Source organism: Gavia stellata, chromosome 18 (genome assembly GCF_030936135.1).
Source record: "Gavia stellata isolate bGavSte3 chromosome 18, bGavSte3.hap2, whole genome shotgun sequence".
NCBI classification, from domain to species: domain Eukaryota; kingdom Metazoa; phylum Chordata; class Aves; order Gaviiformes; family Gaviidae; genus Gavia; species Gavia stellata.
In genome coordinates this window covers 4,520,669-4,662,066 of record NC_082611.1, presented here as the reverse complement: position 1 = coordinate 4,662,066, position 141,398 = coordinate 4,520,669, and the positions used below count along the sequence as shown (strand labels likewise).

The following is a 141,398-nucleotide window of genomic DNA, read 5'->3' as shown; positions in this document are numbered from 1 at the left end:
GTAAGATCTCATTCAGACTGAAACAGCTATTCCTGGAAGGTGGCAGAAGCCCTATTGTGAAAGTCACTTCAAACTAAGCGGTGCTCATACCTAACACAGGCAGAAGAAGGAAGATTAAGTCAGTGTTTCTCTTTCTCTGGGTCTTGGATCCCCAGAACAGGCAGATTGTCCTAAGACAATAAAATTCTCTGCACTTTCCAGCATTGGTTAACCCTCAGAGTCACCTGAGTTGTACATTCGCTTTGCAAAGCCATTTGCTGGAGACAGGTAGCCAGCGTGGCTAGGCGAACAGGGTCAGAGAGCTTGAGCTACATCTGCCAGCCCCCCACTCCCTACCCCGCGGCTCTTGGGGGATGCTGCACCAGGACCCCAGCCAGCCCCAGCCCTCTGCGCCCTCTCCCAACAGCTATCAGACCCCAGGAGATGACAACAGCGCTTTCGGGAGATGTGAGCAGATGAGCCCAGGTACGCACTCACCACCCCAAAACACACTTCAGCTGCACCACAATCTTTCACTTCCTGACCACGATCTCTACCATGGCTTAACTTGGAATGCGTTTCTGTAAATCACAACTCACCTCTATGCCTTGACTCTTTCCCCCTATGTATGAAGAATCCCTAATGACATCGCGCTCTCAGAGATTTTTTGTTTTGCCTTTTTTTTTTTTTAACTGTTGCTTTCTTGATCTTTTCCAAGGTGTTTTTTCAAGGACTTTTCACCGGCTTGTATTGTCTGGTGTTGTAGAGTCCTTGAAATCATTTCAATGACAGGAGCTATCTAAACAGTTAAGCTAAATTCTAAAGGAACAAACTGAAAAATAAAATCTGTCCTTGAGGCCAAGGGGATATTTGCCAAAGCATTTCCCATCCACTCTTCCAGCCTGTTTTCTGCTGGTAAGCTTCACCAGGAAAGCAACTTCTCATGCACATTTGTGAAGTGCCCACTAACCATGCCATGTAGCTGTGCAACCCTGAAGTCATCCAAATTCCTTGCCCACAAGATTTCTGGGGCAGAGAAATACAGGCATATAAATACGATTATTTAGCATGCAACACATCAGTAAGCAGTGGGACACCTTCCATAGGTCACAGCTCCATCTACTGACTATTTCACAAAATAACAGTGTGGATACCCTCGCAGAAAGCTGCTGGACGCAAGCCCCGTCCCCCCGGGCCGGGATTTGGACACACCGTCTCTTTGCAAGCATTTAGAAAGAATCCCAGCACAGCAACTCAGCCCAAAAGGGAGAAGCAAATCTCCCTTTTGTGCAAAGAAGCCTCTTTGCACAGCAACAGGTCTAGGGTCACACCTCAACCTACAACCGTGGGTCCTCAAATTGTGGTATTTCAGTGTTTATGGAATTACCGCTGCAGTGTTTTTAACAGAAGAGTTATTTAAACAAAAACACCACATGCTTGGCGCTAAGCACTTTGGCAAAGTTAGGGTGCAAGCGTAAAAGGGAAAACATTGTGTTCGTTAGATCCTCCATCTGAAGTGTGGCAGCAGCTGAGCCTCATGTGATAGGGGAAAAAAAGTCATTTTACAGAGAAACTGAGACTAGACCACTGTCACATGTGAAATCTGAGGAAGATCAGGGAAGTGGACATGGATCACTCAAGCCGCATCTCCCACTCTAACCACTAGGCTCTTCTTACGTGCACAGAGTATCTCCCTGAACCATAAAGGAGATTACCCCTCCCATTCACATAGAAGAAAAAAGAATAAAGAAAAACACTGCAATGATTTATCTGCCCAGAGGGAAACAGTCTTCTCTAAAGCTCAGAGGAGACCTTGCCCTTGCAAGCCTCTTGTTTGCTGATGAGGGCTCCAGATGAGTGCTGTTCTGCTTACTGTGTTTCATTGCAAAAGAGGCAGAACTGAATCAGAGGCTTTTCATGACTTAAATACATAAACGAGTTTGTCCCAAATAGCAGCAAACTTCAACCAGAAAACTGCCCACAAGAAAGCTGGACACCACACGGCCTGGTTTAGAGCTGTCACAAGACTAACAGACATGAGAACAACTCTCTTTTTGGGCCAGTAGAACAGAAATACATAATACTAACCTTATGTTACAGTCTAAGGGAAGAGTTTGAGAATCAGTTCAGGCTTTAAGCCATTGGTGTGAAGCAGGAGGTTTAATACCCAAGCTCCCATCACCACACCCTGTATATACACCATCTTCCAGTACAACTCTGCTGCTGAAACCAGTCTGTGCTCCCCAAATCTGTCCCAACCTCTCCTGTGATCCAAACCCTCCCATGCATCCACATCAGAAAAAAAGATTGCACTGCACTAGGTGGCATTTTCAAGCCCTCCCAGCTCTACTACCGGCAGCTAACTACTGGTGCATGCCCAGCCCTAGGCCTTTCCAGTTCCCACTGGTGTTTCTTTGCTTTTTAGAGGCACTGGGAGAACGAGAGTCACTTTGGCCCCATCTCCCTGTTCAAAACCAGCAATCACTTGGCTGCTCTCAGCCTAAACAAGACCATCTCCACATAGCCCTAAAACAGGAACTCTAACCCTTAATGAGACCTGAAGAATTGGATCAATTCCCCCAGCTCAAGAAAGGGAGCAAAGAAAGGCTCACAGCCTTGCCTTCCCTGCTCTCACCTCCTCCTTCCCACCCACTCTCCATGTTTTCCCCGCACACGCAGCATCTGCACACATTCCAAGCAAACAAACAAAAAAAAAGGATAAATCACCTTATTTCATTCTGGCACAGGGAAATATAACTTCAAACTTGCTGCCCAATAGCCTTTTCCGATGTAAAACTTGGATTAAAGAGACACTAGCAGCACATTTTTAGAGGAAGCCATGCTGTGTGAATTAGAGCCTTATCCACAGGTTTAAGCAATGAACTAGCTCACGCACGGGTTTTACTGCACATCTCTTTGCCCTTGGAGTAGTAGACAAAATGCAGTCAAGAGAAAGTCAATTCCTGACCCCATCTGAAGGCACATTTGTGCAAGGATGAGAATGGGATCAGGAAAAGTCACGTGGTTAAAGACTCACTGATGGCTCATGGAAGACTCCAGGCTTTGCTTACACATCATTTTCTGTATTTTGTTCCTTCCATTTTATTACTAGAGACAGTTGCATGAGAACGGGATCTTTGTTGCTTAGGAGAGCATCTGCTCCCACTGCTTATCCTCCTCCTTAAGTCATAATCTTACGTGACATCAAAATCGTTTCCAGAGCCACCAATTACAATGTCATAGAGGATTATGACTTCAGGTGTAGAATTTGCAGGGGGAGCAGATGCTCTCTTCAGGAAAAAAAAAAAAAAAAAAACACCACACTTCAAAAATCCTGTTTTCATACAAATGTCTCTATTAATAAAATACAAAAGAAGAAAAATAGTATGACAGCCAGAACTGTTGCTAAATATAAAAATAGTTTTTAACATTTCCACGAGGCATCAACTGCTCTTTGGAACGTTCCCAGGGTTTAAATTATTAAGAGGTACAGAATGTAGTGAGACTCCATCCACAACAGAGAAAAAGAGGGAGAAAAGACTGCAGAACAGCCTATTTCTGCTCAGTAAGTGGATAATAAAATTTTGGGCAGTGTTGCAATGGCATCTCAAGAGGGGAGGGCAAAATAAAAAACGGGAACTGTGAATTCTCGGTTCTTTCTAAGGATCCCCAAAGCACAACTGAAATCCACCAAGAAATGTTTTTACAGATATGAAGCCCTGTGAAAAACAAACTCAAAGAATCCTTGTCACATCACAAGGAACTTACTTAGATGTTTCCAACAATCACTATCCCAGAAGGACACAAAGCCTTTTAGAGGCTGTAACAAACAAACAATCTCGTGTGCGGTTTGGTAGGTAGCTAATATAGTCATAGGCTCTTCTGGATTTGATCCGCGGAAACAAGCCAAGTGTAATAAGTCAGTTTGAAGCTGGAGAAAGGCTGCGGGGGAGGAGCACCCTTTAGGATGCAGTAATAATGCCGTGTAATTTGAAATTTTTATTAGAGCTTAACAGGGCAAAGCAACAGTAGGTGACAAAGCAAACAGACTGAAGGTGGAGAAAAAGCCTTATAGGAAAAAAAAATGGAAAGTCTGTTGCATGGGAAATATTTTGTAAGATGACTGCCACTATTAGAAGATTTCAAAATGCCAAGCGTAATTAAAAGCTTTCTTTTCAAATGCAGTTCACGGCTCACACGCAAACGTTTCCCACCACGTGAGCCTCAGAACACTGCAAGGGGCCAAGCAAAATGCATTTAAGAACTGCCAAACGTGCAAAGGCAGTTTGTACCAATTCTCCCCCACAACCCACACCCCCTCCAAAGAAAAACCCTTCACAACAACCCTTTAAAGGCTTTGAATTGCGCTGCCAGGGGATTATCAGTAAGTGACATTTACAAGTGATTAGAGGACGGAGAATTATCTTAGTCACTTGTGGGAAAGGAGGAAAGCTTCAAGGTCAAATCTCTCAGTACTTAAAATGTCGGCAGATGTTTTGTTTACACGAAAAGTGTCATTTGATTTATGATGGAGCTTTACATCCAGAACTTCATCTCAGCCAACGGAACTGCAGAGAACATGGGTGGGAATGGAATAAAAAAATCATATAATACCTTCAAATATTTCACTGATTCACTCTTACTTTAATAAGAGGCTAGTTCATGTGCCAAGCAGTTACACAGTACCTATTAGCTTCTTGGAACAAGTGCTCCAAGCCATATAAACCTTGGCAAGCAAGGAAATGGAGATAAATCTTCAACAGCTCCAGAAATCCCACATCAACCCCTTCCTGCACTCACCTCCGGACAATAGATTGCTGGAGATTTTTGCAAACGGTAAGAGATTCTCCCATAAACATGTGGCACATGATGACCTCAAGGCAGTTGGCCATGAATGACATCACTGCGTCAGACTGCAGAGTCCCACTCCGGGAGACGATGCAAAGCCGCTGGAGAGAGGAGCAATGACTCAGTGCCTGGAAGAACTGGGCGCCCGCACAGAAGTACGGCTGTTCCAGCCTGCAAGAATAAACAAAAACAAGTCAATGGCCAATTGATGCTTGGGCCGCTATGAGACAAGAGGGAAGAGAGCACGTTCACGGGGGGCTGGCAAATGGAGCAACTAGTGTCCCCCACTGCCTGTTTCACTTACACATGCGATAACCTTCTACCTGCTTGTGCCAGTGGTATGGCATAACAAACACGACATTGCAAGCTCAGACCTCTTGCTTGCTAGTTACTCTTGAACGGTGCATGCTAAAGGACAAAGACACAAATAGGCAGAAAAGCCCTAAACTGCAGAATTCCAGCGCCCACAGGGAGTAACCCTGATTTTGCAAGTTTTCCACAAAGCATCTGGTCTTACGACAAGCACAGCCTGGCTTTTGCTACCTGACATCCACCGAGCAGTTGATGTGGATTTAGGGACTTACTGCTCCAGTGCACCAAACACTGATCAAACTGGTCATGTTCAGTTTACTGCCTAGAGAGAAGCAGGCATGAAAAATTCACAATGCACATATGGTGATGCAGAACTTGGGCCTCTGAGCCAACAGAGTGACCACAGCCAGCCCTCCCTGGTCAGAGGATGGCAAAGGATCAAAGCTACTGCTCTCCCACAGGAAGAAGAACCATCATCAATTCAACCTTTATCTTAAACACTTGGCCCAGAGAAGAGAGACAGGAACCTCTATCATGGCTATCCACAATCTTACGTCACAGCCCAGAGCAGGACAACAAAATGACATGGTGAAGCCATGCCTGACCAACAAGGGGTCCGTGTTTTAACTAGCAGCATAACCGGCTAACTCCCGCACAGAAAGCAGTCTGCAGGAAGCAGAACCTGCTCAGGGCCCGTGTCACCACGAGAGTACGTCTGCTTAGTGAAGATTTACTACAGGGCCCCAGAGCACTTGGGAATCTCAGTCATTGGGTCAGCAAGGCCAAGAGCTCCAAGGTGGTTAATCCATTAGGTGATAACAAGCTGTCGGTCCCAACCTCATCTGGATAATCTCTACATAGGCTTTTGTAGTACGCAGGGGTATCTCAGCAACTTAATCCTGTTAATTGATAAATTCTGTTTTAGAGTCTCAGCCTGCGACTGCTGGTCAGGTAGCACTGCCTGAAGAGGTCCTAACAGCCCACGAGTGCTTTGGGTAACAGCTTAAAATTAATATTAAGGAAATGGGAAACCTCTCCAATTTTTCCAACAGCATTATTGGTCCATTATAAGTTCAGGACAAAAAGTACAGAAGCCCCTGCAACCTCAGAGGTGGTTTCTAGGTTAATCTCTGTGACATGACAGCCATACTTGCAATACTGCCTTTCACTCACTAGATGACAATGTTGCTTTGGAATATCCGCTTAAACTAGCTTCTCAGCCTGGAAAATGGGGAGGGGAAAAAAGGGTAGAAGCAGCAGAGAATTAGCCAAATGAAAAGGAAACTACATTATCAGCAGGAAGTGCTAAACATTAAAATCCTCTTAAACCTATATAAAACCTTAGACTTTACTGAAGAAAGAACAATGACAGCTTACATTGAAACGCCTGGCTGTTACAAGCAGACACCCTTGTTCATCCTTTATTCCACGCTCTACGCTGCCTCTCATCTTTATCGCTCTTGGCCTCCATTTCAAAGTCTCTGGAAACTACAGGGCCTAGACTGAGTGAAGCAACACTGCACACCCAAACCTCCTTCCCCAGATCTTGGTTCTTCCATGGCTATTTAGTCTCCTGAAGGTTAAAGATAAATTCACATGACCCAAGCCATTAAGCATCTGAATTTCCAACAGCTGCCATCCCTTGGATGAAAAACCAATGAAAAACCAACATGCTCCTTGCCTGTTATAAATGGGAAGTGGTAGAAAATGAAAATCCTCTTCAGGTGTTTAGCCACCCTGGCTCCCTTCACTATTGCAATGGATCAGGAACATGCACACAAACAGCAGTCTCAGCTGATGAACAATAGTTTTAGTCACGCTAACTCTTTGTGATCATAGGAGTGACCTTGCTGTTACTACTGTTAGGCATTTTAGACCCGTTTTGTGAACAGAGGATGACAATGGGACTGGCAGGTCTAGCAGCTTTACCAACAGAAGCTGATTTAGGGAAAAAGGAAAAAAAAAAAAGCAAATTTCCAAAGTAATAACATCTGTGTTCATATGGACTGGTGCAAGGAAACCATCACGGTTCATGCCCTTTGCTTTCACAAGCACATTTGGCTAACGTGAAGGTCCTTTACGCACCCTTTAGGATCAAATCCTTGGTAGGATCCTTTAAATCCTACCAGGAGAGGTACACCAACAGGACAAACTCTAAATTTGGAATGTTTTCAATATATTATCAAGAAAAGAAAAAGAAATAAAAAAAATAAAGAGGCAAGATTTTAATACAAACCAAAGGCAGAAAAATATCTCATTGGGAAACCTAAGGAGAACTCTACATTATCTAGACATTGTAGGAGTCTCTTCCTTCCTGGAAATTTAAGAGAAGTACGTGTACACAAAGCCAAAAAGTCAGCAAAGGCATGTAGTACTTGACCTAGCCCTGACAGGCTGCTAGCTCCCAAATATGCAGCATCCACTCTTCCTTATCTAAAAGGAAGGCAGCATAGAGACTTTTTGCTCTTAAAACACTGGTTAAAGGGCATATCCTGAGCCCCCAAGGACAGCATGTGATGCCTTCCCTTTCTCCGCAAGTCAGGAAGGAAAATACCCAGTTTTCAAGCCATTGCAGCTACTTTTGACCAGAACAGGAACACTCGCACTTTTAACACTAGCCACAACAAACCACACACTGCATTTCTGGAGATCCACAAACAAAATGGAGATGTTCAACAGCAGCCCCTCACCTGAGATCTCTCAAACACTTGCAGTGTTTCAGCATGTCCATGAGAGCAGACATATAGACCACTTTCCCCATCATGCCCAGGTTGGCCAACGAAAGAGTCTGCAAATGCTGGCACTGCAATCCAATGTTAATAAGCCCAGAGCCAGTAAGAATATTTGGCAGTTGCGCTAAGGTGAGGCTCTGCAAGTAAGTCAATTGGCTAATGGCAGCCACCTCTGAATCCCCCACGCTTTGTGCCCGGACACAAGGAGGCAACGAGTTCCGAATTGCTGGCTCGTTGCGGGGCATGGCGGAGGAAAAACTGGACCCAATTATTTCCAATGTTTCCAAAAATCGGAGGCTTCCCATCAGAGCCCAGAATACCGAAGACTCTATCTTCCGATTTGCCTGGTCTGCCAAGTTCCTCGGATATGTCTGTATCCCAATCCGCACTTTCCTTCCAAATGTTTGGGGCACCAAATTAGATGCCATGGGAGGTTTTTCCACATTTGCAGCAACATCTGTGATGGAGCAAACTGGTAGTGCTAATGAGAGCAGGTGCTTTAGCCTGGACAGAAGCTGGCACAAGTGATTCCCTACGCTTTCTGAGCTGTGATGGTGAGCTGCAGAGAGGTTGAGGTGTCTCAGGTTGCAGCAAGACACTACCAGGCTTTCCAGAATGCTACTGTCAATGTCATCTTCTGCTTTTCGAAACAAGGACTCCGGAGCCAGACAGTGAACGCAGCCACTGAGATTCAAACTGGTCAAGCTTTTAAGATCCCTCCCACCATTAATAACCCTCTGGATCAGGTGGCCACCAGATAAGGTGCATCGGCTAAAGCTGAAGTAGAAAGGGTTGTTGAACTTCAAGTGTTGCAGGAGCCCAGAGCCATTAATCCAGGCTTTGGGCAATTGTAAAGCATCCAGACGTACATTTCGAGCCATGGAGTCCAGGAGGTTTTTAGTGGCTCCCGTCTCCGCAAAGCTACCGGGGGCAGAAATAAGGAAGGCGTGAAGGTTCTCAGGTGTCCGATCACTTAGCACCGCCAAGTACAGCCTCACCACCTCCTGATTAACATAGCCAGGAGCCAGCCTGGCATAGAAGACGCGGAGGTTCTGGTAATGGGGCACATTGCTCTCACCTACCATTAGCTGCCCAGAGAGCATAAAACCTTCTCGCGAGCGATCAAGGATCTCAAAATAAAGCAGCAGTTTCTCAAGGCTAGTGCAGCATGGAACAACACCATACGATGGCGTGTAAAGGGTTTGCTTCAATTCCGAGACACGGCTAAGAGTGGCTTTACACTCACTGCTTAGCTGACTGGCATCGAAACCCGGGTTTACATCTATCGCCAGGGAGCGCAGGTGCTGGAGCGTGGACAGCATCTTTGAGAGACGGAGAGAGGTGACGTGGCACCCAGACAAGTTCAGTTTTACCAGGTTCTTGCATCGTGTTACGTGATCAATAGTGGAGCTGGGCAACCAGTAGCACCCAGCCATGTTCAGCTGGTAAATCTCTTTTCCGATATCCCTCATCAGTTGCTTCACTTTGTCTTTGTTTACCTGTACTTAAACAAAACCAGATTCAATGAGATATATGGCAATGGTGCGTATTGACTAAGTTTCCCATCTGAAGATGGGGATAACAGTGGTTAGCACTTAGATTACGTGGCTCATCCAAAGGTCTCAGGACACTAGCACAGTCTAAGAATTATTATACTGCTGGTAGCTGGCTTAGTCTGCCATGCTTTAGACTCTTTAGATTACACTTCCTTTAGCTTCTTAGCCTGTGCAGTTCTGCATTACTGACTGTGAGGCCAAATCTGTTCAGCAACTGATAGTGGAATGGAGGACCACACCCATTTTCTAACAGCAAAGCTATTTCAGCAGAACTAGCTACCTATGGAAACTCAAATTGAAAGCAGAAAGTTTCCATTCTCCTTCATCCAGTTTCCTCTTTTGGAAATGAGTAAGAGAGGCTTCCCCTTGCCTGCACTTGGTGATACAGTCCTCACAAAACGTATCACCCTTCATTCCCAAGCTTTATTTTTGTTGTAACACATATACAATTTCTGGCTTAGCTGACTGCATGCCTGACAGCAATATGCACAAGATTTTTTTGCACAACAACATGGAAAATGTATTTTGAGAAAATGGCAACTTTACACAACCACAGCTACAAATGGAAAGTCATGTTTACTTTCATTGTAGCTTCCAGAAACACAGAGAAGATAGTTATATAAAATACTGTCAGTGGAAACTAAGGGAGCACAGAGCTGTTCTAACAAAGCATTCTGGAAAACAAATGCTTTTATAAAACAGTTTATTGTTTATTTGATTTCAGAGTTCAAGAGCAGTTCATCTATGCAGACACATTGGAAAGTTCTACTTCTTGGCATCTTTTCAGAAGTCAGATTTGTCTTCAATAGCTAACAGAAGAAGCAAGCTACTCTCCCCACCTTATAGTCTTTCTGAAGTAAAACTGTATGGGTTAGACTCTTGTCAAGGCAAAGCGTTGCAAGTTTCCTGCAGGTTCTCCTGACATTCAGGACAAGGTCTGTGCAAGGGACGTAGCTGAGGATGTGCAAAAGGATCTCATCTGAGAACTCCATCAAGTTGACGCCATTACTTTCCTCCTCGCTCTCCCCACTTACGATCTCCTGGGGGGGGTAGAAAAAAAGAAAAAAGAAAAAAAGGAAAGCTACTACCTCAGAAACTTCAGCAAAGCTTGTGAGAAAACAGATTCCCCAAGTTCTCATAAGGATTTATAAAGTAAGACAAAACAGAGACGCTTGAATCTTTAAGTACTTCCATCTGCATGAAGAAACCAAAAGCTTTCCCTTAGAAGACAATACGGAGGTAGTGCAAAACTTCACACGAAGCCACAGTACCTTCACTCACTCTTTTGCTGTTGGCTACTTTAGAATGAGGGGAAAAAAAGTTTACATTCATTCTAGTTTTGCCACTTACTTTGCAATTGGAAAGTGACTGTCCCTGATTCTTTCTAAATATAACGCAGCAGCCTCTTTCTACATCTTTCCTCTAAGTAAGTGCCATCCATTTCAATAACCTTAAGAGTTCTATAACCATATATATACATACACACACAAACAAAACTGCAGTCCAGCATCGGATCACCCATACCTCTTTTGCAACATGCTTACACCTTAACCATATGAAAACCCACGATTGACAGCTGGCCTCCAAAGGGGACATGAGAGCCCCTTTGCTCCTCCACCCCAAGCTGCCTCCCTTTGACACTGGGGTGACAAGCGGCACCCCAGCAACCGCACCCCAAACCTGCCGGGACCGCCTGACAAGAACGCTGCCTTGGGCGGTACAAGGACTGGACGCGGCCCCCAGCCCACCCCACCGTGATGATGGCGGTTTCAGGGGGCGGCTGGAGCTTGAGCACCATCTTTAATAAAGCTCAAATTGGCATTAATGCCACGGCATGCCCTAAAGGGAAGGGGGGAGCTGGTCCCACCGCACAGCCCCTGTAAACCCCCCACAGGAGGGCGATTTCGGCGCCCGTACCCAAGCCCGTTAGACGGCGGCGGGCCCGCCTCAGCAACCGGGTCCCCGGGGCCTCTCGGGTCCCCGGGGCCCCTCCACGCCGCCGGGCAGGCAGGGCCGAGCCCCGCGGGCAGAGGGGCCGCCGGCACCTCCCGGCCCCGCCGCCGCCGTTTGAGCCCCCTCACCGCCCCCGGGGCCGGCTCCAGCCCCTCTCGCCTCGCCCCATCCCTGAGGGGGGCCCGGTTCCCGCCAACCCCAGCCCAGGGAGACGGCGGCGGAGAATGAGCCCCGCTACAGCCCCGGTTAACGGCCCTCCGAGGAGCCGGAGCGGAGGGGGAAGCGGAGGGCGGGAAAAGCCTCCCCCCTCCCCGGCTCACCTCTCCACAGCGGAACATGGCAGCAGCCGGGCGGTCCCGCCGCCGCCGCCGCCGCCTCCCCTGGGCACCGCTCAAACCGGCCGCCTCCCGGCCTGGCTCCTCGCCGGCCCGGCCGCCGCGCGGTTCTTCCGGCGCTGCCATGACCCGGCTTCCGCGGCTCGCCACACCCCCGCCGCCCCCTCGGCCGCCCCGCGCCGCCATCTTGAGCGTGGCCCGGCGTGCGGCGGGAAGAAGGGGCGGTGCCAGCCGTTGTTCGGCGCCATCTTGAGAGCGGCTCCGCCATGATGGGAGTGGCGGGTCCATGTTGGGACGCCTGCCTCAGTTGCGCCGTCCCCTCACAGTTTGGCCGTCTCTGAGGGTGCCCTCATCTTGAGGGCGGCAGCTCTGCGGAGGCGACATCCGAATTGTTCAGCGGGCAGCTGCCTGGCTCCCCTGCCTCTGCCCCAAGGCCACCAGTGCTGAGACGTTGGGGATGGCAGGAGCCAGGTGAGCCGCTCGGCCTCCTCCGCCCTTCGCAGCTCCCAGCCACGGGCCCTCTGTCACCCCGGCAGCTGACTCACACCGGGCCTGTGCCCCACGAAGCCCTGAGTCAGCTCTGAAAATGTAAATGCACCCTGCGAGGAGCCGTGGGGCGCAGCGGTGACTCAGCGGGCAAGCGGGGGGCAGAGGGAACCCCGCCGGGCTGTTTTGCAGCCCCCAGGGCGCTCGCTGGGTTAGCGCCCTGGATTTCCGGGGAGGTGGCAGAGCATTTGGGAGAGCGATCCTCTCCTGGTTCATGCTGTGGGCTGGAAGCAGCCGGGACGTGGAAGACAGGACACCCGTGACCTCTGGACGGGTTGGTGCTAACAAGGGGGGCGGTGGGTACCACCCCCTTCCTCCCAGGAAAACCCCAAATATAAACCCATCAGCTTCAGATTCACTAGTCATTTGTGCAATGATCATCAATCTAGGCTCTAACCAGGCTAAATAGTCTAGCTTTGGCTGCAGGTGTGAGATACAATCCTTCGCTTCGCTGATGCGCAGAGGGCCGTGCAGAAGTCATCCAGGGCTGCTGTGAGCGCAGCCATTGCGTGGAGCAACATCCAAGGGGAGCAGCTGGCTCAGCACTGTTACTATTAGCTCCTCATCCCAAATCTCAAGTACAGACAGGACCGGAGCGCTGGAATTTCCAGTTACGTGCATGCTTCGGGAATTTTGTTCATAGAAAATGTGTTTTAAAGATGACCCACAAAGGAAGATTAATAGGTTGCTGCTTTCTGCCTGCTTGATTGTTGCCATTTAAGGCCATGAATTAGATTAGGGATAGATTGGGGTTTTCACTTAGAAATAGCAAGTGCCTCAAGCCTTGATTACCTGTTTTGCTTCTAGGCCTGTGAGAAGGCTCTGGAGTTGAAGAGGAAAACCCCTCTTAGCTCTTAAATGAGGGAGAGCCTCCGTAAGAGAATCTGTACCTGCTTTGTTTGTCATGTGTTTTCACTTAAATAGAAGGTAATGACAAATTAAATCCAGAGGCCCTTCAGTCAAGACCAACTTGTTTGACATCTGGGAAAAATACCAACCTACCATATTTGCAGTCATCAGGGAAAACAGACACCAGGGTGGAGGAGACCTGCATTTCCAATGCAAATGGTAAATAAAATCATCAGCAGGGCCCATAAGCAGAGTAAAAGCCCTGCCCAGAGAGCCAGATTGGCTGGAGCAGCCTGCATTAGGACTAGCCACGGGTTCCCTCCAGCCCTCGGGCATACATGGACCAGACAGCAGCTGACAACCCTGAATAAAAGCTGGGAACAGAGATAGGTATAAGAACCTCCTGAGGAGAAACCAGGCTCACAGCAGCTTGTAAGAGGAGCTGCATTTGAACTCATGATCCACCAACTAAATGAGCAATGTGGTGGTATAGATAGGACACGGAGGTTGAATACAAAGCAGCAGGAAGACATCAGATGGGCGGTAAAAGAGGAAGGAAACAAACAGCTATGCCGAATGCTGGCATTCCTCTTGATGGTCGCTCCAAGGTGGCCAGACGGTGAGAGGAGAAACCCTGCCTGCTGCGCCTCACTTCAGAAACGCTCTTGTCAGTCTGGACACTTGGGAGCCTTCTGTGAAGATGGGTTCAGTTCAGGGCTGGGCCATCTCAGGGCAGACTTTGATCATCTTATGACTAATACAACAGTTTTCTTAGCCCAAAGAAGGCAGGCACATACCATGCTGTCCCAGTCTAGGAGGGCAAACAAACAAATTAATGCTAGTATCAAGATATTTTGCTCTGTGTAAGAGAAAAATCTCTTAACTGTTCAAGGCCAGACTGACCTGGGGATTTTATGTTTTTCCCTCTGGAAAGTCTTGGGTCATTTCTCTCTCCTCTGATTCTTCTTAAGACTGATACAGTCTGGACATCTCATCTTTTTGTCAGCATGACTAAAGCCCAGCTGGACTACAGTGGCCAGAGCACTTGGTAAGCTTGGGTGAACTGCTCGCTCCACTGCTGTAAGTGATTTTTCAATACTTGATACGGTTTAGTACAGTAAGGCTTGCTAAAGCAGATTACAGATGGGTATAATACAAGTCAGAGCAGGCTCCAGGTCAGCAATCCCTCTGCAAAAAGCAACTTCAAAGACCAGAACTTCTCCTGCCCCAAGCACAGCCAATACCCACAGTCCCATCCATGAACTGATACCTCGGAAAGTCCATTTTTCTGAAGCTAACACTTTGCACCCTTGGAGGGAACTTCTGCGAGGAGGCCAGTTTTGTTTGAATGCTCTGGGGTTTCCTGGGACTTTTGCATGCAGCCAGCTGGCATCTCTCCTGAAGCAGCACACGCTCGCTAACGAGAGAACAGGACCCCTCCAGCCAGGGACCTTTTCTGGTCAACACTCTCTGACACGGCTAAGAGACCATGAGGCTCTTTAGGGCTAAATCCCAAGAGCCGCAACCATCTCCTTTGCCAAGGACATCACTAATTCCTGGCGGTGGCTTGATTCCATAAGCGGCTCAGTGAGGTGACTTTCCAGGTCACCAGCTAATTGCAGGTGAAGTGCCACTGACTGTCTCCAGCAGGAGCGAAAGTTGGGAGCTCTGGGGAAGAACGAGCGTAAAACGTGTTTGCTCCGCTTCCTTTAGCTGCGCCAGCTTCCCCTGGGCAGCTAAAGGGAGGCAAGAAAGGGCTGGGTGGCTTGCAAGGATTTATGGCTGAGTCCCACTGCCTCTGCAGCCTGAGAAATCCTGGTATGTCACCGCCGCTGAGCCAGACAGGGGAAAGCGCTCAGCCTGGTCCATGGGTGGCCGTTTTAAACCTCCTGGTCCCCCCACAACCCCTGGCTACTTGTGCGCTGGAGAGGAGGAGGAGGTAGCCAGGGGACTGTTTATTCCCTATACATCTTCTCCTTTGAGTCTTGCCCATTGCTGCTGGCTTCAAGAGCCCCAAGATGGCTAAACCAACTCCTCTACCACCCTTCCTGTGGCAGGCCCCTCGGCATCTCCCCACCTCTGTGAGACAGTAAGGGGCAAACCAAGCCCTCCGAAACATGATGATGGAGAAACTGTGGTTAAAAAAAAGTCCTCCCTCTTCCAGCGCCTGGCGTTCCTGAGAGGAAACCACCCTGGGCTCCCCCCTGCTCGCAGAGTTGGGAGCAGTGAGTAATGCTCACAGGCTTCCCTGCCCGGCACCACATTCTTTTCTCCAGCATGTAATGGCCCAGAGGAGGAATAAACGGAGCCTTGCTGGAGCAGCCTGCAGAATAGCTGTGCATGCCGTGGCCTCACACCGGAGCAGCATCAGGAAGGGCTGTAGAAGGCTCAGCCTCATTTTAGTGGGGGGCTGGTTGCCTGGAACAGCAAGTGAAATAGGAAGAAAGGAGAAAAAAACACCCTGCAAAGTGTTAACTAATAGAAAACTTTGCCTGCTGCGCTCTGGAGCACGAAAATCAGCCCAGGTCCCCTGCGCCTGGCGGCTCTGCACCAGCCCATCGCTTGCCTTCTCCCTGTGCCCACACCTCTCCCCATCCGAGCTGCTCGGCCCCGGCGTTTTGCTGCTCTGTGGTTTCTCCCTCACCACCACCATCATCTTTTCTGTTGTGTCTCAACACATTTTTCCATGGCGATCTGTGGCCGTTTCAGGGAGGGCTGACGGCAGGAGAGCAGACTCATGGACCGGCGCCCCATTTCCCATCATCTCTTCTTGCCTCCTGGCCTTTTTCCTGCCCCGCTCCCACCAGCTCCCTCCCCAGGGGCTGCCAGTGCCTCCTCCTCACCCCATTTCCCCAAGACCCCAGGTTATAAGCCCAGTTTGGGCCCTGCTCCAACCTGTTTCACCTCTCCCCGTTGCAAACTGGTGCTTCTACTAACTCGTCTGCCCAGCCCAGTGTCTGCACGTACAGCCCTGCCAGGCTCCTACTGCACCTGGGGCAGCTGGGAGGGAGGCTGAGGAGATGAAGGGCTGAAACTAGCAGGTCCACCCTGAATACAGCATGATGCCGGAGCAGGATCAGGCCAGGCAGAGGATTAAAGAGCCAATGGAGCCTGTTCCCTGCCTTTCATCTGCTGTGAGCATGACACAATCACAGCCATTAGCTCTTCAAAGACAGGCAGGTTGGAAGAGCCCTGGGAAGCCAGCACGCCTGTGAGCGAGACTCTAAGGTCTGTCCTCCCTGATGCGGCAACACAGAGCATCAACATCAACCTGGCTTTGCTTTCCCTGGTCCCTGACCAGGCAGCCTTGTTCCTGTCTCCTTCCTTCCTTCCATAGCAGTGGCTTGCAGGCTTTGCGGTCCCCAACAGGGTCTCAGCTCCCAGTGTAGCTTTGTGAGGGTTCCCACTGTGGCTGCTCCTTTTTACAGAACTAGAGAATTTGATCCATCAAACAAAGCTGAAGCTTCACAGAAGGTTCAGAAGCCCAGAGGATGGGGACAAAGCCAAGACACCGTGCAAAACTCCTTCCTGGCAGAGGCTGGGCTAGAGGCAGGTATCTGCACTGCCCACAGCAAGTCCTGGAGCTGTAGGTGTCACTCACCATGCAAGAGCATCCTCCCTCCCCACACCCTTTTCCCAGCCCCACCCCTGCCCAGCCATCTGTAAGAGCCCAGTGGCCCTGCTCTTTGAAGTCAATTTTTTCCACTTCAGAGGACTTTCTCTTGCCTTCTCCCAAAAGCTGCTCCACCCAGCAAGCAGTTTGGCAGAAAGCACAAGGCCTCCCTCCCAGGGCAAACCAGGAGCAGGACAGACAAGCTCAGGCACACTGCCCCATAGGCCACAGACTAGCCAAAGCATCCTTGGCTAACGGAGAAGCCATGCTTATGGCACCACCACCACCCCACTTGCTTTCATCAGGCCAAACTGTGAAGGACACAAGGCAGCACACTTCAGAGGGTGCAGTCGGATCCCCACTAAGCCCAGCTCCGCCAGCAGTTCCCTATTGCACACACCAGCAGTATCTGGAGAGCTCCACAGCCCAAGGCAACCTTGGGAGACCTGCAGGTTTGGCAGGCTCAGCTCTTCCCCACTGTTATCGCCATGAGCCATCTGGCTCGCACACCAGACAGCCCGCAGCACCAGCATCCACCCCCAGTCAGATAGCTGACCTGTGCAGCCTGGTAAGGCTAGATCAGAGCACATACTAACTGTCAAGAAGTGGCATGGAAGAAAATGAACAATCAACACCAGTCAAGCCTCTATGGTGTGCACTTTTATTTGAACTGGTCTTAAGTCAGTGTACAGGTAGCCCCTCCCTCCCCCACATACTGGCACCACTTCTCCTAGACCCTGTGGGGGGCTGTAAAGCCTTCATTCACATCTATCACTGGGGAACACAGCCCGCTTGCTTGACAAATCGAAGAGAAAAAGGATCAAGTGTGTTTTGTTTTTAAGGCGGAAAGATACAAAAAGACACTTGTTGGGTTACATAATTTACAGACAAGCAATTATAACCTAATACCAGTAGCTGGCATTGGCTCCCTCCGAGCTGGGCTGCTGCCTTCACAGAGGCGAGTAACTTCCTGTAACAATGCATTATAACAATATTTGGAATGACTATTAAAAAAAGAAACAAATGTACAATCAAAGTCCTCAGATGCATTGTAGAACTTTGGGGGCGTTCGCTCCAACATGTTTCGTTTTAAGACTGCTGCTGACACCTTCACCGTTCCAGTTTTTTAATCCTGAGTCAAGCGCCAAAAAAAAAACAAATAAAGCCATGCCAATCTCGTCTTGTTTTATGCGCATTTATGGGTTTCATTTCATCACAAGGGTGTGGGTGTTGGTAACAGTCCGGTTTAGAAGCATTTGCGGTGGACAATGGAGGGTCCGGATTCATCGTACTCCTGCTTGCTGATCCACATCTGCTGGAAGGTGGACAGGGAGGCCAGGATGGAGCCTCCGATCCAGACAGAGTACTTGCGCTCAGGCGGGGCAATGATCTGCAGGGAAGAGGAGGTATCAGTCAGGTGCAGTGTCATACTACACTCACTGCCCACGCACGGCCCTGAGAGACGGAGCTGCCTAATTCCCTTATCTAGCCTTGGCCGAGATACCATGAAGTCCCAACAGGCTGAAGACACAACCTCACACGCCCACCTCCCTCCTCCCTGCTTTGCAGCCAGTATTTACACTAATCCCATTATTCATATGGTTGGGTGGATGCCACCTTGTCAAGAGCAAGGCCATTAAGGCTGCACCAGACACAGAAGTATGGTTTCTATCTTTTCTGGTAGGAGTTTAGCTTACCCCCCTCCACCCACTCTGCATTTCAGCAGTAACAGGGGTGCTGCAAGGTTCCCCTGACTCCATCCTACCTTGATTTTCATTGTGCTGGGTGCCAGGGCTGTGATCTCCTTCTGCATCCTGTCAGCAATGCCAGGGTACATTGTGGTACCACCAGACAGCACTGTGTTGGCGTACAGGTCCTTACGGATATCCACATCACACTTCATGATGGAGTTGAAGGTAGTTTCATGGATACCACAGGACTCCATACCTGCAAGGAAGAAGAAGTCTCAAGTCAGCAAGGGCTCAGACACAGCCAAGGAAGCCTGGAGAGCTACTACGGGCAACCAAGAGACCAGCAGCCCCTTCAGTGGGAAGGCACTACGCAAAGCCATGGCTCTGACAGGCTCAACCTCCTGTTCTATTGTCTCAAGTCCCTCAAACAGCTTCAGGCTGTGTGGAAAGTGAGGCTAACTGGTGGGACAGCAAAGACCTTGCTATGGACCAGCAATCATATGGTAACTGGCTGCCATGTCTCCAGGTCACCCTTCACAGAAAGGAGCATTGAGGGGCACAGGGTACCCTGGAAGAGTTGGACTTACCCAAGAAAGATGGCTGGAAGAGGGCCTCAGGGCACCTGAACCTCTCATTGCCAATGGTGATGACCTGGCCATCAGGGAGTTCATAGCTCTTCTCCAGGGAGGAGCTAGAGGCAGCTGTGGCCATCTCCTGCTCAAAATCTAGGGCGACATAGCACAGCTTCTCCTTGATGTCACGCACAATTTCTCTCTCGGCTGTGGTGGTGAAGCTGTAGCCTCTCTCTGTCAGGATCTTCATGAGGTAGTCCGTCAGGTCACGGCCAGCCAGATCCAGACGAAGGATGGCATGGGGGAGGGCATAACCTTCGTAGATGGGCACAGTGTGGGTAACACCATCACCAGAGTCCATCACAATACCAGTGGTACGACCAGAGGCATACAGGGACAACACAGCCTGGATGGCTACATACATGGCTGGGGTGTTGAAGGTCTCGAACATGATCTAGGGAGAGAAAAGAAGGGGTTGAGTCAATAGCAAAAGCCAGGGTTCTCGCTACAGGTCTACACAAAGTCCATGCAAGTGGTTTTACTTTTGTCCCTAGATAAGATACTTCTCTCCACTCCCCCTCAAAGTCCATGCTTATCTTGCCTGCTCTCTACCTACACCTGCCAGGTCAGAGCCTGAGCAGGGACACCACCACAACAGACCCATCCACATGTCACAGCAAGGAACAAAACAAATGCCAAGTAAACTACAGTACAGTCACTCAAGGCTGGTAAATGGATTAGTGTGCCTAGTCAGAAACAGCAGTTAGACAAGTTGCTAGTTCAGTCTCAGAGAAAGCCAGCTTAGAAGAGCAAACAAAACCTGTCAAGGTCCAGCAAAGAGGAGACTCAGGTCAGGAAAGGAAAACCCTGTAAAGATGGCAAAAAGGGAGAATAGTGGTGAAGGAGGAGAGAGGACAACATGGAAGAGGAGAGCTGGCCTGCAGCAACATCTGCTGTAGCTCCAAGCTCCAGAGCTTTACACACCTGTGTCATCTTCTCTCTGTTGGCTTTGGGGTTCAGGGGAGCCTCTGTGAGCAGCACAGGGTGTTCCTCAGGGGCTACTCTCAGCTCGTTGTAAAAAGTGTGGTGCCAGATCTTCTCCATGTCATCCCAGTTGGTGACAATACCGTGTTCAATGGGGTACTTCAGGGTCAGGATACCTCTTTTGCTCTGGGCTTCATCACCAACATAGCTGTCTTTCTGGCCCATACCAACCATCACACCCTGCACAACAAAGAATAAGCAGTTAAGTACAGCTGAAGGGCAAGCCCCACCGGGTGGATAGCCTGCTTTTCCCAAAGCCGGGTCTCCAATTACTGTCCCCACTCTATCAAGAAAGGCATTCAGCCAACTGCTCCAACACACACTGCACAAAACCTCTGCAGGAGGCTGTATTCCCCACCAGCTGTGTTGCAGTGCAGAAGCCTCTTGTGTTATAAAACCAAATAAAAGGGCTTAGTGAAGCTCAGTGCCTCTAGAGGAACCGCTTCCACCAAAATCTCCTCTCTTTTGTCCGATGACAGGCACGCCATTCACCTACCTGATGTCTGGGGCGACCCACGATGGATGGGAAGACAGCACGGGGGGCATCGTCCCCGGCGAAACCGGCCTTGCACATACCGGAACCATTGTCAACAACGAGCGCAGCAATATCGTCATCCATGGCTGGCTGCAGAAGAAGAGAAGAGAAAGAGGCATGAGCATCGCCTGTCACGCACCAGCCACCGAGCCCCGTCCCCGCAGCGGCAGGCGGGGAAGGGAAGGCGATGCCGCCAGGGCCTTCCCCACCCATTTCCTTCCTGCAGGCGCGGCACCGCTTCGCCGGGCGCCCGCTAGAGGGTGCGACGCCTTCCAGATTTCGCGCTGCACGGATTTGGGACAAAGGAAGTCCCTGCGCCCTCTCGCATTATTACCATAAAAGGCAATGGATGGAGCGCGCCGCGCCTCGCCGGCCTCGCCCGCCGCCAGCTTTCGGGGGGACGCCGGCGGCCACTCCCCCCCGCTGGGTGGGCGCGGCTGCCACGCCCCAGCGCCCCGCCGTGTGCCAGCCAGCGGGGCTCGACACCTCGCCCGGCTGCGCAGCCCCGCACAGCCTCTGCGGGTCATGCACCGTGCACACCCCGGCGCAGAGCAGCTCGGGCGGCCGGAGCCACCCCAAAAGCGCTCCCACAGCCTCAGAGGGCCACTGCAAGGAGCCGCGGCGGGGCGAGCAGTAGCCACCTCGCCCAGCCCACTAGCCAAGCGTGACCGGGGCTCTGTCCCATCAGACAGCGGCAGCACGGGTGGGATTAAAGCCAGAATCTTATGCAACTGCCGCCCGCCCCGAGGAGAGCGAGCTCAGCTCCGGCGCCTCCGACGGCGCCGGTTTAATCCGCTGGCAAGGCGGGGTGGGGGGGGTGCGGCGGCAGCTGCCGGCACATGTGCCAGCCCCGCACGGGGCAGCCCGGTAAGCGCAGTCGCTGTCCGGAGCGGGCAGCCTGCCTGCACAAGGGCACCGCCGCTGCCCGCCCGTTCCCCTTCTCCCCCCAGCCCTCCGCACGCAGCTTTTGTTCCGATGCAACAACCTCGCCCTGGGGAGGGGGTGCCGCCCCCCTTCCCCTTGCAAGAAAGCGCCACCGCGGCTGCCTGCATGTGCCCGGGCGGGGGGGACCGCGCCCCTCCCCAGCGGGGGACAACGCCCCCAGGCCCCGCCGCGCGGAGGGTCCCCTAAACCCCCCCACCGGCGGCTGGCGGAGGGGGGCAGCGCGGAGCAGACAAAGCCCCGCGCCCCTTCCCCCCCCGCCCCGGCGCCGCTCCCCGGGACACAATAGCCGAGCCGCCCGCTCCCCCCGGCCCCACGCACGGCCGTCGGTAATCCTCTTAGGAGGCGGATTAGCCCCACGCGCGGCAGGGGGGCGACGCCCCCACGCAAGCAGCACCCCCGAACCATTACTGAAGCTCGATCTCCTTCTACACCCCCTAACATATCGCAGCGCACGGCGGGCCGGGCTCCCCCACCACCAACCCCGCAAACAAAGGGCGCTCCAGGAGCGGGCACGCTGTTTTCCAACAAGCTGAACTAACCGAATATTAGTAATTGCAACGATTTAAGGGTAGAGCGCGGAGAGGAGCCCCCCCCACCCCGGTCCCGCTCACCTTCGGGGAGTTGCGCGGTCAGAGCCGGGGCGGGCGGCGCGAGGCGGCGGCGGGAGCGGGGCGCGCGCGCGCGGGAGACAGGCAGAGCTCGCAGCGGCTCCCGCCCGCCGCCCGCCCCGCTTTTTATGGGGCCGCCGCCGCCGCCGCCTCGCCATAAAAGGAAACTTTCGGAGCGCGCGGCTCTGATTGGCCCCCGCCGCGCCTCCCCGCCTCGTGCCGCCCCGCCTCCCCGGCGCGCGCGCACCGCCCCGCCCGGCGCGCGCGGCAGCGCCCCCCCGCCCTGCAAAGAGAGAAAATATTGGTGGGGGGGCAAAGCAGCCGGGGGTGGGGTGCGGGGGGGGTGTGTGTGTTGTGGGTGCCACCCCCCCCCGTTTCACTCCCCTTTGCCGGGCCGCGGGGCCTGTTGCCCCCGTGCTCGGCCCCCCGGGGGTCGCGGTGGTCCGGCCGCCCCTGCGCGGCCCCCCCTGAGGGGAACCGCCGCAACCCTCACACAAAGCCCCGCGGCTGGGGCGGGGGGGGCCCGGCCCGTTCGCCCCCGGGCTGTGCGGGAGCCGGGCGGGCAGCTGCAGCCCCCCAAGAGGGGAAGGGGGCACCTCCGGGGACCACGTGCTGCAGGACCCCGCTCCCCCCCGGGGGAGGGTGGCTCCTGCCTGCTCCTGCGTGTCCGCAGGCCGGGGGGGGGCCCGTGGCCTGCACCCCCAGGCGCGGGGCAAACACCAGCAACCCCCGGCGGGTCCCAGCCTGGAGCGGGACGCGGGGCCAAGTTCACTGCTGATGTCAGCAGGCAGCGGCGACGCGGCTCCTGCCAGCCCGCTGCCAGGCCTTCGGCCCTTGGACCCACCCGGGGAACCTCCGGGCACCCTTGAAGGCCGCGTCCCCACGGTGCCGGCGGTACCTGGGAGAAGGAAATGCTCCACCGGCTCTGACTCGGGTGCTGAGTCAAGCGGGGAGCCCTGGTCCCCGCTCCCCGTCCTGCCCCGGGCTGGCGGGGGTCACCGCGGGAGCAGCGATTTGCTCAGATTTGGGCAATATTTGTTTATTTCCTCTTCGATCCAAAGCTTGCCGGAGCGGGAGACGTGGCTGCTCCTGCCCGAGCTGCCTTTCTGCAATTCCCTCTTTGGCTGTTACGATCAAATACGGGTTGGAAATACAGGCGAGGGCAGCGTCCGCGGAGCAGCAGGCAGCAGCGACAAGAGGGCTTTGCCTCTCCAGAGCGTTGTGCGAACGCGGGCTGATTAATCAAGTTAATTAAGCAGCCCTGTAAGTAAAGTAGCAGCAGCCACTCGCAATCTGTTGCCGGTTAGGAGCACACAGACTTTGGCGTGTGAACCTTGCGTGTCTAATCTCGGTGGTTTGAAAATAGCAATGACAGGGGAAAAAAACTAAAACCTGGGGAAAAAAAAAGGTAAAAATGCCTGTTCTCCACGGACACCCCTCGCCCAGCATCATGGTGGGGGGAGCCCGCCCTGCCATCAGGGTCTTGCAGCCCACCCCAGCAAGCTCTTTGTCACTAGGGAGCTGCAGAGATCAGAGTGAGGGTGAGGATGGGGCCTGGAGGATGGGGTTCCCCCCCCAAACCACCAGCCGCCCTCCCCAGCGTTGGGTCTGGCTGAGGGGGGGACCCAGGCGTTATTCCTCCTCCCCCCAGCATTGCTCCCTGCTGTGGGACAAACAAAGGAGGAGAGCAGCAGGAGGAACCTGCAAAAGCCTGCTGAGATGGAGATTTGCAATTACCTGGGGGAGGGGGGGGAATATGGGACACCAGGCATGGATGGGGACAGGAGGAGCAGCCCTTTTCCATGGGACAGCATCCCCTTCCCCAGGAGCACCTTGCCCAGGAGCTGGCAGACGTGCTCCACTGCCCACCGCCACGGCTGCTCCCAGATGGGTGCTTTGGTGGGGACAGCATGAAGAGAGACAGGAGCCCCACGGGCTCTGCTAGACCAGACCAGGGTCATGCCTCATCCCTCAGTGCAGAGTTGGCCACAGTGGTGGACCTGCCCTGCCAGGCCACCTTAGGACCATGCCATCCTCTCCACACTGGAGGTGGCCATCATGTTGGAGCAGAGATACCACAGAACACGGGGACTGTCCCCACAGGAAGCCCTCGGTGGAAGGAGACCCAGCCTGGGCAAGCCAGGGTTTCCGCAGGGCCGTGCCGGAGCAGACCTGCCTTTGCACAGTCGTTTCCCTGCCACCTCGGGTGGATCGTGCAAGATCTCTCTATCGCAGCTTCCCTTGCAGTAAAATGGGAGTCATCCTGTTAATTACCTACCTCACGGGGAATTAATTAATGTTTGCGCTCTACTTTGAAAAAGCTGATTATTAATTAGAAGATTATACGTCAAATAAGGGGAGCCACAAGGCATGGGTACAGCTGATGGCCCTTGCGGGTGTTAAAGCGTGGTCCACGAATGTACTGATAAGGGGTCTGCAGGAAATAGCAGTGGGGAAAGTCCTACAATAGCACTGGGGTGATGGGTTTGGGATGGGGAATGTCAGCGGGAGGTCAGGACCAGGTGGGGAGGCCACCACGGCTCACAGGGGTCTTGGTCAGCTGGACAGGGCGTGCATGAGAGGGATGGGATGCTCTGCTCCACTGCATCCCGGTGAGCCGGTCAGGTGGAACGGGGCTGGGGAGCCACGGATACAAGAGAGCCCATTAGGCAGGGAGGGGAACTACTAGGCAATTAGTGTCTCTTGATTATTGGACTGAATCAGAAAGCAATCAATCTGCCAGCATCCGGCAGGCAGTAACACCGGCCCCGCGTCTCCTGGCTTTGGGGGGCGGTGGGATTTGGCCTCGCTGGGGATGGCAGGATGTGGCCCGCAGCACACAGCCAGGCGCCACTGCTTCCTCCCAGCCTGAAGACACTTTGGCAGTGAAGCCACCAGCCAGTCACCGTGTTCACCACCCAGACCGTGCACGGTGTGATGGTCCAAGACAGCTCCACTGGCCGCAGCCTGGGGCTCTCCTCCCGTTTGCTCCTGGGGTGTTGCAAGAGCTGAGACAAGAGAAAGGGGAACCGAGCAAAGAGGTCCCCGGCCGTTGTATTACGCTTGGGCAGACATCGCAGGCTCCCAAGTTTCCCTGTTTTGCTTCACTTCTCCCTGCTTGTCCTTGGCGCTTGGCTCACCCCCGCTCCGGACAAAACTATCCGGGGGAGGATCCTCCTGCCCTTCGCTGGCTGATACGGCCGGGCTTGAATTTCTGCTCTTGTGGGATAACATGTGAGCTCTCCTTTCCACTCGCTTCTTCCAGCCCTTCCCCTAGAGCAGAAGCCCTTTGCTCACGCAGGGACAGCGTCTGCTGCACATTTGGGGAGAGGAAGGTCAAGGGAGGGAAACAATCCCAGCAGCTTTTGGGGCTGGCTTGAACTTCTGCACACCCCCTTCAACTCCCCCCATCACTGCCCTCACCATGCGCTCGGGCCGCCGCTCTCTCCCTCTTGGTGTCGTGACAATGAGAAAAAAGGTGGAAACTTCTGAAACCAGACCAGTCGCTTTAAATCACCCTCCTGCAAAAATCACGGAGGTTTTTCGGAGCGTTGCCTTTCCCCTCCCTTCCTGCTCCCCAAGGGGAAGAGGGAAAGGCGCTGGCCACATCCCCTATTTCGCAGGCATGGGGACGATCCAGTGCCTTCCTCTTTTTCAATTCACTCCTTGCAGCATCAGCTCCATCGGGAATTTGCAGGAGGTAAAACCTAAGCAGGAATCCCAGGCCCATCTCCCCTTTTGGAGGTGTTCGGTCAGGGGCCTCACCGCAGCCCCCACCTCTCCCTTTACGGGGACACATTCAGCATTAAAACCTGAAGCAAAACAGCCCCTGACATTTTCCTGATTCGTTGTGTTGCATCCCCGATGGTAGCTCATCTCCAACGAGCTGCAGACTCTCTTCTACCCCTTTAAGCATCACTCCCCACTCTCGTACACCCCTCCCCGAGGTTCCTGCTCCTTTGCATTGATCCTCGAGCTCTCTCCAATTTATCAGTGCCTTTTGCAGAGAGAGATGAAAGCCTTTCCCTCCGCAGAACTCCATGTGCAAGGGACCGTTCTCCCCTGATCTGTGGTGTCCACGGTGCATCGAGCATCTCTCCCATCCACAGCGGAGGTAAATCATTATATTGTATCACGCTGGAAAACTGTATAAATTCACCGCTTTCCATCTTTGGGCCACCGATAGATATCCCGTGCCAGGTTTTGCTGAGGCCATTGGAAAGGGCACAGCCCTGCCCAGGTAGCAGAGGTGGTAGAAGGGGACACGTGTCTGGTTTATAGCCTGATGTCCCTGATAACGGGACTTTGCTGGAGGGGTTGAAGCCCTGAGCAGTGGTTTTTCTCCCCCCATTTCCCCAGCTGTGCCTGTCCTCGCTGCCTCTAGCCCCATCTCTCTGTGCCCCCGTTCCTTCCCCAGCCCCTTCATCGCGTACCCTGGGGCTGATCCCTGCACCAACATTTCCAGATCATGGCGCTGGCCCCAGGGTCCCCCAGCCCACGCAGGCAGCAGGAGACCAGGGCTTCGTTCCCAGCCTTGCAGGCAGCCACGAAAGCGGCCGGACACTGCTGGTGGGGGAACCATCCAGTGCCGGGGCTGCCCATCCTCTGCCTGGCTCCATCCTAGCCCTCAGCAGCCCTGCTGCCCTCCAACCCTCCCTGGGCTGAGCTGGCTTGGCCAGAGCAGAGCAAAGCCCTCCCTTCCCCCACCGGCTAAATGTGCTGCTGGTGTTGTCTTGGTTGACCTTGACAGCAAGAGCCAGTGAGGCCCAAGTGTTGAATTGTTTTCGGCCCAAGGTCATTCCGCAGCACAGCACGATTACACCGGCGCAGCCAGACCCCTGGGGTGATGCTAGCTGGACTCCCAGCCTCAGCCCTCCCGGCTGCCCCACACGTCTTTGGGGTCTGCTTCTCCCACGGCGATGGGACAGGTATAAACTAAGCCCTACGCTGGCCTCTTCCCCCGGGCGGAGAGCTTCCCCGCAGGGATTGAGATGGGTGGAGCAGCCCTGCCCCTCCAGCCAGGCTTGGCGTCAGCTTCAGGGGATATTTCCTCCAGCTAAAAACAGAAGGGGAAGAGAAAAAGCTGATGTTCCCTGGGCTTTCTCTGTAAGTGTCAGCCCTCTGGCCCTGCTCACCCCACCTGCATCGCCTCCCAAATGCCACTGAATGACCCCGCAGTTGTGATGCAGCCCTGGGGGGGGACTTTCCCACAAAGGATGCTCCCCCGGGGTTTGGTTACCTGGCCCACTAAAAGGCTCCCGCAGGTGTTACATGGTGCTGTGCCGAGCCGTATGGTGTATTTTCAACTGCTTCTTAATTACTTTGAGAATTGATTTTTCTCGGTTGCTGACAATAAAGGCAGGGAGGCAGCTGGACGGAGTTTTCCGCCCGTACAGTACCTAGGAAATGAAACAGATCCTGGGCTACCCAAGCATGCCGGGAAATTCACTTTGATCTCTGCTGGGCTAATGGCACTTCCCATCTGGGGACTTCAAGCCTTTAGCAGAGGTGACCTGTCCCACCTCGGAGAGGGAGGGAAGAGCACTGCCTTTGTTTTCCATGTGGGAAACAGAGGAGCAGAGAGCGGGGATGCCTGTTGCCCCCAATTGGGATGGCTCTCCCACCCATCCCAGGTTAATACAAAGCACTTCAGACTCTGCAGGCAATTCTGCTTTGGGTTTGGGGGCGTAATCCCCGTTTATCTCCAGCAACAGGGGTCACGTTGGCTTAGCGGTTAAATGGAAGAGAGGGGGCTGAGACAGCCGTGCTGTGCTGCTGTGGCTGGGGCAGCCCTGAGTGCCCACAGACGGGGACCCCCACCCCTCCAGCGGCCGCAGACCCGCACCCAGCTCCTCTGCCCGTAGGCGCAGGGATACTTGGGGAACGGGCAGGCGAGGCGAGGTTTACCCATTCCTAGAAGGACAGAGGTGGAGGCACCCGCTGGCGCCACTCTGGGCCCCGTCCCAGCCCCATCCCTGCCCAGGCTGGCCCCCAGCTCTGTTTGCACAGCCGGTGCCCAGCCCTGACGCAAGCGGCTCGCCCCCGGCGGGGAGTCGACGATGGAGGAGTGGGTCCTGCTGTTGTCAATGCCCCATCCACTCCCCGTGCTCCTCCGGCTTAAAATAAAGCCTCAGGGGTGATTCAGCCTGTAGGGAGCACTCAGCCCTTTCACCAGAGCCACCAGAAATGAAACCCAGCTGCCATCCATCTACCCCCACTTCGGCTCCCCGCTGGGGAGCGGGTGCAGGGGAGGACGACCAGGTTTTCACCTGGTGCCAGGCAGAGCCGGCTTGTTTCTGGTCTCCATGGCAGGGATAACAGCAGGGTGACGCCACTCATGACGGGCAGTCGGCAGGGGAAGGAGACAGCCCGTGTGCTCTGCAGCGTGATGCCACTCCCAACCAGCCCCTCTGGTCCAGCTCTCGCCGAGATCTGCAGCAAACCCGGGAGCAAGCAGGCGGGCTTGCAATAGTATCCCTCCGATATCATCCAGAGGCCACTCCGCACACAAACTGGGGATGAAAGGAAACCACCGCCACAGAGCCTGTGTGCAGAGGCACTGATCCTTGCTTCATTTTATTACCCTCTCAGCCCATTGCCCCCTAAGTTCCCATCCCTCACTCAAGACAGCATTTCCTCGTGTGCTTTGTTTGGCTCATTTCACACATTCCTGCTGGCAGGAGATAAGATCTCAAGAGAAAGGCAAACAAAAGCTGTGGGTGCCATGTGCTGACTGTCACTCCCCTGATGCATTAAGGTACCCTGCCCACTCCTCACCAGCTCTGTCCTGGGTCTAGCAAGGACACCCCAATGTTCATCCCACCGTGGGCTGGTCCATGGGATGGTGATCTGGGAGGAGAAAGTGTGACGGGAATCTGGTGCTTTTGTCAGGTGCCAGGTCCCTCCTGCTCCCGAGGAGGAGAACGGCAGACCTCTGCTCTCTCCTGGCGCCAGGGTCCCTTTGCCACCTTTGGGTGCCCTCTCCACTGCCCATGTGGGTGATGTGTGCCTGAGTGGGCATTGAGTTGCTCCAGGGTGGTGGAGGTATTATCGACTCTGAGAATATTTGAAAAATGCACTTAAGTCCCATTAAAACCTCGAGGGTTTGCAGTTCACAGGTGGCACTCACCGGAGCAATGGCACCGCCCTGGGGACTCCCCGCCTGCCCTGGCCCAGGTGTCCCCCAGGGGACCCCATGCTGGCACATGCAGGACAGTGTATGAACACATCTCTCCCTCCTCCAGCCCTTAACGATAAGACTTCCATGTTCCTACTGTCTTCCCTTCCCCGTGCTAGAGCCGGAGCCATGTGGGGTTGCAGAAGTGGCTTCCAGATCTCCTCCATCGCTGGAGCACCACGGGCAGCAGAGGAAACCAAGCAGATACAGGGGCTCAGATGGAAAACGCACTGAGACATGGAGGGTGGCTACTGTCTCTACAGCTTCTTGGCCCAAGGAAGAGGCAAGATAGCAAGCAGAAAACCAGGGAGTGATTTTCCTACGGGGGCTTTGCTGGAGCCCCCTTGGTCCCAATACCACTACCCATGGCTGTGAGATGGCTGCATGGCACCTTTCACTCTCTGGGAGCCCTTGTTCTTGTTTTGCAAGAGCTCGGGGGGGACAAGCAAGAGGAAGACCAGCGAGCAGCCGCGGTACCGGGAATGAGGAAGCCCTGCGCACAGAGCAGCTCCAGCCCCAGCACAGCCTGAGCTCGGTCCTGGCAACAGCTTGGCAGGGCAGGGGGTGCTCCTGCTTCACCCCGGCATCCCCTGGCTCGGGTCCCTCGCTCCAGGCTGGCTCGGCGGGCAGGGGGGCTGCTCACCCAGCCCCATGGGACCGGAGCCCCTCTGCCCGGACCCTGCAGCCTCTAGGACCAGGAAAGGTTTTCTCCTGCCCATCCAACACAGGGCACATCGCTCCACAGCTGAACCCAGAGGCTTTTTCCTCTGCCGCGGAGGTTGGCGAAAGGAGGAGACGTGGGAAGGAGGGAGGTTGGGATGGCGAGGGTCCCCCCTCCTCGCCTGCAAGCACCCACCCCTCTCTGGGCACACATTTTAATTAACGCAGAGCGGCTGAGGGACCGACCTACCCAGCAGCTCTCAGCACAGCCGCCAGCCTGGGGAAATAAACCTTAAATGGCAAAACCTGGCCCTGTCTCCGCGTAACCAGCTGGAGAAAGAGGCAGCGGAAACCGGAAACCACAGAGCAGCTGAGGCCTGCCACCCGCTGCCCCCCCCATCGCTTCATAAACCCTAAAATCCCCTGGAATACACCTTAGAAATGCTCCTCTCCCTCCTCCGCCCCATACGAGTGGTGGGGACTGCCCTCCCATGGGATGGACACCCTGGATCATCCTGCATCCTGGATCATGCTGCATTCGGGATCATCCTGCACCCCTGTTCTGGGGGCAGGCACGGGGAGGGAAAAGGTCTCCATGTTTCCCCTCCCTTGTGCATCAGCTCGAGGAAAAACGACGGACAAGAGCTCCCCTGACCCCCTGTTGTTAGCGTCCAGCAGACGCTGGGGCACGAGTTGCTGAAGTGCTGCAGGCCTGTGCTTGCTTCCAAGGTAATTCTCCGTGCTCAACAGTGAAAACATTTCTGAACTCCTGAAGTCTCCATGTACTGGGATGGAAAGGAGCTTGGATGCTCACTCATCTCCTCCTAGGGATTTCGAGGTGCCCCCTCGAGTCCAGCTGCCCGTAAAGGAGAGCCACCAGTCTGCCAGCAGCCTGAGTCCCTCTGCAAGGTTGATGTTCTCCGTCGGGTTGTGGGCAAGTGGGGGGTCTCACAGTGCAAGACAAGCCCACCAGCGTCATGAATTTCCTCCCATAAATCACCAGTCCCATCTCATGAACTCTGCGCCAGTATCCGACATGTCAGGAGCTCCCAATATTTGCTTTGGCCGGTTTATTGGTCATTCCATTTTTTTTTGGATGAGCATATTTCTTACATTTGGTCTAATCACATCCTGATAGCGAGAGGGCAGCAGGCTGTCAGCAAGCTGCTCCTGGCTGATGCTGGGGTGAAGAGCAAGGTCCTTTGCCCAGCTGCTCCCATGGATTCACGTCTGGGATGGGACAGACAGCCCGGAAAGCTGCGCGATCCCAACACCAAGATTTGCTGGGTTACCATTTCCCAGCACGTTTCTCCGTGAGAGCTCTGCCAGCAGACTCATTAACTGTGACATCTCATTAAAGCAACCGTCCTTGGGGGAATTGGCTTGCACACAGGAGTGCTGGTTTTGGTGTTGCCTTTTTCCTCCCCACCTTCAGACGGGAGCGAGGACCGAGTGGTGGGAGAAGACCTGTCCGTTGGGATACGCGCAGCAACTCCCGTTGCTGCAAGGGAAAATCTGCAAAGGGAAAGTCAGAGGGAGAAGTCTGCACACATCAAAAAGAAAGAATCTCAGCAAAGTCACGATTATTTAAAAACCACACAGACAGTCGCCTCCCTACAGCTCTCGTTGAGCCTTCAGAGGAGAAGGGTTTCTCCTGTGCCAGGACCGGTTTCTGAGCTCGCCAGCCCGGTGGGGATGAAGCTTCGCCCACCAGCCCCGCTCTGTTGCAGGGTCCCCACCCCGGCTGGCTGGGGGACAGGGAGTCGCAGCACCCGCAGCCCCTGGACTGGGAGTGTTTCCTCCTGGAGAAGTAGTACGGGAACAACCTGGAAACTGGGCTCTGTGTGGGTTTAATCCCATCTGACTTCCTCTTCTGTGAGCTTCAACCAAGTCTTTTGAAATTGTTTCCACTCCTAAATAATAAGAGATGTTTCCAGCATGGGATACGCTCTTCATCAAATAGAGAAGCACCAGCCCCTTCAACTCCCTCTTCTACGAAAGTCCTGAGGCTTAAATTAAATAGGACACAACCATCCCCATTGAGCACAGACCTAAATCCAGTAATTCTAAGCCCAATTTTAAACAAGAAAATGGGGCTGCGGGAGACCAGCAGAGCGGTCAATCCCTGCAGCCGTCCAGCAGTCTGCTTTCCAGGGTCGCTGATTTTCACCATTAAAGGTGACGCCACCACCAGCAGTTGGCTGTTGTCCTACATCGCTGGGTCACCTCCGAGCTGCTTCCCATTGCTCAGTCTTGCAGAAAAATCACATAAATAAGGCTCCGAGGACAGAGACTCCACAGTCTGCATGGGAAGGGTTTCCTCACCTCTGGTCCACATCTCTGCCGCGGACGGTTCAGCCCAGGATTTCTGCCATCGGTCACTGTGGCCACGGAGGACAAGGTGGTCCCTTCCTCTCCACTTTGCCCAGTTCTATCTCCTCTAACTTCTTTTCTCAGAGAGACCAGGGGAAGGGGAGGTTCCCTGCAGCCCAAGCGCTGGGATTGCTCGGCATGTTTCTAAGGCAGGTGAGGCTTTTTCCAGCCCATCACAGCTGGGTCTGGAGCTCAGATCTCCCAGCGCACCTCCACCCTGCTTTATTTCTAATATTTCACACAGAGGGGGTTTGAGCATGACCAGCTCAGTGAGGAGAAGAAAAACAAAGATGAAAAAGCTTTTTTAAACCCCTTCACCCTACCTTTTTCAAGCCTCAGAGAAGCTCAGCCCCTCTCAGCATGAGCTCCTGGTCCTGGGAGGACCTCATTGTCCCTCCAATGCAGGCGGCAAAACCAAGCCATAAAAAAAAAGGACTCCGAGCCCCTTCTCCATGGTTTTATTTTTCTGCTGGCAGCTGTCAGGAGCAGTCATGCTGCTCAAGGAGGTCGGACGGTGTTTTTTCCCCATGGGTTGTCTTGACCCAGGGTTGAGTGAGCCCTGCCCTCCGGCCAAACCCAGCTGCCAGCAGCCGCAGCTGGGCCGGGTGCCCGCGGGGCTGTGGGGACCGTCCTCCGTCACACCGTTCCCACAGTCCCAGGTTTCACCTTCTCCGAGGCGGAGCAGTGCCTAATGACAAGCGAAGGATGGTGCCACACCTGCAGAAAGCCATTTTTGGAAGGACACCTGGGGAAGAAATGATTCCCATGTTGCTGCTCTGTAATTAGCATTAATTACTGGGGCTTGTGAAACCTCTTCCCCATTTACTCCAGGCAGCACCTGACGGAAACTGTGGGAATCCCGTTTGTCTGAGTCAGCCAGGAGCCGGGGAGGAGACGATGGGTCCCCATGGGGTGCAGGGACAAGTCCCTGGGGTCCCTCCCTCTGCCCCCCAGCACATGGGGATGAGGTTTTGGCCAGGGGGGCTGCAGGGCTGCTTAGTACAGCCGAGGGTCATCCATCTCGCCCTTCCCAACGAGGTGCCAAGGTTCTTCCCTGGCCAGGGGACAACCTGGGATGTCCCAGGGTTGGGGGGGAGCTTGCATGTGCTGCCCTGTAAAGCATCCTTGCTCCCCAGCTCTCCCTCGCATGGCAGAGCAAGAGGGCTTTCCCCAGCAGCACATTTCCTTGGGTGTTTGCCTCTGCCCCAGCTCATCGCCTTCAGCAACACCCCAAGGTGTTATTATAGACCGGGGGAAAATCCACCTCAAAAGCCTAAACCCAAGCAGCCGCTCCGTCCCCACTAAATGGCAGGGTACCACTGCCTGAGTCACTTCTTTTTTTTTTTTTTAATATTAATGATTCTAATGAATCAGGACATTTCATCATCCGGAGCCGCTTTGGAGTCATCTCACCCTGCCCCAGTGACTCCTGGGTGGCCCCGGGGCTGGGGCCATATCCAGCCTCCCCCCCGGGGGGGCCGGTTGCTGCAGCCTCACCCCCAAACCGGCAGGGTTTGCCTTCAAAATTAAATGATAAAACAAGAGGAAAAACCCTTCCCCACCCGCAGGGGCTGTTTTCTCCCTGGCTGCTTGCACCCAGCTCAGGGTGCTCCAGCATCCTGGGGGGACCGGGGGTGACCCCAACCACCACCCTGGGTGGGGGTCCCAGCAGCACAGAGCATCATGATGGGGGTCCCAGGGGCAATGCCCGGGTGTCCCCCAACTTTCCGCACACCGTCGCTGCTGTGACCCCCAGGGGTGGCCGTGGCCTTCATCCCCCATGCGGGACCCCCGTCCCTCCCCAGGGACCCAGGCGTCCCCTCACCCTCCCATCTGACCTAACCTCCTGTCCATAAATGGAGAGGTTTGAGAGCGCGTCCCCGGGGTGGAGGAGGAGGAGAAAAAAGGAGAATAATGCCAAGAATGCAGGACACAACGTGAGGAGCCCAGTCCCGGCCCCCCCTGCAGCGTGGGCCAGGGGCTATGGGGCAGCCCTGCCAGGGTGCTGGGGGAGCCCCGCCAAAGCCTGGCCCCAGCCCCATAAGCCACCCCAACCACTGGCAGGAAAGCTGCTATTTTTGCTCCTTTCTCTGCATTTCTCACCAGCCAGGGACTTTCCGGGGCTGGGCTGCCCCTTTTTCCACCTCGACCCCATGGAGCAGCCCCGGGGTGCAGGATAGGGCTCCCCCTGCCCCAGGTGTGTCCCTTTGCAGCAATGTGTCCCTTGCAATGCCATCATGTCCCTGTGCAGATGATGCCCCCACCCCTGCAGCAGCGTCCCCTTGCAGCGATGTGTCCCCCTGCGGAGACATGTCCCCCCGCATCCTCTCCCCCCTTCACCCCAGCGCCCACAGGACCCCCAGCTTGCGGGAGAACCATGCCAGGATGGCCATGGAACGGAGGGGCGGCCTCGAAGGTGAGCGGCACAGAGGGTGCCAGCAGCCGCAGCCCCAGCTGGCACCACGGGACGGGCCTCCATTTGTGGCTAGCGTCCAGCTCCTTAAAATAGAAAGTGAAAACATTTGGGTGCCCCATCTGGATGGGGAGAGGGGGATCCATCCCCACCTCCACCAGCCACACACTGCCCCGACGTCTCGCCACCCACCCTGCTCCCCAGCCACCTCCAGCCACCCTGTCCCCAACCCAGCGGTGCCCGTCCCCAAGGTCAGGGTGGATCCCTTTGGGTTCTCTCGGAGAATTGCTCCAGCGGCTCGCTCAAATCCTCCATAAAAGGAAAAACAGCCGGCAGGTAGCACTGCCAAACTTAGTCATCTCCAGTCCGGCAGCGCTTGCAGCTCCGTCAGCAGCAATTTCCTCCCCACGTTCCCCTCCGCGCGGGGGGGACAGGGAGGAGCGGCTCTGCCTCAGCAAACGCCCCGTGCCGAAAGCACCCTGCTCCAGCCGTGACGTGCCGGGCTTGGCCGAGGGCCGCTGCCGGACTCGGCAGGCTTGGGGAGATGCTGCCATGGTCCCGCACGAGGTCCAGGGGGAAAATACACACCCTGGGGAAGGCAGAAAGCTGGGCATCTGGTGCAGTGGTGCCGTCGTCGGTCAGGCACCAAAACCTCATTTTCTGCAAAGGATTTGGTCTAGAGGCATGGAAGTGTAAATGCACCTGGGAGCAACTTGAAGCACCTGGAGTTTGGTGGGTGAAGCCTGTTCGCTGCCCATGGGACAAGTGTCCTGGAGCCTGTCAGAAATATAAGGGACCTCCAGCCCATCCAGAATGCAGGGACCGGATCCTGGTCCCATTGTGGTGCTGGGCTGACACCAAAGATGACTCCCGAGCTGGCCCACCCTTCCCTAGCCATGCCTGAGGTGGGACATGCAGCATCCCTGGGTCCCCCCCATGCTGCCTCCTCCAGCCCCATCTCTGCCTCGATATCCCTGTGGGGCAAGCAGGGCTCATCGCCCTGCTCCACCCTGGGGTGGTTTAACAAGCCCTTGAGAAGCAACTGGGGCTCAGCACCGAGACTCGCGACTCGTCCCTGCTGGGGATTGCCCGCATGACGCATTTGCCCGCGATTACGTCACATAGGAGCAACTGCCCTGGGGTGCAAGGGAGGAAGCAGCGTTTTCTCCCATCGCCCCTCGCCCCGGGAGGCAGCCCAGGTGTTGGTCTGGGTGGCCCTGTCACCTGCGCATCCCTTGTCACCTCTCCACGGGGACCTGGCAGTGCCCTGCGGTTCAGAGCCTTCCCCTGACCAAAGGGCTGGGAGGGGATTGAGGTGGTGGCATTGCCAGCTGCACAATGGGGCAAACACCCCAAAATACTCATGGGGAGGCCAGAGCAGCAAAGGGGCAATAGCAGACCCTGCAATCATCCCTGCAGCGGGATTTCAGTGTGGTTCTCACTCCAGAGCTTTCCCAAATCCCGGCTAAACAAACCCACCCTGGACGGGCAGCTGCAGCCCCAGGAGGCACCGATCTCAGCCATGCACCAACCATCTGCCCTGTCCTCCAAATTCCCCTTTTGGAACCGGTTCCCCACTTGGGGCAGAGGAACCAAACAACCCCTCAGCTCACGGCTTCACCTGGGGAGCGAGAGACCCCCCCCACCCTGGCCGTGCTCAGCCGGCACCGGCTGTTACGAGGCTTTTGCAGGCAGCCTGCCCGCCCCGGTAAATGATTCACCCCAGCGATAAAAGACTGGGGAAATGTTCTGGTGACGTCCCGCAGCATCGAAGGCGCGTGCGGGACCACAGGGCGTGCAGCATCCCGAGGGTGAAGGGAACCCCGAGGGATGGCCTAGGCTGCTTTAGGGTAGTGTGTGCTTTTCTAGTGCAGTTTTCCTGCATGCTTTGGTGAAGGGTGACCGGGTCTGTGCTGGGGCCAGATCCCCCCCCAGTCCCACAGAGTGGCAGCGGGGATGATGCTGAGCGCATCATGTGGGGTGGGGGTCTGGGGGACCCACAGCCTCTCTTGTCCCTGCACTGGGTACCAGATCTGGCTGTGGTGAGGTGAGCAGTTACACCATCACTTTGTGAAACCACAGCGCAAGACAAACCAGCCCAAGCAATCAGATTGGAGTCTGCTGTCAGCGGCACCGAGCCATCGGTCAGCTCTGGGACACCCAGTTCCCCTTGCTGTGATGGTCGCTCCCACCCTGGGCTCAAATCCTGCAGCACCAGCTGCCAGACTGCTGCAGAGTCCTGGTTTGCGTTCGCAAGTAATGCACAAGAGCATGGGATCTGCTCCTGGAGAGACACAGCATCCCCAGAGGGGATCAGAGACCCACTCCTGTGGGGCCTGAGCAGGCAGCAAAGCCTCCACATTCACTCCCCTTGGCTGCTTTGTTCGTCTCCATATTGTCCACCCCGCCAAGGATTTCCACAAGCTGCAACACCCGTCCAACCCGCTGCAAAGCACGGCTGGGCTGCTGGGTGGCAGTGTTGGGATGCACACTGCACTGCGCAGAGCTGCACGCAGGGCCACGCACACCCAGACACACACTGCATGCAGGACTGCGCATGCCAGGATGCATGCTGCATGCAGGATCATGCATGCACGGAGGTGCAGACTGCATATATACACCTCAGAGTGTGTGATCCCAACACACATGAAGTCACATGTACCAATGTGCACACTACACATGGGATTGCACGCACCAACATGCATGTTGCACATGGAATTGCACACTGAGGTGCACGCTGCAGATGGGATTGAACATAGCAAAGTGCACACTGCATATGGGATCATGCGTACCACGGTGCACACAGCACATGGGATTGCATACACCAACACACATTGCACAAGGAATTGTATGCATGCGGCACATGGGATTGTACACACCAGCGTGCATATTGGACACTGAGGTGCACACAGCAAAGTGCATGCGGCACGCTGGGATCGCGCACACCAAGGTGCATGCGGCACGCTGGGATCGCGCACTGACTGAGGACCTTATCCAGCTCCAGCCCCCCCACACCGACACGTGGCCCCCGCTCCCACCAAAGGCCTTTGCTTTCTCCTGCGAAGCGACAGCAGTCCCTGTCCCATCCCCTCTCCCTCCAGGGACCCTCAGGGTGGTTGGGCACAGGGGACCCAGCCCCTTCCCCAGAGCGCAAGAAACCCAATCCCCAGCCCAGTTTTTTGGGCGCACGCCCGCGCCCAGGGAAGCGCTCTGCCCCCCCCGGACCCCAGCCCCGCATCATCTGGGGTTTATCCTCCTTCTCGCCTCCCTTTCCAGCCGGGAAGCTCTGGCACAGCTTAATCCCGGCCGGAGGGGGCTGGGGAAGGGGTTTCCAGGACCTTCATTAAGGGGGGGGGGGGGTGCACAGGCGAGCCCCCCCGACACGGGCGCAGAGCCCCGCACCCGGCGGGGCGGCCGCCCCTTCCCGGCCCGCAGCCCGGGGGCCTCCCGCCCGCAGCCGGGCCGGATGCTGAGCCCCGGGGCCCCTGCGCGGAGGTTTTGGGTTTCAGCGGCGGCCCCCCCGCCCCGCATTCCTGCCTTCCCGGGGGCCTCCCTGCAGCCAGCCCGGCCGCAGACCTGCTGAGAAACCCCCCCCCCGCAGCCCTTCGCCCGCGGGTAAAGCCGGCTTGACAGCCCCTGGAGCGGGGAGGGAAGCGAAAGCCCCCCCCCGGCTCCCATTGCCACCAGTTTCACACCAGGAGCCCCCGGGTTTGCCGAGCTGGAGGTTGGATCTGGCACCTCTTTGCTGAGCACATGGGGAGTTGCGCTCAATTCAACAAGCCACTCCAGATTTTGGGTGCGTGTCCCCCGTCCGCCCTACCAGCCCTCCTTGCAGACCCCGCAGGAAAGACAGCCTCTGTTCTCATCCCAGATGTGGTTTTCCACATGCCAGAGGGCAAGCACAGCTGGGCACCCCTGCTTGTGCATGCATAGATACCTCTTCCCCCTGCCTCAGTTTCCCCATGTGCAAAGCTCCCTCCAGCCTCACCAGGGCCCTATAAGGATGCATGGGAAACCCAGATACTAAAGGGAGATGGGCATGGATGTGCCTAAGGAGAGAAATGAGGGGCTGCAAGGACTCCCAGGCTCTGCAAGAGCCAAAATCCTAGTCTGGAATAACAGTCCCTTCCCTCCTGCAGCCCGGAGCACACCCAGCCCACAGCTGCCCCGACCCTACAAAAGCACAACCTGCCCCAGTGGAGCACAGGGAGATCCCTTCTTGCCCCAAAGGCTCCCTCCTCCCTTCCAGCAGCCGTTCCCCACCAGCGGGTCAGCGGCTGAGGCAGCACGGTGCCATGCACTGGCTGCCAGCAGTGCCATCGGGACGGGCAGTGCCATCGGGACGGGCAGTGCCATGGGCTGCAGAACCCCTGTCCCAGGGCTGCTGCTGCGGGGGGGTTGCAGTTTGCAAGCACATCAGAAAATGCAATGGGGAACAGGATATCAAGTCACCTCTTTCTGCCAGCTCCCCTGATTCTCAGCCCCACAGCTCAACAGGAACCCCATTCCCTCCTGCATCCAAAAAATAGAGGCGGGGGGGGGGAAACAGTGCCTCAAGAAGGCAGAGATCGGCCCCCCCAGGAGGCAGGGGAGGGCTGGGTGGGAGGTGCAGGGCTAATCCCCAAAGGCCCCATTCCTAATCCTGACTAATGGACTCTTTTCACCATCCACAATGGAGTTATCCATCTGGAAGGGGCTCTCTAGGCCCAGGAAGGCACAGCTGGCAGCAGGGAGATTTGACCCCCCCCCCCCCCATTCTCAAACCACTGCCTCCAGGCCCTTCCCTGGGCCAAAATCCCAGCCCCCACCCACCCTAGTGCTCCCCACTGCAGGTATAGCTGCAGATATGGGTGCATGCACTGCTGCAGCCCTACATCCCACCCCAGGGTGCCCTGATACCTCCACCAAGGAGTCAAATAACCCTCTCACCTCCTTCCAAGCCACAGACTGTAAAAGCCCCCACCCCTCTCAGCCCTTTATAGGAATCCCCAGGGCTTCCCAGCTGGCTCCTATTACTGCTCCCACTACTGCTACCTCGTCCTTAAAGAGATGGGCCTCCCTGCTCTGGGGGTGTCTGGGAGGAACCTCCCAGGTCCTGTTAGGATTTGGCCTTGGTTTCTCTCCAGGCTGAGCTTCAGCCCTCTCACCTCGCTGGAGGGGTTTGCACACAAAACTCATGCACCCATGGGTACAGCCCCTGAGGGGACGGGGGTCTTGGCACCAGCCCCCTGCAACAGCATCCTGCAAAGGGTGCACCCACCCCAAAGCTGTGCCTCGAGCCTGCAGTGAGGTGCTGGGATGATGGCAAACACAAAAACATGGGCTGCCTCCTCCTCATCCCCCATCCTGGGCAGCTTCCTCCTGGCCTGCTCGCCTTGTCCCCCATTCCTGATCTCCCTCCCTGCCACCCTCTGACTCATTTCCAGCCGCTCCAAGGCTTCTCCAGCCCTCTCACGTCCTCTTTGAGATGCACCATACGCCATCCCAAGGTGAGGACGGAGCCAATGCGTTGTGTCTGATCGCAGCGGTGTCGTGCGGGGATGGGGACTGCCATCCCAGCCATGCTCAGACCAGCTTTTCGGCACGCTGCGGGTTTGGAGAGAGCAGCCTTGCCCTGGGGATTCAGGCAGTGCTGTTCCTCTGCTCGCCAAACCCTTTGGCAGCTCCGGACGAGGCCATGAGCAGAGGCAGCTCTGGGGCCATGCATTGGGCACGGTGCACTGGCTGCAGCAGGAAACATGGATCCGGGCATGACCAAGCGAGAATATCAGAGCAGAAAGGAGCTGTTGTCGCAAGCTGAGTCACCTGCTCCGCCTGGCGCTGCCGAGCGGCTGGGGCTGTGTTATTTTGGAGAGCTGCGTGGGCAGATGCTGATAACACACTTTCTTCTTCACGGCAAATTCTTCCGCGCTGACTCTGTGCTGCAGCGCGGAATTAAAAGCGGGGAGATGTGGCGGGCGATGGGGCTGGCAGTGAAGTATTCCTCTTGGCCGCCTGGTTTGGGTCGTGGCTACGGCTTAAGTGCTGACGGATGCAAGCTGCAGGCGAGAGCTGAGCACATCTGTGCTCGTTGTAACTCTGGGCAGTGGCACCGCCGTGGCTTCCGCCGGCATCACCATCCTGCCACTATGGACCAGCCCGATCCCGGCCCCGGCTGAAACCTCCGTGCCGGAGCAGCACAGGGGAGGAGGGCAGGCGGTATCGTCCGCTGCCGAAGTCTCCTCCGAAGCAGTTCCGGGGCCAAAATTCACCGCCGGGCTGCACGTGGGTGGCCAGGAAGGGGCAAACACACTGCGACATTGCCCGTGGGTCGGGGCAGGAGGCCCGGGGAGGCACAGCAGGAACCGGCCACCGTCACATGGACGTGGCTTCTTTTTCCCCCTAAGGGACTACAAAAAGCCCCCAGGGCTCTCACACCCTCCGCTCGCAAAATGTGCTGCAGTTTGCTGCAAGATGGGCAGCAAAGAATAGACACGTTCCTGGGTTTTTTTTGTTTTTTCCTGTTTTTTTTGTCTTTTTTTTTGAAAGGCTGGAAAACATCCCCTGCTGCCTGATTATTTTGGCCCACAAAATGCCCTGTGTCTCTCATCTGTTGCTCCTGGGCACTTCCATGGGGTTATGGGTGCCCTGGGAGAGCCCCCGGGGACCAGGCAGGGCGCCGGGTCCAGGACAAAGAGCATCGTCCTCACCGCCGAGGTTAATAACTGCTACACAAAAGGTCTTTTAAGCTTTCCTAATAAAATTCATTCTCCTGCTGGATGAACCAGGGTCCAGCCTCCATCCCACGTCCGCAGGGTCCTTGGGGGGGAGCTGGAGGAAGGGGCAGGTTTTCGCCTTAGCTTCTGATAATGTAAAAACCACACCAGAAAACAAGCTCAAGCAGGAAGAGAGGGACAAAGTCCCAACCTAGACCCAGAACTGCCCGGCTGTACGTGCTTTCCCATCTACTTTCTTCCTTCATTTGTTTGAGGCTTGCCTATGCCCAACACCCAAACCTTTTTAAGCAGTGCACTTCAAGCATTCCCCTCCCTTATTACACTCTGGACACAATTAAATTAGGATAACAGGATAAACCCGGCTAATAAAACGCCGAGCAAGCACCACAACCAGTACCATGACCGCTCCTGATGGCTGTGAGACGTGGGGACACATCTGAGCCCCGACGATACGCCACTGCCGTCCCTTGCTTCCCAGGTCATGGGGCTGAGCAAGCTCCCTCGGGACAGCATCCCATGGGAAAACTCCCCCAGCGTGCGATCCGCCGCTCCAAACCCCTCTCTTAGGGCTACCCTTTGTTTTCCCTGGAGCTGCTGCTTTTTTTTTAAATACTGCCTAATACAATTTTAATGAGGCCGGGGCGCCTGCCAACTGTTGGGAGAGCTGCCGGAGAACCTCTGCTAAGCTGCCTGGCGGCATATGGCAGCAAGGCCAGGGCAGCCGGGCACCCCGGGGTGTTCCCCATGGCCCCCAGCAGCAGCAAGGGACATGTCGGGGACCCCAGGGAGATGCAGCCTCCGGCTGGGGCGTTGGGTCTGTGCCAGGGGCTTGTTCCTGCACCGGTCCAGCGGTCCCCGATTGCCGGGTGGTTTTGGCAAAGCCCTTTATCCTGCTGGAGGACGACTTGCTGGGCTGCACAAGGTCACCCTGTCCAGTGCGAGGGCTCCTGTTGTCACCAAGCCCTGTCTCGCTAGGGTCAGAGGCGGCTGGAGAGATGGTGGCCACCTGGCAATGTGGTCCCCAACCTCTGCCAAGTCCCCTCCGCAGGGTGAGGGGGGGTACCCGCCCTGGGGGGGGCTTCCCAGGCCAGCCTTGGCCATCTCGCAGTCGCTGCCACCACCACAAGGGACACTGACACCCTGGGGACGTCTGCCTGCACGTGCCAGCGACACTGAGCTGGGGTTTGCAGTGCACAGGGGTCCCAGGGGAAGCAGGTGGCCATAAGCCAGTCCGTGTCCCCCGTGCCATCACGGTGTCGCTGGGATGAAAACCTGCAAGCAGCCCCCTTGCAGCGAGTCCCAAAATGGCTCCACCAAGGACAAGGAGGGCTCAGGCCAGGCTGGCAGCTGAGATGTGACTTGAAGCCAGTGGACAGCCACGCTCCGAGGTGTGACCCGGTGGCACCGGCTCTGGACGCCCTGTGACACAGCTGTGCCCAAAGGGGTTGTGTGTGCCGGAGGAGAGGAGAGGGCTGGACACACAGCCCAAAGCATCCCCCGGCTGCTGCACCTCGGGCTGCTGCCTCTGCCCCCACGCTGCCCCTTCGCCCGGGGACGTCTCCCGCTGCCCTGGGACGGCTCCTCTTCCCTCCCGGGGGACACAGGGATGAAACAACCCGTTGCACCCCCATAATGCTTCACCAGACATTGCCATAGGCTGCGTTTGCCATCTCTGCTCCCCCTCCAAGCCCCTGGTGCCTGCCGTTGCCACCGTGCCGGCGTGCCCTGCAACCCGCCCTCCCTGCAGCAGCCCCGGCCACCAGCTTTGCGTTCAAGCCCAATTTCATGAGCTCGACTAAAAGCCCCAGGACCGCTCACAAATGAAGCCGAGCTGCAACAAAAAGCACCCAGGCAAGCATGAAAATCCGAGGGCGTTTTTGTGCCGGAGGCAGGCAAGGCAAGGGTCACTCCATGACCGGGGCTCCTTTTCTCTTTGCTTTTCTGTTTTGGAGCCGGGGTTTATTTGAAGTCCCAGTGGGTGAGTCACACAGCCCCTCCGGAGGGGACACGGACACGCTCCGGAAAGCCCTTGTCATGGATGCCGTGTGCCGGGCATTGGGTCTCCTGTGGGAGCGGCGGTGGGAGGGCTGCGGGGGGGGGGGGTAGGGTGACCTCAGAAGCGTTTAGTCACGGTGGCTTGCAAAGACGACGGGAAACGCAATGCATAGAGGGAAACCCAGCGCCTTTCTTACTGCTCCAGCGCACCCGGCACGCACGGATGCACCCGGGAGACAGGTTTTGACCGCTGCATCCCCAGGCCACTGGCGCACGGGTCACCCTTTGCCACCACAGTGACATGTGGGGACGTCTCAGCATTTGGGGCTCTCCCATCCTCCCCAGGCAGAGGGTGCAGGCAGGGTGGGTGCAGGCAGGGTGGGTGCAGGCAGGGTGGGTGCAGGCAGGCTGCCCGTTCCGCGAGGGCAGTCCCTGCTGAGCCAGGCAGTGCCAGCCATCCACGCTGGGCAGTGGGGAGAAAACAGGGTGGTTTTTTTTTTCCCCTGCATAATTGCTATTTTTTTTTTTTTGGTTGTTGTTGAGCAGAAAAGCCATTTCTTTCTCAGCCACCATCTGCCTGCTGCGGCAGGAGAAGGCAGATCCCAGCAGCTGTGGGCCCAGGCAGCTGCTCGGCCTCGCGGCCGGGTCCTAACGCCCGGGTGCTTTTAGCAAGAGGAGCAAAAGGAGTTTGCGAGACAAACGTGGATCTGCCTCACTAGAGCTGGGGGGAAGTGGTTTCTAATCCAGTTGAGAGGTTGTGGGGTTGGTTCTGGTTGCAAATGGTCGGTCTGTCTGGATTTGCAGGGCTGCGCGGCGAGCACGAGCGCAGAGCAGGTCTGGCCAAGGCACCCAGGAAAACAAACCCCATGCAGAGCTGGCAGGTTTGCCCCGGGGCGGTTGTGCCAGTGACCCCCGGGGCAGGGGCGGGTGGTTGTGGTGCAGCCCAGCAGTGGAACGGTGCTCTAACCAGTATGGCCAGTGCAGAACCAGTGGAGCCTGGAGGGCCTCGGAAGGTGGGGGCTGGATGCTGTCCTGCCTGGCTTGGATGAGCCTGGGGGAAGTCTTTGTGCCAGCCAGCCCTGAGTGCACCCTGTCGTACCCTCCCACCCGCGCCCATGCTGCAGCCCTTCCCTTCTCCTGCCTCAGCTGGGGCAGGCGGTTCAGCTCCCTGATCCGGCTGAAAACCATCCCCTGTGTCCCTCCCATCCCTCATCCTCCGATTTTCTGTTTCCGCACATTTCCCCAGCGAACAGCTCGTTTCTCCCAACCAGCTCCCCGTTGCGAGCGCGCGGGCGCCTGCGTGCAGCCGGGGGGGCTTCAAATCTGCCACCGCAGCCACGCTCCTATTTATCTGTGTTTCCTTCCACGTTACAGACATGAGAAGTGTCCCTGTCCCCAGGGAGCAGTGGGCAGCACCCCTGGGCAGCACAGGTGACTCTCCCTGCGCTGTGGTCCTGTCCTGGGATCAGCCATGCCGTACGTGCCACCGGAGCATGGCCTCGCACGTGCACAGCAACGCTGCTCACCTACACCCTGAGAAATGGCCTCAAAATACCCCCTTTGCACAGGAGTGCCTGTGTTTTGCTTCTGGCATTGCTGGGGGAATTCGGATTCCCCAGGGCCCAGATGCGCCAGCCTTGCTGGTGCCTGGCACAGGGCGTTGGGGTGGCTCAGAAATGGTGGGGGGGCCATGGCATCCTTCACCCTTCTCCCCTTTTATCCTGCAACCCTGCAGCATGGCCAGCATCCCGGGAGGGGCAGAGGGGTGCAGGGGGGGTCCGGCAATGTAGGAGGAGTCTTACAATGGGATGGGGTCTTGCAGTGCAGAGGGGATTCTTGCAATGCAAGAGGGGGACTGTCCATTCAAGGGGGTGCTTCGCAATGTAGGGGATGGTCTTAAATGTGGGGGGATCCTGAAATGCATATGGGCTCTTGCAATGTGGGTGTGGGTCTTGCTAGGCTGGGGGGTCTCCTTGCAATGGAGGGGGTGTCCTGTGATTGAAGGGGGCTCTTGCTATGCAAGGCCAAGGGCTTTTGCAATGCAGAGAGGAGTCTTGAAATGGGTGTGTGTGTGTGGGGGGTGTCATCTATTGCAGGAGAGGGGTCTTACAATGTGGGGTGTTCTTGCAATGCAGAGGGGTTCTTGCAGTGTGTGTAGGGTGGCCTTGCAGTTCAGGGAGGGGACGTGCCATGTGCTGGGGTCTCACGGTGCGTGTGGGGGTCCTGAAATTCAATGGGGCTCTTGCTATGCAAGGAGGGGTCTTGCCCTGCAGTGGGATCTTGCAATGTGGGGGGGTCCTGCAATTCAAGGGGGCTTTTGTAATGCAGGGAAGGGTCTTGCCATGCTAAGGGGTCTTGCAATGCATGGGGGGGTCCTGCAATTCAGGGGGGCTTTTGCTACGGCTGGAGGGGTCTTGCCATGCAGTGGGGACTTGCAACGGGGGGGTGCAGATGGGATGAAATTCAAGGGGGGTCTTGCTGTGCCGGGAGGGGTCTTGCCATGCAGTGGGGACTTGCATTGTGCGTGGGTCCTGCAATTCAAAGAGGCTCTTGCAATGCAGGGAGGGGTCTTGCCATGCAGTGGGGGTCTTGCAATACGGGGGGGTGGGGTGCGCGTCCTGCAATTCGAGGGGGCTTTTGCAATGCAGGGAGGGGTCTTGCCATGCAGTAGAGTCTCGCGGGGGGGGGGGGGGGCGGTGGTCCTGCAATTCAAGGGGGCTCTTGCTACACCGGGCGGGGTCCTGCCGCGCCGCGGGGCTCTGCAGCGGTGCTGGGAGCGGCGGGGGTGCCGCGGCGGAGGCCGGAGCGGCCGGAGGGGCGGCGGGGAGGGGGGCGGGCGGGGGTCGCGGCGGGGGGCGGCCCCGGCGGGCGGGGGGGGGGGGGGGGGGGGGGGGGCGGCGCCGCGACGGCGGCGCTATAAAGGCGGCGTCGGGGCGGGCGCGGCGGCAGCGGCGGTCGGTGTCGGCGGCAGCAGCAGCGGCAGGATGACGGCGAACGGGACGGCGGAGCCGGTGCAGATCCAGTTCGGGCTGATCAACTGCAGCAACAAGTACCTGACGGCGGAGGCTTTCGGCTTCAAGGTGAACGCCTCGGCCGCCAGCATGAAGAAGAAGCAGATCTGGACGCTGGAGCAGGACGGGGAGGACTCCAGCGCCGTGCTGCTCAAGAGCCACCTGGGCCGGTACCTGGCAGCCGACAAGGACGGCCGGGTGAGCTGCGACAGCGAAGAGCCGGGCCCCGACTGTCGCTTCTTGGTGGTGGCTCACGGCGACGGGCGCTGGTCGCTGCAGTCCGAGCCCCACCGCCGCTTCTTCGGCGGCACCGAGGACCGTCTCTCCTGCTTCGCCCCCGCCGTCTCGGCCACCGAGAAATGGAGCGTCCACCTGGCCATGCATCCCCAGGCCAACCTCTACAGCCTGGCCCGCAAGCGCTACGCCCACCTGGGCCCTCGCCGCGACGAGCTGGCCGTGGACCGCGACGTGCCGTGGGGCGTGGACGCCCTCATCACCCTCCTCTTCGTGGAGCAGCGTTACAGCCTGCAGAGCTGCGACCACCGCCTGCTGCGCTGCGACGGCCGCCTGGTCCCCGCCGCCGAGCCCGGCACCGCCTTCACCCTCGAGTTTCGCTGCGGGAAAGTGGCCTTCCGCGACGGGGAGGGTCGCTACCTCGCCCCCTCGGGACCCAGCGGCACCCTCAAGGCGGGCAAGAGCGCCAAGGTGGGCAAGGACGAGCTCTTCGCCCTCGAGCAGAGCTGCCCGCAGGTCGTGCTCCGAGCCGGCAACGACAGGAATGTCTCCACCCGGCAAGGTACGAGGGGATGAGGGTGGGGGGCCTCGGCCGCCCCGAAGTCCCCGGGGTGTCGTCGTCCCCTGCATCCCTCCGGCATCGGCATCCCTCGGGCGTCGCCTGCCCCGAGCTGCCCGCCTGCATCCCTCGGGCATCGCCTTCTCCGCCCGCCCTGCATCACCACCTCGGAGTGGCCCCCCCCGCAGCACTGCCCCCCCGGCAGCCCCCCATGTCCCTCCAGCATCCCCCGTCTTCCCGCAGCAGCAAGCCCGCAGGGTGCCCCCCCGCATCCCTCTGCCATCACCTCCTTAGGGTCTCCCCCCCGGCTTGAACCCCTTCTCACGCACGTCCGCACACCCCCTCCCCTGAAGTCACCATCTCCCCAGGGCACCCCCCGCACCCCTCCAGCATGGCTGCCCGCGGTCCCTCCCCCAGTCCCTCCATCATCATCCCCCCGCACCCCTCCCACATCCCTCTCCCTTCCCCCTCCCGCATCCCTCCAGCATCGCCTGCCTGGGGGCCCCCATCCCTCCAGCACCCCCATCCCCGCAGCATCGCCTCCGCAGGGAGCCCTGGCTGGGGGAGGAATGGTGAGGGGCCTGCCTTGGGGTGCAGGGATGGACGGGGGGGGCTGTGGGGGTTGAATGGGGTCTTCCCTCGCCGTGAAGGAGGCAGGGCTGCCATCCCTCGCCTTCCTACCTGCGGCGCTCATTGTTCACCCAACAAAGCCTCCACCAAACTCCCCCTTCCCCGAGCACCGCTGAGCCCCACGCCCTGCAGAGCGGGGCCCTGGGGGGGCTGAACCCCCCACCATGGGGCTGCGCTCCCCGCTGGGTGAGGGGGTGGGTGCCCCCAGCCCGCCCCCGGCCTTGGCAGCGTTACATAAATGGCTTCGCCAAAATGCCCGCGTCGAGCCGTGACCTACATGCACCCGCACAAAGGCAGCCGTTCCTCTGTGCCCCTGCGCCCGTCCCCTCCGTTCGCCGGAGCGGCCACCGCGCCGCCTGCCTCGAGTGTCGCTGCCACACGGCGCAGCTCCCTGGGCACATGGCTGCCCACCCGCCTTCGAGCACCCGGCGTGCATCCCACCCACCCCCAGCTTGTGGGGTGCTTGCTGGAAGTCAGGGGGTCCCTATTCCGCGGGCAGGGCGATGCTGGAGGTGCACGGCTGCCTGCCACAGCCGGGCTGGTGTGGGAGCCCCGGGGCACATCGCCGGCGTGCCAAGTCAGGCCAGCGCACGCCAGGCGCGGGATGGGTGCGAGCATGTTTCACTCCAGCAAAGCCTGGAGGAACAAGCAACGGGGAATTTTTTTTGTGTGTATATATAATATTTCAAGGTTGCAGCTTAACCCTCGTCCGTGCCTGGGCAGCTCCTTGCAGTGAGCTCGCTGCCTTTCTCCTTTCCGAAAGCAAATCCTGCGCTGCAAAGCAGCCCCTTAAAAAAAAAAGCCTGCAAATATGGGCAGTGGGGACTATTTGCCCAGTGCAGGGGTTTGGGGAAGAGGAGGAGGATGGCGATGGCGGGAGGATGGCGATGGCGGGAGGATGGTGGGAGGCTGCGGCAGCACCGTGGGGGAAGGGCTGCTGCAGCCCTTTGTCACCGGAGATGGGAAAACCAGATGTGGGGGGAGATGTGCGGGATGGGGCGGCGGCGGTGGGGGACCCCACGGCGTGGGTGGGAGCGCTGTTGGCGGACCCGCCGGCTTTGTGTGATTCGGCATGGATGGGGGTGGGTGGGAAGGGGGGGGGCACAAATCTCCCCAGCAACAGGGGGCTCAGGGCTGTGCCCGGCCCTTTTCCAAGCAAAACACAGCGGGGAGGGGTGCGCTGGGGCTGCGCATCCTCGCTTAAGTCCGTTTTGGCCGGAGAAGCCGTTTCCACCCGGTTTATCCTGCCTGGCAGCAGAGCTGCCGCTCTCTGGGGCTCGCCCTCTCTTCTCCCATCAGGAAAGAGCCTTGTCCCAAGGTTACCGAGAAGGCAGCTGAAAAACGGCCGTCGGAGGAAGCGGTTGCAGACAGCCCTTTCCCCCCGCCGAGCTGATAAGCGCCACGCTGCTGGCAGATGCGCCGGAGGCCACCGGGGCTGCGGGATGTGGGCAGAGAGCGGCTGTGGCTCGGTGCGGGCTCGTGGGAAAAGGCAGCTCGCGCCTGTGTGGAGCTGGGGAGGGAGCAGGGATGGCAGTGGCTGTCCCCCCTCCCTGCCCCATGGGAGGAGCGGGGATGGGACCACGGGGCTTTTGTGGCTCCCCTGGCTGGGAGCTGGAGCCGGTCCAGCCTTGGGATAGCGCTGTCCCAGCAGTGCCGAGTCAGCTCCTGGCTTGGAGCCTCCTCCCTGTCCCCGGGATAGCCGACGTCGCCATCCCCTGTACACAGGCACTGGGGACCATGCTGCCAGCGATGGGGAGATGGGGGGCATGAGGTGGGTGCCAACCTTGCCTCTGCACCAGGGCTGGGGGTGGCCCTGGCACCTCTCCCCTTCTTCCAGCCGCAGAAGGACGGGATCCCCGGGGAGCCCTGGGCTCCGTGAGAGTCCCCATCTCCCCATCGCAACTTCAGACCGAGCCGATTCGGGGTGCAGCCAGCAGAAAGCAGCCTCCCCCCCCGGCTCAATGGCTCCTTTCTAGCCCCGGCTGCGGCAACAAAGGGCCCTTTGTGGGCGTGAGGGTCCCCGGGGGCAGAGCGCTGGCGTCCTCCCCGCTCCGCTGGGCCCCCTGCCAGCCCCCCGCCCGGCAGAGGTGTGCCGCCTGCGTGATGGGGGGAGAGGGTGGGCTGGCTCGGGAGCAAGGCATTTTGGGAAATGGGGGTCCGGGGAGGGGGGCGAGCGAGCCGTGCGGTGACGGGAGTGCGCCTGGGCAGGCTAGGCTGGCGATGGGGAGCTCGGCTCTGGGGCCAGGAGCCCTCCCGGCACGGGGTGGGTCAGTGCCGGCTGCAGCCACGGCCAGTTTCCCCCCTGGTTCATCTGAGTGCCGCAGCGAGGTGGGGAGACACGGCTCTGGGGGCACGTGGGCTTGGCCGCAGGTTTTTATCCGGAGATGCCAAGTGGCATGTTGGCACTTGGCGATACCACGAAGCCACAGGAAATCCACAGGGAAGGAGGGGTGGGTTTTCCAGGAAATCCGTGTTTCACCCCCACCCGTGACCCCCTTGCAGAGCTGCACCCCCAGCAGAGGAGCTGCACGGTCCCCGAGTGCTCTAGGCTTTGCTTTTAGACAAAAAACATGCTTGGATTTATGTAGGGGTGCAAGATAAGCCCATCCAAAGGGCAGGGAGGGGACAAGACAAGTCTCGGGGCACGTGCGCGGCTGCAGCGTGGGGCGGAGGGTGCCAGAGCCCTGCAGGGAGGCTGGACCCAACCTGCACAGGCAGAGCTGGGTGCAGCCGCCCCGGCTGCTGGGGCACGAGGACCCAAAATCCTGCCCTGTCGCCCACGAGGGCTTGGGGGCTTTGCGGGGTGCTGCCGATGCTCCCTCGGAGGGAGGTGGGCTCGGGATTTTCAGGCATAACCGTGGTTTTTTTTGGAAGGGAGCCTCTTGGCCTCTGGGGTGTTGGAGGATGGGAAAGGTGCAGCCTCCCATCTGCTCCGGGTGCTGGACAGGTCTGGCAGCTGCCTGCCGGCTCCCAGCCGTGGAAAGGCAGCGAGCAGGGCCCATGCACAGGCAGCTCCTGACGTGTGGGTCTGCCCCCCGTGCATCTGGGGGGGCTGCTCCAGCCGGCCTGCCCCACTGCTTGGCCGTGGTCTCACCGGCATCCCGGGACGGCTCATAGGACACACCCTCTGCGTGAACTTAATGTAGAGGGAAAGGCTTCTCCGTGCTGTAAATGCCCTCACAGGGTAGAGGTTGGCTCGGCCACAGCCAACTGCTCATTCAGATGGAGAAGCTTGTCTCTTTGGGAGGTGCGGGAAGGCGTGTGCATGCTCTGGGATGGCCGCGGGCCTCCGTGTGTATCCGCTGTCCTGGACTGGAGAGCAGCGAGGGCTGGGGCATTGATCCTGCAAACCCCAGGGGTTGGCAGCAGCTGGAAACCTCAGCAGCCGAGGACTTGGGAAGCCCTTTCCTGCCCCAGCGCTGGCTCTCCTCCCCATCGCCCTTCCTCGGCTCTCCTCTCCGGGCACCTCCAGCCCAGCCGCTCAGTTTGGAGGGGGCTCGGTGTTAGGAAGCTCTGGGGGGGACACACGACTCAGTCCCCCCTGCTCCCACCTCCAGCCTCTCCATCCTCCCCAAGACCCCCATAGCACACCCGTGTTGCGGACAGAGCTGGAGGCCATCCCACGCAGGGAATTTTTGGGGGCGCAGGCATGCCTCTGCTCTCGCCCCTCCCGAAGCGCCGCCCTGCAGCGGCGTGCTCACCCCCCTCCCGCCTCCAGCTGTAATTAGCAGCTTCGTCAAGGTCAGGCAGAGTCATGCCGGCTCCAGACTGTAAATTTACCGAGAGCGGTAATTAAAGCGCGATTGGAGCGGCAGCGGCTCGGCCGGGCGCTGCGGGAGATGTCAGCCCCCTGCAACAGCCCTGGGCTGCACAAAGCAGGGGTGCTGGCGGGGGGTGGCTGCAGGGACAGCCTCCGTCCTCCACCGTGGGGACACGTCTCTTGGACCTGCCATGGTCCTACCGCCTCTGACCCCCCAAACCTCCTGCTCCGGCTCAGTTACAGCCCTTTAAAGCCTCCTTCTGCCCCAGCTGTAATTGCATTCCTTTCTGCTGAGTCGGTGTAACCCAACCCAGCACTGCTTTCGGGGAGGGGGTGGTGGGAGACCCTCCTGCTGCCGAGCCCTGCGAGGCACCGGGGAAAGCCAAACCTCTGCACGAGGGCGGGAGTGGGGGCGATCGCACGGTGGTGGGGCTGGGGGGAGGCTGGGGGGTTTGCTGTGCTCCGTAGTGGGGGTCTCTGGGGGAGAGGGGACGGTGTGTCGGGGGGCTCCCGGCACTCACTGCCCCATCTCTGGCCCATCCGATCCCCCCAGGCTCTCCCTATCGCCTGCAGGTCAGGGAGCTCCTCGCCTAAAAACATACATAAATCCAAGCATGTTTTTGTCTAAAAGCAAAGCCTAGAGCACTCGGGAACCGTGCAGCTCCTCTGCTGGGGGTGCAGCTCTGCAAGGGGGTCACGGGTGAGGAGGAAACACCACTGCCTGCTTCCCCCCGTGCAAACCGCAGCAGCAGCTCTTGCAGGTTTGGGGGTGCCAGCAGCCTTGGGTGGTGGGCTGCATCCCCCCGGCATCCCCTCCCGCAGCCCAGTCCCTCTCCGTGAGCCCCCTCTTCCCCGGCTCTTCTCCGACGTACGGCTCTCGAGAGGGGCTGGAGCAGGCTGCCGCGGCGCTGCTTTCCTGGCGGGGGTGCAAAATGAAAACCAAATGTTTCCACCGACCGCTGGCTCGGCCCCCGGCAGCCCTGGGAGGCGGTGAGAGTGGGGCAACCACACGAGCCGAGGACTTGGCCAATGGGGCCTGGGATTGGTGGCCATGCAGCACCCCTCTGCCCCCCGCGCTGCCCCAAATACTCCGGGGAGCAAAGCAGGGGGTGGCTGGGTGTCCATCAGGAGCTGCGGGATGCAGGATGCCTGGCGGGAGAGGGGCTGCTGTGAACAGGCAGCGGTGCGGCAGCCATAGGACAGTTTGGGCATGGGAGATAAGATTACAGCCAACAAAGGAAAAACCTTCAAAGCCTAATCCCTTTGGGAAAGGTGGGAAATGGATACCCAAAGCAGAGGCTGCTCCGCAGGGGCCACTGGATGCGGATGCCTGTTTGGAGATGCAGATGGGGCGATGGAAGCCGCCAGGTAGTTGTGTCTGCCCCGAATGTGGGATCTGGGGGAAGACATCTCCGTTTGCAAGGGCCATAGCTGGTGTGTGGAGGGGGATGGTCCCTCCCCAGGTGGGTCAGCACCCGCTGGGTGCAGCTGGTAGGACTTGCTGGTGACTTTCCAGTGCAGAAGGGCCACCAAGGCTGCAGTCCCTGAAGCCCTCCCCATGATGGTGTATTGCAGGACTTGAAATCCCAGCAGCTGAGAAACTGGGAGGCAGTGCACCGCGGAGGTGCAAGGGGCTGAACACGTTGCCAGCCCCACAAGCAGGTTCTTGGCTCCAGGAAAAGGCAGATTTGGGCAGAAGGGTTGCACGCAGGCTTTGCATCCTTTCCAGGACCAGGTGCATAGTTGGACTCGAGCCTGTAGCACCCATGCAGCGGGGGAGGGACGCAGGTGCTTTCTGTTCTGAAAAACTCATCCAGTTCCTCTAAGCAGTTCGTATCACCATCCCCTCCCAGGCTGCTCTCACTGGTTATGGACCCGTGCCCCACTGGTGGTACTGGGGCCCATCTCCACTCATCCCAGCTGTAGGTAGGCAGGGAGGAGCGGGGCTGAGCACCGCACCCCAGCTCCCTCCCCGAAACCCGGCACGGCAGCTCAGCTGCTTTGCTTTGGCTCCAGGCTACGGCTTGTGACTTGCATCCCAAAAGTATTTTTAGGCAGAAATCCACCAAGCTGGAGAGCTCTGGAGAGGATTTGGCCCCACTAGCCCTGACTAAGCAGGTTTGCTTGGGCTCTGTGCCTGTGGGTGGATGTGCACGTGGCTGGGGGGCCGGCGGTGGCCCCAGGACTGTGGCCAGTGGCCCCAGGACCAGCTGCATCCACCTCCGAGGCTGCCAGGGCCAATGCTGTCTCTGGTCCGTTTGGTGCAGGGACAGGTCATCCCAGCTGGCAGAGCTGGGGACAGGGTGGTGCCGATGGTTTTTTGGGAGCCAGGGAAAGGCGTGGCTGCCTCAGGGCTTTCCTGAGCCGCCTTTCCCTGCAAGCCTCGCTGCCCCAACGGGCCGTGACAATTTATGGATGAAAAACGGTGCCACGGTCCTTAAACACGCCACGAGCTGGGGATTCATAGGTGGTGCGGCGGCCTCTGCTAATGGATTGAATAACCTGGCTGTCGCCTTCGGGGAAAAAACTACAGCCCTTTTCTGTGTGAAATATCTAAGTTGGTCTTTGGTGCTTAATCGTGATGGAGCCAGAGAGTCCTGAGCCGAAGCTCCTGGCTGCCTCAGCTCAGTCCAGCCCTCATTTATGGCCTTAACACTTAAGTAGCCAAATGAAAACCTGGATTTGAACCCAAAGCGCCAGAGGGGAGATGAGTGCGAGGGATCTGGGAGTCACCAAAACTCACCCAGGGGAGCAGGAGCCCTTCTCAGTTGGGTTTCCTGGGCTGCCCCCACCCTCACCCCCCCGGACCCAGTGGAGGTGGTTTGGGGTGTTCCCCCCACCCGGCACCCCCGCCTCCATCTGCCTCTGCCCCGCAGGGATGGACCTCTCGGCCAACCAAGACGAGGAGGGTGACCAGGAGACCTACCAGCTGGAGATCAACAAGGATACCAAGAAATGCGCCTTCAGGACCTACACTGGCAAGTACTGGACCCTCACTTCCAACGGGGGCATCCAGTCCACCGCCTCCACCAAGTGAGTCCCCTGTCCCCGGTGGCTCGGCGCCATGCCTGGGCTTCGGGGACCCCTCTGCATCTCCCAGGGGAATCCAAGGGGGATTTTTCAGCCTAGATGCTCGCCCCAAAACGCTTCCCAACGAAGACAGCAAATTCCCCGGAGAGCTGGGGCTGGGTCAGGGCTTGCCGCCCACGATGTTCGGGAAGTCCCTCGAGCCACGTAATCCTTCCCGGCTGGCTGGGGCTGTCGAAATGCTTTACCCTGCAGTTCAACCCTATGCTAGCTGAGAGCGGGGCGGAAACCCCAAAAGTGCATTTGGCTGCCTGCCTGCCTCCTGCCTGTGGGGCGAGGGCTTCCCGCCAGGATGGCTGCCACGATGTGGCTTATCCCACAAAACCAGATTGAATTGGGGCCCCCCGATCCAGCCGTGGCCCTCTCTGAGCTGGCGGGGTGGCACTGGCAGGGTCCTCATCCATCGCATCCTGCTGACCGCCCTCTCTGCCCCCGCAGGAACGCGAGCTGCTATTTCGACATCGAGTGGTGCGACAAGCGCATCACCCTGAAAGCTGCTAACGGCAAGTACGTGACGGCAAAGAAGAACGGGCAGCTGGCGGCCTCCATGGAGACGGCGGGTAAGGGACCCCTTTAGGGACCCCCGCCCTGTGCTGGGGTGGCAGAGGACGGACAAAGTTCCCCCCCCGAGCCAGGCTCCTCTTCCAAGTGATGCTCGGGGATGCAGGCAATAAGTTTTCTTAATGACCGTTTCACATGCCTCAGGATGGGGGGACAGATGGGGTGGGTGAGAAATGGGTGGGGGGTGCAGCCCACCCTCCTTGCTGCTGCCTGCCAGCCGTGGGGTCCGGGCTCTGCGTCCCTCCCCGGGGCCGCTCTCACAGCCCCTCTTCCCTCCGGCGCAGGCGAGACGGAGCATTTCGTGATGAAGCTGATCAACAGGCCCATCATCGTCCTCCGCGGCGAGCACGGCTTCATCGGGTGCCGGAAGGTGACCGGCACCCTGGACTCCAACCGCTCCTCCTACGACGTCTTCCAGCTGGAGTTCAACGACGGGGCGTACAACATCAAGGGTGAGTCCCCGGGGGTGGCTACGGGCTGGGGGGGGGGTGATGGTCATCAGGGTCCCCGTGGTGGCTCACGGGGCCACCTTGTCCCCTCTCCCTCTGCCTGCAGATGCCACCGGGAAGTACTGGATGGTGGGGAGCGAATCGTCCATCACCAGCAGCAGCGACACCCCTGTGGACTTCTTTTTTGAGTTCTGCGACTATAACAAAGTGGCTATCAAAATCAATGGCAAATACCTGAAGGGCGACCATGCCGGGGTCCTCAAGGCATCCGCCGACGCCATTGACGCCTCCACCCTCTGGGAATATTAATGCACTTTAGCATACCTCTCATTGCCAACTTTTCTTTCCCTTCCTCCGTCCTTTTTTCTTTTGGGTTTTGTTTCTCCTCTCTGTAAAAGGATTTTCAGACTGGCTTGCCCTTCCCTCCCACTGTAGAGTCTGTGCGTTATGTGGGACGTGGGTCTCCATAAATCTCTGTAAGAACTGGAAAAGTGATGGGGCAGCCTGCCTATAGCTTTGTAGAGGGGTCTGTCTCTATCCCCCCCCCGCCTCCCTCCAGGTTTGCTGGGCTTGGAAACTGCCGTACCCCCCCTCCCGGCCCCGAGCATCACCTTAGGTAGTTTATTTTTCTCTCCTCAATTGAAAAAAAGGGAATAAGATCACCTCTGTGCTCGCTTCTGCCATATCAGTGCTGGCGCCATCTCGGCCTGTGCTGCCAGCGTCCCCCGGAGCCCCCGTCCCATCCTGCCCCGCTCCAACCAGGGGCAGAGCGACGGCGCTGGGCTCAGCCGGCTCCTCCCGGCAGCTTCTCTCCACTCCTGGCTTTCGGGGCAGGATTCATCCCCAGCTGAGCCATAAGAGGTGACCTCATGTATCACAGCATCCCCAGGGACAGGGCTGGCGTGTGCCGACACGCGTCCCCGCGGTAGAGCCAGCAAGCTGACCCCCCCCCCCGCCCCGCCATGCACCTGGAAATGATTTTTTTAGGGTGATCCCGTCTGGAAAGCCTCAGCCTTTCATCTCGTGGAGCCCCGCGCTCCTTGTGTCCCTCTGCCCCTCCTTGTGCTTCTGGCTCTGGAGGAGCATCGTAGTCCCCGATGGTGGGTCCAGCCTGACAGGCACCTGCCCCGAGGCTGGTCCTGCTGCTGTGCCTCGGAGGGGATGGTGGGGGGGGACGCAGAGCAAGCCCGTGCCGGGTGGGGGGCTTTATCCAGCCCACCTCCAGTGCTGGCGGGCTTCGGTCCCCGCAGGAGCCCACCTGGCCAATGCAAACCCCCCCCGGGAGGTGGCTGGAAGCATAAACTGCAGATTTTGGTTTACAGAATAGAAAAGTTCCTTAGCAAACTTTGCACAGTGATATTTGCTCAGTACCTTTGTTTTTTTTTTTTTTCTTTTTCTCATAAAATACTGGAAAGTGAAGCGAATCACTGAACACCTAATGCTGAATTAGGAAGCGCCCGCTCCCTGCGGGCTCACCCTGAGGAGGGCAGCTCCCAGTCCCGCCGCCCCTGGGGCACCGGGGCTCGGCTCTCACGCCATCACAACCTTACTGGAAAAAAAAAAAAAGAAAAAAAAAAAAGACCAAAACAGTATTTTTGTTAGTCTCTATTTATATATGCTCTCCATGGCACTGTGTTACCAGCTGTTGTCTGTACTAGGTCTGCATTAGAGTATAACGCTGTTTGTAACGGGTGATGCTGACGTGTTCGTTAGGGTCTTGAAAGGCACTTTATCCTTTGGGGCCTTCCCGGGGCCGGTATTTGCTCCCTGCAAACACACCAAGGAGCCTTTTCTCCCGTGGGCCCTTGCCGGGGAGGGAGCGCTGGTCCCCCCCCACCCCACACCAAGGGTGCTCGCGGCATCGCTGCCGTGCCAAAACCGGGCCGGTCCCTATTGCCAGAGGCAAGGTGGGGGCTCGTCAGCCTTAAAGCCATGTGGAGGGATAACCCTCCGTAGGAGCTTGGTGCTAAACTCTCAGCAGGGAGAGCGAGCGACCTGTCCCCTGCCAGGGGACAACTCCGGGCCGGGGTCCCTCGCCGGCACAGGGGATCCCGGCTGGGACTCTACCTCGGCTCTGCGCTCACATCCAGGGGCTGCCGTCACTCGCACGGGCACCACGCGCCCGCCCGCCCGGGGACCATGACGCCCCTCGAAGGACTGAGTGTCTTGATGAAGCCCTGAGTGACCCTGTGACTTGGCACACACTTCTCGCTGGCCTTCACCCCCCCACCCCGTGTCACCTCCGCCCCGTCCCCCGTCGCAGTTCGAACCATGTAACTCCCGCTCTGGCTTGTTCCATGTGACACTAGGTCAACATCTCTCCTGTCTTCTCTTATCGGGTGTCGTGACTCTGAAAACATCTCACTCCGAAAATTTAAGTTTTGGGTTTGTTCGGGTTTTTTTTTTGGTTTTGTTTTTTTTTTTTAATTATTATTTTTTTGTAAGTGCCATTTGTATAACTTAAAAAAAAATAGCTTCAAATGGAAAAAGATGAATAAAAAAATAAAACCTGCATTCGGATACAAGCGGTGGTGTGTGGTCTGTCAGGGCGACCGCGGCTGGGGCTGCAACAGCCTTTTAATGGGAGGCACCAGTCTGAGCATGGAGCGTTCGGGGCGGCGGGGCCATTGGTGGCCAAATTGCTTCACAAAGGTTGAGCTGGGATGAGTTGGTGGGAAGGGAATGGTGACCTCCAGGCTCATCTTCACCGAAGCTGGCTGGAGGTTGGGTCACCTCTGGAGACGCTCGGAGCAGCCCTGAGCCACCGAGCCCACGGGCAGCGCCGGGGATGGGTGGGCTATGCGTGGGTCGGGGAGACGCACCGGCAAACCATCTCTCCGGCAAACTACCCCCTCCCGCAAACCACCCCGGCAGCTCTTGCGCCGGGAGCGAAGCCGTGCCCCCCCTTTAGCCTGGCAGCGCTGCAAAGGAGATGCTTTTTTTCCCCTTTGGTTCAGATCTTTCCCACGGGGAGGTGCCCGCCGGGAAGGGAGAACGATGGGGTGCTGGTTTCGGGTGTGTGGCGTGGTGGGGGTCAGCAGTAAGCCCCCTCCTCTGCTCGGTGATATGGAGAAGGGGAAGATTAAAATAAAAACCAGCAAGCTAAGGACGGGAAGGAGGCGGGAAGCCCATCTGCTGCAGCCCAGCCCAGGCCAAACCATGGCGTCCGGCCGGAGGAGCCAGGATGTCTGGGATGTGCCCCCAGCCCTCCTGCGACAGCCGAAACCAGCCCTAAAACTCAACTAACCCACCCAGTTTTGATGCTGGGGCCAACCTCAGTTTTGGCTACGAAGACGGGGTGCAGCACGTGCTTATGGAGGGGCTGGGGGCCAACTCCACCACCCGTGCCAAGAGCAGCCAGCCCCTTCGCTGCCCTCCGTCTCCCACAGCCCAGCTCAGCACCCGCAGCTCAACGACGGGCTCTGCTTTGGCTTTTAAAATCTAAAGCTGGTTTGCCAGAGGGGCTGCACAGCCTCCCCAGAGCACATCCCAGGGCAGGGGGATGGCAGGAGGGACCTTCAGCTTCAGACACGGCTTTAAGCACCGCAGCACGGGCCGAAGGAAGGAAGGATGTTCAGTCCTTACTATAAACAGGGCGAAATTAAGGCTGCGCAGGAAACGCTGAGCAGTTCCGATTGCCACCCGCTCGCCCTCACCCCCCAGTGACATCCGCGTGTGCACGAGCAAACCCGGCCGTGGCACTCGGCCGTGGCACCCAGCCCGGGGGAGGTTTGCCGGCGGATGCCCGTGCGGGGAAGGGACCCCAGAGCTGCTGCACCACGGCAGGGAGGACCCTCACCCTTCCCCTCTCCCCTTGTTCCTTTTGCTTAAGGCCGGATTCCGTATTTACCATCGGATTCCGTATTTACCATCACTCCCGCAAGAGGGGAAGATCCCCCCAGCCTTTCCCCCCACAACGCACGCATCCTGGTTTCCATTTAAAGGAGCGACTGGAAACCATTTTCTATCCTGTGCAGCTTTTCCTGGGGAGCATGTGGAACGTATTAAGCTTTTCCAGGAGAGTCAAACGGCTTTTTTGCCTTGCAACTTGCAGAGTTTTCAACCATGCAGGCTGAGATCTGGCAAAGCAGCCCTGCCTGCTGCCTGGCATTAGCCCCAGCGTCAAGCCAGCGCAGTGGGGATGGAAGGACAATGTTTTGGCTGTAACGAAAGCACAGAGGTAAAAGCCAGAGTGCACAAATTTATTTACAAAAATTCAAATTACAATATAATACAGGAACTTTTTACACACAGAATATTAGAACGGTTTACTACCAGAAGGTAAAGAAAAATATTTTTTGCGTGTTTTTTTTTTTTTTAATAAACCACCTATTTATTTTCAGCTATTGTTATACAAAGTTGCAGAACATGCACATCTTTACAGGGTTTCTTTCTTTTAATATAATGTTTTGCTAAGTGCAAATACTAAGTTTCTCTCTCCACCTTTAAGGCAAGTAAAATGGGACACTGCAATTAACCATAAGAAGTACCTGTTACGGGATCAGCCTGGGCACAGCAACCTCCCTGGCGCCTTTCAAAGGACAAATGGTTCCAAGGACTGCAGGGCGGGAGGGAAAACGGGATGCAGGAGTTAAGAGACCAGATGACGGATGGCTTTGTGGTGGTTGTGCAGTAAGTTTTGGGGTTTTAAATAAATCAACGCAGACCCAAGCGCTGTCAGAAGCCACAAGTGCTCGAGGTCTCCCGGGTTAGAGATAGCAGCCAGGCGCTTTGGCTGCGGAGTAATTTTTGGTGAAACGGGTGTTTCCTCGGGGAGAGAAGCAGCGTCGGGAGCCCAGCATCGCCCCAGGGCTGGGTGGAGGGCTAAGCCCATCCTCGGGGCTGCTAGGCACGGTGCACCGCTGCATCACAGACCAAGCACTGATTTCTCTTCTCTCAGACACAAATAAGCTCGTGGTTTGGGCAGGGGACATGGAGACAGCGGTCCTCTCTCCCCCTACGTCTACCGGGCTCCTCCAGGACTGTCACCGTTGCGCCACGACAGCAGAATACCCTCACATCCTAACCACGAGGACGGACCACGGACACCAACCTCCCCTTGCCACCTCTGCCCGACACTTCTCCATCCCTCTCTCTCCATCTCCGCGCTTCCCTCTGCCAAGGCTTAGTTCTTGATGCCCGCCCATCTCTAGACACGCACCAAAAGACGGGATTGGACCATCAGTTTTCACTAGTGCTCCCAGCCACGGAGCGCTGTGTGACACATCACGTTTCCGCCGTAGTTTGGGCCACCGGTTCCGCAGCTGAGCTGTGCCCCGGCTGCCTGACCCCCCTCCACTGCCTGACCCCCCCTCTGCACAGGCAGGCGCTGGGGGACAACCGCGACCACCCTGCCAGGGAAAGGCATGTGCTTCAGAAAGCCTGGAGGGCTCATCCAAGCCGCAAGATCTCGGCTGTTAAAAAACCATCAGGATTCTCTTTCTGTAAGGGGAAGGGACCTGTGCTTCTTTGGACCTGGGTCCATATTCTCGCCACCCGCTAACGCTGTGAACACAGTCCTCCCTTCCCAAATCCAGCAGGACACCCCGCTCCTGGCTACTGCAGGAATTGCTTGGTGCGAGGCGGGATTTAAACCTGGCTAAAACCCAGCCGAGCAGCAAACGGTGAGCTCCTGCAGCCCCCAGTCTACTTCCAGAAATAAATTAAAATAAAAAAAGAAAATTATAGCAGCAAGGGAATACCACTTGGTTATTAATGCTAGAGAGACCGCGGCACTGTGGAGCTGGAACAGAGCGCTCCGCAGGGTACGTTCAACCCATAGGCAATGCCTGAGAGGGGAGAAATTGCTGACTCAGCTCCAAAAAGCGTGGAAGTCCCCTCTGCGAGACCCTCCTGGGGACAACAGTCCCCAGACACTGTCCTGGGCCACGGTGGAGGCAGACTCTCTCCGGGGAGCATCCCACCGACAGCCCCGCGCCCATCGCTCACTGCGTGCCCGAGGAGATGCTGTGCCGGGAGCGGTTACAGAGAGCTGCAAGCAAAGGTTTGGCAGAAGCCGTGAGGTGGAGGCAGGGACTTTTACCTGAAAAACAAATAAAACCAGAAGACACCTAGATGCTGAAACACGGGGGGAGTAACAGGAGGGGCAGTGCAGCGAGCGTCCCAGCAGGACGGAGCAGGATGCGGCCCAGACCAAACCACTCGGGGAACGACAGCACAACTGGGCTGCTAAGCGTTTTTGGGAGGAGGGTTTTTTCCACTCCAACCATTTTTTTTCCTAAAGGGGGGCTGTACCAGACAGTACAGCCAAGGGCTGTGGGGAAAGGGCTTTGTGCCAGCGCTCCTCCCGCAGCCCAGCGACTCCAACCCCGCTTCTCACAAAGAAGTTTTGCTTTTCCTAAACCCTCGCTTCCTAAGCCCAGCAATACTCAGGTTTGCCTTTTAACGCCTTTTTCCGAAGCCGATTAAGCTGAAACACGCATTTTCAGAAGGTATTAAGCGCCGCGGAAGCAGCCAGCATCCTGCAGCACAAGGCTGTTCGGTTGCGGGGGTTTGGCTAAGGGGGTTCCCGGCTCACCGCTGCCTGTGTGCACGACTTCAGGGGTAGTTCCTAATTTTTCTGCCACAGCACACATCACCCACCACTGTCTATGCATCTAAATTTGCCCAAGCAGTTTTTGCAACGAAGGGTGCTGCTTAGGCTCTGGGTGCTTCTACCAGCTGTCCGACGACTGCTGGCAGAGGAGGATTTGGGATGTCAGATGAGAACAGCAAAGCAAAGGCCACGTTTTGGAAGCTGAGAGGCACCCACCTCTGGGGGAAAGAAACCTGAGCCTTTCAAAGAGGGCAAGTCCAGTTCAGCCAGAGATTAGGGTGCCTGAGTCTTCTGCTACTTCCTAAAGCCCTGAGACAGAACACGGCTGCAGGCTTCCTACCGAGGTCTCAGCAACGAGATGGCTGCTGCATCCCCTCACTCCACTTGCAGAGCGAGAAATGCTAAAAACACTAGACTGACTTGGTTTTGAACAATTTATTGCTGCTGGGAGGTGCTAGCAGGTTACAGGGATGCTGGAGAACATGGGAACCCCAGCCTCGTGCCTCTCCGCGGGCAGAAGGCTAGGGGCAGCCGACTCCCGTTATCTTGTTCCTGAAGGTCTTACCCAGACGTCAAGTCTCTCCTCCCTTCCCCCAAGACTCATTGACTGTGCGGCAGCTGCTCCGGCCAGCAGGAAGGCAGGAATTTTTTTTTGGAAGTCCCCAAGGAACGGCTGCATCCCTGAGCTCCACAAAGTCTCACTTTCCCTCCCGAGAGCTGCCTGACCAGGCTTTGCCAAATCAAAATACCTGGATGTCCAACACAGGGAGAGACCCCTTGGAAATGCAGCACCAAGCCCTGTTGCAGCACAGGTTGAAATGTTTGATTGCAAAGGTTCAGAGAAGCTCTAGAGAGGGGTGCAGTGCCGGTACGCGTGAGTCAGAGCGGGTCGCCTTCCAGCTGGCTAAACCGAGAGGGGCTAGAGCAGGAAGGGGGGGACGTTACTGGGGTGGCTTCGCCCTGCAGTGACTCTACGCCAAGTGCTGATTGAACCAGGTCAGAACCGGTGTCGAGGCTGAGGGCCAAAGTGCATAGGCAAGTTGTGCTCCAGCTGAACATTGATCTGGGGAAAATCATAGTTCACCCTCATGTTAGGCAACGGGGGGACGTAGGGGGCAGGGATAGGGCCGATGTTGAGGGGGATGTTATTGTACATGGGACGGACAGGAGGGAGCGGGAAGGGAGGGTGCACGAAGGGGTAAGGGGGCATCCGGGGTTGATGGAGGTTCTGAGGAACAGGTCTGGGGATGACTTCAATTCTCTGGATTTTCTCCACGGGCTTTTCTGCAGGAGGGCCGATGCGCTTGAAGCTGTTCTCTGCAGAGGAAGGAGAGAAAAGAGCCAGTCATCCCAGAAACGAAAACTCACCAAGCTTGGTCTACAGTCTTACATTTGCAGTCGGCATCCCCCATCCCCAGCATGTTCCTATAGTATGCTCTCTACAGCATCACTGCTTGCCCCTTCCATGCTCCAGGCACCATGGAGCACAGCACTAGCTTTCCAGGGTGGCTCCTTTCATCAACACCACACCACAAAGGGCGAACATCTCCTTTTGTAGGGATGTGGGGCAGCCCCTTGCACAACCCTGCACCCCCACCACAGAGCACAGAGGTTACGCTGCCCTTCAGCTACCTTGCCAAGCAGAGAGGAGACAGGTCTGCGCATCCATGACACACGCGGCACCAAGTGAGAGCTGGACACAAGCCTTGTGTCTCCCCACAGTCCCAGCTAAAGCCTGCAAGCAACTGCATTTTAAGGCTAGACCGGCTCTCAGTAGGAACAGGGAAACGGCTTGCAAAACCTCTCTGGAGCAAGATTTGGGTGATGCTTGGTGCAGCACAGCGATGCACAAAGAAGCCTGCAAGCAGCCAGGCCATGGGAAGAAGCCAACAAAGATCCAGAGACTTTTCAGTAGCTGGGAACCCTATGGTCTCCTGTTGTCCTCAGTTTGATCTCAAAGCACGGGTAAAGACTGTGACTTACCTCCATTTTTCTTCCTTTGCTCCTCTTCAGCTTCTTTCTGAATCTCCTGAATTATCTTCTCATCATCTTCCTAGAAAACACAGGAATATCAAGAGTCAGTGGGCTAATTCCTGCTGCAGCAACCTTCTATTCTCTCCGGCCTCCTTTTCTTTTCAGCACATGTTTGCGCAGGAATAAAAAGGTAAATTTGGCTGAGTTGTCCTCGTTGGGGGTTGACCTAGGTTTAGTCAAAAGCAAGGCTGCGATGGGAGACTGCAGGACAAGTAACTTGCACAGAGCCAAGCCTAGTCTACGGAGTATGACTAAGAGGCTTAGATCAGCTTCCCAGGGAGATCAGTGCTAAAATTCATTGACTTGATGGAAACCAGAGAACTGCAACCCAGCTCCGCCCATCTGAAGAGTTGCTGGAGAGCTGTTAATCTTTTAAATGGCAATAGTCTATTAAATATTTACATTATGCTAGCACTTCTAGAGTTTTTGGCCCAACAGCTGGAATTAACACAACTTAAATCCTGGCTCTAGTAGCTAAACGGCGCTGCGACGAGGCCATTTAGATCTTATCTGTAACTTGAGGAGGGCATAAATCGCAGTATGTTTCTTTAATGTCTATCTAGAGGTTATAGCAAGAATATTTAGACCCGCTACTCAAAAAGAACACAAGAGCAAGCCAGAAATTGAAGTTGTCCTTCTGCCCCTCATCATCTTCAGTTTTGTCAACCCAAAGGAGCAGCAGTGAGACCAAACAACGCCGTGAAGCCTCAGGTGGCTGCAGGTATCTGGAGAGATGGCATTTACACCACCTTTTACTAGATCAAGGGAGCACGGTGGACAAAGTCCTGGTAGAAGACCATGCAACTCATGAGCTAGGAGAGTCTTGCCTGGAGGGACGGTCATGGGCACCGACAGCCCGTGGGGTCCAGGCAGCTCTCAGGCTTTACCCAAGGCCATGCTAGCGTTGGCGTGAAACCAGAGAGAATCACCCCAATTCATGCTTCAGCATCAGCTGTCCACTCCCAAGAACGGCTGTGAAAAAATGAGTTTCTTCAGCGCACCACAGCATGCGGGAGCTATCAGGGTAACAAAGACACACCGAACAACTAAAGAGATGCCTCCCTTTTAGCGCCAGGCAGCAGATGCTTCTGCTGGCCATATGTGCGGCGACGGCAACAGAGGTCCTCCTGGTCTCTGCAGGGCTGCATCTGCTGCTGCTTCGTGTCCGTTGGGATGAGAACACTACCTGGCGCTTTCAGAAAACAAACGAGAATAGCTAAGCCTCCCGGACAGTGTTTGTACTCTTGATGTTAGTTATTAAGGAAGAAGGCCAAGAACAGGAGCTGTTGGGTGACACACAACACCTACATCAGGCATCAGCCACGCTGGGTCTACCTGCATACAAAGGAGCTTTTGGTTTGCTTCAGCAGTCCATCTGCAAGCGCTAACGGTGGAGCAGGAGGGAAACCCCAAGCCCCACGTAGTCCACAATGTGCAAGACTCTGCTTTGTTTTATTCATCCTAATTCCAGTACTGCCAAAACCCATAAATTTCTTCCTGAACACTCTTAATGTGGAAAATATCCTCTATTTCGAAGAGTGCTCTGGGACCAAATTCAAAATATGCTTCATGTGTGCAGCTACGTTGAAATTATTTTAAGTCTAGCCAGCTTCCCAGTTCCAATCTCATGGTCCTGCACATGTCTAGCAGCAACGCCTGGGAAGCTTGCTAAGATGTGCCCTCCTCCCGCCACCAGATAAGGTTTCCCTGGGAGACTGAAGTTATCTTAATCTGCAGAAAGCCATCAAACTCAATACTTCCCTCCCTTTCATTATTCTGCGAGTCAATGGTTAAAATTAAGACTTTCCAGCACATGCTTTTTTTCCCTCCAAGCGGGCTGCTTCCATGGACTGTTAATTACAGCCTATCTATCTCCATAAAAACTGCTGAAGAATAGCTCTTCTGAGCCTATACAGAACTTCTAACTACCCCCCAAATATCAGATTGTGACGTTCCCTGGCTGGAAAACAACCTGGGCACGCTCTGCAGCGGGCAACCGAACATCCTCCGCTCCTTTGCTGCCCGAGCAGCACTCACAAAGGGTGGCCCCAAAGCTTCAAGATTTCATTTCTTTTTTCTTCCCAGAATATTTTTTGCAATGTTGTTGGAAAATGGAGATAGCCACCTCTCCCATTTTATTGCCGCTTACTGGAAAAGATGCTCCCGAACAGTTTTTTTAGTTATATGACAAGTAAGAAACGTATTTTAAGCTCAACGGAACAAGATCACCCCACCTCCTTCACTCACACAAATGCATAAACCTCACCTTAGAGCCCAGAAACATGCAGAAGTCCCTTCTAACTTAAAAAAAAAAAGCTTAGACTGAAGTAAAAGTCTGTGACTAACCCTCTGAAACAGTACTTTCCAGGGACACCACGGTCCCGCCACCACCACCCGCAGCTCCTGCAAACCCCACTCTTGATACCGGTCAGTCCTGCAGAAGCCTGGGGAGCTGGACACATCAACAACGCAACTTTACAAGATCCTCCTGCAGCAAGGGCCGCTGGACACCCCCCCAGTTTAAACTGCAGCTGACCTCCGCACTAATGACGGATCGACAAAGCCATCTGCCCCCGGGGCTGGCGAGCCAGCTGCATGCGCACCCAAGGTGATGCTGGCTTCAATTACTGCAGCTCCCAGAGCGCCGGGGAAATGCGTAACAGCAAACCCCATCTGCCAGATCTCCAAAACGACGTCTATCTCGCAAGGACAACATAAAACACATCACCTCAACCGGAGATCCCTACTGAAGCCCATCCCCTCTTGGTCTTCAAGAGGGGGCAAACCTTGCAGCATACCCTAGATGCAAAAAACCTGCCAAGAACAGACCCGGATCGGGATGACGAGTTCCCGACTAGTTTTGCGATTGCAAATCACAGCAGAGGCATAACAAACCACATCTCCAAGAACAGAAGTTATCAGCTTTGTTGCTTCTCTGCTGATAAAAGTGTATTCTCGCAGTGTAAGGTTAAGAAGTATTTATATTTAACCCCACATACCAAGCCTTGGCTTAGAATTTTTGGTTTTGCATCAGTATCTCTGAAAAACTGGTATTCATTAATATAGAAAGAACAAAAATACGGTACACAACGTGCGCCTTCCTACTTAAGCAGCTGACATTAAATTTGGCAAGTGATGAATACACAGCATTTAGGAAAGATCCACGTTGCAGCTGGAACAAAAGGATTGATGATATGTGCACAGCAAGGTAATTTTAGGATATTTGTGAAGGAAAGCTGATGCCACAAGTTCTGCCTATTACATATTGCACTGGCACAGGTCAGAATTAAAAACCAAGACTCAATCCTGCAAATATTCACCATGTACAACAGTGATTTTTGCAAAACACCACTAATCCTTTGAGAAGCAAAGGCTGTTTTTTTGATTCCACACTTAATTGGAGAGAGATGACTGATTCATCTAGCGGTAAAGCATCCACACAAAAAATTAAGTTTTCTTTAGCGCACTTACGGCTGGCTGTTGTGGTAAGAAACCATTTAATGTCACATGGGGTGGAGGCTGCAGTACAATTTCAAAAGCCTCTTGTGTCCATTTTCCTGAGTGGGTTCAAGTCCCTTAATAAAGGATTAGATTATAATTTTAATAGCCTGTTCACAGGCTGTGTGGATTGAAGGGATTTTATCTTGTCAAATTAACAGTCATCTTCCTGTCAGCTGTCTTGCCTACAGAAAAAAAAAGAAAAAAGAAAAAAGCAAACCCTGGGGGGGTCTCAGCACTGGCCAGCCCGCATGTTTTTTGAGCAAGGATGTAACTTGGCTCTCCTCCTGAGAAAGAAAATGCAGGGCAATGCTATAGCGTGGCCCTTCCCCACGCTCCATTGCATCACGGGAGAAGGGAGGTGGCCAAAACAAAAATGCAAAGGATCTCTGAGATGTATTCACCCTTCTTATCTGCAAACACTGCAGAAAGCAAACGCCGTTACTAATAGCGGCCGCGGTTTTTAAGCGGCAAAACAGGAGGACCGAGCTTTGCCCCAAACCCGAGAGTGGGATGCTCTTCGCAGGGCTCATCCCCAGTCCCGTAGCCAAAAAAAATGCCCGTCCCTGGCCAGTCCGAGAGCCTGCCCCCGCGATTCCCCTCCTGCCAAAGGATCTCGGCATGGAGGAGGCTTTTCCTTTCAGCCCTCTCCTATTGAATCCAGGGAATGCGGCGAGCACGGAGCCAATCACAGCAGAAAGGATGGCTCGGGTCTGTGGATGGATTTACTAAAGAGCTGGGCTGGGTTGCTAAGCGAGGCACCTTTTCATGGCAGGGAGGCCCGTTCCAACAATGCTGCTACAGAGAAGCCACGTCCAGCATCCACGCAGGGCCCTGCGCGCACGCGGAAAGAGCCGCCGGAGAAACAAACAGCTCATCGGGAACAAGGAAAAACAGCAGCAAAGGAGATAAAAGCTCCTCAAGTCACACAGAGACAACCTCCCCCCAAATAAAACCTCCTCTGCCCAGAACAAAAGTGCCATTTTTGGCAGCTTTTGAAAGCTCTGTTTTTATCTACTGCGCTTCTCGTTATCTTTAATTATTAAGTGTCACGGGAAAACGGCTGCCTGCCTCCTGAAAGAGGGAAAACAAGAGACCTGGTAACTATTTCTGGGCTGCGCAAGCCCTCCCCTGTCTTTAGAAAGTGCCTTTACCACCACCGCCCTCCCCCTTTCTGGCTTTTTCCTGCTTTCTTTTTCCACGTATGTGTGGCCGCAGCCGTTACTAATAAACTTGAAATGATTTTTCACGACAGAGGCTTCCAAAGGACTAAGGGGTTTTGTTTCAAATCATTCCCAGATCAGCTGCGGAGAGCCTGAGCAAGAACAGGCATCGGCTGTCTCCGGCGTGTTCCTCCATGCAGCAGGAAGCAGGGGATAAAAGCAGGCTGTGTTGTAACTGGAACAGGGCATCCGCAGTGCTGCAGGAAAAGGGGGGCCAGGACGGGGACGAAGCACAAGCTGGCGTTTAAGAAATGCAGAGTTATTTTAGCAACAGGCATTCCGTATTGACGGCTTTCTGTGAATACCGCGGATTAACCGTATGCTTATAATTAAGGCATTTTATAGCATGTTAAAAAAACCACACCCCCCTCTAAATGTAGGGGTGCTTCCCCCCTCCAAATCCTAAAGGCAGTGCTGTGTGCTACATGCATTTCCTTAATGCATTTGAAGTTTTTACACAGTCTTCGCTCAGCATCTTCTGTTTATAACGCTAGAAGGAGGGATAATTGCAAACACCTTATAATGATTAGTCTTCTGCTTTGAACTTTAATGAGGGGCCTTTGGTGTGTTTTAAGAGTTTACTGAAAACATCTTAAACTTTAAAGCCAAAAAAGCCGCTATGCAATATTATTGATAGTCCAAAGACGAGTATTAAATCAAAAATAATACATACAAGAGCAGAACCTGGTTTACCAAAACAGTCAGAATGCATTAGTCAAATTGCATCAGGGGATTTGTACAAACCGGCTAAAATGCACATATCAGCTTCAGGTTTGCTACAGATATTTAGAAATCAGGGAAAACACAGCCCCCGAGTCCCAGAGCCTGCTGTTTGCAGAGCCAATTCTCACCGCTGCGTCCCGAGCTTTGTCTCTGGCAACATTGCATCAGCCCCTCCTGCAGCCAGCAACGTCTCAGCGAGCCGAGCCAAAGCTAGCACGGGCTGCAGAACAGGCACACGAGGACTTTTGGCCCAGCAGCTTACCGACAAGAGCTGCTGGCCTGTGTTCATATGCTACAGGGGTGCAGGGCACCCATTAGCTCTAGAAGAAATGCAGTGATTAAGCGATTATCACCTGCTACCCTGGAAACTGCTGACCACAGCCTGATTGCAGCTTGTCTCTGAGCCAACAAATATTGCACTGATACTTTTAAATTAGTCTCAAGTCTGATTACAGCATAGGGACAAGATCTCTAACTAACCTTTTATTATGGGAAATTTTGAAGCGTCTGCTTTACTCTCTCAAGATCATCTGAGACAAAGACTAACAGATGCTGCAGTTCCTAGAGGACTGTCTTCAATTTGTTTTTAACCCAAGCTAATGAATAGGTTGACTTATACTTTCACAAGAATCACTTCAGACTCAGAAAACGTTAAACATGTGAAAAAGAACAAACGTTCCCTATTTTAAAGAAACCTGAATTTTGCTGTAAATAATGGGGGTTTAGACCCAAACCAGATCCTTCACAAAGGTATGAAGTCATCCAAGTCTGACAGAAGGCTGAAGTCTACATCCGTGAAATGCAGATGGACAAGACTGTGGTACTGTGACCATGCCACTGGTCTGCTGTGAAGACTGTTCTAGTTGAGGCTGTACATGAATGCATCAGAAATCAGGACAAAAACATCCTGTCACCCTCTATAAGCCAAGCTTTAGTGCCACATGTATGCCCTACCCATTCTGCAGCAAAGCCTAATCCAGGGAGAGGAGCGCCAGCTCCTAAGGGATGGGCTGCTAATTCCACAGGTGACGAGATGACCTGGTCTTGTCTGCTCGGTACTTGCACGCATGCAGAGTATGGCTGCAAACACATGCAAGCCCTCAACAGACACTCTCTTCCCATAGGCACAGCACCAGCTGTCTACTGACTTCAACAGAATAAAAGAAATTGAGCCAAAAGAAGAAACAGAGGAGTTGAAAAAGGCACAAGAAGATGCCAATGCAACAGCCGGCAGAGCCAGGATGAGGTTATCCCTTGGATGGACATCGTCCCCGACAAAGAACAAGACACTACTGATGCAATGGCCTCTTGCTCTTTCGTATCCCCATGTCAAAATTCAAATTCACTCCCCTCTTCACACCCACCATGTTAATTCCTGTTTACGTCCCATACAAGACTGCAGATCACCCAGGTGGGACTGGGTTAGTGTCCCTAAGCCCCTTACGAAGGGGGACAACGCACGCCAGTATCCGTCGTTTCAGTCTTAGAAGCCAACACTTGAGTTTCATGTTATTCTTTGCACCGCAGCAAGGACAGTCACCCAACTTCACCTCCCCAGCCCACCAGTGCTCCGTCATCCAAAACAAAAAAAAAAAGAGCAGGCAGTGCCAGCGCTCTGCTGACGGTGGGAAATTTTTCTTTGCCACAACATTGGTTAATTAGAGAGCTGGAAAGTGCTTGGTGACAGTGCCCTCTTTGTGCTGCTTATTTATTTATTTATTTTAAAGTACAGTATGAGCTTTTTGAGAGGCCTCATGTTTTCTCTGGCTCTGACCAAATGCCATCACGCAGCACAATCAGCAGCCTGACGGGAACAAAGGACATTAGCGCTGCCGAATCCTGCATCGCATCCTGGTGGAAATCAGGGAGGAATGGGACAGGAATCCAGGGAGTGCATAACCAGGTGTCGGAAACGCTACAGGGGTGTCTAGGAGGAGGTGTCTGTCTATGTTCAGTTTAACACCTCACGTTGATCGGATAACGCAGGGAATAAAGGCAGGCAAGCAGAGGGCTAGGAAGTTTATGCCGGTTGGGACCTCGCTGGGAGATCCCCAAGCGCCTGCAGGTAGAAGTGAGAGATTTAGAGTGGCTTTTCCTTTGCTCCGTGCAGGCGCAGAATTGCGCACGTCCGCTGCAGAAAGAGGGGTTGGCAGCAGTCTCTGGCAAGCTGCAGCAGCCCGAGACAAAGAAGTGTTTGGACAAATGAAGCTCAGACAAGCCCTGGGAAGGCAGAGCCACATTCACGTTGCTCTACTGCTTTGCTGAAATTAAGAAATTCAACTCCTGCTCCTACCTACACTCCTTCCGGATTGCTGGTATTGAAGACCTCTATTTACAGAGATGCTGCAGTAAGTTTTCCCATGCTTGTCACAGCTACAAGGTGTATTAAGTTACTACAGCTTCCCTTACAGCTCAGTCCATGCTTCAGTTCTCCCTTCGCAGCTGTTGATAACAGCCGTGAGAACGGACCCAACCGTAACTCTGGACCGTTGGCTTGCAGGCACTTTCCTCTATCTCTGTGAAGGGACTCGCAGAGCGAGCAGATGATCTGGGCACCAAAAAAGACGTGACTCCCCTTGCCTCCACGCGCAAAGCCGTACCAAACTCCAACTCAGCTGCAAAACTAGGAATGAGTCCGAGTAATCCTAACGCTGGCTACCGTGCCTGGTGCCAGCACACGCTCCCCACCAGCTCCTTCCACAAGCCCCACTCCCCAGAACAACGCTCAGAGCACTTCCAGCCAAAGCCCTCATCTAACAGGAGCCGTTTTTCCCTAAAGCAACGCCAGTTCCTTCCAAGTTGTGGTCAGATGTGACTCTGTGCTGATGTAGGCTTCCAGTGTGTTTTTTAGCCGCCCTGGGAAAGGAAAAATAGTTGTGCTGTCTAAAAACAGCCGTTTTCCTCTGGTTGAAGGCATGTATTTCAACGTGCTGGCATGGAACAGTAATTGAAATCAGGGTGCGAATCATTCACAAAAGTCCTTCATTACTTACTGTGGGATCTGTCCAGAGAGAGCACTTTGCACAGTCCTGGCAGGGAGCCCCGGGCGACCGGGGGTGTTGGCAGAAGTGGTCGTACCCGTTAATGGCAGCCCGGCAGAGGTAGCACATCTGAGCACCGCAACGGCAGGACATGCGGTTGCAACCCTCCGATTTAATTAGGCCAGTCCCACACTTGTGGCATTTTCTAATTCGGGCGGCCGTCATTTTCTCTTCTCTGCAACACAAGAGGAGGGAGAAGAATTAGAGGAGGGGTGTTTGCAGCCACCAGCCTGCGGTAAAATTACTGTTACGCTATCCCAGCGATGCTTTAACCCCCTTTCCCCCAGTGCACCTCTCCCCCTCCTCTTCCCTCCCACACCATCCCCACGGTCCGCCGCTGTTCCAAGGAGGTCTGGGCTCAGCTCCACTTGGAGCCAACCCCGTGACAACTCAAGAACAAATTAAGTGTAAGAAAGTCAATCACTGGCTGCATGCTGCAGACCCAATCCTGGTTTCCATGTGAGCCAAAATGCTGCAGCGCCAGACTCTGGCTTGGGAGGAATTTAAGCTTTAAGTCAAAGGGCCAAAGGGCACGTGGATGCTTGACTTGGCTGCGGAGAAATACGGCCCGGGAGATAAAGTTCAGGAAAAGCAAACCCGTGGCTGTCATCTGCCAGCTAGTTTTATGTTTGCCTGTTGCTCTGGCTACAAAGTTGCCACGAAATACCTTTTTTTTTTTTTGTTTTTTTTGTCCCAATCCTGGCTGCTACGCTCCAGATCTATTTGGTTTTTGTTAAATTTACATCAGTAACTAAAAAATAATCACATCTTTCCCCACAGGGACTGGGCTTTCCCCCTTCTCTTAAGATTCCCTACACACATTTTCCAAAGGTTATTCCTTTAGATTCAAGAGATGGGTTTTATTCTGATGGAGTGCAAATGGGAATCCAGGACAAAGCACAGTCCCTGTCCCCAAGAGACATCCTGGCAGCGACACGCGCTCCGCTGCAAAGGCTCAGCTCGTAGCAATACTATTTTGGCACAGAAACGGAGGAAAGCCTCGGTCATTTAATTAAAAGACTTAAGAATATAAGTTGTCATCCTAAGGGCCAATTTTCTGACCGCTGGAGATCACGTTACAATTTAATTCACAACCTAGAAGTGAAATCTGATGACAGAAGAGTAAAGAGACTGTGTTTTCATTGAGGGAAGCACAGTTCTCTGGCTGTGCTGACCTGACAGTGGGGAATGATCTTCCTTAACCAGGCATCTCCACCCAACTACTTTAGTGGACCTGCAAAGTCAACATATGTTTGGGAGATGACAGGGCGGTATTTTTGAGGAGGATCACAGCAGCAAACCAGGCTACAGCGCAGCCCCGACAAACCGCTCCGTCAGCACAGCCAGAGGAGCAGGGAATGGCGAGGTGGGAACTTCAGCTGCCTTGCAGCTACCCACAGCTCCCACACAGTTACACCTGGCATGACCTGCGCCCAGGCATTTGGCGATAGGCTAAGAATAGAAAGGAAAAAACCAACAACTTGAGACTGACTTTCCTCTGAGCTGCAGCTGCTCTTCCCTCCGCTCCTCAACAGGATGCTGCTGATGCAGATTTTTTTTTTTTTGGAAACTTTGAGCAAGGCAGGAAGTTTGGGCTGAACTCCAGCTGTGCTTCCCTTTCCTTACGCAGGGCTTCAAAAGGAAGCTTTTATTGTATCAGGCAGTAAGACTCATCCATCCACAGAAACGTTCCTCCTAAAGATTTTGAAACTGCTTTTTTTTCCTTATTAGGGACATGACAACTCATTCCTCCTCCCTCTCACCCCTCTTTCCTACAGGGAAAGGAGTGACAGAGAAAAAAGTCATATCAAATCCATAAAGATTTTGTTCTGAATTAGGGCCTGCAGGATGAGCAAGCAACAGTCATTCAGCCTCACAGTGGTGGAGCTTTCCAGCCTCTACTCATGCCGGACAGACTCTAAATCGGAGAGGAAAGGATTAGGCAACATGGGCAAGTCCCATTTGACTGCAGCAGACATGCAGCTCCATGGATGAACCTTCCCTTATACCCTAAAGACAGAGGATTGTGTCATTTACGGCAGCTAGAGAGAGATCAAACTTTAAAAGATTTTAGGGAAACACTCAGGATTTACACCAGCATATTTCAAAATGTGACTCAATTTGGTAACAATTCCTACAAACCGGTTAGAAACAGAGACAAGCTTCTGTAAGAAAACACATCCCTTCCCATGAAGCCAGAAAGTAGTAGCTGAGCAAACCACGTGTTGTCTCCGCTCCAGATTTTTCAAAGGGTAATAATGACTTACCGTGACTCAATACACTTCTTTGCCTCTGTGCAACACCTCCCTTCTCCCCCCAAAGCAACACTAATGGGGGTTTCTCACCTCTGAGAAGGACCAGGTGCCAGCCTGCCAGACACTGGGCTAGCCAGAGGAACGGGCTGGTCTGGTGACAACTCTCCCACGTTCTCGAATTACCAGCTGGATCGGCTGCCAAGTATCTTTCACAGGAAGAAATCCCATCCCGGGAGCCTTCTGACCCCTCAGCTTTGACGTCCCTAGGACCTCCGCGATGGAAGGCAGCGACACCCAGCAGAACTTTAGGGTGTCTGTTACGGTCACAAGAACAGAGGGGTTCCTCACCCCCTCCACGCCAGAGCGCATTGCCTTTACGAATTCATTCACCCCCCCTTTTTTGCCTGGTCGTGGAGTTTACTTACATGGACGTCCTGTATTTGATGTCATCCTTCTCAGCCAGCTGCTCGCAGGTGAGGTTCATGTGCTCCTTCCACAGCCCCTGGCACTTCCGACACGTTTCCTGAGGAGGATAACAAGTATTAAAGAAAGAGAAGACCCAGCACACCACTAACAGCATTAGGAATTGGAAAAATTGCCATCTCTTCCGCCAGCACGCTGCAGGTTCTCAGGGGAGGATGGGGTTGGCAGTATGGTATAGAGGTCTGCAGGTCTGTCCTCTACAGAGAGCAAATCTGTCAATAACAGAGGCCAAGGGGTTTCCAAGGTACAAGAATCCAGGTACGAAACAAGTCCGTAAATCCTAGTTCACCTAAAACTCATGGAACAGCTACCAGGTTCACTGGTTACTTCCCTGAGGAGACTACAGAGATGAAAACGTGGTGCTAAAGGACATCAAGTCCATCTGTTTCCTGACCAAAATCCTTCACTTCCATACAAAGGGCTTCTAGTTCAGCAGGCGATGGAAACCTTGCAGCTCCATCAAAAACTCTGCTTCACTGTGCATCCAAGCAAATCCATATTATGCTTTGTAAAACCTCACAAAGTTAAAGCCGTTTATGTGAGTAAACAGATTAAAAAGGCAGGATGTGGACAAATGTCCATGAAACAGAGGTGGAATATGAACAAATATTTATGAATTTAAGCAGAATAGATGAACTAAACTGGGAGCAAGTGACTGAACTCTCCTGTTCTTGTAAACTCCTCAGCAAAGAGGCTCTAATCTGGGACTGGTAAAGCTGCGCGGAGCAGGAGAGCTGCGGAGGCAACTATTGGCAAGGGAACTTGGACTAACACTGGGGATAGAGCTGATTTTTTCGGTTGGCTAGCCAAAGAAAACATAAGTTTGTTTTGGGACAAACAAGAGATTTTCCTTTAATTTAAGGAAGATTAAAAAACATCCAAATCAAACTTGGAAAAAGTACACGTTTCACAATCCAACTGTTTCATCTTCAGGATGGCTGGGGCTCAGACTTTTAAATCCAACTTTCTCCCCCTGGCAGGAAAACCCATACGGCTGTGAAGCATCCTCTTCCCCTCCTCACCAAAGAAGGTCCCAAAAGAGCTTTGCCCAGCTCTGGTCGCACTATTAGCGAAAGACAACGACCGCAGAGACAGATCTTTTCTGACTGCATTACTTTCATTTTATTTTAATGAGGAAATTGGACGTTTATGTGAGATACGATAGAAGTAACTGCTTAAAGACACACGTAGGCAGCAACGCTCTTTTGATCGCAAATCAGACAAACAGGATGAAGAGCAAAGCTTCCAAGGAAGCTACCCCTAGGAGGGGGTGCAAAATGTTGACTACTTTGTATTTGTGCTTGCTGGGAGATGCGTAACAGCTTGTGCTTTCATCTGGAGAATTAAAGGCTCCTCGTCCTGGCTGGTGAGCCAGACATGTTTGCAGACTGCAGGGTAAGGGCTGTAGTAAGAGCAGAGCCAAGCGTGTGACCGTGTCCCAAAAGCTCAGCAGAGGATTTTGTGATCACTCACCTTGCAAATGCACCCTTTGGCAGGCAGGCACTAGTTTTAAGGGGCAGTAAATGCCTTGGTCCTGTTGATCCTCATGAATCATTCATCATACCCTGTGTTTCCCTGTTAAAGCCGTTAAAACAGGCACCATTTTGTGTGCCTTTGTTGGCAGGCCAGGTCTGGCTGTTAGCGGCACGGGAGGATCAGACTTGGAGCCGTTCACATATCTCGATGAGGACCCACCTTCCCCTTTTATTCTCGTCACCCGGCCACATGCCATTCCAAGATCAAAAGTGCTGTCTTCTTTTTTTTTAAAAAAACAGTCCTTGGAGCCCTGCCACACAGAACGACTTTCACACGCCAGCAACAAAGATTTAACAGCTTTTTGCCAGAAGGGCTGGCACACTTTCCAGCCAGGAGCCTACTATTCCCAATTACTTAACTCCAGGAGCCTCCTTCGCTGCCGAATTAGAAGCGATGCCCTTCTGAAGCAGATGGTACCGCTTATACTTTTGTACCAAGTCATACCCTTTACCTTTTGTTACTGCCATCCTTGCTTTGCATGCTGCAGCTATTTAAAATCAACACCCTCCCTTGAGCTGAGGCTGCTATTTGCCAAACAGTTGTCTCCTACACCCGGGAAAAGGCATTCCTGTGCAGGCAAGGAGAAAGGGAAGAGGCAGATTCCCAAATGCACTGGGATGGCATGAGCTAGGAGGTATCCGGTTCTCCGCGTTACTGTGACCGCTGCACAGCGAGCACCGCTGCAGCTGTGCACGCTTCTGGGATCCCTCCCAAGACGCGTTGGCCACGGAGAGCTGCAAACCCAAGGCCAGCTCTGCCTGCCTGTTCCAATGCACCCCATGAAGGAGGTGTCCCCATAGCTTCCTAACTCCGAGTGTCACCTGGTGCTGCCTCTGACTGAGCCACATCCCCTCCAAACAGGCCGGGGAAAAATGGACAATACATGTGCCATTAGCAGAACTCGATGCGACTTCTCCCCTTGTTCTACCCAAGACAATGGCACATTGTTGGCAGTTACAGGAACCCGTGTTGGACCCCTTTGCACAAAAGCAGGGAGAAAGCCCACAGTTCAGACAAAGGCAACCGCTCCAGCGCCGTAACTGAGGTCATAGCTCTTGCCCAAGAAAAGAAAAGTGCCTTTTTTTAAATTTTTACTCTTATTCGAATCCAACTCGCTTGGCTGCTGAGGGGTTTGCACATCTCATGTGATGACAATTCTGATTTCTACAATTTTCACAGAGGGTTCTTTTATTTTAGAAGCCGCTTTTTGTTTGATAAAGAAACATACTCTGCCATTCTCATATTAATTAACCTAAACAGACAGTAGGATGGCTGATTTTTTGCAACCAGCCTAGATGATTTCTACTGTAAGAGCAGCACTTGGCACCAAGACTGGCTACCGCAATATAAGGCAGCGCCTAAACCCACACAAAGAGGGAACGAGTCCTTCCCAGCCCCGAAATCTTCTGCTCCAAACCTAACAGCTGAGAAGCGAGTCAGTCCACCAAAACCAAGACCCTGCCCCACTCCTCCTCCAGCGCCTTGTCCACTCGCAAAACCCCGGCCTACTAGCGTAGGGGTACCTGACGTGGGAAAGCACATTTTGTTTTAGGTTTTAACAGCTTTTCAGCTAAATTCATCATTTCTGGATGGTGTGAATTCCATGTGTTTCTCCTGCCTTTCCGCAGCCCACTCCTCCTCGCAGGCAGGTAGAGCTAACACAGCTCACGCTTTCGGTGTGAGGGGCGGCGTGTTTGCAGAAGCGTTGGCATCAGCGAATGGCTCCAAACCAGGCACGGATGCAGGAGATTTAAGTATCTGCTGCCTGTTACATCTGCCCGAGCTTGGCAGGCAGCCTGGGACAGTCCATTAATGCGCCGGGCTGGGACGGCGGAGTGGAGGATGTGATGGAGAGGGTGTTTAATCACACACTGTAATCTCCTCACTGTACATCTGTTAGAGGTAGTGGCTCCGTTTCCTCTCGCTGGCCGCCAGGAAGCAGCCGGGATTAACACAAACATGTTTGGGTTCAGGAGGATCCTTTGTTCCCAGGGTCAGCGGTGCGGATACGCAGCTTTGCTTTCTGTGCTCAGGGCCAGCCTGGCTAAGGGCGGCCGGCTTGCCTTTAGCACGGGCATCGCAGTCATTAGATGTCCTCGTTAATTGTCTCAGCACCTAATGAAGGTAGAAGGGAGTGTTTTATGGGAACCTACCACCTTCCTCAGCACTTCTACTGGTACTTGCAATGGATGCTACAGTTTTAAAACACAGCCTAAACTTTTTTTTCACTCTGCCATCTACTAAAAATAACTCTCCAAGGTCCAGCCCACACATCAGTTGGGGGAAACAACCCAAATAATCAACTTCTCCCTGCCAGTCTCCATGTCCTTTGGCTACAGTCAGGCTCTTGTATGCGCTGCCGGCAATGTGGATGCACCAGCTTTCCTGGTTTCAACCCAAACAAATGCCACACGGACAAAAACATCAGATGACACACACAGATCACAGACCGACTGCCCACGGCATTCCTGCATGCCCGCTTCTTCTGTAGGAGTTTACACGATTGAGCAAAATGCAAAAGGAGGAGGGGGAAGCTCAACTTAAACAACAGCAGGCGATGGACGAGGCTGTCATCACCGCCCTCCAGCTCTCAGTGGCGGCTCTGAGCGGAGTCCAGAGCCTGCCTTAGCTCTCCATATGCTGGTTAATTAAAGCCTTTTGCCGCTGCGCCGTGCGACTCCCCGCGTCCCCCAGGAAGGGCGAGTTGCACACTCCAGCAGTCTCTGCCTATTGCACACGGGGACCTTTGCTGCTGAGCTCCCTGCTAGGAGTGAGAGGGAGGTAAAACACACTGTGTATCCCTTCGATGCTCGCTGGCACGGAGCCCCAGTGATTGATTCTCTGCTTCTTCCTGCTTTTAGACACACAATAGCACAGGCTAACCTCAAACAGGCCAAGTTTTACCCAAAAGCAGATGTGAATGCAATAGTCTTAGAATAGCACCTCAGGGCCAGTCCATACTGCGCTGGTTTAATTACAGGGCTGCAATTCCCAACCAGACGAGTTAATGGGAAAACAAAGAACCACACAGTTTTCCTCCCCACAAAGTCTCCACTGTCCATAAAGCTGCACTGACCTTAAGTAAAAATGGATGCAGAAGTAGCTAAATGAATGCAACCTTTAAGCATGGATAAGCTCTCATGAGCAAACTCCTCCAAGGGCTGTTTCTGGGATTTCCTATACATTAAGCTGGGATAAAGAGGCCATAATCCAGCCCAAGACCATCCATTTTGGTGAAAGACCCCTCTTTAGAGAGGTACAAACACCCAGCACAGGGAAGGGGGTCCCCAACTTCACAGGTACCTGCCCGCCCAGTACAGAGTGCTCCTTCCAGCACATACTGCTGGGGCAGCTCTCCGGTCCCGGAGCTGCCAGCATCGCCGCACGCAACGGCCGAGATGGGCAGCACGTACCAACTCCAAATGCACAAAATCCACGCAGCGTGGAGAAACGAATGCCGTGCCGTGGGTGGGCGAGGAGGAAGGGGCTGGGAGGACATCGGTGCTGGGTGGGTTTGCTGTTTCCCCCCCCTCGGGGTGCTGTGCTGGGTCCCCCAGCAAGGCTGTTCCCCAGGCAGCGCTGCCGCTCAGCGGCTGCTGGCCACACCGCAGCTGCGGGCCCTGGGACAGAAAGGAGGAGACGAGCAGCTAAGAGAAACCCAGGAAAAACTGAAGTCTCCTCTCCTTAGCACAGCTGTGATTTATTCTGGGAGGGGAGAGGTTGCAGGGAGAAATCAAGCAAACGCGCAAGCCTTGGACTAGGCTGTAAGAACATGCAAGGGCGTGAACATCAATGGAGACCTGCGAATGATGGGAGAGTTAAAAGCTGGATAGGGAAAATCTGCATTTATATCTGATGCCCACCAGGAGGGTTGGTTAAAGCTTTTATGGCCATGTATTAAACCCCATTACTAAAAATGATGACCCCGAGCAATGCCTCCTGTTTTGCAAGTTCATGTTAAATTGAGCATATTGTACCCCCTTCCCATCTTCAAGACACTGGAGATGTCAGCAACACCCTTTTGCTTCCAGAAATGCACCATCAGGCTGGTTCCCACAGAGGTTTGGGTCATCTGCGTTAGAATCTGAGAACCAGAAACATGGGATAAGTCCCACCCCACGCTTGCCTAAGTCAGTAGGACTATCTCATATCTGTAATTCAGAAGTTCCTGAAACACACGTACCAAACCAAAACAAGCTCTTCCCCTCCCCAGAGCTTGACTTTAAAAGGCCAGATCAACTGCTGGTTTGGGTGCAGTGGTTGGGGACCTATAGAGCAAAAATATCTGCAGCTTCACGCAAGAAGTGCTGCTCAGCATCAGTATCACCCTACAGCTGGTCAGAGGTGGAAACCGTGCTAGCAGGAGAAATTGCTTGCTGATCTCATGCTCGCTTACGGTACTGTAATCGGAGCAAGAGAAACAGCCCTTTCACTGAAAAGGATCATGCTTTAATTTGAACGTGAACTTGTATGAAACTTTAAAGAACTTCATTATTTGGGATGTTTTGAAAGAAGTATCTTTGTTTCAAAGCTACTTCCTCTCAAGCTCCAGACATGCGAGGAATATATCAAAAGTTGCAGGCAGCAGGTCAGCTGCATAAATGAGCACTGGAGTATTTGCATCACACGTTCATCTCACCAGGATCCCTTCTCCTAAACTGAGAAATAAGCGTTTCTCGTAAGAATAAGCTTCCCCCCTCCAAAAATAACATTTTTCAGAAGCTGGTCCCCTGCCTTGAGCAGACTGATGTCGCACACAGCATCTCTCCAGCACAGCCCACCAGGGAATTTGGATACGGCCGGCGTGGATTGGCTTTGTGACCTACCCAGAGGCGATCACCCACCAACCTGAGTCAGCCTGCCATGCAGGCAGAGGAAGTCACCACTTGGTCACGTTATAAAGGCGGGTTAAAGACAGTCTGTGACCTCACACTGAAGATGTTGTCTAAATCAGTATACCTGAGGTCATATCGCTCCTTCCCAGGGCAGAAAGTTAAGAGAAATTCAGTACGTTTTACTTGAAACACATCTGTAGTTGTCAACCACAGTTTTTAGATCTGCTGGACTGATTGCAGATAATAGCTATATGCCTTCCCAGCCAACGTAAATAATTAAATACTAGCAGACTAGTTCAAAGCACTCCACAGCTGACCCTCTCGCCTCTCCCCCAATGCAGATTGCCTTACCGCATTCAGCAGAGGAGATCTAAGGTTATCCATTTAATCCTACGCACAATCTCACATAAAAAGGGATGCTGCTTCCAATAGCTGAAACTCCCAATGATGAAATCTAGCAGGGCTAAACAACAGAGGCAGCAACGGTGGAACTGGTGGAAACAATAGAGACCTTGGGAGAGGAAGAGATTTAGATTTCAAGCAACCTGATTTTTAAAGGATAACTCTGGAAGGTCACTCAAGTGGTTGCACCCAACAACATCAAGAAGCTTAAGGTGTAACAAAACCAAGGTATCTTATTTGCAGAGGTACCTGCTAACGATGCATTGTAAGACTGAGAAGAGGAACAATTACTGAAGTTAATTTTGAAACTTCCCTTTTACACCACCACATGATAAACAAATCCCCCCCCCCACCCCGTCACCCCACCCCAGACGCAAATCCCTACCCAGGGCTTGGGCTTTCGGTGGCAGGAACTGGAGAAAGCCTCCTCCAGACCTGCCCTATTTTTCTCGTGGTTCTCTCTCCCCCTACCGTCTCCCAGATTTTATTGTATTATGAAAGGATCGCACAAGGAACTCGGTTACAGATGTCCTCTCCTCCATCAACAGTTGCGTAGAGACCCAGGTTTATGTAACACACCTACGACCACTTTTAACGAGCCTCTGCAATATGGCAATTTTGACGGTAATTTAGCAGCATTAACACACTTCATTTCCAATTTAGAGCTTTTTTAACCGTACTCTCTACCTACAGCAGAAGTTAACACTCCAGGTCATTAACACCAGCAAGGGATGAGAAAAGGTCAACTCTCTGAGCAGAGGAGCTATGCTGGTGAGGAGCTATGCTGGTGAATAGCCTTAGTCTAGGTACAAATACACCCTCAGAAACTGGGCAAGTACAGCTGGCTTTGCCAGGGAAATTCAACCCAAATGAGGGGAAACTCCCAAAGTAAGTATACTGGCCATAGTAAAACAAAAACAAATAAAAAATGTTGGGGAACGAGCAAGGAAAAAGAAAAATGAAAGCAAAGTGATACCTGACCTCCTTGAAATCTCCAAAGTTCAGATGATTTATTGTTTTAATGCCTACGTGGTACAGCTTTACCTCTTATCTGCTGCGCCCCACAAGAGCTCTGTGCAGACAGTAAGAGGACAGCTTTACAGCCCCTGAACCGAGCCACACAGCAGCCAGCCTTCTAACTATAGTATTTAAGTATTTATAGCTATAATATTTATGGCAGATAAACTGAAAATGGCCCTCTGAACTGCTAACCTCCATCTTCCAAATTCACCAACGTGACAGTGAGTCATCTGCAGCTCATTTGCTACGCTAAAATAAGCCAGTGGTAAAACCAAAGCCAATGGCCGGTACCAGCAGCCTGCTGAAACATCCCGGCGAGAAAGAGCACCGCGTGAGATTTTAAAAAGCCAAAACCACCCAAAAGTGAATTGGGGATGCACCTAAATTAAGCAGAGTAAAGTACTGAAAACTAATGAGGGAAATAGATGTGCCGGCAACTCACCGATTCCTCTTTCAGAGCCCCCAGATGACGTTTCCATTCCCTCCCGTACGTACCTAAAGCACCCGTGAGCCCAGCCTAACACCAGCTGGGCCTGGGTTTCTCTTTGGTGCAGAGGTGGCAAAGAAACCTCAGAACTATAATTTGGGGGTGGTTTTTCAAGCCCTGCTACGGCTGTTTGGCCCCGCAGTTTCAACAGATGCAACATACCCCCCCAGGGCTGCAGGGAGCAGAGGGACACCGGGAAGGAGATGCAGTGAGAAAAAGTGATGTCCAAAACCATCGGGCGGAGGCTGCAGCGATCAAAAGCGTCTCTTACCCAACGCACACCTTGCAATGGGGGAAAACACCAGCTTCAGCCCTCGCCAGGCGTACGCTGTCACATCCCCGCAGGTCACTGCGCCAGCACCGTGCGAATGAGCAGGGGTATTTTGCAGGCAGGACCATACCAGCCTTGAGGCTTTGAAATAACGAAGAAATGCCCAGCACGCACCCCGCAAACCCGCCGGCCCCGGCAAGGAGATACAGCGATCTGGGGCCATTGCTGTAAGTGCCTGCTTACCCCCAGACCAGTCTAATCTCGACCAAAGCTGATCAGCCGCCTTAACTCCTGAGGGAGGACGCGCAGGTTAGTAACAGTGGTGCTTCAAAATCCTGCCAAGCAAGGGTTAACTCAGGACACACTTGTCTTCTAATTAGACAAGTTGTTTAATCTGTAATTTAATTTTCATTTAAGTCATATAATCCCTTTCAATTCACTTTTTTTTTTTTAATAGTCACAGAAAAATGTGGGGCTGGGAAACACTTTGGAATAAGAGGAAAACTGTCTCAGATCTGCGGACACTGCAGTTAGCAATTCCCAGGGGAGCCTCTCCATCCGCACCAGCTCCGAAACAAAAGCTGGTAATCCAGCAAGACAGGCTCGCTTCTGCGCAACCATGTGAGATCGAGCGAGTGGTGGGGAAAACGAGACCAAAACCAGTGCCTTGAACCCCGAAACGTTTGTGAGGTCCCAGCACCGCACAGAAGATGGCTTATCATAACAGAAGTGAGACGGGAAGAGCACACTGCAACCCTTGGCGTTGTGAAATCCTAAGGCAAGCAATTCCCTTTCTGTTACGCTTACACTGATCAGAAAGACCGGTTCCCCTCTTCCCTCACTGCTTCAGTAGAGCACCCAAGAAGTTTAATTAAGCACATTGTTCAACTATTTGCATGGCATGACTTGTCTACAAACCAGAGATGTTGCAAGCCTGTTTTCTGTAAAAACAAAAAAACCCCCCAACCCCAAAAAAGCACAGGCCACCTCATCTCCAGGGATCCGTTTGAGACCCAGCACTCATTCCCAAGTAGCAATAGTCATTTCTGCCACGACCCAAAAACAATGGCAAAACAAACCAGAATATTTCATGTTGTATCGCTGACATCAATTCAGTTTTGAGGGGAGAACCCTGGTTGGTTCAGAAGGAGGAAAGTGAGCCCCTACCACCCCGGGCCACCCCGGAATACTGCTCTCGTTGCAAGATGGGGGTCCAGTGGGTGCTCACCTTTACCGCACACAGACCATCTCCCTCCTTCTACACCCATACAGCAAGAAAAGGTTAAAAGAAGTGCAAGCAGGGAGCGCTTTGGTATGGTTGAATGTAGGTAAGGATCAAGACTGGTGCTTTGGGGGTTACCTTACCGAAAGGGTAGATTATTAAGTCATGCTGTACGTGCAGTTCCTCCAAAAGGATTAAGTATGATATCCTCAGAGGGGTACGAACCAAAGACAAAAATGCAAAGTCTGGGATACTGAAAGATTAAACCAAAAATTTTGGCAGCACAGGTGAAGCATTTAGAAACAGGGCTGGTTTCAGCCATTTCGCCAGCCCCAGAGCAGCTTACAGATCCTGTTCTTGTTTTCCCGGGACCTCTATTGTAAAGACAAGGAGAGGAAGGAAAAAAAAAAAAGTGTGATCACAAACACACCATCATTAAAACAGAGTTGAAGAATATGCGGATGCTACTGAAAACCATTTCCAAAGTGCTTCCCCAACACATGGGGAAGTGTTTAGCTCCTACTGACCAGTTAGTAACCGCGGGGAAGAGCCTTTCCATGTCAGCAAACCCCTCTGCCCTTCCAAAAGTCAACCACCAAGGAACAGAGATCTTCAAAACACCTTTCTCTGAAAGACAAGCCCCAACTGTACACCGCAACTGGAAGCTGTGATCTAGCAAGGGGCGGCTAGAATTAAACACGAGATCCATAACGTACGGAGATGGTTGTTGTGAGTCCATGTCCGCCGCTCTCACTTCAAATGCCCGACTCATTTGATCAAAGGTGCAAGTAGGGAAATAACAACCAGTTGGACCAGGGTAAGAATGGTCTATCAGCTGCCTGCCAGAGGAAAGCAGGGGAGCCCATAAAGGGACCATTTTGTTTAGGTCAGCAGCTACTGGAAGCAAAAGAGGCTCATGGACAGTCCTGGGAACATCACAACAAACTCTCCTAACCAGTTACTTTTTTTTTTCCCCCCCTCCTAATTTCAGAGCTCAAGTGCTAAATAAGACCTGAAACTAAAGCGGCAGCCAACGGGGTTTGCAGGGAAGAAACACGAGCTGTACCACTTAAAAATCGAGCGGTTTAAGCGACTGCCAAATGAACCATTTGCATTAACATCGTGAAACAGGATATGAAGCACTTTATAGCAAGAAACAGGAGATTCACTTTATTAGCAAAATACTTCTAAGGTTCAAATTCATCGAACCATTTGCAGCCACAGATGATTTGTAAAAGACGTTATTGGCTGACAAAGCTGGCTTTTGGCTTACCAACACCGTCGGCAATTACCACCCAGAGGGACATTACCTGTTCTCAGCTAATGAGTGAAGCCAGTGCCAAGTGACAGGCACAAAGACCACATTAACTGCCGTAGAAAATGGCTCTTAGGGTCCAGGAAGAAAATTATTCCAAGATATCTGTAAGAGGCCAAGATATTTCGCTTGGCGTGAAGGACTGAAGGCGATTGTCAGAAAGAAGTGGGTATTGTCTTCCTATGCTTATCTAGATTCAATCAGAGTTATCCAGACTCAATCAGACTATCTGAAAACCATCCAGGGTTTGGACCAGATAAACTTCTCCCCATGAAATTAAGGAGAGTCACAATTCCTAATTGCTGCCTTAAGCAACAGGACTGGAAACCTAAGGCACCCCTCAAGCAAACAAAACCAGCACCTCCGGGTAGATGTTGTAACTTGGTTTATTTTAGCCTAGAATTTACTATGTCGCAAATCACATCCCCACCCACTCGGAGCTGGTAAGACCAGCCCCTTCCCCCTGCCCGACTTCTCGCTTCCACTTCTGACCCAGGATTTTATTGCAAAGGGAAACCAGCATTATTGGCCATAAAAGGAAAAGACCCATCTGTCACATTTCTGCGGAGGGGAGTCAACGAGGAGGAACTTCAGCGACTTCCTTAAAACTCCGGAAACACCAGAGGCCACCACTGTCCCCCCATAAGGATTAAAGGGTTTTTCCTCCCGCTTCCATCAGGGATGCACATGGGTAATGTCAGACTGCGGAGCAGCACAGATCTGTCATTTTAAAGGAAGACAAAAGGGGAGGGAAACAAAAAAGGATGGCAGCAAGCAGGCAGAGTCGGGCAGCGTTTGGGGAGCTCTGCCCTGGGCTCCCGTGCGTGGTCCAGGAAGCCTCTGCGAGGGCACTTCAGATGCACGATGCACCGTTTCACCAGGTGACCCACGTGCTCCTTTCCACGCAACCCTACTCACGCATCTGCTGGAAAACCATGTTTAAGCAGCCGAGAATTTCACTTAAATCAGGAATGTGTTTGCCCTTGTAGTTAGTGCATGTTCATGTTTGCTTAACAAACCCCGAAGTTTCTTCCATCAGATATTATTCCGAATTCCTGAGCTTAAATGGAGACACACTCAATCCAAAATTAAGAGTAGTCAGAAGCTGTTTCATTCAGGAACAGTAACTTTGCTTTTAGGCTTTTTTTTTTTAAATGAAAAAGTATTCTTTTACCTTTACACGATTAAACACAGCCATACTTAAACCCACTTACACAAAGATGAAGGCCAAATGGCCCTGCACTTAAAATCGTTCGCTGGTTGCCGTCAGCGCTCTGCACCTTGCATTTCAGATGCATCAACAACAAAAGCTGACTTCATTTTTTTTGTTTGGCACTAGTTTCACTTTCAGAATCACGTAAAACTATGCAGCAGTATTGGGTGGAAACCACAAAACTGATTATGACTCCACAATTAAAAACGAACCCGAGCTTCAGTTTGTCAAGTCTTATTAAGGGAGATGATATCTACGCAACGGCATTTGGGGAGAAAAGTCAGCGTAATGCTCACAGGGCACTTTAAGACCCCAAGACATCATCTATCGTAGTTTTTTGGGAGGAGGTTGCTATTACCAAGCAAACTACCTAGTCACAGCTTTATGTTAAAAAGGCATTTTGGAGAAAGTGAAAGCATCATCATTTCATACTCGCAACGTCTCTGAGTTTCTTCCCTACTGTGCTTCCCACATGCATGAGTTTTGTGGTGCATTTCCCCCTCCCCAGCATCAGCCTCTCAAACCAGAAGACTTTCAGCAAGAAGGGAGCCAGCCAACACTAAAGGGTCCGTGTCCTTCCCCTTTATACCGAAGGAAATACTGCTCTGTCCCACGCCAGACCTTCGCACAAGCAGCTTCACTCTGTGCAGCTCCCAAACATCACTAATGGCTCTCCAGCAGAAGTCCCCCCAGCACAGCACCCGAAAGCACTTCCAGTGTTTATCTTCAATTTTGTTTAGCCTTGTTTGGGTGCGTTAGGTTTAACCTTTGGTAACACACGCACACACAACAACCGAGCACCTTTGTGAAATGGTTTGGGGTGGTGGGTTAGATGCTGCCTGGCAGCCAGGGTGAACAGCTACTCAGACCCTCAACCCTCTCCCCTTCTTTTTTTTTTTTAATATGTAAACACTACTACTTGATTTTCCAAAGAGGATATACTCTAACAGAAAACCCACAAAACCTTCACCTTTTGGTTTTGGCCGCCAATCTGGAACCGCTCCCTCGGAAGACCAGCTTTTCAGAACAAGCCTGAAAAACACCTTGTCTTACAGAAGAGTCTCGTTACAGGACAGGGGAACAGAATAAAGTTAGCCTCCCCGAGAAACAATAAAACACCAGAATTAAATACAGATCAGATAGACATCAGACAGCTTCAGGCTGCAAGGTTTCTTTGGGTGTATTGTTCAAAACATATTCTTCTTAAATCAGATATGCCCTACCCACTAAGTGTTTGGGCAGTTGTGGGTCCCACTGCTAAACCCGGTGCTGATGTCCCCTCGTAAGTAAGCCAGTGGGCTGTGTTGGCTATCCCAGCAATTTCCAAAGCCAATTTATTTTATGAAGCAAGAACCTCAGCACATATCGTACTCAGAGAAAAAAAAGAAAAAGAAAAAGCAGGTACAATACCTCATTTTACTGTTTTCAGATGCAAAACCTCACAAAGCTTTTTTGACGTGAGGCTGCTAAAAATAACTGATCCTTAAAAAGTTCTGTTATTTTTATCCAGTCACAAGAATCACTGGATTGCTTCTAATTATCCCATCCTTCCTTGGAATTTCTATTTGTGCTTAACAAGACACAACAGGCTGCCTCACCAGAGCAATCATCACACATCTTGAATTACAGGCAACTGGATAAGTTTAGTCTCTCCTTGTGAACAATTTTGGGAGAACAACAGTTTAAAAAAAAGCCTGTTTTACTGTGGTCTTCGGAGTCCAAGTTAAAAAGGGACAAGCTTCCAGCTAGGTGCCAGATCAAAGTAGAAACAGATCTTACACTGGCCATGCTTGAAAACAAAACCAGTCTCTAACAGGGATTCACAGCAGGATTAGAAATGTTCCACCTAAACAGGATCAACAAGGAGATTCCTAAAAAGCCCCTAGAGCAGGACTAGGTCTATTGGACTTCACTGCCTTTCCTGTAAATACATCCTTACCGCTTCTGGCTTCCAGGGGACATTTACTTTCCCCCAGACAGCGGTAACACGGAGGAATCTGCTCTAGGCACAACAGAAATATAAATAGTTGGCCATCTGCACCACGCCTGACGTACCAGACTGGCAGCTGTATCTTCACTGGTAAGCACGGTACCAGTGCACGGTCCCTCCTCTCCCAGTATCTCCCATGATGCGAGTCAGCAGTCAGCTATTACTGGAACTCATTACTGCACGTCCAAATATTTGCATGGAAAATTTGCTGGACGCTTACTCATAGGATGCCTGGCTCCTGCATGATCTTAATGCTGCCTCAACACCCCAAGGGGAAGAACATTTCCAGAGTTAACAGCTACATCCCCATGTTCTTCTAGCAAGCCATATCTACTTGAAGCTGGAATTCACACCATATTTCAACTGCTATTATTTTACACTACTTTTTTTTCCTTCTCTCCTTTGACAAACGTGATGCTTTTAGCTGAAGAGTCACCCATTGCAATTTGTATTGTCATGGCAACACACCTCCCTCCCTCCCCTGCCCCAAACCCCATCCCCGAGGCTCATTGTGTTGGTTACCAGATGGGCACGCAGCACGCTGCATACAGATGAACGACGCCTCTCAAAGCGGTCTCAGGCCTCCTCTCCCTGCAGCTGTACCGACACAGCTCCTGCTACGGGGTATAGTCACAACAGTAGAAGGGAGAGAGTCTTACTAAGTCAAATTTCTCTGTTCAGACAAAGAAATAAGCTTTATTAGCACAAGGCATTTTTGTAGTATGTACATCTATACTGGTTAAAATAAAGAGACCAGGTTTATAACCAGTCTGAGCAATACAACAGAGATAATGATATATAGAGCAGGTGTAAGAGGGTTTTGCTAAGGCAGCTTAGGCAGACTGGTAAAGAAAAAGGGGAAGATCGCTCCACAAAGGAGCGTACTCAAGAACAGGGCTCTGGAGCCCTCTTACGGCAGCTTGCTCTCAGCTTCCTCGGAGCAAAATCCCACGTATGCCTCATAGTATCTCTCTGTAGACAAGGATGCAATGCCATTGAGATAGGGTGGGAAAGAACATCATCTGCCTGGGACTGAGCTTTGACAACACAAACGTTAAAAGCCCACACTTCCAGCTACTTGACTGCTCCTGATGAGTGTGCAAAGACTGGACAACCCCAATGTTTCAAGGGGGTGATAGAAGACAGCGACACCACCTCCTCCAAAGCTGAAGAGTTGCTTTAGCTATAGAAATGCATGAGGGGTGCTAAAGAAATTACTAAATCTACTGCTCCAGTACTAACGACTGCTCCGCAGGGATGTCAGGCTGCCCAGTGCCATGCAGGAAGACTGGACTGGTTTCATACCAATCCTTTCTTGACCTCTTCAGGCCAGCAAGGTCCAACAGAACCACAGAGCTCAGTTATTGACAGGTCCAAATCCCTGCTCAGCACTCAGGGAGCCCACGGTGAGGAGGCATCTCCCTGCTAGCAGGGAGAGCACGGCTGCTGGGCACCGAAGGGGTTACAAAGATTCAACAGCAGGGAAATATTTATGGAAGAAAGATGCTGAGCTGTGCATGTTTCCCAGGCTGGAGATGGTTTTAATTTACCTCTTGCAAAGGCTGTGATTATTTGCTGCTGGTTTTTGTTGAAGGCAACTATTTCAGGCTCACTTGCTCCCTCTGGTGTCACAGCTCTGCAGCTGTTTCAGAATAAAAACCACTCCCCAAATCCACACAGACTACAAGGAATCCTGCTTTGCTTTTTTTTTTCCTCCCTTGCTCTGGGAAAGAGGGGGCAATATTTATAAGCATTAGCAATTACCACGGCCTTGCCAGGTACAAAGCATTCTTTGACTATAGCACGCTACAATGACATTACAAGTATCTCCTGGAGCTCCTAGCCTTAGAGCTACAGCCCGAAAGACTCTCCTCTTTTTCCAGCTCTCCTCTTTGGAGACTGGTCTCTGTCTGACTTTAGCTGAGCTGCAACATCCACCACGCTCCTCACTAGGTCTTCCTCCGCAGCAGCTCCTGAGAGCACGGTTCTGGTCAGTGTTGACATGCTGCTATTAAAATCTTAGTTTAGACCTTTTTATGAACACAGGGATTTTAAAACTAGGAGAGTATCCTCATCGTTAGCTAGACTGGAGTCTGGCACTCCATCACCTTGGGACCAGCTGTGCTCTGGGGGAGGAAGCTGTACCTTGTTAGCCCTCTCCTGTCACTCCCTGATCTCCAGAAACCTGCACAGCCCCACAGACAGAAAGGAACCATGATTAAAACTATCACCGCCCAACCAATACTGCCTGCCCAGGCATTCACTACATGCCACCTTGCTGTATAGCTCTTCTGCTTCTTTCTTCCAGCCTCAGGCTGCTCCTCCTCCGCTTTGCCTTTGTGTTTCTTCTCCTTTCTCTCATTACCGAGTTGCTGAATGATGCTCCTACAGCACTGAGGGCAACTGAGACACTGGTCCTTGTCTGATCTTTTCCCTTTGTGAGCTGCAGCTGCTCCTCTCCCCATCCCCACCCAGGGGATGCTACACACGGAGGCTGCCCAGACCCTGCGTCCCCCCCTGCACCCTCACTAACCCCGCAGTGGTGTCAGCTGCCCCGTGCCTCTTCCCCAAGCCAGCAACAGCTTACCCAGCCTGGCAGAATCCCTTCTCAGCCCACGTGAGCAAGGTTTCCAAGCTCTCTTCATAATGCCTCTACCCCACTTCACATTTTCAGATTAATACGTATCTTGAAGGGAACCATAAATATTTGCCTGGATTTTCTGTTTAATCTTGCTATGACACAGCTATTAGGATTACTGAAGTGCAGGTTGATAAGCAACGGGGTGCAGTGCTGAAGCGTTTCAGGAGATGACAGTAACATCTCACTGTATTTTACTGATGTGGATGCCTTGGTGACCTGTGCTAATCCACTTGGAAAATTACTACGAGAGAATAAAGAGTCTTAAAATACGAAGTGGGAGGTGGAGTGCTGCAAAGAGGAGTTTATTTCCAGACCAACCTTTTCTAAGTATATGCATAAACATCTGCATTCAACGCTAAGTGGCGAGTCGCAAACAGAAACACGCAGAGAACCCAGAGCAGGACCTTCCCGCATGCCCACATCCACGGGCATCCGTTCAGTAGCAGAAGTCGAGGAACCCTAGTTTATAGCGTAACCTTTCTCTTAGCACATACGTACAGAAATGACTACCCTCAGCCTGGAACAACAGCCGTTTAACAAACCACCACGCTGAAGTGAAGGCTGTTTTGCAGAGTTCAGGCCAAAAGAGGAGGTTTAGACACAGTGACGACCTACAGCCCTTTTCATACAGATCTCTTATTTCTGAATATCAAGACGGTGTTAGTTTTCTCCACCAGCAAAATTAGCGTGACCTAGCATGGTATCTTACACTAGAAGTCCATCTAGACCTGACCCTACGGAGAGGGCAGGCATGCTGCTCCGGCATGCTGCTCCCTGTGGGCAATGGACTTTCTGCACCATTGGTGGTACTTCGTCTAATGACTCTCCATAAATTTTTCTTCTTTGAGTTTGTCCCGTGGCCTTTGAATCACACGTGTTCCAAGGTTGTCTCTCCCCTGGTAGCGCTAATTAACACAGCGCACCATCCCCGGGAGAGCATTACCTATTGAATCCAGGCTACCACTTCTTGCAATTCTTCGGCTCCTTGGCTGTCAGCCAGCCGCGTCTGTTCACACCTAGTCTGGCTTAGCCTGGACAATCGAGCTGAATCACAGCTTGAAATGGTGGGGCTACAGATTGTAACGATGTTAAAGCAATAGACTTCAACCCAGAGTGAAGCCAGAAGTGACCATTAAAGTAGGGATTCCTATAAAAAGCATCTATTCCCTATAAAAAAAAAATTCCATTTACAACTAAGTCCTTCTCAATCAAGATACCCAACTTGATCCAAAAGCTCCAGGCTGACTCAAAGCACAAGTTTTCAACCAGCTTTACCTTTTAGACTTTTAATACCATCTTATCATTACCTGTTACATTTAAGATGTTACATACATCTCTGAAGGCGTACATTTGCAGACTTACCAAGTGATCTCAACATTTCTCTTTAAAGAGTTAGCTTTAACGTCTTACTGTAAGGCAGGATTTCTAGACTGCAGAGAATACTTTTAAACTTTTTCTAAGGGTCTTCTAGCTTCTTGTCATTCTTGACTAAGAATCAGAGCAAAACACTTGGTGTCACTAATGCCATAATATAAAGAAAATACGATCTTTCTCTGACTCTACACGCCCCAGCGTGCAAGTCCAAGGACTGCAGCAGCTACCCATGCAAGTCCAAAGACTGCAGCAGCTATCCTGGTAATTGTGTGGCTTGCTTTCACTTCTCCACAGTGATGTGAGGTACTTCAGAGGAACTTACCAGTCCAACTTTTTAGGATAGCATCTGTTATCAAGCCCACAGGAACCAGTGAGAAGGCTCACTGATACTCCCAACAGAGAGGCACTCTGAGCAGAGAACAGTCTGGAGTAACACATGCAAACAGATCACAGGAATTTTGCATCTTCCTGACAAGCAGTTGTAACAAGTCCATGTGGGAGACAAGTCAGAGGACCTCGGTCTGTTTGGGTACAGCTGTGCAGTTGCACAACTCATTACATACAAGAACAGTCCACCCAATGCGTTGAGTAAATACCTTTCAGTTTTACATAGCCAAATCAGCCAAGCCACCCTTTCCCTCACACCCTCCAACTCCCCAGCACCTTTGGGCTCTTCAGGGTTGGGGCTGTTTATCCAGTCTTGCAGGCAATGAAAAAAATCAGAGAAAGGGTATGCAGGCAATGAAAAAATCAGAGAAAGGGTATGCAGGAACGGCGGGGGAGTGTGTATGTGCAGGCACACAACACACACACACTAACATCAACACTTGCTTCTGCAGATACTTTCTGGACACTGGAGATAACAGATACACCTTTCTATAAAAAAAAGCTGAAGAATAATCCTCGATTTCAAAATAACAATAATTGATTGGTGTCTTAGCCATGGCAACTTGCTACATACAAACGGATGCAGGCGAAGGATAACACGTCTCTTATTCAGCAGCTGCTTCATCCCCATTTAACTTTCAGAGCTCACAGAAGGGAACAGAAAAGCTAACAGCTACAGCTAATGCACAGCAGCTTTTGCCTGATCATGTCATCTCATTCCTCACCCTGGCTCTGCTCGCAGCTGGACTTTAAGGCTGCCCCTCGCAGCGACAGAGATTTGAGCCAAGCGCAACTGGAGAAAGCGCGTACACTTTTACACATATGGCCACGCACAGCAACCGCTTGCCAGTCATTTTCCTCTGGTATGAGTCACCCACCCTGGGACCGAGATAACTGCTTTTATACGACACGTTTTAATTTATCTACTTACGGAGGTAAAACATAAGGAAGGCAATTGCAAGTGTCACAGCAACACGTAGGAGTTCAAATTTCAGACAAGGAACCCGATCCACGTGTTTGGCGAGTACCCGGGGCTTGTACCTGGTCCTTAGGGGATCACCTGCATTTCTCCGTGTCATCGCTTTTCCTCATTTGCACACTTTGAGTTCATCACAGCGCTTGGATCAGGAAAAGGAAAGTAAATATAATTATATATAAGGCCCTGACTTTCGAAAGAGCAGTGCTTGTTTTTTTAGATCAGGGGTCAGCTTTGAGTAGGTAAAGGGTGATTCGCTTTTAGAGGACCAGCTCAAAACAGCTGTGTTAAGTCTCCTATGCAGAACATGGTTTAGTCTGGCAGATGGAGATGCTAAGTAAAACTCATTAATCTGTTATCACTTTCACCCACCCACAAAAATCCCAGTGGTCTGAAGTCATGGTTTTCTGACACAAATCTAGAAATCTATAGCTTGTACAACAGCTGCAACCAGAATAAAGTTCCAGGAGAAAAAAATGCTTCATTTAATTACATGGGTAGGTCAGAATTATTCAAGACAGGCATCTCTTACAGTAAAAGAAGTTTGCCTCTGAAAATATCTGTGCGCTCGTTTGTAGTACAAAACTGGAAAAGTTACCTAATGACTCCTGCAAAGTGCCTGTTCTTTGCTCTGCACACCTGAAATACACCACAGAGGGATAAAGTCACAGGAAAACAAAATACTCCAAAAAGAAACTTTTCTTAAAAAATACCCCAGGTTTCACATGCAGGCAGAACAGCTACAAAACCAACTCTCATTCACATAACCTCATCTAACCATCCTCTACCCCCAACACGGGAACGGCAAGGACCGAGGCTGAAAACAACTATAAAGCCAAGAAGTTGGCAAGCTGGCTGGTGTTGTGCCTATCTCCATATCTAGAAAGGTTCAATGCGTTCATTCTGGGAAGCCAAGAGAAACTAAATATAGTAGCAGGCTACCAGCAAACACACAAACTGGCACGGCTTCCAGCTACCTGAAAGACCCGTGCCTCTCTTTGCAGGCCACTCTGACGGCTGTAATCCTTTCCCTTGTTTGGGGAGAACATGCAGTAAGGGGGCACTTTCAGGTTTTACTTACATGGATAATTGCACACACAAACTTTAGGATAGAGGTAATGCAATAACACCACCGATACCCCTCTCTCGCCCCACTCAAGGGGATCATCTGGCTCTTTCAGATTGTTTTTTTTAATTAAGCCTGACATCCGCTTGCAAATAGGAGGTAGCATCCTCATTTCACGTGCCAAGAGCCAAGGCCTCTTACAGCAACTGCCTCTTAGCAGAGCAGAGACACCATCCAAGAGCATCTGCTTTGTTTTAACCTCTGCCCTTTAAGGAAGATTCAGAAAGGGAAAAAAAACCAAAACAAACCCAAAAAACCTTCTAGCTGCAGACCAGCTTTGTTGGTTTGTATGAGGCTGGATATCGTGGCAAGGCTTTTCAACACAGAAAAGGCCTTGGGGAAGAGATGCTCACCTCTTGGCTTCTGAATGGCATCTCTGCCACTAACAGCCCATGGGTATTGTGTTTTAAGCAGCAACCCTGAAGACAGACTCCAATTTCGACTGGGCTTTGAGATTTAGCTTAAAGGCATGCACAGTCCCAGCACAAAAAATGAGGTCAAAGAAGCTTCTTTTGAAAAAATAAATAGAGCAATAAAGCATTCTTTCAGATTAGCTTCACAGAGGATAAATCACTGAACAAATACGACCATCTTATCTTGTTGGCAAATGGTACATTACAGTGTCCAGCTTTACAGGAAATATGTTGGTTGGTCTGGAGACCAAAATGACTTTTCATTGTCTAGAAAAATGCTGCTCTTTACTTTTTACAAGATTTGTTTGTTTTTAAAAAAACCATATGATCTCTAAGCAGTGCCAAGCCTGCTTTGCCTCCTGCCTCTCAACGCTTTCCTGGATGCCTCAGGACTTCCTAGCAACCTTGTGGCAGAAACACAATCCATCTCCTTTCACCAGAAGGACAACTTGTTTAAAACAAGATCCCAGCTGCCCTCCTGCCATTCCCCAAACGGTGGGATGCAGTAAGCATGGGACCCCGCGAACACCAGGGGGAAGGCGGTGGAGCAGGCAGGGCTTTCCCAGCACACGGAGGTAAAGCTTTCCCCAAACCCTCCGTTTTCAGCCTCTCTTTGTCCCTTCTAAAGTCAAACACTAACACGAGGAGCAGCCGGTGAGGAAAGCAGCCACTGAATAGCTAATGGGTGGTTACAGAAACGTCGCTGGCTGCAGGACCCAGCAGCAGCTATGCCTGTTCAGTATTTTGGCACTGATTTATGACAAGCGTACTTGCATTTCCATTAGCCGCGGCTTTCTCGGTTGACCCCTCGGCTCAGAGAGGCAGACTCGACATTAAACTCCCATCAGCTTTCAGTACCGCTGACCTCATCCCCAAAACTCGCAGCGATGTTTTACATCAGCCGGGGCCAATGCATTCCATTAATGCTCCCCCGACTCGGGGAAACATCTGCTCTGTTTACACTGGTAGCAGCACGGAGACCACTTAAGCATCACCTCTACTCCCCGAGCCCACGGCAGGAGGAGCAGCCGCACATGGGCCAGGCCCTGGACCTCCCGGCCCCCGTCATGACGACCTGGCCATTAGTTATTCGGCAGGGCAGAGGTGACTTAAACCATCAAGGCGCAGGAGAGGTGTTATGCAGTAGCAAAGAAAGTGGTTTTCTTCAGGCCAGAAGTGTAAGCTTGAGAGAGGTATTTGTGCGGACTCCAGCTGAACAGCCTGATCGGAAATAAGGAAGAATTAAAGAATGCCAGAAAAGAATTAAATCTTTTAACCCCCAATGGTTTTATGGATTCATATGTTCAGGCAGAGAGATTCAATGGATACGGCTGATTAATGCAGGTTAGAGCTCACACGTGGAGGGCACCTCTCTCTGTACCACCTCTCCAAATGCATGTCACCAGGGTGCTGGGTGCCAAAGCCACCCTCACACCCCTCCGGCTCCACCGCCGGGGCAGGGGTACCTGCAGGGTGGCTCTTCCTGCAGCAACCGGAGGAGACCAGATACCTTCCTGAGAGCAAAGCAGAGGTCATCCAAAATAATCCCCCCAGGGCCCCAAACGTACCCCAGGCACCACCTTATACACCACAGCTTACCAGCAGCCACCAGCTCCTTACTGGGAAAGCCTGACAGCTCTGAAATGCCTCTTCACGTAGGGGCTGCTGATTTATCAGTACTACATGCTGGCTGGTTATGGCAAGCCTCCACCGGATCGAGGGGATGCTACTACATAGCTGTCAAAAATCCTTGGGAAAATAAGACCTCCAAAAGGAGTCAAACCTGTGGCAAAACCCTACAACGTTTGTTGCTCCCATTCTTCCAATGTTAGATGTGCATTAAATTAACCCCCAATGTCTTCTATTGCTGCTGGAAGCTTTCTTTTCTGTTCACCATCTAGTCAAGGCTACAGTTGCTAAACAAGCCCATGAGGACACAAAAACATACAGTAGCCTTGAAATATTTGACCGCATCTGTCACAAATAGAGACAGAGCGCACCACATATAGGGACATTCATCAAGAGTCGTAAGTTCTTATTATAATGAAGTCAGGAACATGATCGGCTGTTTCCATCACTGATCATTTCACTGCTACATGGACTTGCTGCATTTTAGATTCTCACCCTTTTACAGAGCTTTGCAGAGGTTGGACTATGAGCTCACGCAACAGTTAACACCAGAGGACCACAAAAAGACCTTGATTCTTCTCACAGATATCTTGGGCACTAAAAACACTATTCAAACGCCCCTGTGTTTGCTTGTTTAAGCAAGAAATCCAACCCCAAAACCACCTTTTTTTTTTAAACTGCACACTGATGAAGGCTGGTTTGATTTGGGCTGCGGCAGGCAATTCAGTCAACCCAACCTCACTGATGCTGAACGTGTATTGGGATGGGAAGGGAATAAAAACCGTATTTGCTTTTGATCTTCTGTAATACATTAGGGATGAGTGACGCGATCTGCACAAACACTCCCTGTTTTTCACCTGGTCCCCAGTGTCCAAGGTGTCGGCAGCTCGCAGCTTTACCAATTCCACCGTAAAGCTAAAACGCTGACTTAAAGCGTTTTTATCTAATCCTCTTTCAACCAAAGAGATGAGAAATCAGTAGAAGAGGAAGAAGCTAGTACTGAGTGAGACAGTTCAAATTGTCCCTTTCCAGTTCCTTAATTCACATGTTAGGGGACAACCACAGCTGGGAATTTCAATCTCTGGAGCAATTAAAGAAAACTAAATTCAGGGAATGAGGCCTTATGCACTCAAAGCTTCATTAACCCCGTCACCTTTTAATTAAATATGTGCACATGAAATTTTGGCCAGAGAAAGCATTTGCCTTACTGACAACGCTCAGTTTTAATGGCAAATCAGGACCTGCCTTTTTAAAAAAAAAAAAGGATACTGGGGTCATAAACTCTAGACCTCTCCAGCTTCACAATGGCTTTATTAAATACATAGTAGAAATTACTGCCTATCATCAGCTCCCACTTAACAGGAATGTCTGCTCTCCCTCAAACGCCCTAAGCTGCACTAGCAAAGCTCTGCTTTGGGCTCACTTCAAGATTACAGGCAGCCCCACCAACACCACGGATAAAATATGAGCCAGGATTTAAAAGCCCTACACTTACTACGATCAGTTAGAGAAATAAAGTTGGCTAGCTACAGCAGGACAGATTTTTCAGCCCACGGAGAAGAGATTAGAGTAGCCAGCCTCTCTTTAAATACTGTTCATCCTTACAAAAGGCTCAGGCAGGCGCCAAAGGCGTGTGTGACTAGGACAGTTTAAAGGATAATCTTTGAAAGGGGATATTGTCACGTCTGCCCAGCCTAAATATCCAGCTCGCTTTGTGTGAGTTACCATCTGACTTGCGAGGGAGTCATGCTGCTCTCGTGTGCCGGGCTCCCGGCTTTGTCGAGAATATAAATGAAGCACGCTACTAGTTTATGTGGATGCACGACCGCCTAGCAGGGACTGAGCGCAAATTGCTTTGATGCTTCCCCATATTCATCCAAAAGCAGTGCCACCCAACTGATGCACGCATAGGCGGTCACGCGTACTGGCACCAGCAACACAGAGAGGGAAGAAACACACAGCCCCTTCCCCTGTCTCCGAGAGTAAGTCTGCTGCCTTGAGCCAGCCATCTCGCCGAGAGACATCCTCTCACCCCCTCATTAAGCAAATTTATATGAGCCTCCCAGCTTGTGAGTGGGGAGACTGTGTAGTGACTCTGGGAGAGATTAGGCTTCAGTTTGCCTTTTCTCTTTTAAAGCATCTTTTTGGGAGATGGACTTCAGTCTTTTGCCAGCACATGTTAACCAATTTTGTATTTGTGTTTTAGCGCTTACCTATGTATTTCGGCTGTTTTAACTATTTCGAAGAAGAATACAACGACAGCACGTGTTTAAAGAGATTACTTTCTCTAACTGTCACTTACCATAAGAGTCAATATGTTTTGCAGTAAATGACACTTCCCCTTTCACACTTGCCCGTCTCTCAAGGAGCCAGCTAACGCAACAGCACAACTGTTCATGCAAAGCCTCCAAGGGATGCCTGATTCCTAAGGGGATGCTCTGCCCAATTGAGTGAAGAAGCACAGCTCCATTAACCAGAAGCAGGAAAGACAGGCAATTCCTTATGCTTACAGCAGCCCAGTATTCACAGGTTAATTGCTGCATCCCCAAAATAACGTTCTCGTTCTGATTTCATAGCGGCCATATTCTCTTACATGGAGCATGGAGAGCTGTTTGCTGCTATAGGATGCCCTTGGTGCTACACCAAGGACAATCTGAATGCATCGAGCGTGACAGGCTCTACACTGAATGCAAAAATAAATGCAGACACTTATGCTTCCTCAGCCTTTGACACCAACAAGGGAAGGGGCTTCCTACTACAGCGCCAGCAATGAAGAGCACATGAATTTTGTGATGCTTGAAGTGCTACCAGGCAGAACACAACGTATCACTCCGCTCCTCTGCTCTGGGAAATCAGAGGTCCATTAACCTTTTCGTGAGTGCGAGATGCGTCTTCCCGCTTGCAGGCGGCAAATAAGCAAGGAGGATGTGCGCGGTGAACGTGCACAGGTATGCTACCAGGTGAAGGAGGCCGTTTCCAATGCAAACCTGCCGTACAAAGAGTTCTGCTCCCCAGTTCCGATACTATCGTTTTATGATGACAACATTTCCTGACCCAGTTTCTATCTTGCTCCTCATTCCTCTGTTACAAGTAGTAATTAGTAATGTCAGTGTTCTGGCTGGATTGCTACAGTCCATTAATAATGCAAGAGTAGTAACGGAGAGAGCGCAGAAGAAAAGAGGCTTGAAGGTTAAAAGCAATAAGAGAATGCATTTTGGGGGGCAATGGAAGGGGAGGGAGAAGCGAGAGAAGAAATGCCAGCCTACTGAGATTATAAACCATATACTTCAAAACACATCATTCCTTTCAGGTGGAAGTGGTGAGTGAGTCAGTCATGGCTAATTAGAAGATAATATGAGAATGACACATAGAGGTGATTTTTACTATATCAGAAGAAAACTTCTGTTTCACCATCCCTCTCCCCCTCTAAACTTGCTGCCTCACCACTTCGTGTTCCCATTTTTCCGTTACTCACGTTTCAGAGGTCACCGGTAACCCGGTGTCCAACACATGACGCGCACTGAAGTTTCCTCTCTCCAGAGACCAGTCTGTACCTGCCCATCTACAGCCAAACCTTTAACATCAGTCATCAAGCTGCTCCTGGTGCACCTTAACCTGAGGCTCTGCTGAAGCTGTTTATGACATGTACTCTGACCCTAAATCAGTGCTGGATTTGAGTAGGTAACCCAGCGTCTCCCTGCGCTTCCAAGGCCAGGGGGTCTTCTTCGGGGTTGACTCTGGTCCAACACCGAAAAGCAGGCATCTTCTAAAGGGGTTGGTGGTCCCTAGTTTTCTTGAGGATTTGCAAGACATGAGCTAACTTTTAAAGGTCATTTAGCAGAGCTGACCTGCCACACTATTCCTCTCCCAGCGTTTGGCATTTACAGCTTCCTACATGGTACCAGGCCTCTTGGTGGTGATGATGTATGAAAGAAAAAGCATGTGCTCTTTCCATTAGCTGCAATCACACAGGTCTCTCCCCCTTGCAATATATATTCCAATATATCAGCTTATCAATGTTGTTATTTAACTGCAGCACAGCTCCCTCTGTCACTTAAGAGAACCATTCCAAAGTCCTCTAGCACTAAGGGCTCAGATGACTGCCTAGAAGGGATAAAAAGCCAGCAGGCTCATTGAGATGAGCTCACAAAAGAGTGGCAAAGGAAGGGGAAAAAAAAACCCCAGAACTGGAAAGATCAGTTTCAGAACTGCATTGCTTTTTCAAAGAGACCTTTCAAGTATCACTTCCTCCGCAGAGAGGAAGTGAGAGGAGCTGGAGGTTCTCCGATACAAACAGCTTCCCCTCCATGACAATGATATAAAAGGATGGGTGTTTTTAAAAAAAAAAAAAAGAAAAAAGGAAAGCAGGCGAGCCCTGAGCACGCTGTGACCAAATTAGGAAACAAACTCTACTGACAGCCTCCAAAATGGACATCGTCTGCAGCAGCCTTGTATTAGCTCAGGAAGTCTGATGACTGGGTCATCTGCTGAAACCTGTTTATGTGCAAACAGAAAGGAGAAGCAAAACACCTCCCTGCACTACACACGCCTGGTTAGGCCATCTCAGTGCTCTGGCCCAAAGGAGACAGTCATCAGCTGCCCTGACAAGAGTACTATTCAAAACCTCCTCTGCTGACTCACGCCCCTCCAAAGATAACTCTGCCCTGGAAGTGCTACGGTACAGCAAGATGAGGTGTACGCAGAGAGTTGGGGTTTTTTAAGTGCATTTTTTAAGTGGTTAGCTGTGGCAGATGAAGCTGAGGTTAGAGATCAGTGATTACTACGACAGGAATGTGAGGGGGAGGAAAGAGAGGAAAGATGTAGCTTCTTGACTAAGGTCAGAACAATGTTTTTAATTTGGTTTGGGAACAGCCTTTTTCCATCCTCTCCAATCTCCTTTTCCACTACGGCAGCGAAACGATAACCCTGCTCCGATGCTCTGCAGATACAAGTAGCATGGGGCAGAGTTTTAACCTTAAACTCGCCCCTGCTGCCATGAAGGATACCTGTACTGAGCTCCCACAGCAGTACCAGGGACTCGGTCTCAGCTCAGTGGCATCGCTACGTGTTGTGAGGACAGACAAGTGACAGAGGCCAAGTTACTTCACTGTTTAAAAAAAATTAAACGAATCAAGCAGTCTGAGCACTCTGGTCCATACAGGGGTTTAGAATTTCTTCCCGATGTTAGGGCAATCACTTTACATTACTCCCTCTCTTGTTCCCTGCGTGAAATGGAAGACCACCACTCCTCCATTTCTTTTTCAAAGGGACCTAGGAGGAAAAAGCAAAACTTACAGCTCATCTCAGCTTGTGGCAGGTCTCAGCCTCTGCTAAACCCTCAGCACAACTACAGCCTTCAGGGTCCTTCCAGCCCCAGCAGTTTGGCTACGGGACCACTCCAGCAACTTGCCACGTTCAAGGCAGCCAAGGACCTTTCAGACTCCAGCACCACCCACCCACGGTGCTCTTATCCAACCCCTCGTGGAGTCCATCAGTTTATCTCCAAAGACATTGTCATCGCACGTCTGCGCCGACCACCACAGGTTTGCGGTTGCTTTCAATGGCTCCTTTGCCTAAATGGTTGCAGGCTGTGCCCAGGGAGAGAAGGCGAGACGAGACTGCTGAGGCTGAAGTTTCCATCCCCACATGAAATTGTGTCCAGCTTATTACCTCTGGACCTTTCCTCGACAAAGGACAAAGCTACGAAGGGAAGATAGCACCGTTACCTCTTATGGACCTGACAAAGAGGTATTCACTGGTCAGTAAACAGTGGGAGAATTGCCTTTTCACTGGATGGATATTGCTATATAAGGCAGAAAGCAGGCACAGGAGTGAGCTTTGTTGCTTGAAATTGCACTGACTTACATGGTCTATTTTTAAAGAGACTAGTTTGAGTTCTTGCTTTCAGCAGCTTCCCCCCCCCCCTCCTCTAAGAGACAGATACCCCATTTAAACTGACCTCTTCCCTCAGGTCCATTTCCAGGCTGGGCTTTGCCCTCTCCTCCTCTGTCAGACTCATTTATCAAGTGAAGCATTTCCACATACCACTGCATAAATAGACTTGACCTTGTAAAAGCAGCAGCACCTGAGGTCCCACTGGTGGAGTCTCTCCACCCCACCACAGCAACAAACCCAGCCTGCTCCTACCCTCTTTCCAGATGAGGTATTCTCAGAGCTCCTACAGCCCCTTTCTACATGTCCCGAGGAAGGGTGGCAGGTATATAGACGAGGCAAGGAGGGATTCTGGGCTGATGATTGTGCCTCCTCTCTGGAAAAGGATGTTTAGGGAGTAAGCTACTGCTGGCACCACACAGTTCTTGTAGCTGCTCCTGGCCCAGACCAAGCATACACCAAACAGCAAGCTATGGGAGTTCCCCCAAGGGCGACAACTCACTCCTGGTCCCTGGCTTTCTTAGATGCTCCCTCTCAGCCAGGGAGCAAGCTGTGGGTACACACCGTCCAGCTTCCAGGGAAGCAGGGAGAGCCCCTGGCATGCGGCTTTCCCTTGTTAGCCTTGCAGCCCCCCCCCAAAAAGGTAAGTATCTTGCCCAGCATAAAGCCAGGGATGAGAAGATCTCCCAGCTCTCAGCACTCCCCATGCATCTTTGACCCTACGTGCCTCGATGGGACGGACCACGTGGTTTAGCACACGCGCACTTTTCCCACACAGGACTGTACTTTTAAGGCTTTGCTGTACCAGCAGCACTCTCCTGTTATCTATCTTCCTTTAGGACTTGGCAATAAAATCTACTGGGGTGTTATCTGCCGCCTACAATCACCTCAACCCCACCTTCGGCCTTGGTCCCTCCCTCCTGCCCATCCCTTTGAGGAGCGATACGGAAATCACCGGCGCTGCCGCTGCAGTACTGCCGGCGCTGCCGTCGATAGCATCGCCGCTCGCCCTGCCTGCGGCACAGAGCACCGCCGCTGCAGACGAGTTTCAATGTCCTTTTATGGAAGAAAAATGAAAATCGCCTGCCCAGCCGCGGAGCGCCTCAGAGCCGAGCTGAGATGACAGACGGAAACTTGCCATTTGTTGTGGTTTTGGCAGTGATAAAGCGGAGCGTGTTCCCATGCGCACCACTCGTTTAAAAAGGGTGCAGCGAAGGCACCGAGCTGGAGGAAAAAGCTGAGAGCTCCAGAGCAGGAGGTTTCAGGGATGCAGCGCTGAGGAGGAAGATGGCAGAGTCATGAAAAGATGTCTTAGACCGTTCTGCCAGCCCGGACAAGCAGGAGACAGGCATCTGGACAAAAGTGTACGCAGGCACGAGTGCTCCATTCCCAACGCCCCCAGTAAGACATGCAGCAAGGTCCTCGACACTGCATTTCCCTTTCCTTCCTCATCCCAAAGAAATTCTGCTAAGCCGCATTCACACAGACACAGGAGGATGGGAATCGCTCCTTGAGGTCATTGCCACCAGAGAGAAATTACAGGGGTCTGCCATAAGCGAGTGCCACCTTTGGCTCTGCTCTCTCCTCAAGCTGTGGGGCTAAACTCTAAGTAACAATCAAATCTAAATAAACAGACTCAAGGAAAAGCACACAGAGAACAGCAATAAGAACGGCTGAACAGTGAATGAGACTGCAGACTTCAACAGCTGGGAAAACATGTTGCAAAACAAGGAGAATTAAGTAATTCTCCATATGCACATCCTACTCTGAGGCATTTTGGACAAGCTCAATTTCTCCAACCAGAACAATTTTTTTTTTTTTTCCCCATGTTGCACACGCACCCTGCCAGTGACAAATCTTGATACAGTTTAAGCCTAAAACCACAGCGCATCTGCAGTCGGGCAAGGCAGCTCCGGGCCAGCCTCTAGCACAGAAGTAATGGGCCCTGTGGTATGTGTTGGATGACATCCCTGGAAGGCTATGTCATCCTGAACACATCCCCTGCTGCTGGGTACTTGATTACACGAACATTTCCCCTTGCACCCTATAAAACACTTGTAACTGGATCATAGGTGGCTGGGGCTGCCTCATTACCTACCTCTGAATCACAAGCAGCTGCGTGCCCCGTTACCGCACCAGGTACAGAGATCCCAGGCATTGCAGTATGCCCCGTAGCTCCTTCGGGAACTTTTAAGTTTTGTTGATCATGCAACAATTTATTTCAGCAAGGCCACTCACGTCAAAGTTGCTGCAAACCGTACAATGCGACTTATGCTTATTAACGTAGGTTGCGGATGCAGCGTTAGCACCCTGCTAAGAGAAGCCATGTTCCAACACAGCTTGCTAGGCAGAACTCTGTACAAGCTTAAACCTGTCTTGCTTCCAACAGAAAATGAAGGTTAAAAGCAGCTGGGTGCATCTGTTCCTAGCCAGCACCTTGATTTCAAACCTGAGACATTCTAGCAGCTTAAAAAAAGAAGTCCCCTAAAACACCACGTCTTAGTCCAGCAAATTAAAAGTACACACAAGGACTGCTGTGGCCAGAGAGTCTAACCCAAAGACAAAAAGGCAAAAGAGCAGAGATTTTATCCATCTGACACAGGCACATCAATGCTCATTTTTTCAGCGTGAAAGTTCAGACACCCAGCAGGCAAACCCGCTCCCCAAACACAGCCTCATTAACGGGGTGCACTAAGGAGCCCTGACCAAGAGGGACAGCTGCCCAGTCCGAGGGCAATGCAATTTAGCACCATGCAACCATACGCCATCACCTCTTCGTGTCCAGCCAGCACTGAGGCAGACAACAACTCGGTACAATAAAGTAACAAAAATGTTAAGCTATGCAAAGGAGTTTTAAGGAAAAGTCTTGGAAATGCAAGTCCCTGCAATGTGGCTTGGCTATGAAATGAGCGTTGAGGGTTTCAAGCTCTCCGGCACCAAGGGACAGCGCTGCTCCGTGCATGCATTATTTCCATGGCAACGGCAGCTTTCACCTCCCCATCTTTTCGCTGGCTGAAAGCCCTGCAGTGCTTTGTGCTGAGACTGCAAAGAGGGGAGACGATCTCCTCCACCCGCAACACAGCGCCAGGGATAGCGGCAACCAGCCCGGGAACAAAAGCCTTGTCTAAAAGCCCTGTCTTCAGCAACAATATGGGGTCTTGGGAGGAGGGAGGCAGAGCAGAAAGGATGGACTTCCTTTTCTGGTGGGAAACAGTACTTCCTCCAACGTGCAAAAGTGCACGCACACTTCCTGGTGCTGCACAAGTCAACAAGCAACATGTGCCTTTCCTAGCTTTACCAGAATTGCCAGCTTTGGTTTGCTCTGTCAGAGCACCGGGAGGAGAAACACGCATCATTAGAGATGAGAAATTCAAGTGACGTGACGCTTCCACACAGGGATCCCTGCCCAGAATAAGATGGAGGTTGACCGAGCAGGCTGGCAAACCCTCCTGCCACCGGGAAACCTGGCTCCATGCATGGTCAGTGACCCGTTATAGAGCAAAACCTCAAAACTCAATCAGGTCTGAGCAAAAGCTGCCTCTCCCCCAGCACCAGCTCAGACTGCACACACAGAACACATCCACAGAGTGGCTTGGGCAATGTTTTTCCTTGGCTAATTAAGCTTTTCCTCCACCTTGCAGGTTGTGATATCAAGATTCAAGCCCTGGCCACCTAACTAGGAGCCAAACTCCACGCCACACAGCTGGAGCCACAGAGGCCCTGGCAGATGGTGCAGGTTCATCTGCATGCTCTCCATGCAGCCGTTCAGTCACAGAGGGTGACCGGCAGCTCTGCCCGTGGCTGAGGTTACAATTAGCCACATGTTGGTCCCTGCAAGGTGCAAATGACTGGAACTACAGGTGAAATGCATAAGCAGTGATCAGGGTATGCCTAGAGCACTTATTATTGAGCCCAACATACATATATACAGCCAAAATGAAGGCTTCCAGCTGGTTCCCATCGCTTACTTTACAATACGTCCGTAGCTGGTCCAAATATGAATCAACCTCTCTGCAAGATTTAAAGGAAAGCCTGAGAGTATCAACATGAACTCTCAAAGCAGGACAAAGGAACCAGGTGATAGAGCACAGAAGTATAACAGGACCACCATCTGGTCCTCCTCTCCCCGCCCTTGAAGGGCCTTGAGGTTTCAGGACAGGCACGTTTTGACCTTTCCCTTTCCACACTTCCCCTCGCTTTAGGTTCAGCTGTGCAAGTGCAGTCCTTCCAATGAGAGAGACTCCTTCCAGGATCAGCCATCACCACCTCAGAGTCTGCCAGAGGCACTGCTAGCAAAGCCAATGTATCCTCTCCAACCTCTGTAGAGTTCCCTAGATTAGCCCTTTCCTCCCCGAGGGCAATAGTTTCCTGCAAGCAAGAGCATTAACTGAAATTCTTCATTCGGGAGAGAGACAAGATAGCGGGAATATGAAGAAGCACTGCAGTCGCTGCTGTGAGGCAACACCACATCCTGCTATCCGAACTCCTCACCCTCGACTTCAAATCCTAAAGTCGTTCAAGACTTCTAAGAGCACAAAGCTACTCAGCAGATTTTCAGCTAATGAATCAACACAAGCTGTCCAGGAAACCAGAAATCCAGCCCACTGGAATGCTGCAACCCCAGGGAGGGGGGGATAGGCAGTACACTAGGAAGGAAATGAAACAGCAAACCAGAAGGAAAGGAACATTTCAGCACTGACCCCTCTTACCACGGTTACTGTGCCGCATTACACATTTTAGGAAAAAAAAGCAACTTCAATTCATTTTGCACATTGAAGCATTCACATTCTTCAAGCCTGAATTTTGTTCTGTGGTGCTGACATATGTACATTTTGAAAACAACTCAGTTTTTGCAAAAAAAAAATTATTTAAACGTGAATCAACGTTGCCACCTAGCGACTAGCAAACCTCTTTGCTCATGACACTTGGATGATCCATCAGAATCACATTTCTTTCCCAAATGCTAGAGGTGGATGTTAGCAAAACGTATCACAGAATCACAGAATCAGTACGGTTGGAAAAGACCTGTAAGATCATCGAGTCCAACCTGAAAAAAAAAAAACAAACAAAAAAAACCACAAAAAGAAAAACCACAAAACCCACGCCACACAACAACAAGCCACAACCCACCCAACACCACACAGCACCATGTCCATCAAGCTACATCCCACAATGCCACATCCACACGCTCCTTGAATACCTCCAGGGAGGGTGACTCTACCACCTCCCTGGGCAGCCTATTCCAATGTTTCACTACTCTCTCAGTAAAGAACTTTTTCCTAATATCCAGCCTGAACCTCCCCTGGCGCAACTTGAGGCCATTTCCTCTAGTCCTGTCACTAGTCACTTGGGAGAAGAGACCAACACCCCCCTCCCCACAACCCCCTTTCAGGCAGTTGTAGAGAGCGATGAGGTCTCCCCTCAGCCCCCTCTTCTCCAGACTGAACAACCCCAGCTCCCTCAGCCGCTCCTCATCAGACTTGTGCTCCAGACCCCTCACCAGCTTCGTCGCCCTTCTCTGGACACGCTCCAGCACCTCTATGTCCTTCTTGTAGTGAGGGGCCCAAAACTGAACACAATATTCGAGGTGCGGCCTCACCAGAGCCGAGTACAGAGGCATCTGGAGATCAGAGATCTAAAATGGCATTGTGCATCTTTCATAAGCAGCTTTTCCCCGCCAGGAAGTTCAATTTTCACTGCAGAATGCAAAGTTCACTGCTGGCAACTTCAGTTTTTCCAGACAACAGAATTTCTCTTCCTATTTCTCAATACAGGCAAATGGTGGCATCACATCAACATGAGAACCCAAAGCTGTGCCAGCTACAAGCATAAGGTTAATGCACTCAAGAGGAATTTCAGTGATTAGCAGAAATCTCTGCTGGGGGACAGGCAGTTCCCCGAATATCGCACGAGAATTCATTGTTGTGGCTAAAGTTACGCAAGACGCCTTGTAGCTTCAGTGCTAAACGCTGATACCGTACTGCCCTCAGCTCACTGGCACCAGATGTAAGCGGGGTTCTGCATACATTCAGGAGACTGGGAAACACATTTCTATGCTTCTATTTTTCCCCAGAACAGATGGTGCAGAAGCAGCAAGTTTTCCCCATTCCTTCCCTCCATTGGGCCTGACGATTCTCCCGTTATGGCTATTAGCAAACTTTGAGAGAAGCACAAAGATCTTCTGCCCTTTGAATGGACACATTTCAGTGAGCTCTTCAAACAAGTTTTTTGTCACTTCTAACTGAATCTGTATTCAGTTGACAGCATAAAAGAAAAATGCAGATGCTAGTTCTCTTAAGGACGTCACGTAAGGTTGTTTCAGCTCCTTCTCCAGAAGTTTCATTGGATAAAGGATTACAATTTGGTTTTATGCCTTTTAAACACCCAGCTGGCTCCCTGTTCACCTAAAACATTTCTGTACGTGCAAGACAGCAACCTAAGGCATCTAGAAGCTTTTTTTTTAGCCAACATCTTCCAAGGAAAGAAAGGAATACTGTTGTCTTTATCAATAGTGCCCTGAAATTCATCTGTCCAGCCACACAATTTTATAGAACATCAGCAGGATCCAGCAAATACTTCGACTGCTGCCCCATGCAGCCACATTAGATATTCATTCACCTGCTACTCGGAAGTGTGAGTTGTCCTCCCAGCTCTCCTGCCCAACACTCCAGAAGAGACCAAATGGCAAGTATCCCCCAATTACCTTTCTGCAGCGGGGATTAGGGCAGCTGAACCGCTTCACATCGTTGTCCAGTAGAGCTGGGAAGTTACAAAACGGACACCTGCAGCCCAAAAGAAGATGCCATTAATGCAGAGTGCCAAACGTATCTTTGCTGAAAGCGGATTTAGCCAAACAGCTAGGTGGTAGTTAATAAGGCTGCCAACCAAACGCTTGCCGCCAGGATGTGCTGACTACTACCTTTTTGCTCATATTTCTTCGATCACTTCCCTGTTCGCAATCAAAATATTATATGCTCAGCACTACTTTTGACCATGTAATTTAGAGGATCAGCACAGAGCTGGCAAGCAAGTCTTGGGGGAGACAAGTCTATTGAATTTTAATCTGCTCCTAGTCAAAGGCAGACGAACCTGAATAAAAACAGACCTGGGAAGGCAGAAGCCTGAATTTATAATACAGCATCTTGAAAGCTACCTATCTCATAGTCAGCACACATTTAGGGTCTCAGGGAACAATTTTCTGCAACACTAAGTGCAGTCTGCATCCTCTGCTGGACACTTACCTGACAAGCTCATCTGCACAAGCAGCAGCTACCTCCTCCTCAGCTTTCCGCTCATAGTATTTACAGAGGATGTTCTCAGGAAGCACCTTCTCCAGCTCTCTGGTGGGGAATGAACACGTGCAACTGCCTTCCATGCAGCTGAGCTCTGACTACGGTGGGAAGGAGAGACCTCAAGCTCAGTATGATACTAGCAAAAAGCAAGACTCAGTACCCAGAACATTTCCAAATAAACCAGTGCAGAGCCTTACTTAGAGAAAATAGAGCTTAAGTCAGCAGATGACTGCCAGAGAACAGCTTTGCTACGGAAAGAACAAGACTAGTTAAACAGATCAGGCCTCAAAGAAACACTGAGCATGAAAATGCTGTTGATAGCTGGGATCACAGTTTACTTACTCCAAGTCCACTGTGACCACATAGCAGCCCGTTATTACTGTACGGTCTCTGCTGAGAACTAGCACTCTGCTCACAAACAGCATGTTGCATTCTTGTCAATACGGTCATATAAAACACAGCTGCCAGTTTATATGTTTACAAGAAATATAAATCCCAGAGTACAAAAGCATCCCACAATTTGATCATCATATCTCAAGACAAAGGAGCATGCACACCTCAGAGCAGGTTAATGACTCATTTATAGCTCAGCTAAGTATCAGGATAATCACTAGCTAAATTGGAGACTAAGAAGGTTAGTAGTATCATAGAGGAACCAACCCCCAAATTAAGCTGGAATCACAGTGATATTATGAAGGACAAACACTCTTAGCTAGGAGGAGACTGGCCAAGTCAGAGATAAAAGTGTGTTCTCTGTGCAGATATCATTGGTTTATTAAGCAGAAGATAAAAACTAGACGAGTACAAGTTATTTCTGTTACTATGAATGCTGTAAAAAGTTTTCCTAATAATCCAAGTTGCTAAGCATAGAGCACAAAAGATGGAAGTTAGCAAAACTGAAATCCTATTCAGCAAAGATCCCATTATGAAGTTGTTGGCTTCACTTGATGGTGAGACTGACTTGTTGGATTTGGATTTCAGGACACAATTCCTTTCAAATATTTCAGTTGCAGTTACATCTGATTTAAGCAACAACACTATGGAAACCGCAATGTTATCTCCCAATAGCAATTTACCCATTTTCCCCTTGGGAAATTTCCCAGTTGGGAAAGTCTTACCTTCCCAGAGCCAAAGACTGCCTCCTGAGCATATTTAATTAGGCACTCCTTGCAGAACAAGTGACCATCTGCACACTGAGTTAGCTCTTCAAACGCAAACTCCCCATAACAGCAGCGGCACTCTATCATCTGACCATCCTGCAGCCATAAACAGAGGTATTAGCAGCATCAGCATCGTCAAAACATCAACAGCTATAGCAACATACAGACACATACAACTGCAAGCCGTAAACGATGCCAGCATTAATTCTAAAAAAGAGCAACAGATCTACACCATTCCATTAGATATCCTATTCGGTGGTCAAAACTCATTAAGCATAACCAGAAACTCAGTTTTAAGTAACTTAATATCTACATGTCCTGTCTGACACGTTCCAAAAAGCTACAGAACGCATGGTGTTTAATAATTCTTAGCTCACAGGCAGAGAAGCATCTGGAGTTTGGGAAGCTGCAATCACAGGGAAGCAGCGGAGAGTACACACCATTCATATGGGGAAAGCCAAGCTGAGATCTGTTGCCCTCTAAAGGAACATTTACCCATCTGCCTGGAGAGACCTTGTCTCAGCCTCTTCACTGCAGGAGTGGAAAAGCTTGCCACTGTTACAAAGTAAGTATGCCCCCTTCTACAAAGGTCCAAATTCTTCTCCAAAGTTTGAGAGAAGTGGGCATTGAGAATGAAAAGGTAATCCACCACTGCTGAACTGATCTCTAACTTTTGTCTCTTTGTTTAAAGGGAAAGACCCGATTTTCAGGTTTTTAAAGAGTCCTTCCTGCAAATGAGGAAGGCCTTTCCTCTGGCAGAGCTCCAACAACAGCAAATCTGTTTTAAACAGCCATAATGGTGGTAGCAAGAGCATATCTGGTACTATTCTATTGCAATGTTTGTTCCCGCCAATAGAGATGCAAGCAGCAGCTGACAGAGTTACTACAGATCATTATATGCATCAATACTGTCTTGCTGGACTCAGCTCTTGTCTATCTTTTCTAAAAGCCAGCCAACACACACTGTGCAGGTTTTGCCAGCTCAGCAAAAGCAGCACAGTGCAAATACAGCTTCAGACAAGCTCCATTCCAGAAGCCAAAAGAGTCTGAAGTAGTAAGTGCAAAACAGTGTCTATGCATAAGCTGAACTCAGGGGACCACATTATAGATACTGACCTTCTGATACTGCTCCTCATTCATCTGCAGAGCAAGGAGAAAGTCTGCATGCTGCAAGAGAGACATGTGCATCTGTATTTACAGAATAGATAAAGCAATTTTCCAGCCTCTACACCCTTTTACATTATCTCAGGACTTACAAACCACCATAAAAGGCTCACTGTCTGCTTACAACATCACTCAGCCCATCCTTCCAATCCATTAAGCTATTTATGATTCAGCTAAAACAGATGGGGAGAAGCAAAGGCAGCAAGAACAAAGAAACAAATTCTGTATTATGGAGGGCTGCTGGTTCAGGTTTCCATGGGCAGAAGTTATCTTACCCAGTGGGCCCCTCCAGAGAAAACCCCAAGGAACATTAGCTTTGTGTTTAAAAGGAGACACTATCCATCTGCCTAAGAGACGAGGGTCTTTAAGAAGCTACTTTAGAAAGGACTGTAGGTGCAGAGCTATGAATTCAGTCTTTCCTCAGACTACGAGGGGAAGACAACACACCAGCGGCTGTTGCAGGGTTCTGCTTCGAAACACATGGTCCTCAGCACAGGACAAGATGTTCTGGAGACACAGGACCGCCAACTTGTGGAAGGCAGAGTGAGTGGACAGACTGCCTTGAGCCTGGTCATTATTCCCCACCACCACTGAGCTGCAATTACAAGCCCTAAAGCAGCAGAGAAGCCTGCTAACAATTAGAGGGAAGAATTAATTAGTAGAGCTTTCACTACTTTGTAGCAAAAAAGGTCCAGAACGGTGCTTGCAAAAGTAGCAGCTACATATTTAAGTAAATATGAAACTCTGTGCTTGGCCTTTTGAGTTCAAAAATGAGTTCCTTGGGAAGAGTGACACATGTTAACAGCTCGTAAAGGGGTAAAGGTAGTCAGTTATTCAATATTTTGTTCAATGTTTGAATTTCTCTAAGAGGCAGATTTCCATATTCAGGGCCAAGACCTCTACACTAGTTGAAGTCGTTTGAACCACAAGATCAAAGCAGCTCCTACCACTCACTTCTGCCATCTCTTTAACTTTCTGCTCGTAGAATTCCTGCTCCAGTAGCACCGGTGGGAGAAGAGAGAGCTTGTCATAGGACCTCCAGTGCCGTCTCTTATTCTCCAGGAAGAACATGCGCTTCTCAATTTTCACATCCCCTAAAGCAGAGTTAAAGGCACAATGAAATGGGATGGAGCAGCCAGAACAAAGCTTAAATCTTTCTTCCTTCACACACCACCAGCTACATAACTTCAGCATCTCAAACAGCACTGTACCAAGCAGAGATACCGGTGAAGAACATCTCCAAAATAGATACCAGACAGTGACAGAAACACAGCTGCTTGCTTGTAAGGTAAATTACCTTGCTCAAATTTGAAGTCTATATATGAATATTGATTCATTTCTTTCCTCCTTTTTCGTTTCCCACTGGTTTCGGGAGACAGCTCCTGCCATTTTTTGATAGCATCTGAAAAGGCCTAGAAAACAACATACAGATTTAAATCCTGTCTGTTCCTGGAAGAAAGCAGAAGCACGTACTTCAAATCGAAGCACAGTACAAACAATGTGCATAAGACTGATCCAAAACCAGAGAGCCAAACACCCCATATAGAGGCAAGTACGTCTTTCCTTTGCTCACCGTGTTGCTTTATGTACTCATAACGCAATCATTCCATAAAAGCAAAATAGTTGAATGATCCTTCTCGACACCTCAGCTATTATATCTAATACAGCTGGTGTCCACTCTGATGCAGCAGAGGTGGTTTGGCTTTTTTTTGTTGTTGGGTTTGGGCTTTTATTAAAAAAAAAAAGAAAAAAAGAGAAGCTCAAATACTCAGTGCTCAATCAAGCAAGTGAAGAGACAAGGAGTTTTTGATTTAGTTAAGTCCTGGAACAGCAGAGAAAGAAGCTCAAGCAAGAGGAGCATATCAGAGGAGTAGATCCAAATCAAAAGCTTGAAGCCACGTTTACATTGATTGTTGATATTTAAAAGAAGTTTCTTCACAGCTCCATTACAGTGAAACTCTTATGAGGAATACAGGACTCGCTCCACAAGTCATAATACGAAGAAACAGGACAGTGAGACTTGAGCTTCTTTACAGTTACATGCAGTCAGTTAACTAATAGCAGCAATTAAATGTTTAAGATTTAGCTAAATGCCTAGGCTTTATTGGCAATTATACTGCACTTCAGCAGCAATGTACAGGAAGACTTCTCAGTTTAATGCATCATCTACCATCAACTAGCAAGCGTTTCCCCAATTCTCCTATTAGAGAAAAAGTAAAAACTTCCTGCAGCATTCTGTCTGGACAATAAGTATTTTAAGTCTGTACTAAATGGATTAATACTTCTTAAAAGGAAAGGACGAGTATAAAAAAAAACCCCAAACTATAACCACACACTAGCAGATGGTATAGCAAGGCAAAAGACATCGCACTGCTCTCCACAGACACAGGAGATAACCCTAGGAAACAAAACAGACTTGAACTGGAGAACCTTTCGCGTGATTGCATAGTGTCCCTTGAGTTCATGTAGTGCCCACTTAATGTCTTGGCTGCTCAGCATTTTGAAGTCTGCCATAAGGAGGTCAGCTGCCTGAATAAAGCACCGCTGATCAAGTGGGGCAAGTTTGGAAAAGTCGAAGTAGTCCACTTTAGGCACCTAAGGAGAAAACGCGAAAGATATTAAAAGGCTGCTATAAATACTATAAATACACACAAGAACACCCCAAACCACTCTTTCAGTGATCGGGAGCTTCTGCAAGACCACCCAAAACCCAGGTTAGATGGCACCCAGCTCTGAGCATCAGCTTCGAGCGCAGCATGGGTGTGAAGCCCACTGATGTACGCACTTATGCTGGTAACCTGCCCTGAGCTGCACCACGCTGCAGCTCTGCTCCTAGCAGGACCCACGCTACGTAGTTTAAAGGCATTGTGTGTGGCCGCACGAGACAGCGAGGAGAGGATACATTAGGTTACTATAAAGGGCGTACAACTTTATTGGCTCGAGGTTGAGAGATGCTTCCAAGAGTAGAAAGAGGTATTTAACATTTCTCCCTCTCAGGCCACACACAGCTATTTCAACATACTCAAAGTGGCTCAGAGAATTTTTTGTCAAATGGAATTAAAAAAAAAAGAAGCAGCTGTAGGGAGTTTTGCAGTTAGGAGCCTGAAAGAAGGCAATGCCTAAAGGCCACACAAGAGAGACCTGAGGGCCAAGTCTACTTCATGTGACAGAATGACCAAGGAATTCTTATTTCAATTATCAAAATGAACACTTCAGACAGAGTGGCTGACAGGCAGGCAGGGCAGAGGGTTTTGCTGAAGGCAAACGAGCAGATGTGGTGCAGCTACAAAACAGCAAAACCAGAAAGTCTTAAAAGTCACCTTGCAAGCAACTAACTGTTGCTATTTAACACCATCTTAAACGTACCCAAAGGCCTCCTGTGAAAGTATGGCTCAACAAGGCACTCTACAAATATGCACTAATAGAACCAGACATTCCAAGATCCGCTTGGGTCAAACAGACTGGATTGGAGGCATGCTGTAGATGAGGATACTCTCACTTGCCTTTGTCTCATCTTGGCTGGCAAGCAGGCTGCTGCTGGGATTTAAAACCACTCTGCCTTCCTTCTTTGGGTAATCTGGATTTTCCAGAAGAAAGTTACAAAGTCTGAAAAGATAAATATAGTTACTTCAGGGTTTGGGAGCTGAGGTTCGTTCCTCGCTTGCCCAATTTTTAGTATCCTATAATTATGAGGCTAGGCAGGCAAGTTATAGCCTGCCCTGTAAGAACAAAGGGAGGTCCTAGACTAGAGCAGACTGCAAGTAAATGACTGAGAATTAAGTAAAGAATGATCGTCTGTATGACTGCAGAAGGAAAAGCAAATAGATTTGTCTTTCAACAATTACATTTACATAAGAGAAGCTTGTATGGGTGAGCTACTAACCAACCCACATCTCTCCATGCCAGCAGTGAACTGCCAGGCTGACTTCCCCACTCACACCCATGGGTAAAACCATGTAAAGTGTTACCTCCTTTGAGCACATGTCAAATCCTGCACGACTAAGAGTGAAGGCGTACTAACTTTCTGCTGCTCTGGAATTAACACTGTGAAGACTATACAAGAACGAACAGTCACAGCATTAATCAAACCCTCACTGCCATCTACAGCGGCAAGATAGGACAAGATAGGAAATGGCCTCAAATTGCACCAGGGCAGGTTTAGACTGCATATTAGGAAAAATGTCTTTACTGAGAGAGTGGTCAAGCATTGGAACAGGCTGCCCAGGGAGGTGGTGGAGTCACCATCCCTGGAGGTGTTCAGGGAACGTGTGGACGTGGCACTGCAGGACATGGGTTAGTGGGCATGGGGGGGTTGGGGTGATGGTTGGACTTGATGATCTTACAGGTGTTTTCCAACCTTAGTGATTCTGTAATACAAATGCATCCGTGGAAAAAGCATACAAACCCCTACAAAAGCCGTGAAAGGTTGATGTCTTCCTTGGCTGAAGATTACAGATTCAAATTTGAAGTAAAGCCTCCAGTCTCTATCTACTTTCACATTAGAACTGAGACAGACAGAAACATTTTTAAACTGTGTTTACATACAATATGTACTCTGAACAGAGGCTTCATTGTAATAATAAAGCTTGAAATCACACCAGCATTGCCCAACTCTTACTAGAAACTGGTCTAGTGAGAACAGCATTTAGAAAATAATCACTAAAAATTGCTGAAAAAAATTGCATACTAGCCTGTAAATGCAGCATACAAGCAATCATAACTTTCTCAGGTAAATCTAGTTTAACTGAGTATTTCAGCTTAGAAAAGACCCTAGCAAGTAGTTTCAGAATACCCCATTGCCGGAGATCCACAAATACTTCAGAAGCCCTTCTGAAAGGGAAGGTTGCTGTAGGCTATCTGTCTGATTCACTTTCACAGCTTATTCTGAACCATCACTAACCAGCTGTGCTAGCTGGGTCAAGTAAATATAAGCTGTTCCTCAGTTTCCCCAGCTGTAGAATAATATCCTTCTCAAAGGAGCTAGGACAAGCAATTAACATTTGTAAAACTTTGAATGAGAAGGTGCTAGGTTGCAGCAAAGATATAATTGCAGCTAATTTACATTCCTGATGTCAGAAATCAGTCCCTAATTAAGAAATCTGAACTGGCTTGAAGCATTAACCCACTATCAAGGCATGATTACTTTAGCCCTGCTTTCACATTCAAAGCAGAGGCATTTCTTTTTGTTTAATCAGGTATTGACATATTGAGCCAGAAGCTTTTGACTGAGTGTGAATGCTTCTGCAGACAAAAGCTGAATAGATGATACCCTGCTAAGAGGAGCTCCCACATCTTATCTTTCACATCAGTTGGAAGTTTTAAGACCATCATTCTGGAAAAAACCAAAATATCTTGGCACTGAGCATTTAATAGCTTCCAGCCCTCCCCCCTATCCCTTTTGTAAAAGATAACTGTTTTAATCCAACAAAACAGAAACTTCAAGGAGCTCAAATCACTGCAGCTCAAACGCAAGGGTTTCAGCTGGGGCACACTCAGAATACATCTGAACTATTCTGCATGTTGCCATTTCAACGCTCGGGATTTTCAGAGATGTTAACCTTCAATGTCTGACAATTAGTTAAGTGGGTCCCGGCGCGCAATGCACGCACACTTGCAGCACTGTTCATTAAATATCTGCACCACAGGACACAGAGCCAGTTAAAAGCCTCATCCCTGCCCAAACCCAGCCACCCTTATTTATTATATTTCAAGCCTGATTCAGTTTGACATACCATGGAGATCAAGGAGACCCTGCCAGCGAGGCTGACCACTGTTTTGACCCATTTGTTCTCATACAAAAGATGCAGTGACAACTCAAAAGATAGTTTGGTTAAAGGAATAAAAATATGGAGAAGAAATCTTTATCATCCAGTAAGTGGGTAACGCACCGCTGAGCAGACACTGTAGATGGCCTACAGGGAAGCCTGTAAGCACCTTTTCATCTCGCTGGGTCTGTGGCACACAATAGGAGAGAAGAGATTTCAGGAGCAAAAAGGGAAGGAACACATTAAGACTGATAGAAGCCAATACTGGGATTTAATTCTATCAGGCTTTGCTAAATCCCCGCAGGACACAATAACGAGTTTTTTCCACACAATCTGTGAGAGGGTCCTGCAGCCAGATGCCTAACTTCATGGCCCGACTGCCCTGAGGAATGGCCCTACCGGTCTCCTACACTATCAACACAACCATCCACGCTGAGATGCACCAAGCGCGCGGTGTGGGCACCTGAAAGCTTCTCTCATGCTGATCACACCAGCGCTGCAGGGAAAGCGCTTTCAAAAGAAAGAAGTTACAGCCTGATGATGACCTTCTAACCAAGAAGCCCTACTTTAGAGACGTGACTTCACAACACAGGCAAAGGCAGCAGAATAGGAAATCTGGACCAAATGGATGGGATCATCCTTAGTCCTTTGCCAGTTAACTTACTTATGGTCCAATAACTAATTCTAAGCCTCACGCACTTGAAGACTGCTTAATTAGTGCCCTAGTTAACTGGAAAGCGCATCGCATTCATACAAGATAGAGTGAATACTCTGGCAACCAACACCTATTCTTCATTCTTGTATCACATAATAACTAGTTTCATCATGTTTGAGATAGCAGTGACAGCTGCAGAGAGACAGAAAGAGAGAGGGGTCACCTAGCATCAGACACAAGTCACAAGCGATTTACTTCAAACCACTCTCCCCTCTGTGTTGCTGGTACCAATACACGCAATCCTTCGCTCTTCAGCTGTGCAAGCTTTACCCAAAAGAGTAGGGAGATGATGCAACTTATCAAGAAGGTTAATGACTTTTTTTAAACTTCTGATTCTAACATGACTCCCAGAGATATCAAACATGATGAACACTAAGGTATTCTTGAGCTGCTAACACAACTGGGAAAGCAACAGTCCTCATGCTGATTTTCCAGTCCTTTTAATTCCCTTCTTGGCTCAAGTTTCTGCTCAGTTTGACCAAAATCAGTCTCTCAACAGATACCTAGAATCAATCCTACCAGCCCTTAGATGCGTTCACTCTATCTGCAAAAAGTCACATGAGAGAACTCAAACAGTAGCACTGCTACTTGATCAAGTGAAGGGGATAAAAGCCAACATCATGACACTAAATAAGGGAGTCCAAAACAGTGTCAGCTTTCTCTGGAAAAAGCCAAAAGCCAGGGAAATGAATAGGTAGGAAACTATTTTCTCCAACTCAAAACTCACCAACCCACCTTCATACTATGTTTTATAGAAATCATCTCAACACCTTAATCCTGACACTCACCCTTTTAAAGAACCCTAGCAATAGTTAAGAGGAAATTATATGTAATATCTTTAAATAAACAAATTATCTTAAAAGCAGAGAAGCTACAGCACAACATCGGAATTAGAGAGGATTTAAGATAAGCTCAATTAGAGGGAAAAGAAAAAAGTCTCTGCTCTTTGGCACTATCAACACAGTGCTGACTCCCAGCCTGGATATACTCTAGACCAGTATCATTAGCAGGTGGGGAAATGGAATTGTGACTGCAGCCAGACTGTTGTATGATATACCCTGGCTCTCAGCTCTATACTTACACATTTAAGTCATAGCAGTTCTTGATGCTGATTAGCTCTTCAATATATTCCTTCTTCACATCTGGGAATCTTGCCTCCTACAGTAGGAAAAGCTAAAGGTTACGTAGGTGTTAGAGGAGCTGTGTAGCACAACCTAACAACAACACCAAAGACAGATTTAAAGGTAATTATCTAGCATGCTCCTGAGATGAGGGCCAAAATAGATTTCAAGAGACCATTTATAACCATCCAGCCTGGATACTGCAAGCTGCTGGCTCCCTTTTGCTCCACAGGATGATTGCTAACAGCTCTTTCTCACAAGAAGAGTATGGGCAGTGATGTGAATGGCCATGAGCAGCTGGCCTAACAAGTGATTAAGGCTAGATGGAAAGAAGAGAGGCACGTAGGTATGATCTAAAACACAAGAAAAGCTAATATTTACCTTCAGACAGAAGATTAAGGAGTTCCAGGTTGTGTGCTGAAATACAACATTCCAAAGCAAAAGGAAAAACACCCAACAATACCTATACCCACCCAAAGCACCCAGACACTCTAGGAATGAGATCAGGACAACAAACCTCTACTGGCATTTCTGTGAAAGCTCTCCAGCATTAGCCACGTAGCAAAGAGCACTCTTCACTGGTCTCTCTCATTGGGTTTCTGTACAGGTATTGCCATCGATTGCACCATACAATATTTTGCTTTGCAAGACCTGACTGGTCAGGGTTGTCAAGCAACGCTGACAATGCAAGAGTATCTACTTGCCCATCTCAAAGCAAGTCACTGATCAGCAAGGTCTCACTTGGAAAGAACTGAATTTTGCTGTAGTGTTACTTAAAGAATCTTTTCCTCAACTCCAGTTTTCCCAAACAGAATCAGTGTGGAGGGAAGACCTGGAGGGGATGGGGTGGTGCTGTAAGATACAGATACAGTAAAATACACCTGTTTTCAAAAAAGTATTCCACAAAGCATCAAGAGAGACCCGTTCTCCCTAGCAATCAAGGGGAGGAGTGTGCACTGGAGGGAAAAACATTACACACATGAACCATCACCACATTTGTTTTGTTTTTTAAACATACACCATGTTGCCCAAGCTGCTGAACATACCAAAGGTTAAGGAGTACCCTTCTTGGTGGTTCAGTTCTTGTACAGAGTCAGAAAGGAGCTTGTGTATGTTAACTCCACATGCCTTCGCACTGCTTATCCAGTAATTCCTCAGTGCTACTGCTTGGAAATCCACACTGCAAGGGCAACCCCTGACCACTATGGTGGCCTTCACACGACCACAGACCAAAGTACTCTAGGAAAGCCAGCTGAAAGCAGCCATGGCTCTCAGCCATGTGTCTCCAAGCCTTCTCTACTCCACCACTCTATCCCTCTACCAGTGTTCAGTGTCTCAGCTTTGCTGGTTTAGCTCTACATTCATCCCTAAACCAGCTCTACAGAGTTGGGTTAGGAATCAGACAAAACCAAATGAACGGAACTGAGAGGGCAGTAGCCTTTAAGGGAACAGATCCATACTATTTTGCCTTACTGGGCCCTTGAGACCCTGCAATCAGTTCTGTTAAATCTCCCTGGCCAATAGTCCACCTCAAAGCAAACACTGCCCTCAAAATTCACATCCTCTCACCACTTCTGCCATAGTGCTGGGGTTAGTCTTTCAAACTGAAGTTCTCCAAGACAGCTCATTGCACGCTCGTCACCTGCTGCATAGCTGAGTCTCAGCCAAAATGAAGAGGATTTGCAGCTGAAGTCAATAGGGCTGTGCTTTAAGCACATGAAACACTACACACCTTGAAAAACCTGTCTGAAACTAAGATGCACACTGAAGGCAAACAAGCCCTGGGAATACTTACCGTCTCTCTGATGAGCAGCGCAGTGAGGTCTTGGTCCTGCCCAGCAGCTCCTTGTTCTGGGACATTACTAGAGCCAAGTTCATGAGAGCCCTGTGCGGGGAATGCTGGACCTGGCTGTTCGTTATCTATCACTGCCTGCTGACCCGTTTCTTCTGGTGGATGCGCTGGCTGGGGCGAAGCGGGACCTGGAATCCCATCCTGCTGTGGTTCAGGTCGGGGGAAGGCTGGCCCAGGAGCCTCCTCTCCATATGCCCTCAAAGATCCTGGGTCTGCTTCAGGCTGCCCTTGCTGAGGAGCACAGCCATTTACTACAGCATGTGGCTCGCCTTCCAAGGGCTGGAAGTATGGGTGATCCAGCTGGCTGTTCTCGTGGATCTCCTGGTCTGTGGTAGTTGCAGCAGCTGTTTCTCTGAGGTTCTGCTCCGGCTCCAAGTCCTCTCCTTGCCATCCCTGGGCTTCCACCTTTTCTTCCTGTTGTGGTGGAAGGTCTGCATTCTCCAGACTAATGATTTCTCTGTTAATAACAGGCTGGGGACTTGTCTTTATTGCTGGAAGCAAACTTGGGCCAGGCTCCTGCTTACTTGTAAGTTCAAACCTGGGGCCATTAAGGTCAGATGGTCCAGGCTGCTGCAAGGCAAAGTTCATATTCTCATCCCTGCTTGGTCCAGCGCTGCTCTCCACCATGTGATTATACCAGTCTCCCTGGCACAGCTGAGCTGAATTCTCATCTTGCAGATATATGCTCCTCAAGGGTTCAACAGCACTTTTAGATCCTCCTTCTCCCACAGTGTTTGCACCCTGCCATTGAGCAGCAGGTCTGATGACATTGGGACGCAGAAGCTGCTGATGCTTTGGGGTCTAAAAAGAAGACAGACAAGAGTAAGTAGGAGTTCTTGTCTGCCTGTCAGTATCCTTGCTCCAGATGATCTTTTGCATCTAACCAAATTTCTGATGGGAAACATGAAAAGTCTGCTTAGCAAGGTGCTTAAGGCAGCATAAAACTGCAACTCGCCTATCTTTGTTTCACTGAACTCCATCCTCAGTCTGTCCCCAGGTGCTAAGAGAACATTTGGCAGAACTGGGGATGCACAGGACTTTCAGACTGGAATAACTTCCTGAGCTCACCTCAGTCCCCACTTCCCTCCCAGTAAAATAGTCTGGGAAAGAGGAACTAGCTGAGGGCATATTTTGCATTCTCACCAATGTATTTAAACAGGCAGGAACCAAAGCTCGAAACACTAATCTCTGACCTTGTTCTTGCCTCTGGCAGACAGACTGCTGTATGCCAACAGAGTCTGAATATTCTCTGCTACTGTTTTCAACTAAGAAACAGAAAGGTCAGCTTTGCAATCCATTTTCTCAATGCCTCTGGTTACTTTAACAGAAAAGTGGAATGTAGCTTAGATATGAAATTAGACACTTAAAACAATCAGGATAAGCTAAAACCTTTGGCCCTCCTCTGTGTGACTGCCTGTGTCAGTGGAGAGGGATTTATCACGTGGGCTGGCTTTGTAAAACAACAGAAATATAAGTGCCTACAACAGCCCAACAAGAATCTAAACAGCATAGAGGAATATAAAGCATACAAGGTCAAACAAGGCACGTTTTGAAAACCCACCTTCCAAGGAACATCAAGTCCTCTTACAAAGCACTCCACCTTTCTAGATTAAGATAGATAACTTTATGGAAGCTACAGCCTTCATTAAGTATAAATTTAAATACAATGCAGTTTAACAATCTAGTTCTCCCCTCCTGCGCCCAAAATATGATTAAACACTTAAAGCCAGCAAAATGCCATCATTTCAACATGCATTTCAGACATCCTAAGTAAATTACTGTAACCGGACAGGACTCTCAAAGGAACGCATCAGATATTTGCACAAGAGTTGGCTGTAACAGCCATGAATAAAGCAGGGCAAGTACAAGAATGAAAAATTACTTCTGCCAAGATGACTACATCATCGTCATCTTCCTCACGCTGCTGCTCTGCTGGCGTTTCCAGCAACAAAGGTAATTCTTCATCCGAGGAATCTGATATCGTGATAAGACCTTCGTCCCTGTGGTTTATCCAGTCTGTAGTAAAGTAAGTAAAGTTAGCTATTTGCTAAAAGTAAATAATTGAAATTACAGGGTGCAAGCACCGAAACATCTGAAAAAGCAATCTTCACATTTGCATTGCAGCAACAGGGAAGAAGCGCTCAAAGGTCACTGGTTCCTCTGCAAGTTACTGTTACAGCCACTCCAACTTCCCTCGGCCCTCTGAGCAAAACACATGCACAAACTATAGCTCAAGAGACCACAATGGCACATGCATGAAACAGTCACTCATTGGCACTTAAGAAGAGATTCTTCTATCCCAAACTTCAGCACAAGTCAAGCTGCTGCAAAAATTATTCTGAAGAAGCCACATATCCAGTACTTCCTAATTTTTGCAGAGAAGTTCCGAACGTTCAGTATCTCAGGGACAATACATTTTCTTTTATTAATGTGCAGTGCATTCTAGAGGAGAGATAAGGTTCCCTGTGCAATTCAGCCTTTTCTGAAAGACTGTGACTTTGCAGGAGTACCTTATGCAAGACAGAGATAGGGGCCCTGACTGTGGATGCAGAAGATATCCTGCTATTAGATGACAACCTTGTCCCTCAAGGCCTGTCAAGAGTGGCATACAGATGCTACTGAGCACAGCTACTGGAAGTCAGGAGAGACACTCCAGCCAGAAACAGAGGGTTTCTGTACTGCAAAGACAGCATACAACCATGCTTTCCCTACAATTTGACACAACATTTTGGCTTATGCTTTAGCATAAGTATTTATTTATCACCTTTCAGGCATACACAGAAAGCATCGTTTTGAATTCCACTCTTGGAGGAGCGAGTGCCAATGCGTAGAGCCCTATGAGGATATGAATGCAGAGCCCGCTTCTCTCCTACGAGGTCCTCAGAAGGGTGGAACACCACGAGCCCTTCAGATCTGCTGAAATACCTCTACATGGTGTTCCCAAGGAGTTAGCAATCTGCCTTAAGGCAGTACAACATGAGAAAGACAAGAGCCAAATATTTTGCATGTCAGCATAAAATGAGAGAATTTTCCGTAGGTGGCTGTGAAGTAAGCGTAACAGAGCAGCGTATGACATGGCAAAACAGACCGCTAGCAGGTTCCCATTAACAGCACTCTTGCAAGTTTAGTATCTATGAACCCTGCTGCTTGGAAGCAAAGCTTTACAAAGAGTTTCGGAAATATGCACAAATCGGTACTCACCTTTCCCTCTGTGACTACGGAAGCTGTTCAAGTTAATTACTTCTTCATTTCCACCTCTCTCCGCCATTTTAAACAGCTGTACCCGAAAGCGTCAATGCCCAGGCATGGCAGTCAGGCTCACATGAGGAACTAGAAGGCAAAATAAAACCAGGAGAGAGTAAGGCAAGCTCAGCAGCACCCTAATCGGGCTTTCCCAAGACTAAGCCACTAGATCATTCTGGGGGTTCTCCCGGCTCTCCCAGCACAGCCTCTCCATGAGGATATTTTTCTCTACCACTTTCTCAGCACCTAAACGCAGACATGTTTCTGTTGTTTTCTGTTCCGACAGTTAAGACAGCCGACTGAAGAGTCCAACCAGGCCCTAGAAGCCTCTCTGGAGAAGACACGAAGATCCTTACAGCTATGCAATCACAGAAATGGGGGGGGGGGGGGAAGATGCAATTCTGTCCAGCTGGGACTCAAACCCTCCCCATATGCGGATCTTCTCCTGTTCCCAAGAAGTCAAAAACCTGATGCATTGACTCACGTAGTGGTGTTTCTGCCACCATCTACTGGTGAGCGGAGCAAAAGCCATTTGCCTGAGCTGCCACAGCGCAACACCACGTAAGCCTGCATCTCAAACGTAAGCCTGCATCTCAAATGTACCACTTGACGTCCTCACAACCATCCCCTACCACACTTAATGCCATGAAGTCATACCATGCACAAGCGCTGCAGAAACGCTAGCACCGAGGTGGACAATGTTATGGGTCAGACCTGACAGCCTAGCTGTTGAGGGGCTGAACCATGGAGTGAGCCACACTGCTGAAACAGAGACACCGGCAGCAAACCCTGAATTCCCCAGTGCACTGCCAAGCTGAGGCACAACTTCAGAGGGACCAGAGATGCTCTGAGCTTACTTCCACAACGTCTGTGCTGTCGACGTGTCAGAAGGAAGCTGCATCCCTGGCAGGGTAGTACCTAAGTGCATGTTTTGCACCGGCACGGGAATAAGTCACATTTACAGAGCACACTTTCTTGCCATCATCTGCTATTTTAAAGAAGAGACCTCCCTGATTTATGACACATCCCCTCCTCAATGAGGGTTTGGTACAAATTCCAGGATATGCCACCTGCTCTCAAACTGAAAAGAGAGCACGACAGGGATCAGGGTCCTTCACAGGACTGAGCTTTTGGGACTAAAATTTGCTACCCCCACCTGTTCTCCAAGAGGCACAATGAGCCGGCTGGAGGCTCCCGAATGGGATTAGGAGATCAGAGGAATCACTGCAACCTGAACAGTAGGTTTCCATTTTATGCTCTGTCAGCTTATAGCTTTCAATTCCCGCTATCGCAGAACAGCTGAATACGTACAGGAACTCCAACCACAATTTGATCACTGGAACGAGAAAGGAGGTCTTTTTATTGGGAAGTATTCATCCCATTCTTAGAGCACGGAGGAATCTGTATTATTAAATATTTACTGATGCATAAGTTGGAAGAAAATGGTGGGTCTGCTATAAAATCCTGTTTGCTAGTACACAAGAGCAGTATAAATTCCTCCTCAATAATTCTACTTAAATTCCTCTGCAGGGAACAGGATTTGCAGCTAGGAGAGCAAAATGAAGAAGTCAGTTCAGATGCATACTATGGACTCGTATCTATACCCCGCCCCAAGGAACTAGTCATTACCATCTTCAAAATATTTTAATACAGGATAAAGTATAATTTAGCACTTAAAAAAGCCAAACCCCAAGCCACACTTCACAGAAAGTGCATGCTACACAGCAGCGTCTAGACTTGGCGGGCTTTGGGCAGAAGAGAACCCTCCTCCTGCAGAACAGCCCGCACAGACACGGTCCAAAGCCTCGCACCATAGGCAGTGGGATAAACGAGCAAGGCGGCAGCGTTTTCCCGTTTGCAGGGCAGGACGCTTGCTTAACACATGCGAAGGGTGTCAGCAGCACGGCTCAGTGCCTGAAGGAGCCTTCTCTGGAGGGAACCTCCGCCCTAAAGGCTTGGCTACAAACAGCCACGCTCACCTGGTCCCAGTGCTGGTCATGGTCCAAGTTTGAGTGGGACATTGGGCTCGGGAACTGCAGAGGCCTCTTCTAACCAGCGTTAATACAAACGTGCAACTCCCCCTATAACTGAGCCCTGAAACCTCAGTAGCACACCCTATTTCCAGCAAGGAGCTCCAGGAGTATCATGGGCATATTGATGCTTTGAAAATGCTTCAAAAGCAAGATTTTTGGGAGTGTTTCCACTAGGTTCTTCAGCTTCTGCCTTGTAAGAAAAGAGAAATAAATCTGACTTTATTTACCGGAATGGCATGAAAGCGCTGTTCTCATCATTGCAGACAGGTGCTGGAGCGGCAGCTCAGTAGCTGGGTCACTGTAAGCACACTTGGTGAAAACCCCGTCCTTTTCAAAAGGTCACATCCACATTACTACAGTTGCATTTTCCCTGGTACTCATAAATAGCTACCACCTAGTCCTGCACTGCACTTTTCCATCCTTAGCCCTTTCAGTACTTTAGAAAACAAGATCAATACACTTCTCGCCATATAAAAGATGGAGAAACGGAAGTGTGGAAAGGACCACTGTGGCCCAGGCCACCAAGCGGGCTAGCAGGAAAGCCAGGAGTGGCACCCAGACCTCTTCAGCTCATGTACCCATGCCAACCACTTCCGCTTCCCAGCAGGTTGGTCCTACAAAGCGTTCCTTGCAACAACCAACAGACCCTGCATAGCTAGCGACCACCTTGTCTCAACTGCCTTCACACAGGCTCACGCTCAACAAAGGAACCTCTTGGCAGGCAAAAAACTGTGAAGGATGGCTCCAAGACTGGCTGGGGAGGAACAAGGACGTTTGTGAAAGCCACAGATCAGCCCTCGCAGCATCAAGCGGTGCAGACAGAGGCTAGACAGGTGTCTGCTCAGATTTGCTCTGAGCAAAGCTAAGCGGCTTGGATATTTCTCCCCTACAGGGAGATGCAATGCGTTAGCAGAGTTCGGTATGCGTGTACATGTGGGTGGGTCGACACCGCAAATGCTCAGCACAGTCACCAAAAAAATCTTCTCCCAAATAGTGCAAATGGTGCTTTGTCCAATGCTGGCTAAACCACAGCTGTTCACATCCAAGAACAAGGGATAAGCCACAAGACTAACATTAAGACCGTATTCTCCATAGGCAACTCTGGTTCCCATAAAGAGGAACTTGCATACTTTAACCTTGAGCATCAAGAAAGAGGCACAGGCAATAATCTGAAATGAAATTTGGGATAATAGACTGACTAGCCCCTTGTACAAGAGAGATGCGCACACATGACCGAAAGACCCATGGTGGTTTAAAAGTAGCAATATAATAAATAGCATTAACTGTAATACACAGTCAAGGCAACAAAAAAAACCCAAAACCCAAGCCTGGAAAGAACTGGCAATGTACCACTTTTCTATCTCAAAACAGACCGCATGAAAACCAAAGCAGCTTAATAAAGCACTGCTTTAAGGGTAAAAGCCAAGCTTCCACTGAGAGTTACCAATTCATTTTGTCAATACTCAATACAGAGCTCAAGTTTAAACAAATACCTATAAGCACAGGCCAGTTCCATCTAGTGGCATGAATAAGAAGTTTATTCATGTTCATAGCACTAGGCCGCCAAGAACATGAAGTAACAAGATCAAAGCCACCCTAGGGTCTTGCCCTACATAAACAACATAATAAAAAAAGCAAGCAAGACAAATGGAAAGAAGCTATCCCACACTACCTCAGTGATTTCAGTGCCTATTTATAGGTAAAGAATAAGGCTTCCTAAAACCAAGCTCTAACACAACAATCAGCTTTTTTGCAGTACAGTCAAGGACAGGATACTAGAACCATTTTAAAAGAAAAAGACCTGGCAGCAGGCAGATACACACTTTGCAAGCTTTTGTTCTTGTTGTTTTTCTTTAAAACTCCCACCTGCACTACAGCACCCCAAAGTGTATTTGGGACCTGAATCCCTATACAGTATCCAGGTGACACAAAACTCTCATCACCACTTCAACGCCACCCACTGACAGCACAGTGAAGATTGCCACGCTGAAGATGCAGTTCCACCAAATCTCCCCTCCATTTTCCACATTACTCCACATATTCGTGACTCTGCACATCCAAGTTGTTTCACTGCACAGGCAAGAAAATTCTCCCCGTTAAGGTTTTTCCTACAGCAACAAGAGGAGAAGAACCCATTAACAGAACAGCCACTGGAAAAATCAGAGACCATCAGGGACTTACACGGAACTGTTCTCTGAACTGACTAGATCTCAGACCGACAGTTGAAGTCACGCGTACTTTCCAAACAAACCTCTCATACATGCAAAAATATAATCTACAAAGCCACTGGTCCCAACCACTACTACGAGTTGATGGATCAGCTGCGAAGAGGTGAAGCAGGTCTCAGGTGCACACAGAATGCTTACACAAGGATTTCCAAAACCTATTCAAAATCCCTGCAAACACCATGTAATATATTTTTAGCCTAACTTAAAAATAGCAAGCGTCGGTACTGCGCATATATTTAAACTCCCGGTATATGCAGGCGTTTCTGGATTGCAGTAATTGGAGCAGAACTCAAATCCGCTCCCTCCACCTCGCATTTGTGCTGCAATGAGCATCTTCAGACGGTGCTGGAATTTAAAGTGACAGTCAAGGGGAGACCCCCCTCCTAGACACAGTGTAATGTATTTCCCCCCCCTCCCTTACAGCATTTTAGATCTTGGACACTCACATACCCAAGATGGGACTAGACTCAAAGTGCTCTTTTCTGGCTCTAGCTCAAGGCAAGAGGACTAGACAGAAAGCACTGCAGGGGAGGTAGGAATTGAAATCCCAACCGAATGAGGGGGGGAAGAAAAGAGCAACTTGAAAGAGATGTCAGCAACATCACATCATTGCATGTTTTAGCCTCTCCCCCATACAGCAACACCACTGTTGCTCACCTACGTTGACAGAAGAGTATCAACTCCCACTTTCTGCCTGCGGGCAGCAAACGCATCTGCTGGTAGCCTGTGAGCAAGGTGAATTTCTGGCTCCTTTCAAGCTGCTAAAACAAAGAGAGGCTACTTAAATAATGCATGGTTTGTGACAACCAGCAAAATGAAACACTAAAAATTCAGCCCTTAAAAAAAGCACAACAGAAAGGAAATAAACCAGCCCAACTTACTGTCAAGCATTCCATTGAAACATTTCAAAGGGTTCATGATTTGCTGGGGGCTGCTCCTTGTAACAGTCACTTAGCAGAAGCACAGAGAGTTTAACAGTGGTTGATCGTGTTAAGTGGCATCATCCCAACCAAAAACTAGAAATCCCCTGATCATAAGCCCGACAAGAACTGCTGTGCACAAACAAGTCCTGTTTGCTATGCACAAGGCAGCTACTGCCACTGCATGGCACCTTGCAAAGGAATAAAGCCAGAGGTTAAAATGCGGACCTGCAGCAGGGCTTCTGCTGAGCAGGGTTGTACGGAGGCTGCCCACAGCTCAGGCAAAAGTGGGAAACCATGCCAAAACGAAAGCGTTGGCCCCAGCCCAAAAGCCTCACCCCGGCCTCCTGAAGACAGGAGTGTGCGGGCAGTGGCTCGCAGGCAAGACCACCTGGTTTCCAGCAGCGGCTCCGTTTGCTGCTAAGAAAGCAGCACAACCAGCTACACATATCGCACAAACACTCCTCTTAGGAGCACAGAACGGGGGTAGGCTTATGGTAACGGCATCCATGTAGCTCTACCACCAATTTTTGGACCCATAGCATGTGCTGAAGAGGAACAACATAACCAGAAGATCATCTAATAACAGAATCGGCTTGTAAGTTTTAAGACACTCCCTAAGTGTCTCACAAGACCTTAGCAGCTGGCTTGGTTTAGCAAATTATTTTGGACAGACATGTGCACCCTGTGAGAAGGAGAAGACAGGATTCCTGAGATCTGAGAAAATTCAAGGACCAGAAGGTGAAGGGAACAATTTTTTCTCCATTAAGAGCCAGGTAACACAGTTCTGCTGCAGAAAGCCAGAGAATCGATTTCGTCACACCAAAACATAAGACAGTGTAAGACTAGAAGCGTTCTGCAGCAAGTAAATAAAAACTGTTTACCTCCCCATGTATACAAGATGGCCAACACATGCATTGTTCAGAAAGCATCTCAGAAAAGCGTCATTTCTGCAGCCACACCAGCACCATAACCAGCCTCAGAAGCAGTGCTCCAGGCTAGAACACTATTAAGATGGCCAAGAGGGACAGGGAGTCTTCAAACTTGTCTGGCAGCAATCACAACTTCTAGTTATCTCACAAAAGTTCCCTATTCCTCACCTTCTCTTACCCAAGAAAAGCTGCACTGTGAAACACGCACCGAAGCAAGCAATGCCCTTTCCACCAAGGCTTACCACTGACGTGAGCTCTCTTGATAACTGCAGAGTGCTTAGAGATCATTGCATGGACGAAAAGCAAAGTACGAGCTCACTACCGTGGGGCTGTCTGGCTTTACTAAAATCCTGCTCGTTGCTAGAAGGACCACGTGCTGTAGCTTCGTGCAGAGCTCCGCTGCGAGTTTTTGCAGTCAATTCTCAATGGTGGTACCAAGAACACATCGGAAGATAGTTTGAAAAGAAAGGCTATGGATTAACAGGGTACAAGCTATATCTACGCGTCACTACTCCAGTTTAATGAAGATTGGTTAGTCGGGAGCAATTAAGAGAGCTTGGGTTTAAATCCCTAACTATATTTTCCCCCATTTTGTAAGTCAACTCAAGACTTACAGCAAACATCTCAACGGTCTGTACATCACAAGACTTCTAATCAACCTCACTAGCAGTGCATCATTCCAATAAGGTGACAGTATCACTTAAGCATAATTTTTTTAAATACCCAATCTCCATTTTTATTGCATCTAATAACACAAAGTACAAGAGGAAAGAAATCTGTCAAGCTTTACCTTACTCATCTAGCAGCTGGCCACCAGTTTTCCTAGTGAAACCAATTTCTGTTCTCTGAGCTCTTCTCTAAAACCTAAGACTGTTTTGAAACAGATGTACTTGTTTTCCAAAAATGGGCAACTACTAATTCAACTCCACTGAAAGTTTCTGATGCCTTCAAGCTATTCCCTGATGACTGGCATCAAGGTCAACTGCTGGACATTTCAGTGCCTTCCCACGACCCCCGTAAATCCTTCTGCTAAATAACAGGGCTCCATATCGTCACATATCTCCGACCAGCATGAGACTGCCAATTTTGATGAACGCGAAAAACCACGCTCTGCACAAGAGATGGGGAGCTTTGGATCAGTCATTTGCTTCCCCTGTCAAATTCAGTCCTGAAAAAAAAAGTTAAATTAAGTCTGGTTAGAAAGGAGAGTTAATGCCATTGCCTTGAGCAGCTCATTTTAAGAGCAAGGTGAAAATTCAAGGCTTTGAGGAAGAGGCATCTCCGCAGTTAGCTCCTGTAAAGGGCACTGCTCTGCCTGCCTCAGACTTCTGGCATGTGCGAGATCATACGGTGTAATCCCCAAAATCCAAAATCTCCCTCCCACATCACAAACATAGGTGCCTGTTTGGCATTTCATGTTCAAGCAACAATTCAGACACTAGCAGCTCAGCACGTAGCTACAGCAGCACACAGACACAAAACCAACCTCTTTGGGCTCACAGCCTATCTCCCAAACCATCATTTGAAAGAACTGTTTTATTCTGATTTTGTGGTATAAGGGTGGGGATGAACGGAAGAGCACGTGAAACCATGTGATTTGCAGCTTTGCCACTTCCAGAGCGAGCTTTACTTCCAGTTTTCTTGCCCCAAACTCACATGTCTCCCAAGAGAAGGGGGCAGAGGCTCCTCTTCTGAGCAGCACCGTTGTTAAACCCACTGGTGTCTGAAAGAGCTGGACCCCACAGGCTACCGGGTGCTGCACATACCTGCCAGGGCTCTATATAACGTTAATTGCAACTGCCTTCTCTTCCCCATCAACCCAGCGGCCACACAGAAAAGAACAAGAGAAATGCCGTACGTGCCCTAGGACATACATGAGAGTGCTCCTCTGCTACTTGTACTTCATAGAGCTCTCTCCAGGAGAAAGGACACAGTATTTCCTCTCCAAATCCTTAGTATTTTTTCCTCCTTTTTTCTTTCCTTTTTTAAAGGATCCTGAATGTCACCTTTAAAAGGTATAACAGAACAAAAGAAAACCAAGTGCAACCTTTTAAGTGGTTATTTAACAAGTCGGATGCATGCCCGCGGGAGCCTTCAGGTTACCATCTTAGCACGGTTTTTCACTGGAGAGGAAACGGAGAAATAAAGGAGTTTAAGGTTGCTGGTTAGAGTAACCCTAGGACAGGCTATGGCACCGACATCCACGGAGATGAGCAACCAGCAGCCTACTCCGCTCACAGCCCCGTTTGCCAGGGGCACCGGGAGCAAGAAAAAGAGAGACAGGCTGCACGCAGCCGGCAAACTGCTATTAAAAGCAGCAGCGAGGGACTAACTAGACCAAAGTCAAGAGGGCTAGAAAGCACAGTCAGTCAGTTTTAGTTGCTGTAACAGCCAGAGGACTTTAAAATCATGAAGGATTGACAGGTTGCGATGGCATCCGAGATGTTAAACTGCTGGTCAGCAGACCAACTCTGGAAACAACCATCTGAGCTGCACTTGGAAAGTTGTGTTCCAGAAAAAAACCACCATAATGCACCACCAGGAGCAAATGCAGAAAGGAACGGGGGATTTTTTTAATTTTATTTTAAATGTGACCTGAACCCATCATAAGAAACTTTGATTTCAAGGATGGCTGCAGTCTGCAAAGCACAACTCACCTCATTTCACAAAGCTGCTGACAATATAAAAGCTAAGACTTGACCTTGAAGTGGCACAGAAGGGGAAAAAAAACCTGACTAACTGCAGTAGCCCACCTTAGCAAAAAGGAAGGTTTCTGTGTCAATCTGCACAGTACTTTCAGAAGTATCGACTTAAAAGCTTACCACCAACCACTCTATGTGTCAAACATCCCAGAATTAGGGACTTCCAAAAAGAATGACTTCACAGGTCACATATTCTGGTTACTACAGCCATATCCCTTTTTTTCAGCCATGTTAAGCATCTGCACTTGCCATAATTTCAAAGGTCGGTGGCCAGAAGCTGTGGCTTCATGGTAAGCAGGGTTTCACTGCGATACCTGCTTAAGATGGTCACGTTCCCACACCTCAGCTTGTCGCCTCCTCTCACACTGAGCTCCACCAGCATTTGTTACAGCTTTGAAAAGAAATGCCCTGGAAAACTTTTTTGTAGGATTCCCATCGGATACCTTCTCTCCTCACGCATCCACCATGGCCTAAGTGGAGAACAGAACTAAGATGCTAAACTCAACTGCGATAAGGGGGAAGATCTTCAACTGCAGCTTAACGGTTGACACTATGCAATCGCAGCCGATACTGAGCTAGCACTCAAATGATACGTGCTCCTAGTCCAAGATCAGGCACTGCCTTTGAAAGATGCTTTTACACATTCAGTTGAAGGGCTTAAATACGTACAAGAGCCAGCACAGAGCCATACTGAGCCAACAGGTCGGGTCCACTCCGCAATGAAATGAGTCTTAAACTGCCTTAAGTACTGAGAGCAAAATATTGATAGAAACCTTGTAAGGCACGTGCAATACTTGAGCAGCAAGTCTGTGCTCTGCACTGATTCCTGCTGGAAAGAGGAAAAAAGCTGTCTACTGCACCCAACAACTGCTGCACGAGAAGGACTGCCGCCAACACACCTGAAGAACGGTAACTCTGTCCTTACTGCTCAAGCACTGCGGATAACCAGTTGTTACATGATTTTCAAGCCAGCCAGCCACTGCTTTCGTAAAACCCAGTTTCGTTTTGTTTGCAGCCACGTGTTAGCCTTGCGGCCAACCGATTCCAGCCCAGCAAGGAGGCTCTCAGCAGCAGAAGCTGAGGGCAGCCTTCCAGGCTCACGACAGTTGTCCAGTCTGACTTCACCCACGCCACGTGGCAATGGCCATCGCGGGGTTTAAGCGGAGTGTGTTAAAATAGCAGAAAAGCAAAGGGTTTGTATTTGAGATAAGCACACCGCTACATCAGAACCAAAACCAGTGAAATCAGATGGCGGCCAGATTTAGAGATGCTCTGCATCCAGCGTCATGCTTGTCTGAGACTATTAAAGTTCACAAATGAATGAGTTATCAGCTGGCCAGTTAAAAAGCAAGGGAAGAAGCACTGCACGTTAATTCTCCAGGTCCACAGCCATACAGATTTAGGAGACTGCAAGGTACCTAACAATTTAGCTCCAAGAGAAACAAACATTTTGCATGTGCAAGACTAAGAAAATCACTACAGGCCACAGCTAAGAGGTTACCCAGGCTGCAGTCAGACCATTTGCTAAGGACACGACTGTTTTCGGGGTGCAAATTTGCGTGCCTATCCTTAGTCATCGCAGTCAAGTGTCCACACTGTTAAGCCTTCACATAGCAGAACATCAATTCTTTTCCTGGGTGTTGCAACAGTACAACATCAAACAGATTATTTAACCATCTGGGATGGAGGGTCAGTAAAAGCAGCCACAGACTGCTAAACAAACACAAAAACATTAAGCTGAGGAGCACTCTTCAGACACTGTGTTGAAGTCAGAGGTGCGTTCCAGCCGTTGCAAGCTGGTCTGTGCTAGTCATGGCTGATCCAAGGGCACCTCCCAGTTTATACACAATGAAGCCTGCTCCACTACAATAGGATTCCGGTTTAACAATATATAGAGAGGACATGAACTATTTATGCTAGCCAAGTTACTGCTAATGGGTCTTGCCAGTCTTGCGCATCTGTAGCTGGAAATCCTAGCAGCAGGGGAGGTACAAGACGCCCTACGCTGCTGGTTTCCTGCAAGGGAGAAAAAGCTCCTTTTCCTGCCTCCCCATTATGCTGCTGCTGTCATCTTCCTCAGATTGCATTAGAGCACACTACGGTGAGAGCAGGGAGAGGAGGAAAGTCTTCTAGGCAGCATTGCCGCTCTGCTGCAGGCGGCTGTCGACATCGCTGCCTGTTTCACTCTGCTATCGCACTGTAACACCTTTATCCAACAACATTTTGTACTTGCCAGGGGTGTGTGGGTAAGCGCTCCTTCCGCTAGCGGTCTTCAGGTACCTTCAAGCAAAAATCACCTGCAAGAAGCATCAGGGAGATGTTTCCCTCCCCTCTCCATCAAACACAAAAATGCATCATATCTTTGGGATGGTATTTGGAAGTAGAAGTATAAATCTGCTCCTAACTCTGGTTTTGCAAAGGCTGCAAAAAGCCAATCACCGTCTTCCTTTCTCCAATCGAGAAAAAGCGGTAACAGTACCCACAGCTTGGTTAAGAGCACGCCAGTATTGACAAAGCAGTACAGGAGCCTTGTGTGAGAAGTGTTTTAGACAAAGTATATTACTTGAGGCCATTTTCCATCCTTGTATTCCTCAAACAAAGATTCTAGCTAGTACAAATCCTGATTATCTTATATTGCAAATTAATATCACACAATGGCTCTACAGATCTTGTCCAAACGTTTATGTAAACAATGCAAACAGCAGCTTGGCCTCCTTACAGAGGTAAGCAGACCGAGTGTGAGCAATACAGCACTTGTCCTCAGAAGCCAACCGAAACATTTCAGGTCACCCTGACACCTACATATGGTCCCACATTTATTTCAGCTCATCAACTTCGCTTTTCATTACGAGTGACGATGACAGCCTCCAAAAGTCACCCTGTGACCAGACAGGCACCATCGGCATCAGCAAAGGAGTCGGGCTCCCCCAAAGCCAGCGAGGAAGCCACGCTTAATTTAAATTTCCCCTGACCTGGGTCGGGGGAAAACACTACGAGATGGCATTGTGACTGACGGTAGCAGCTACTCCATGTTGAAACCCTTCCCCGAAGCCCAATATATTTCCACTTAAATAGACACTGACAGCTCACTCCCCTCCTGAACACGGGGAGGGAACCACAGCAACGCTGGTAATTAGGAGAGAGGTGTCATTCAGCAGGAATACGATTTCTAGCCCTCAGGAATTAAGCTTTCTCGAGAATCGTTACGAACTTAAAACCACCGCAAGCTCTTAAGCCCTGACCCAGAGGAAAAACATCACTCCCGAGATACTCGAAAATAAACCTGAAATTCTATAAAAGCGACGTGAAGGCTGCCGAGATCGAGATTATCTCAGCTCAGTAAAACATTCCTTATTATCTCACATCTCAGTGCTCTGGCTAGGATAACTTATTCAAGCCACCAGGACACTGCTAAATGACCTTCTCTTTTTTCCTGCTCTCCCTGCCTACCCCTCCCCAATTTCCCAGATTTCCCCATCCCAGTAACCTGCTTAAAACAGAACTACCCGACTTCTCGTCAGACCAACGCCGATCAGCACGTTATTCAGCTCTATTTCAAACACAGGAACTACAGTACACAAATAACCTTATCTCCTGGGCTGCTACTGGAAGATAGCTAGTGTCCCGAGTCAGCTGCACGTTTCACACCTTCCACTGCGCACCGCATTAAAAAAAGGCACCTACCCCACCGGAGATAGAGCCTACTGAGAGGGACTGAAGTTATATGTAGCTTGAAAAGCCCACCCATCTACCAACAGCAATACAAAACGCTATTATTTTAGTGCACTCACAGACTTCTGAGACTATTACTGCCTCTCCTTTAAGTAGTTAAGAAGATGTCTGAATGCAATAATTTAAATGGAGACTTAAATATCTCCAGAACAAATCCACGTGCAAAAAAGCCCCAAGCTTCTGACGAGAGGAATTAGCGGCACGGTTCTGACTGTCCCAAAGAGAATGCAGCCGGCGGCAAGCCCTGACGCCCATCGCCGCACCGAGCTGCTGGCGCTATGACACAGTAAACCACTCACAATGACTTTAAAAAGAAATAAATAAAAATAAGACACCCATTCCAAATTAACGAACGGGCGCTTCTTCCAGCAGGCACTAAAAAACACCCAAAGGGCTCCACGTCTCTCGCACTTGGGTTTGTGCTACTCCAGCTTGCTAATCAGCTCCCGGCCCCCGAGATACGCTTCCTGCCTCTCTCCAGCTGCGCCAAAGTTGCCGGAGTTGCGTGCTCACTCCACCTATTTTTGCCACAGGACTTTTTAGCGATTTGTGTCCAATTTCAAAGCACAAGCCACGCTGCCAGCGATCGTAGCTCGCCGGCGGCAGTAACGCCCACTGCATTCTCAGGCAGACAAAGCATTGGTCTACCCAGGAATTTGGACTTCCGAGGCAGCTTCTGAGACACAAGCCCAGGAACAGGCTGCCAGCGCTCTGCTGGGAACCAGAATGTACCTTATCATCAGTAAAGCCTGTCCCAACCGCTCTTCCAGGAACTGTTATTCGTCCCCTGACTTACACAGTTGCCCGAGAAGGATGCCTGCAGCCAAGCCGACAGGAAAACATCCTAGGAAGGAAAGAAAAAGAGATGGAAGAAGGCCCGTTACCAAAATGCAGCACTACCAAGCAGGCTGAACGCGTCTACAGATCTCCTTCAGGAAGTGGGTCTGAGTCCTTTCCCAAGTCTTGGTATTCCAGGCACAAACTCCCGTCAAAATGATTGTTTATTAACATCTAGTCACACCATGCAGACACCCAGCACATGAAATCTATTAAGATGTTTACAATATCGAAAGGCCTGATGTAAGGCAGTGGAATTTTTGCATGGCATTCATCCTAGAAATGAAAAGCTCAGCTTAAAGCTGTAAATCCCACAGTTCTGTAATTAACAGCCATCCCTGCAATTCTACTAGTCCTAGAGAAAACGGGTCCCACCGTACGGCTTGTGCTGCATGCTGCTACGGCATGGTACCTGTACGGGGACGTACCGGAACCCGCTCAAGATTTGGGTCTGCAGAGTGATGGGTCTCAAACATCCCCCCTCACCTTCCAAACAGGTCGCTGGAGGAAAAGAACTCTTATGCCATCCTCCCTGGAAGCAGGAGGCGGCCACTTTACAACTGAGCATGCAAAGTCCAGCCTATCCCCCTGACTGGGGACACCTGCCTTCTCCTCCATTGCTACCGCTGGAGATCTGCAACGGCTCCAAAGTACGTCGATCGAGATAGCAGAAACTGTAAGAAAGAGGAACCAACCACCACAGAGCAGAATAGAGAAACGGGGATCTGCTCATAGGGCTTAGCGCTAATGCTGCCCATGCCTTTCAGCCACCAAGGCAATTAGCTGTCGCTTTTAGGATTGCTGCCCAAAATAAAGCAAGAAGAGTCTGCTGCTCTGCGTAGCAGTCACTAAGCCAGAAAAGAAACACAAGAAGAGGTGCTGCGAAAAGCACACAGACAACTGAGCTATAGTCCCTCAGCATTATGCCTCAATAATGGAAATAAAAGTGCAGAGCAGCAACATTAGCTTTTCTTTTCTAAAAAGCATCAGAGGTCTCAAACCAGTGACCGAACTATAACACTTCACATAAGTAACTGAACCTTGCTTGATGAGCAGTAAGGAAGCGGAATAGAAACATCGACAGCTAAACTTATTCATATGAAAGCTACGCTTCTGGTGTTAAGTATTTTTCAATAAGACTCTAAGATAAGGTATTAGAAGACATTCAAAGACAACACTTCAGGTCATAAAACAAAGGTGAGATGAAAAGAAAAGCGGCGCAAGCGGCCGTTATCCGCCCGACAGCCGCGCAGGGGTTCCAGCGAGCGCAGCTGCAAAGCCAGCGGATCGATGGGACAACAGCAACTTTTTAAGCCGACCTCCATTTCGCCCATCCCAAACCAGCACGCGGGAGCCCTGCCTGGGTGTGCTCGCGCTCCTCTCTTCACAGGCACGCTGGAGTCAGCTGCAACCCTTT

General features: G+C 51.4%; 4 protein-coding genes across 6 annotated transcripts in view; 1 reads left to right on the top strand and 3 right to left on the bottom strand.

The window, feature by feature from the left end:
* FBXL18 (F-box and leucine rich repeat protein 18) overlaps positions 1–9,322 on the bottom strand; it is a 16,455-nt gene extending 7,133 nt beyond the window's left edge. Inside the window, exons 1-2 of the mRNA XM_009817177.2 lie at positions 7,830–9,322; positions 4,780–4,998 (exon numbers count right to left, since the gene is read on the bottom strand). Of these exons, the coding sequence (XP_009815479.2) occupies positions 4,780–4,998; positions 7,830–9,307 (1,697 nt within the window). The 5' untranslated portion in view covers positions 9,308–9,322. The remainder of the gene's footprint in view (positions 1–4,779; positions 4,999–7,829) is intronic.
* Positions 9,323–17,361: 8,039 nt separating this feature from the next.
* On the bottom strand, positions 17,362–22,176 carry ACTB (actin beta). Of its 2 annotated transcripts, XM_059826511.1 has the most exons (6): positions 22,122–22,176; positions 20,527–20,655; positions 19,971–20,210; positions 19,002–19,440; positions 18,489–18,670; positions 17,362–18,113 (listed from the first exon to the last, which is right to left on the bottom strand). In XM_059826511.1, the coding sequence occupies exons 2-6, from the start codon at positions 20,647–20,649 to the stop codon at positions 17,970–17,972; spliced, it is 1,128 nt and encodes a 375-aa protein (XP_059682494.1). In that variant the 5' UTR covers positions 20,650–20,655; positions 22,122–22,176; the 3' UTR covers positions 17,362–17,969. The 2 variants fall into 2 exon arrangements, with proteins under 2 accessions (XP_059682494.1, XP_059682495.1); XM_059826512.1 differs by lacking the exons at positions 19,971–20,210; positions 20,527–20,655; positions 22,122–22,176 and adding an exon at positions 19,807–19,963.
* Positions 22,177–46,432: 24,256 nt separating this feature from the next.
* FSCN1 (fascin actin-bundling protein 1) lies at positions 46,433–58,162 on the top strand. 2 transcript variants are annotated; one of them, XM_059826329.1, is made up of 5 exons: positions 46,433–47,259; positions 54,523–54,679; positions 55,172–55,293; positions 55,579–55,746; positions 55,850–58,162. In XM_059826329.1, exons 1-5 carry the CDS (start codon positions 46,437–46,439, stop codon positions 56,050–56,052), a joined length of 1,473 nt encoding a protein of 490 aa, XP_059682312.1. In that variant the 5' UTR covers positions 46,433–46,436; the 3' UTR covers positions 56,053–58,162. The 2 variants fall into 2 exon arrangements, with proteins under 2 accessions (XP_059682312.1, XP_059682313.1); XM_059826330.1 differs by having other exon boundaries at positions 55,579–55,760; positions 55,864–58,162.
* Positions 58,163–63,066: 4,904 nt separating this feature from the next.
* On the bottom strand, positions 63,067–126,622 carry RNF216 (ring finger protein 216). The gene is made up of 16 exons (XM_059826308.1): positions 126,556–126,622; positions 125,237–125,370; positions 123,298–124,155; positions 121,463–121,539; positions 117,405–117,507; positions 116,332–116,496; positions 115,199–115,313; positions 114,856–114,995; positions 113,854–113,904; positions 112,696–112,833; positions 111,527–111,675; positions 110,989–111,067; positions 75,499–75,596; positions 72,771–72,993; positions 64,283–64,352; positions 63,067–63,616 (listed from the first exon to the last, which is right to left on the bottom strand). The coding sequence occupies exons 1-16, from the start codon at positions 126,620–126,622 to the stop codon at positions 63,297–63,299; spliced, it is 2,787 nt and encodes a 928-aa protein (XP_059682291.1). The 3' UTR covers positions 63,067–63,296.
* Positions 126,623–141,398: the final 14,776 nt, after the last annotated feature.

What these genes read in the sequence shown, in the direction of transcription:
- ACTB (XM_059826511.1), bottom strand. Translation starts at nt 20,649, where the DNA reads ATGGATGACGATATTGCTGCGCTCGTTGTTGACAATGGTTCCGGTATG. An exon ending in TGGGTCGCCCCAGACATCAG is followed by an intron (nt 20,211 to 20,526) that starts GTAGGTGAATGG and finishes TTTGTTGTGCAG; the next exon opens with GGTGTGATGGTTGGTATGGG. An exon ending in CCAGCACAATGAAAATCAAG is followed by an intron (nt 18,114 to 18,488) that starts GTAGGATGGAGT and finishes TCTTCCCTGCAG; the next exon opens with ATCATTGCCCCGCCTGAGCG.
- FSCN1 (XM_059826329.1), top strand. Translation starts at nt 46,437, where the DNA reads ATGACGGCGAACGGGACGGCGGAGCCGGTGCAGATCCAGTTCGGGCTG. An exon ending in CAGTCCACCGCCTCCACCAA is followed by an intron (nt 54,680 to 55,171) that starts GTGAGTCCCCTG and finishes CTGCCCCCGCAG; the next exon opens with GAACGCGAGCTGCTATTTCG. An exon ending in GGCCTCCATGGAGACGGCGG is followed by an intron (nt 55,294 to 55,578) that starts GTAAGGGACCCC and finishes CCTCCGGCGCAG; the next exon opens with GCGAGACGGAGCATTTCGTG.
- RNF216 (XM_059826308.1), bottom strand. Translation starts at nt 126,622, where the DNA reads ATGGCGGAGAGAGGTGGAAATGAAGAAGTAATTAACTTGAACAGCTTC. An exon ending in ACTATGCAATCACGCGAAAG is followed by an intron (nt 115,314 to 116,331) that starts GTTCTCCAGTTC and finishes GTTGTTTTCTAG; the next exon opens with GCCTTTTCAGATGCTATCAA. An exon ending in AAGTTAAAGAGATGGCAGAA is followed by an intron (nt 113,905 to 114,855) that starts GTGAGTGGTAGG and finishes TCTCTCTTGCAG; the next exon opens with CATGCAGACTTTCTCCTTGC.